The 144179-nt window shown below is 30.5% G+C and overlaps 1 protein-coding gene across 1 annotated transcript; it reads right to left on the bottom strand.

Annotated features, from left to right (window-relative positions):
- Positions 1–29281: 29281 nt before the first annotated feature.
- LOC129000002 (cubilin-like) lies at positions 29282–116958 on the bottom strand. Its single transcript, XM_054426842.1, has 13 exons — positions 116891–116958; positions 72173–72191; positions 53442–53457; positions 48821–48972; positions 46340–46557; positions 45320–45570; positions 44239–44456; positions 39976–40131; positions 37471–37705; positions 34979–35191; positions 33364–33486; positions 32481–32610; positions 29282–30533 (listed from the first exon to the last, which is right to left on the bottom strand). The coding sequence occupies exons 4-13, from the start codon at positions 48900–48902 to the stop codon at positions 29454–29456; spliced, it is 2706 nt and encodes a 901-aa protein (XP_054282817.1). The 5' UTR covers positions 48903–48972; positions 53442–53457; positions 72173–72191; positions 116891–116958; the 3' UTR covers positions 29282–29453.
- Positions 116959–144179: the final 27221 nt, after the last annotated feature.

Below are 144179 nucleotides of genomic sequence, written 5' to 3'. Positions count from 1 at the left end.
AACTTAGTTTTGATTGATAGGGAATTAAAAATGCTAAATAAGAATGGCCGTGAAATTTCCTCGTAAAACCAACCATTTTAGCGAATTTCCCATATAAGGAATAAGCTATTACCGTAGGTCTCATGGTAAGACTTGGACCCGGGACTAATTTACTTTTTCATTTTGATGTCCCTAGAAGCCAAAAGTACCATCCGTTAAATTCATATTTATATATGTGTGTGTCCGTTAGCACGATAACTCGGGGAAAATCATCCGATTTCGATGAAATTTGGTACAAATATGTAAACCTACGTTTATTCGAGCGAGTTTGCGAACCAGCATGATCGGACCATGGGAGCGGGGTTTTATGGGGAGATTTATGGGGTGAAAATTAGTTTTTCTCGTTTTTAACCCTCAAAACCTAAAATTTTCAAAATGTTTCTAGACTATTTTGAAGAGCTTAAAAAACAAATAATTGAGTACCTATATTTAAGTGTTTCTGTATGATTATTGGTTACGGAGAAAATTGTAAATTAAAAATTCACATGTTATTCTTATGGAGAATAAGTAACAAGAATAAGCAAGTGCGGCGGGGTTTTTTTTAAATACCTAATCTTTGTTAAGCTATAAGAGATGTATTCTACTCTAAGGATTTATCACTGTAAATGCGATTATTGAGATGTTTGAAGCAAAAGAAAAAGAAAAAAACGCTGAGCTAATACAACAGTAGTAAATCTTGTAACATTAAAGTAAATAAAAAACCTCTTTTGTATAAACAACTTCACCCAAATAGAATATTTTTAAAACTTATTTAAATAACGTATCGACTAGAGGCAAGTTGCTCCGCAGTAAAGTCCAGCATTGTTTATTGATGCATTAAAAACACTGCCAAAGGCTAGAATATCGTTCTCAACTCTAAACAATCTATCGATGGGCTTCAGGGAGTTTTTAAACAACTCCAACTTTGATAATACCACGGATTTAAAAGTCTACTCTTTCTTTGTGTGATACTGTAATACTTATGATTTAGGGTTGTAAGTTGAAAAAACTTTAGCCTAATAATTTGAGCTGTTATAGAGGGTGCGATATAAAGTGCTGCTAGTTCTATATCTTAAAGTATTTTAGTATTATTTAAATTTTGGGTTAAAAAAACAAAACCTTTCAGACGCTGAAAACAAACTGCCTACTCATATTTGTAATAGATTGAATTAAAATAAACAATTTGATTTAGATCTCTACATACTTTTGGTACAAAAGAGGCTATATTATTCTAAACTTGAAAATATATTTCTATAACCTCTCCGTAAAACATTCGGCAAAGAGAAATGATACTGTTCCTAAGCAATACATCATATTAAGATGGTAAAAAACATCGGTGTTACCAAATTTATTTTAATGAAGTCGACGTTTATGTTATTTTAATAAATGTTTAAATATACTCGCTATTTATGCAGGAAGTGAGGTAAAACCAAAACCAATTTGAGTTATACTATTTTCAGAGGGTATACAATGAGGGTAGTTCTGTATTACTACAGAACCACCCTTTCTTTTTTTCAATTTTATTTACCATCTATACCCCTCCCTCGTCCCTAAGCTAAACAGATATGAACAACTCCAGGAAGTGAGCCAGTAAACGATATTAAAACTACATTTCCCTGATTAGTAAAAAATTAAGTTTAAACAAATCTATAAAAATACTTTTATATAAAATAATCGTGATAAAGGTGGCTTTGATTTAATGAATTGCTATTTGTACCCAATTTAGATAGTTTAATTGTATTTTTCGTTATTAGCTTAGGAGTTATACAAAAAGTTAATTCTTATGCTAATTTAACTGTTGGTCTAATATACAAATAATATATATTAAATATATAATCTACAGGCTAATATTATTATCAAATATGTAGTTTTTAAATATTTTTTCCCCAATATATAAACCGTAGTCGCTGCACAACTGCTTGTTACACAGACAGGTTTATTGATTTCATGTCACAAAGCCTACTGCAACGTCAGTCCGGATAACAGACTTATATTTGTCTACCTTTTACCCATTGTCACATAAAATAAAAATATATGAATTAAATAAACTTATGTAATCAAGGAGTCTCACTCTATATCAGAGTTGAAACAAATTATAATATAAGTAAATGATAAAATGGATTAAAGGGGCAAATGTGTATTTTCTGGAGTAATAATAATAGTTTAGTTAATTCATATTTTAAACACTCATTTAATGCTACTGCATTTAGTAGATTTAGTATCAAAATACAGAGATTTTATCCCCTAAGACCCTTTTCGGGTTTAGAGATCTATGGTTGTACAATGTACATTGTACAACTCAGGTAGACTCCGAGCCATTAAAACAATGCTAAGATTATAATTCGTAGTCCCATTTCTAACCCTATTATTAGGATTTTAACCGTATTTTCGTATAATTAAATGTATTTGGTGATTGGATCAATGTTACCTCTGAACCTCAAAAAGACCCATAATCTACCTGCAAGAGCAGTCGAGAAAAACTTTTAAATATTAATAACGTACAACTAAACATTGCATCAAACGAAATAAATGTCACAAATTAGAGTTAATTTTAAAAATAATCTTAGGACGAGTTTCATAGCAGTAAATATATGCATACAGATAATAAATATCACGATTTTTTTGTAGAAAGCCGTAAGCCACCTATCAACTAGACTACGTATTTGAATTAAATGTAAGAAACTTAGCACATTTAAAGTTTTGATACAATGTAACACGATATAATTGTTCTACGTAAAAGAAGATTCACCTATAGTTTCCTTTCACGATCATAAATATATTAATTTCTAATTCATTGTACACATATTATCTAAGACTAAATTATATTGTTGTATTGTTTTGAATCCTCCAGTTGCTGTATGGCTGTATGGATCTAATGAAATAAGGGATGTTCAATTGTATCACAGAGGGAGATAGGGTGACAAAATTTCAGAACTACCCTCTCGGGACTTTCCTATCAAACTTCCCCCTTCTTGCTTTCTTACGATATAAACTACTTAGATAATCCACAATAATTTATATGTCCTATACAGCGTTATCAAAGAGGGAGGGAAAGAAAATGTTCTTTCGTCTCAAGGCTGTACTGAAGTTATTGATCTTATTTGCATAAAACCATAGACAAATGGAATTAAATATTGACCGACACCAGTGCTGTGGTTTGCATAAGTTCTGGCATCCACCACTTGGAGTGCTGTTTAGATACGTAGCTCGATCCTAACTACATGGTGCTCCTTGCGGTGGGCGCCAGAACTTATGCTAACCGCAGCACTGCTGTCGGTCTTATTTAATATATTTGTCTCAATGACACACATGGCAAAATGAAAAACAATCAGATTCACACGATGGTTTGGAATGACAATTTAGGACGAAAGTGCATTTTCCTGTACGAATTTGTTTAATTTATACGGCATAAGAGCTGTGAAGTTTTTTGTTGAATTCCGTCATATAGTTGAATCACAACAACCATCAAAGAGTTTGAGCGTTTTGAAGCTGTAGGTTCCCAAAATGTATTGGTATTGGTATATGTGGAAACCGTTCTGTATAGAAGACTCTTCCTACATTAAAATACATACTTTGGGTCACTAAATATATTGTAAGGCATGATGCAACCTATGGAGTTGGGTTTCTGCTCCTCCATTAGGACCCTAACCATACTACCACACTAACCCCACACAACTGCCACTAATATACATAATTATACTCCCTAGAACCATTAAACCGACCTAGTAAAACCATCAGTAGGTCTCCACAACAAGTTATTATTTTTACATTACTTCCAACCTAGTTAAAAAATAATAACTAGCACTTCCTTAATGAAATATCACCAATTAATTATAAAATTTGTATTTCAACGCAATCAACTTTTACTTTTACTTTGCCATGCAGATTAAATGAGTGAATTTAAATTTATAAAAAAATATTTCGTACAATAGTGTGTAATTACGTGTGGTGTTTTCAGATGGCGAATTACTTTGGAGATTTATCATTGCTGATATAAAGGAACAGCTATCAATTTTTGTCTACCCTTGTTGTGAATTTTGGGAAGAGGAGCTTGTAATTTATATTCATGGTAAAAAATGAATAAATAACATTTTATATATTTACAGCTTATTGAAAAACTGGAAAAGGCAATTTAACTACTCTTTTCCATTATATTTTTGGTAAAGCATGATTAAACGACAAACAAATATTCATGATCTGTGACACAGTTATTTTTACAATCTTATAAAAAAATACAGCCTTTACATTGGAGATAGAGTTAAAGGGATAATTGTCTGGGTAAAGGACAGTTAAGGGACAGAGAGGTTTCAAAGATCTCCCCGTAGGAGCCTCTTCAAGAACTAAACTCCATTGTTTTTTTTTGCTGCACAACCAACTTATTTAATAGTTATTTTTCATATAAATATAAATAAATCTAACAAATGACTCCAAAGTGGGTATTTTAGCATAGCCAACAATTGTTTGATGAAAGCTAACAAGTGAAACAATTTAAAGGTAGTGAAAATATTAATAACTGTAAAAACTAGTGGCCTATTTTTATCCTTAAAGAATAGACCTTGTACATTTTGGCAAAAAATGTTTATTTGTACTGACAAGGTGTAGTACACGTTTTTTCAAACTGTTTATTGCATGTTCATATTATTATGACTAGCATTTTTGTATTGTGTCAAACTATAATCTCATTTATCAACCCTTTAAGGATGCTAATGAATCCAAGGCAGTAAATCCTGCTGTTCTGTTGAGGTTGGATTATGACCCATAAAGTCACAAGAGTTTAAGCTGTAGTTGTTTGCACACCTGCCACTGCGGAGAGGGCGTAGTTCAACAGGTTTAGTGTAATTATAAGTTTCGGTTTGGGGTGTAAAGTGTGTGGCTGACGCAGATTCCAATGATAAATGTACGGGTGTGTACACACTGAAGTAAATGTGAAGGGTAAATGAACATACATTCACACGCCGGAGCAAATGTCCCAAAATAAATTGACACGGTGATTTTTACACCAGAACAAAATGTGCTGGGTAAACGACAAACATTCATACATTGGAACATTTGTTCAGACAAAAAGCACAGATATTTATATACACCAGATCAAATGTCTAGGGACCAATAATCTAATATTAATACAACGGGACAACTATTAGAAATAAATGCCAAAGTACATACTAAGGATAGATTGACAAGCATTTACAACCGGGTAAAATCCTCAGGATAAATGAATAGGTATAAACGTATCTATACACAAGCATGTTTCTTTAAAACCTTTTTTTCTCAGCTCGTATGCATCGCAGGGAAGATAAAATACGCATACTGTAATAAAGATTTTTACCTGTAGATGTGCAGAATACTTTTATAAATAGGCTCAAAAATAAGCACAAAAAATGAATTTACAACTTCAAAAACATTCACATGGTCCTTATGGGTTGCCATGCTGGTGACAAAAAAACAAAAAGATATAAACAGATATCAACAAATATCAAAACAAATGGAAGAAATTCCAATCACATGTTTTATTTACAGCTTGGGGTGAAAATAGAGAAGTCTATACATAGCATATTTTTGGCCGAGTTTTCAACCACTGGACGACCTCTAGTATACATGAATACACGTAAATGAGGGATTTACTAAGTGGAGCAAATATACATACTAAAAACAAGAAAAATCCCTGCCATTAATGTATGAAAAAATATGGCAAACAAATTTAGAAAGTAATCCTAAATCAACTCCCCTTTTCTGGTAAATAAATGAATACACTTTATATTGGTATATTAATCTCATAATAGACTCACTCCTCTAGGGATTAAAGTAGTAGCATAGACCTGGCGTATTATAGAAAGAAGAAGTGTTAGTCGTTGGTAATAGTTTGTTGTGAATATGTCTTAATCTTAAAGAAAAGCCTCGTATTACTTTATTTGGATATCGTTCTCTTTTTATTTCATGGATTCTATACAACATGGACCAAAGTTGGAACATACTTTAATCTCCTTACTTTAAATAATAAAATATCACTAAAAAGCTACGATTTCAATTTATTATTACGAGCTGCTTCTCATTGGCGTCACATAGTTTAATCAAGTAACAGGTTCAATGTGCCGTGTAATGTTTAACGGTGTGTCACAGTGATAAGACATGTTCCAAGAAATATTTGACTAAAGTGTAAAACAGTTCCTGGAATTGTATTTGAGACAACGAAAGCTATCGAGCATACAGTCATGTTCTTCTAAAAAGTTCCTGTGACATAGTCATATAAACATGTGCTATATAAAGTTTTATGTTAGATGTAACATGTCCCATAACAAAATTGTGGATAGATAAAACCAATTATTAAAATAAAATATCAACATGAAAAAATAAAATTCATTGGAAGAATTACAGAAAACAATAAAACCTGTATTTGTACACTCATAAAAAATAACTAGACATACATTGAAATATCAAATATAAAACTAAGTGACAGAAAAAAAATCATATAGATGATAATAAAATCTTTAAGGTAAGCTTCAACAAGCCACAAAATATGAAAAGACCAGTCATTTAAAGTATATAAAGTTTTATATAGATGATTTATATAGAGCTGTATAGAGTTGGTTTATATAAAGTGTTATGCAGATGCTTTTTTATAGAGATTTATAGATGCTAATTCTACTACTGTACAACCAAAGGAGCCAAAGTAAAATAAAATAAAAATAAAACTATGAAAAAACCAGAGTTCAATAATTAATAACATAACGTATGGTTAACATACTAAGAACAATTTAATTCAAATAAGGTATGAGTTATGACTTGAAAATACAATTTAAGCTCAACCAACATGTTAAATATAAACTTATAATCTTTAGAACACATGAAATAAAATTAAAACTAATTTCATGTTTCGGTGTAAAGTCTACTTAACAATCAAATCCATCTTTATAAAATATTACAGTTAGGAAAACAAATATTCTACAGTATACAGAAATAAAAAATGAAAACAATACAAACTTAGAAAAAAGAGGATTACTTAATCAGATGATTGTATTTATTACTTATAGATGAAGACAACATAATTTTGACGTAACTGTTAAAACTAATAATGTAATAAAAATGAGTTCAAAAGGCTACCAAACAATTATTGTGTTAAAATATTAGAATTGTAGCCCTAATCACAATTATTTCTTTAAAATATCTTTGTTGACTATGAAATAAAATGTTTCGTCAGCTGTTGTTTATTTTAGGCGCATCAACCTGAGGTGTAGCTCAGGACACACAGGCATTGTTTATTTACACTTTCTGTTTACACCAGAGCTTTGGGTCGTAGCAAAAGTGACCTCTTGCATTCACCCGCATGTTTATAAATAATTAAAACTTGTCATATTTATTTTTTGTTGTTTTTAAATTTAATACTTATAAACAATATATTTAGATACTTATACTCTTTAATTTGAGTTTTTTTGTTTTTAGTTTACAATATGAAAAATATGCATCGACACCACGATTTAAACAAGAATTTTACGACGAGTTTCTTTTTTCATTTCAGCACAAACGTTCTATGGGGCTTTGCATATACGAGAGGATTCTATGTGTGAAATTCTATCAACATTGTAAGTTAACTAGTTCTTTTACTTATATCAAAGTATTGCGTAATTTTATGAATGAAAACACATAAAGTTAAATTTTTCGTGATTATTTAATGTAACCGTATGACTAATGTTAAAATCCAATAGAGTGGATCCAAATCCCTAATGTATAAAATGTAGAGAAGAGAAATATCATTAGAGCAATTTTTTTAGAGAAATCCCTACTTTATTGGTGACACTTAATTAAAAAGCATATTTTGTTTTTTCAACAAATTTAAGTGTATTCATTTTTTAACTCATATGAAATCTGGGTAGCAGAGTGGTTATAGTGCTCAAAAGGCATTCAAAAATTTTGAGTAACCTTTTGATAATTCGAAGCAATGCCCAGCAGGCCTTGATACTGAAACCAAAGCCTTGAAACCACTCATCTTAGGGAAAAACCAACAAAGTTCATGTAACCTTATACTCATTTTAAAATCATGGAATAAAAACCTTCGGTCTTTAGGGTAAGATCAATTTACAGAGTTCTTCTACGTAACGAATAACCATACTTAAAAACCCCCAAATGCTTATGTATTATCAAATCCAAACAAAGGTTATAAACAGTTGAATGTATTCCAAAAATATAACGAGTTGTAAACAGCAGCAAAGTGAGGAAAGATGAACCTAGATCAAACAGAGTATAACAAAGATATTGTTTACACTTAAGATTATACAGACAGTCGAGTGGGGCAAAACTTTGCAGAACTCTCTGAAATTGATGTAGATTTTTATATTATTTTACCTTTTTAGTTACAATTTACACTTTACACTCTGTTTTGGATAGCTTGGGTTGAAAAAAGGGTTAGCAAAAGCTCACTATGGTTTTGAAATTAGACAAATTCATTACAAAATATTTATGCACCTTAAGGGAAAATTATAGGCTTAAATAATTTCCATTTTACATAAGATTTACCATAACTATCTAAAGGTGATAATCTAGATTAATCTGGTTAATTTTGAGTTTGCGAGAAATATCAGAATGTTATCGGTTCGAACTTAAAAAAGTAGTATCTTTTTTAAGATTGAAAAGTTTTATTATTTGCCTTTCGAAATAACTTTGGGAAGGACGGTAGCAAAACTAGCATTCCATTTATATAAAACTCATTTTTGTACAATAAGTGTGTTGGTATTTAATTATTTTAAAATAAAAAAAAATATGGATTCAAACACACAGAATTCAATGATTTGACAACTTTCTGTTTTGGTAAACAAATAATCCTCTTTATTTAAGTGGTGCAAATCTCTTGCTAACATTAAAAAAAACTTTGAAACGATTTAGAAATATTCCAATACATTATATTGACATTATTGATGAAAAAAGTTGTCGCTTGTGTAAGTGAGCCTATTCACCAAAATAAATGAGTGTAGTGTTTTCGATGTTTTTAGTTGGGGAATCAAGATAATAATTTAAGCTACTTCCAAGCTTCGAACTGGTTAATTCAAGCTTGACTGACATTCTGAAAGTTATCAGGACGAAACTTGGTTACCTGTCGTGACTAAGACATGCGTTAACTTATACGTTAACAGTTAAGGTGTGTTCTTGAATTCGGATTAGCGTAATAATTAATAAGTTAGAAGATATAAGATTTTAGATATAAGATTTTAGTCCATATTGTTTTAAACTATAAATACAAAAAATACATTCATGAGCTAATGTAAGGTTTAGGTTGTATCCTGTTATGTAAAAATTTAGTTTTTTATTAAAACATAGTATGGTCATATATTGCCCTAGTAGGTAAGATATGTTTAGTTCATGTAAATCAACTTTCAAGGCAAAAATGTCTAAAGATGGCAATTTTTTTTTACCTAAAATTTTATTTTTCAGCGAGGTAAACATGTTTCATAAAATGCACCTTTACATGGTGTGACAATTGACATATGTGTACGGTTGTTTTTCAGAACTAACAACTGTTAACTGATACTTGGTTGGTTTTGTTCAAACTACGAATTTCTGAAGAAATTCTTTTAGTGCACAATCTAAACCCTAAACATTACTTCTTTGCCTAGATAAATAAATAATTTATAACTGAATTACAATTACCAACATGTTTAACTTGCACTTAACTGTTCGTATACAAATTATTCACGGTATAAGAACCATTACATAATTATAGCTGAAGATTTACGCAAAAATTTAACAACTTTTTAATGTACTAAATTTATTTGTGAATTGATATGGTCAATAACGCACATAAAGCAAAGAAAGGATTTTTTTAAACCATTCCCCTATCCAAAAAAGTGCATTCAATTTTCTTTGCAAAGCTAATATAGACAACTTTAATAGAAAAAGAATACTTCAATGAATTTAAACGTGTTAATACCACGTTGATTAGAAAAATTTCCAAACCCATGAAAAATCCAAAAACTCTTTTGCCTGGGGCAGTGTTCAGACCGTATAGATAAGGATTGACGTATTTTGAACGTGAAATATGAATATTGCGGGAAACATCGAAGGTAAATATTTGAGAAGCTTTGGGCGTCGTGTGTAGCGGGCTTCAATAACCACCGACTCCTCTCTATTTGAGGTTTATACTGGGAATAAAAGTTGGAGTAATATATTTGTATACTGTAAATTCAATTTGAATTCAAAGTGTAGCTTACATTAACATTTTCAAATGATTTTTAAATTATACCTCAAAAAGGTGTATTTGAAAGATATTTGAATTTTTAGGCAATTGAACACTGAAAATATTGGTAAAACTAATTTAGTACAATTTCATAAAAAAGTTGTAAACATAGTAACTAAGTAAACTAAGAAATAGGGGAGGAATGCTATGGAGCAGACTTATTTAGTAATGACTCTATTTACCACATTACAGTCAATTACTGTAAAATATAATATTTATTATAATTTCTAAATAAAAATAAATAAAACTTTGTAGCTTTGGTGGTGACTTTGAGAATAATTTTTTTCAAACTTAGTATATGTTATATAAATTTATTTTGAAAATATATTTTCCAAATCTAGATTAACTCTACTCAGTCATGAGCCAAATGTAATCATGTTTTTGTGTTGAGTATATAAAATTCTAGTAGCATTTAAATTTTCTTAAATGGAATCATTTAACTGCAGTTTCTGTCATACAAAGGCAGTAATGGGAGTGATTGTAGTGTTTTATTATCAATAATTTTACTTTACTATAAATATTACACAGCTCAGTAATTCAAGCACATTGAACTAATTATTTTAAGTAATCGTTCTTTTTTAACCTACTATACCGTAAACGTATTAATTAATTTATTTAACCATTCCCTTTGGTACAGTTGATTATAAGAAGTATCATTAAACAAAACAATTCCAAATACATATTTAAATTTGCATATCCTCTTCACATATTGATGTGGACGGAAATTTGTGTTGTCCTAACAATTACCTATTTATGACACATGATTACAATTTTTTGACAAATGTTACATTGACAATACGTTATTGCGTTCAAATAAAGACGAAGATATGAGGTGAAAAATAATGGTATGTAAATGGTAAGTAAAAATACTGTATTATGATAAATAGTGACTGCCTTTTATAATTTCATCCTAGTAGAATTTATATTTAGCAAAAAACCACTGGTGACTGACGAATGTATTAATTCCTAGCTGAACTAATACAACTAAACTAAACAAAGTTTTAACAATATCTTTCACAAAACTTATGTGGCATATCAAAAGTACATAACATGCCTAAAAACGTTGAACAGCTATTTACTTTGACTGAAAACTATATTGAACAATTAATTAACTATCAAATGTGTTGCTATAAAACCTGAAAATACCTATAAGACTTTAATCTAATAAACAAAGCCGATATAGTTAAAAGAATACACACAGACGTTTTTTAGATGATAGAAAAGCATTTTGCCATACTGTCTTACATTTTAAGAGCATGGCACCCCGTTTAAACGGTGGTTGGATTTATTTCAAAGTGCACTCTCCCAAAAGGATCATTACTTTCTCCAGAATGTCTCCTTTAGTTTATCATATTATATATTCTGTAAATCTGTACATAGATTGTCCTATAAGCATCTAGGCTTTTAAACGTATTATTAAGATTTTTAAAAGTTGAATATTATTTTTAAATTACAATAATTAGGTTTAATTACCTTTTTGATTGGCTATGTGATTCATTTGTTGTGGTTTAACAGTACAACTATGGTTTTAATATTGGCTTTATTTTCACGTTAACGAAGACATCAATTCAAAATATGTTCAACAGTGTGAAGTTTCGTCAAAGAAGTAACAAATTACACATGCATTTAAGAACTTAAAATTGAGTTTACAATGCAGCTGTAAGTGAACTAAGACCGTGAGCCATATGTCTTTAAATGTCTCTCCTGAAATAAAAAATACTTCCTAAAACTGTCATAAGAAAATCCTCAACCGGTTTCTTATAATCGGTTCTCATTATGCAATGCCACTGGTCAAGACATTTGTCAAATGATAGCTATTTGTGTATTAAGTGCGAAAAATAGAATATTTCTGCTCAAGAATTGTAGATGGCTGCAGGAAGCTTTTTGTGCTGGTAATACACAAAAGATTTTCCCACCTCTATAATTAACTTATCATAACACAGATTAACTCTTTAGTTGTATATAAATGTCATTTTTGCATGTTCCTTTTTTTAGGTTATATTATTTGCATACCGGTTGTTAAAGTACCAGATCCGCGTCTGTGGTTGATGTGGAAATGCCAATAGAGGAATCAACTGTTTAGCGAGCGAAAATAATCCATTCCCGCTCTTAGAATGTGAATAAACTTTTTTACGTACTGCTTACGGGTGGGGAAATGTGATCATTTCCATGCAATGATGGGAACTATCTTATGTGATTAAATGTTATTTGAAAACAAAAAAGTGACACTGTTAATAACAATGTCTTACAATCAACTTAGTTATTTTATGAATGTTACAAAGAACCATTGCTTGGAATTCTTGCTACACAATTTTGAAATAACTATTAAAATATAAAATTAAAGTTAACAAAAAAGGTACTAAAAATGATCAAAGTTTCAGCTATGAAAGCCTTTTGAAAGCACAAAAACATTACCTGAGAGTTTGCTTGTGATTGACACAAAACGGAAGTCCGGTATAGACCGGAAGCTGACCGACCGGAAATATCAGTTTGCGGTGCTTGTCCAAACGTTATCTACACAGCGAACGTTGGAAATGCATTGTGAGTATATGACATACATTGTGAATATATGAAATACATTGTTTGTATATATGAAATAAATTGTGTATATAAGAAAGTACACTTTGCTGTTTGAAAAAGTGGTCGGATACAGAAACAATTGTTGAATAAGAATGGGCATTCTTTTGTTATACTTACTCTAAAACCATTGTTTTTATGAATAAGATACACATAAGAGGTTCTTGAATAAGGAACACGAGACAGGACAAGTATCTGAGAATTTTCTAAGTATATTCCTTAGAGGTTAATTTAGAACTTATATCTCTCCCTTCTACCCCCCTTTCCTATTTATTCTCTCTCTCTCTCTCTCCCCTTCTCTCTCTCTCTTTCCTCTCTCTCTCGCTCTCTGTTATTGCTTTTAGGGGGGGGGATTAAACTCCCTAATGTATTGTGGGGTATAGACTCTTTTGTTTATTAGGAAAAAACTTAACCTTATTCTAGTCAAAATGTGAGAAGTGGATGCTACGTTTTATCAACATGGTCTAGGCATGTGAGTCAAATCCAACTAAAAATTACAATTATTGGTTTTAATAAACAAGTATTTGCTAGGAAAAATTGTCTGCAATAGCCATACATGTTGAGGACTGTAAATAATTAATTTTGCTGCAAATAGTTGAATATTCTACAATCAGGCCATTTATCTAAAATGCAATCAATAAGAAACAATCTTTACAACATTAAAATCTGGACCCAATTCCTATCACCAACTTACAACTAATTCTTTTGATAAGGCATTTCCTTGAACATTTGTACCAGTTCAGTAAAACAATTTAACAATTTAATTTACCGACTAGTTAATTCATTATGATGGTTTTAATATGTTTATTTCAAGGTATTAAAATACTGTAGCTACAAAGAAATCACAAAATGTGATGGGTTTCTATGATTCATTAAGATATTTCTTCCACATGTAAGATCTTTTCATTTTGTTTTACGGTTAGAGGTAATTATTACAAATTAAAGATGACTCCAAACCGACTGATATTTATTTAAATTACTCATTTTGAAGTTAGCCGAGGAGTTATAGGGCTCACCATCAAATCTTACGGTTTCCAGTTACATTCCAAGCTAGATCGTTTCTATACATAAATTCCATTAGTAATAGGGCTATCAATTAATGATGATACAGTAAAACAAAAGGTTGACATAAGTTAGTACAAATACTGTGAATTTTACATTTCCCATTTAAAACACGTTAAACTATGTCACAAGCGCAAATAAAACACAAAAATCGTTAAATTGCAATCAGCGATTGGTGGGTATCGAATAAGTTTCCAGGACAAATGAAACAAAAAGGCTTGCACTATTTACAGAACCGACGAGAGTTGACAACACACCATGATTTATTAAATCCTTATTTTAGTTACGGAATTTTCCAAGAATGAAAAAGTCACTTGTTTTAACAGTGTCGTTTGGGTGTGTTTTTTAAACCGACACAATTGTCTGCTTTTAAATAATAATTATTATAGAATGTATATAAAGAGATATTGTTTAAAGAGTTAATACAGTTTTACTTATATAAAGTAATTTGTGATTTTTGTAGTGGTCGCACATCGTAACTTCAATTATTTTCACTCGTACTTATATTGTCCAAACACATCCTGTATTAGAAATATGTGTAGTATTTATGTAAATTTGAATTGAAGTTATAAATAATAATTGCTTAGTGAATTAGTTGATTAATTTTTGTCAGTCGAACCAAATATAAGTAAATGACTAGTTATTTTTGTGTAGGAATACAGAATAATACACCTATACGTAGTATTTAGTATCGCATATGGCAAAACAAAGCTTTAAAAAAACTCAGAACGTACAAAATTTTAGATTTTCAATTACTTAATTATTAAACTTGATGAACAGTCATGTACAAAAAACACCGTTAACATATCACATTATGTTTAGAAAAAGTACAAAATGAAATTCGCAATGAAAAACGATTAACTGAACAAATGTAAATCGATAATTGACACATAATAAAGATTATGTACTGTTGGTAGTGTATATTAAAATTACAACTGGTATTACATTTTTGTTGTACGATAAGACAATATGAATATTGCTACAAGCTTTTGTTGGAACATTTTACAACAACACAGCCACAATTCAAGACAGTACTAAAGAGCTAATTATAGGAGTAAAGGACAGTCAAGAGGTTCTCGGAGAAGTTCTAATGATCTGAGGAACTTATCCGACTACAATGCTCGGCCGTCTTTTGTGGTTACGAAACTAACTTTTCCGATAGGGGTGGTTTTCCAATCAGCAAATAGCTTCAACTGCATTAAACAACATTAAGTTATTAAAACACATTTTTAATTGAATAATTTGGATTTAATTGTGTTTTTCTGTAATTTTATAAATCAAATTTATTAAGAGTCAAACATGTTTTAGGTTATTCTATGGAGGGGATGTTATTAACAATGAAATATATTCATACCGGTTAGGGACACATACTTCAATAATTACATTTTACGTTATTGAATCATATTACAGTTAATAAAGACCCGGTTTTGAAATCCTTACTCGAAAACCTTTGAAGCTGTGCTGGTTTATAAGCTAGTAAATCCTGCTACGGCATAGAGGTTGGGTTATGACCTATAAAGTCCTTGTTTTCAAACTGTAGTTGCAGGCACACCTGCTACTGAGGCAGGATTTGTAGGAAATTCTTCACAAAAGAATATAACTTTGTATTTCAACTACTTATAAAGCAAACTACTTGAAGTCCAAAACAATTACTGGTAAATTATTTTAAATAATAATTAATTTTTAGTTTCTTTCCCTTACTAGGGGGATTCATTTATCTAGTCAAAAAAATATTTTTTCCTACAGCCACCTGACAAAGTGGCCTTCCTTGCACTGATTATAGCACAGAAAGTTGTTGCTAATTGTTGCATCTAAGTACTTTTTGCCGCACACTTTTTACTTTTGCCACACATTTTGGTTAGTTTTTTGTCGCACTTCCAACCAAACAACACAAAACAGCGTGATTTTACTAGGCACGTAATACGTGTACGCTTGAAAATAAGTTGGTAACACTTAAAGATATTACGACTACGATCATTTGCAATTTCGTTCAAAGACTGGAACGGTGGCTACGTCCTGTAATCCAGCTACTATAGTTCGGCCGCTTAGAAAGCGACCTCCTCCAGCATTGGTTTAGCATTAGCGCGCAGGTCGTTTTCTAAGCGGCCGAACTATAGGATAAAACGAATTGTGGATATTAAGAGGCATGCACTGTGGATAGGGTACTGGATTAACGTCCACACTAGTGAGTACTACGATCATCCGCCGTAAAATCCGGATAATTAGACCAATTCGTCAATACCAAGGCAAAAATGTGGTTCGGATACCACTATAAACTGTATGACCCTTAGTTGCCATTAGCTGTATTGGTTATTAATTAACAGCTGTGTTTAAGAAATATGTCAGCCTTATGTCACTAACAAGACTACAAGATCGTGCCACTCATCCTACAATGCTACAATTCATCTTTATTCATACTTGGCTTAAAATACCTACTTTGTATGGTCGCCATTTCATTGAAAAGTATTAAAGTATGAAAGTATTACCTAATGACTAACTTTCAATTAGACTAATTGTATTATATTTATTAGCTAAAGTAATTGTTGATGCTACGTATTCAGTTGGGTAGCATTGTGTTGAGGCTTGTTTGAGAATCTGGTTCCGAAAGGGTGGTTTTGAGATTTAGTCACCTTTACTCTTCCACCGAGATATTATTGAGTAACATTAAATATTTCATTGGTCTCATATTACTATTAAGAAACTAAAAACGTCCCACGTTAGTCAGTGTTTTCTTGATGTAGCATCAGAAGAGTGAATATTTAGACTGGTCAAATCAACGGAAATATTTTGAGGAAATAGGTTTTTGTAAGGAAGTATTTACAAAATGCCAAGCCAGACATTTGACCACCTAATTCTGAGGTGGAAACCGACCATTAAAAAATAAACGTGCCCATGTTTTGAAGACGTTGTTTGCTCTCAGCTGTTGTAAATTTACCAATGTAGATTACTTGCTTAGTTAAATCATAGACAAAAAGAATTAATTATAGACTGTCAGCCGTGCTGTGGCTACTAATGTTACCATAAGTTCTGACGCCCACCACTGGGAGCGCCGTGTAGCTACGTAGCGCGTATGCCGAAACTACATGGCGCTCCCAGCGGTGTGCGCCAGAATCTATGGCAACCACAGCACAGCTGACGGTCTATATTTGATAATTTTTGTCTATTCTTTTAACTAAGCAATCGCATATTAGTTCCTTGTTTTTAGTTTGTTAAAATAGATATTTTTGATAAAGATATTTGATTTGTAAAATTTTAGACTAGGTCTGTAATCTTAATATTTTAAATTCAAAAACTAGTAACTAAAACAACAAAATCATTAACGACTTTTGCATACTCGATGGTAACTATTTGACTATAACTGGCTATTGCAATAGCAATCGTCGGTATTATCTGATATCGACAAAGAGACAATTTAAGTAGTCTAAAACAGATGTTGCACGTCAAACAATGAACAGCTGATTATAGTCTCAGGACTCAAAACGAAGTGCTTTTTTCACCAAACTAATTAAAATAAATTTGAACCACACATGATGGTGGTAACCCATATTCTTTATACGGCCAAAACGTAGTGGAAAAGTTAGACAAATATAAGTCTGTTATCTGACGTTGCAGTAGGCTTTGTGACATGAAATCAATAAACCTGTCTGTGTTACATGCAGCTGTGCAGTGTCTACGGTTTATACTGTATATTGGGCGAAAAATATTTCACAGCTGTAACCAAAATATCAAACTATTATATTTCTGTAATTTAATTTATTTTTGGTTTCAAAACCTGTCAAGATCGATAGTTTGGTTTGTGTGGTATTTTTTGATAATTGTTAATACAAAGCTCTCCCCTTAAATCAGCTGTTTCATTTAAGGGCAGATTTTCAATGTAGCATGGACGTTTTAAGGACACAATACTGCAAATTTCCGTTTGTGATGATCTATGAAGGCATAATTTTTCTAAGTGGGAAGGTAAAAATAAAATATTTAGACATCTTATTTTTTAATCTTCTATTAAACAATTTTACTACTTTGTTTATTTAATATTCTCATTGATTACGAGGGATGTTTTAACATGAGAATTGAATTACTTAAATTACTTAGCTGATTGGAAAATTGCCTTCTTGGGTTCATGGAGAGTTTGTATTCAGTTTACATACAACTAATTAGCCGAGTTAAAAAAGTATATGAATAGAATTAGATATACAGGGTGGACATAAATTATTGTACGCATTTTAAGGATAAATAAATAACCAAGCAGCTTAGAAACATGGGAATTGTTTCATTAAATAGCCAATTAAAAACAATTCTTACAGTAACTGCAAACAAATAATTATACAAATCAGTAATTATTAAAAGTATGTAAAAATCAACTAAACTGTGAGTGTAAGTTATGTTTTCTTCTCAATGACATGTGTTGTGGCATAGTCAGCTGGCCAACAATGGACCTTTTTACACCAGCGTGTGACATATTTGACTAATCAAACATTAAACTGATCTGAGTATCAAAATAATTAGTGTGCAAGGTAAAGCAAAGTGTGTTCTTTGGTTTCATGAAAGCAGATCTGTAATACCTGTCCGAAGAAGGTTTGTTTAGAGTACCTATTGCCGTAATTCTCCAAGTAAAAATTCTATAAAATCGTGATACAGGCAGATTGAACGAATGGCAAGTGCCCAACATATGAATAGTATACAAGGTCTTCACCTCAGAAGAAAACATAACTTCCAATAGCAGTTTAGGTGATTTTTACATAATAAAAAAAAAATTTATTATCTTTTTCTAGTTTCTCTTGTTTCCATGTTTCTAAACTGCTTGTTAGCGAATTTCCCTATAGGGAAGTAGCTATTACCGTAGGTCTCATGGTAAGACTTAGGCCCGGGACCGATTTACTTTTTCATTTTAATGTCCCCAGAGGCCAAAAACACCATTCGTTCAAATTTTTATATATGTATATATATATATATATATATATATATATATATGTGTGTCCGTGAACACGATAACTTGAGTAATTTTTATCAAATTTCGATGAAATTTGGTTTGAAGGTGTAAGGCGGGATAAACTTGAATGAGTTCGCGATCCAGCATGATCGGTCCATGGGAACAGGGTTTTATGGGGGGTTTTATGGCGTAAAAATTGGTTTTTCTCACTTTTTACCCTCAAAACACAAAATTTCCCAATTTTTCTCTAAACCTTCTTAAAGGGCTTAAAAAAAGAAACAATTCAGTATATCAAAGTGTTTTTGTTCAGTTATTGGTTACGGAGAAAATTAAAAAAATGGTAAATTTAAAATTCCCATGTTATTCTTATGGAGAATATTGTAAAATGTTTTAGTTTGCTTGTTTATGGATATATTTTGATCAAACTTGGCAAATTTATTTTTTTTATAGTAAGCTATCAATATTTTACTAAAAACACACTACTTTATTAGTTTCCTTGTAGCAGCAAACCTAGGTACTCGTTAAACCTAATGTTATTTAAATAGATCAATTGAAAATCAATTCGGCCAAATGGAAATTCGCTTAGACGGCAGGTTTGCTGCGGCGGGGGTATTTATTTATTTATTTAATCTTAAAATGTGTCCAACAATTTATGACCACCCTGTAGCGTGTGGGTATTAGTTACCTTTAAAACAAAATACTTCTATAACCTAACTTGAAAACTAATTGGATACGATGGATCAACGTCCATTTATGTTAAATCCTACTATCGATTTTATACACTATTTTTCCTAACCCCTGTTTCTTAAGTCATCGTCTTGTGTAACATTGTAATCACACTTGTGTAAAATAGCACATGACACGTTTTAAAAATCTGCACAATTAGTTTCAAGCGAAACACAACATCAAAAATATTATTACATAAATGTGTTTTACCAAATTATCTGGGGGGTTTTCTCTTTAGAACGAGGCCTGAAGGGACTAATAAGAGCTAAGGGATGCTCAATTATATCGCTAGGGGGAGAGAAGGGGTGACAAAATCTCAGAACTACCCCCTTAGGACTTCCTTCTCAAACAGTCCTCAACCCTCCATGCTTTTCACTTGCTGCTTTAATTCACATCTATTTTAATCGCACATCTTTTGTTCTACATTGAATACTACAAGACTTGTAGAATAATAGTTGATGGAATGAATATTTAAAAATAATAATCTTCATCTTTAGCTCTCTGAATAGAATGATTTTTCAATAAATATTGGCAATGGTTTTTACATATTGAAACGGTTATTGGACGATTATATATATTTTTGTATTCTAAATAAGCTGTGTGTAAAATCTTTCAGCTAAAAGAAGTTTACAATTTTTTATTTATGTAAAATTGAAATAAATCAACATGAAAACAGTCAATTGCACAAGGTCTCATATGCAACAGCATTTAAAAAGAAAAATGTGGTTTGTGTTTGTTTTGTGTGTGAAGTGAATTTGCTTTAATTTGAATGTTTAACAACATTAAGCTGTAAAATTATAAAGTAGATGTGTAAAATAGCCTGGTTCTTATCATGTTTTTAAGCATTTTTTTATGGTAGTATTGAACGCTGAAAATAATTATTGTCCCTATAAATAATTGTAGGAGTTAAAAAATAACATACCTCTGGTACTAGAAAACAATTAAAAAAAAATTCAATAATATAAAATACAAATCGTGTATAAAGAAGGTAAGTGAATAATGAACATTTTATCAAATTTATACTCAATACTATACTTGTTAAGTAGTTTTACTAACCTATACAAATATTTGTTATTTCTAAAAAAATGTTTATGTCGAAAAGAAAATATATTTTTCACAAAACATATTTTTTTAGTACTAACCTAGACAGTAAAAATATACTTTGGGTTCGTTCTATGTAAACAAGAGAGGCATAAGAGCGATGAATATGAAATCCCGGGTTTATTAACTCGTAAGCCTCAGAATATTGTTCTTGATACACTCTCGGTGTAAATATAAAGTAAACTTTTCTCTAAGTAAACCTGCTGTGCGTGTGAAAATAATAACACAAACATTATGATTTACTGGCATATAATTATAAAATAAAATTAAGAAAAAGGTGTCTTTTAAAATAAATAGTAGCAACCCTACATGGTAGAGACAGTTTTCCAATGTGTAAATACATAATTAATTGCAAACTGAGTGAAATACATTTTTATTGTAAACCTGTGTTTTAATTTTTTTATGATTTGTGTTTATAGCTTTATTTTGTTTCACTATAGTTAAATGGTATTCGTAACTAAACAATCGTTTACTTTGTCATCCCGTACTTTTATGGAGCCTCACATTTTGATATTTTTTATTCTCATAGTTATTTACATAATGGATACATTGATCTTGGTAAAAGTAGAGAGAATATATTTTACTATCAGCATTTGCGTTGTCTTTTGGAATTATAAATCGAAGAATTGGAAATGACTAATTATTATTTAAAATCCGTTAAATGAGTATTTAAGCTTGTAAGCATTTAGAAGTTTATATTATTTGTAGGATTTTAGAAAGATCATCTTTTGAACACTACATTATAATATAAACGCAGTAAAAAATTCGAATCGCAACTAATTTTCATTTTTAAATTTTTTTTATGACCGTAAAAGGGAGTTTATTGGGAGTGTATTGTAAATAAGACACAACATGGTGTCATCCCAAGCTCAAAGAGTAGGAAGAGTAGGTTAAAAGTAGGTAACTGAATGCCAAGAAATGTTTAAAAGTAAGTTTTCATGTGTGATTCCAGTACCCTAAAAAAATCAACAATCATTGCCATTTAAAAATTTAAGGAAGCCAGATCCAAAGAAAAAAAAAATAGACCTAACATTGATATTTTATTCGAGCTTGTGAAAACACTACGTTTTTTCATATGAGTCTTTTTACAAAGAATACCTAAAGATACTAAAGCTAAAAGATAATAATGCAACAATGCATATCAGCTGATCGTCAATGAAAAAAAAAAAAACAGGGATACCAACATATAAGCTTGTTTTGTCGTATGCCAAGTCTCACAGTACTTGTAATATTTTGATTGCGTAAGAGAAAACACCCTGTATTTTCAAGGAAACTTTAAATACAACAAATAACCTAAACACACGTTGATTATATTATGCACTTGTTATATTATTATATTAATCTCAACAATGTATATATTATATATTTCCCAAAATAAACCAGCCTTACTATGTAAAGTAAGATAAGAGCAATTAAAATCCAGGATTAATCTTTTGTGGTTGAAAGTTAAGCTGCAGCTTAGGCTTAACTTTGTAAGCTGACTAATGAGCGAAAAAAGCTTTCGGTTACACAACAGGGCTGCCAACTGCGGTTTCCGATGTATAAAAATAAGCTAAAAACTACATACACTATTGTATATAACTAAATAAAACAAATAACAGTATTATGCTACGTTACTGTTATGTGAAATCCGAAGAGTAAATTATTAAATGTTCTCAGTATGAATGTAAAATTTCGTGAAATTTATGTAATTTATATTCTTTCAACACACAATTATATTAATTAATTAACCGATGCCCATGATCACTCTTTACATATTTTAAATACTTTCACAATAATTTAAATAATTTAACTAACGCATGAATGTTAATTTTCTGGTCTCATTAATGTAGTTTGTGGACTTGTTGGACAGTAAATGAAATTTTCTTCTTACCTATACATACAAACGGAAAACTCACAACCGATTCTAAACACTTGGTTTGTAGATTTTATTTTCAATCCTACCAAATTACAGGGTTTATTTCAGGTTGAAGGTTCTATTAAATCGTAGATCGGGGTGACATAAGTCGTTTTATATCTTTATAACAAATCCCTCTTCACCCCAACCCGAAGACACTAATAAAAAAGGAGTATCAGGTCTGATTCATTGATATGCATGGAGTTGACCTCTTTCGTGGATAGGGAAATCAAGCATTTTAAACGTACTATAACTAGACAATTTAGTGGTTGATATGATACAGAACTGTATCTATAGATGTGTTTTAGTATGATTTCAATGTCACTGCGCTTGTTAAATAATGTTGAGGTTCAAATTTCAACTTGTAGTCTGATTCTTACTTTTGCATATTCTTCAATTATTTATTATTTTTTATTGCAAACCTAATTAAATAATCGTGTGGACATACGATCATAAGTTCAAGTGTTGGTGGTAAATAGTATATGAGAATAATATATAACTCTTTTACAACGTTAAGTTATAATTTAATTCAGGTTTGGTAGTATCAAAATAATGCAAGGGTTTTCCTTATGCTGTAATGCCACATGTTTCAAAATAGGCAACAATAATTGGATATTATTACCATTAGTGTATGCATTTTTGTTGTTTCGTCAAAAGTTGTAATTTGTCAACCAACTAATTACACTAATTATGTATCATATCAAATTCTCAGTAATTTATCACAATTAGTTTTATTTCATCGTCGAGGTAGTTATATTAAAATTATTTAAAACACATTTAAATAATTATTAATGTTATATTTGAATAAACAACGTTAAAAACAAGTATATATGTCAACAACAGTAATGCTACGGTTTAATACAAAAATCTATAATGTTCAAAAGCGAGAAAATTACAGGGTACCAATCATTAGTTTTTGAGTAATAATTCAAATATTGAAGAGTTTGGAAATTTTTATTTTAAAGAATGCAGAGTTTCAAATATTATAATTTATGTTTAGCAAAAAAAGAAGCTGAACTTACCAACATAGATCTAAAATCACAGCTTTTAAATTTATTATTTTAGTTGTTAGTTGAATCATTTGGCTTTTTACGTTACGGATTTTTGGTAAAACTTAAAAGGAAAAGATGCTTTAGACTATTTTGATTTTGGTTATAATTACGTATTATACATTATTTATTTGATTCACTGTAACATACTAAGGTTTTAAACAACCTTTACAGTATCCAAGAAAATATCTACACCAAAACCCACTAAAGCTTGGACATAGTTCAATATACCTAAGTATAAAATTTAAAATTCCACCAATGTGCGACGAAATGGTTTAGCACCAGTAAAGCTAACACATAAAGAGATAATTTATGTCTTAATCAAAGTACTCAAGTTTTCATTAGGTGGCCCCTGACGCCCATTAAGTAAAGTAAACGTCCTCTGGGATGGAATAAATATTTTAAGCCCTCCCTCCAAAAATAGCTCCCTCCTAACGCTTTCCTCTTGTAACCGGAACGTTTATAGGCTTTGTATTTTGCATTGTGAGATTTCGTGTGAAGAAGATCATTTACAACAAACGGACTATTATTTCTATTTTTATTTCAAATTTCATTAGGTTTTCGTAGTAGATTTAATTTAATAAATATAAAAAAATATCTGCATGATAATGGAGAATGGGTTGATTATTTCGTATAACAGTTAATTGACACTGGCACGTTGCAAAATATGTGTTACACAGAGCAAGCATGTTACTTAAATAGCTTAAGTAGTATGTTCTAGTAAGTATGTTAAACTAATCCTTACTATCATGAGTTTTTTTTTTGTTTTGTTTTTTTTTTGTGTATTTTCGCTCAATTTAGCACATTTAACAATGTTTAGTTGCATATTTTTAACCAGTCAGTATTTTTTATAAAACTATTGATTAAAATGCTACAATTTTTTAATATATTTAATAACTACAATAACCACAACACGTTAAAATCTTACTTGATTTCTCTAATTAGTTGTTGCATTTTTATCGATCTAAATCAAATTGTTTAGTGCAATAATGAAGTAGGTTTATGCGAAACACTAGACTATTTACCTCGAGCAACTAAGTGGGGGAGGGTGAATTTCTTAGCAAGGAAGATTAGACACCGTGAAATATGTCTGTGGTTGTACATGCATAAGGTCTCACAGATTACCAAACAATAGATCAAATACAAAGGTAAGCTTATGGTGGTATAATTTCAGTGACAACATAGGGATGATTTGCTTATAAAAAACACAGTACAACATATTTGAAAACTAATATAAAGTAGGTATAAATAGTTCTTAAGTATAATGACACATAAAATTAAGAATAAGAAGATACATGGGGAGAAAATTTCGTTTACGTATAAGCCGAGTGGGATTATAAATCTATGTCGATGCTTGATGGCAAATCTGTGCGTGCATACGTTCAATTTGAGACCTCAATCATGAAAGTTGGTCGGGTATTGGAGCCAAACGAATTCGGAAAACCAAATTATTAAATATATAAGATCATTGTTTTATCTGAATTTAAATCGTCTTCTTAAAGACTCAACATTACTGTTTAGAAAATAAGTTGCAGTTCTTCCCATTAAAAACATATAACCAAATTAGTAATAAAAGATATTAATAATAGATTAAAAAAACTACTGCAGTGTTTAAAAGCTATAGTAAAATTTTAAGGTCACCATAATAGTCAAATGAATTTTTGCTAGTTACAATTGAGACTCCTCCAGAATATATAGAGGGGAAACACTTAAAACCCACTTTCATCTGAACAGTAAGAATTTTACTTACCTAAAGTAGTTCAAAATGAATTCCCCATCCGAAACCCTCTCTTAAAATTAGAACAAAAGTTTATATTACCCATATATCTGACATTTTTTACCCACCACAGCCAATTATATATTGAAAACATAAAAACCACACAAAGTTATAGAGTAACAACTTATGCAATGCTAGTAAGGCGATAACTCTACAAACAGCTGTTGAGCTCAACAATAGTTAGAAAGCTGATTATATACACTTGGTGCTCCGAGTTACATGACAATGTTGTTTGTTAGCAGCTTTGTGTTTGGAATTGCAATCTGTATTAGGCAGTAATAGTCTTATGTTGGTATAAAATGGTGCATAATGCCAATATAGAGTTTCATATTGTTAATTATTCATCATTACGAGTTCAATGACTTATCCCTTAGATCCTAACTTATAACATATGGATACAAAAATTCATCACTAAACATTCCTCTATTACTTTACTTTGTCAGTAAAAGTTCCTTATCGACTTAATACGGGTATAAAACAACTTGTATGAAACAAAACTTCATAAACCTAAAGATAGCATTGACATATCGTGCTAAAGGGCCAATGTATAAAATATCTAACCATGGAAAATGGGCTTTCCATATGATGGGCTTTCCGAATGAGCTATATGATGGCTTTATACATCATAAATGAACGAATGTTTGAGTTTTGGCGAATTTCCCATATAGGGAATAAGCTATTACCGTAAGTCTCATGGTAAGACCTAGACCCGGGACCGATTTACTTGTTCTTTTTGGGGTCCTCAGAGGCCAAGACACCCGATCCTATTTTTTAGAAATTTTGTATAAACGTGTGTATTTGAACAAGCTCGCGAACCTGTATGATCGGACTATGAAAACAGGTGTGTATGGGGGTTTTTAAGGTGTAAAAATCGGGGTTTCCTATTTTTACCCTAAACATGTAAACTTTCTTTCTTTTAAAACCATTTTGTAGAGCTTAAAAATAATTAATTTTGTATATTGGAGCGTTGTTGTATGCCTAACGGTTGCGGAGATAATTAAACAAAATGTAAATTTAAAATTCCTATGTTTTTTTTATGGAGAATAAATAAACTGTTTAAATTTGCTTATTTATGAGTATATTTTAATAAAATTTGTCCAATTTATTTATTCGATACTAAACTATAAAAATAATAAAAAAATACCTCAATACCTTCCCTAGCAGAAAACCTAAGTACTCATTAAAATTAATAGTATTTAAATAAGAAATAAATCTGGCAATTTTAGGGAATATTTTAGTAGAAATCCAGCCAGGCAAACGGAAATTCGCTTAGTCTGCAAGTTTGTTGCGGCGGGAGTATTTTACATTTATTGCAATGATGATAACAATATTATTAGCGTCGATAAGCACTGCATCATAAATACAAATCCATCATATGATTACTAACCAAATCACTTGCCTAATTTTTAAATGACATGTACTCATGAATAAATATGAAAAAGAGGTATGCGAACTTGTTTCATCTATCTGAAGTGCATGTTCTGAAAATAATTTTAATATATATTACGCTTTTTTAATAGTGAATGTTAATGAGTGTTTTAAAACTGTCAAAAATATTCCTACATTATTTATATCCCAGAAGGGAATCCACCATTCAACATCATTGCCTGCTCTTTATACTAAATGCCACATTGTACTTAAGTTATTTAATAATCTATAAATCACTTATAAACTCCATATAAAAATATTTTGGGAAGTATAATATAAGACATGGTCATCCTCAAAAATTTCTTTATTATTAAAATATACAATACAAATTTTATCAGCTACAGATTGCTTGAAGCCGGTCAGACTATGGTCATAGACAAATAGAATTAAATATAGACCGCCTGCTGTGCTGTAGTTAGCATGAGTTCTGGCGTCCACTGCTAGGAGTGTCATGAAGTTACGTAGCGCGTGCGCCTTAACTACATGCGCTCCAAGCGGTGGATGCCAGAACTTATGCTAAATGCAGCACCGATTTTGGTTTATATGTAATTCTATTTGTCTATGCTATGGCTAAGCGATGGTCCTACGTACAGTACATCTTCTGTGGTAGGTGAACAGGAGAAATATGACATATAATGGTCTTCTCTACGGTATTCTAAGAGAAAGGTCCAGCTTTGAAATATCAGGTGGCCAAAATTGTTAACTTAGTTTTGGTTCTTTCATACATATTAGTTTTATTTTCGTATACTATTTTTATTTTTATATCATAAGCAGACAGTGTTGTTTTAAAATAAAAATGTAGGATAACATTTCATAGCTCACGTTATCTCCGTGAATTTTAATAGGGAATGGTTTATTGGTTAACATATTCGTTGAACAATTTTTATGATTATAAAAATGTTTTGAGCACTTTGATCAAAGTTAATTTTACATTGTCAAGTATTATATCCATAAAATCAGCTGTACTAAACAATAAGAATTTTTACATGGCCTTATACTTTTGTAATTGTTTGATTTCACTCACAATTTTGAATGTTAAGGATTTTTTTATTGCTTAGAAAAATATGTAAATGAGTAAATCTTTTAAAGTAACGTTTAGAATAAGAAATATTGCTTTAGTGAAATTTAGTTTTAAAATATTAATGAATGTTAAATTATTTGTAAACTTAATGGTGATGCATAAAATTTTGTTTTTATTTCACAGGAAAAATTGTATAAAATATATATTTTTATCTACATACAAACTATATTTCACGTATATTTATTACGCTTAAAGCTATGGTAACTTAATATTAACCTATAAACAAAATTTAAAATGTTTTACGTGATGAATAAATCAATCAACAATTTATCCTCAGTGTGTTGTAGGCCGTAATTATATAAACTCAAACGACGCGTAAGATACAGAAATATTTATAAAAGTTTTTATAAACATGAACACTACAGTTTCTTACGGCAAAAAGGCTTTAATCTGAATACCAGGCCATAAACCAAGGCGAAAAAGAAAAATACGTTTTATAGTATTACAACTGTTAATGCATAATAGAAAAATAATCTTGGACCGTAATTAAAATTTTTGCAAGAGCTCGGTTACCTTTTTAATGATTGTTTTTTTCAGTTTCTCCTTCTTTTTCCTTAATATATATAACTAAACGGGTAATTTACTTCCTAACCCAATAACAGTTTTCCAAAATGTATTTTTCAATAGCAACAAAATCTTAACACCGCAAATAGTTAATTTTGTTGAGAGTTACAAAAGAAAAAGCCTGGCATTTAGATTTAGGTCTTGCTACACTGAAAGAGCTCTAGACTTACCTCTAAATATGAAAATATAAAGAGCATTCACAAAACACACTGATAAAAAATGTCACTTTATAAAACGTGTCCGAAATCACAGTGAGTAAGTCGTGATTGGCGTGTTGATGGGGAGCCCCTTGAATATGAGCTTAGGTTGATTTAATGAGAAAATACACATAATACAGTTTTGAGCCCATTGGCTCTTAGCCGGAGGGGTGAATGAAGGTCTTGTTGACAATTAATCATGTGAATGTACTCTTACGAAAGTATACATTACATAGAAAAGTAAAGAAAGCTACAGATGTTATATAATTTAATTACCAATTCTAAATTGTCCATTCAAACTCTTTGCAAAACCTTAGAAAACTACATATGTGGAAATAATTTAACTTTATGTAATATAGATTTATGCTTTTGCCATACAATAAAATAACAAATTAGAATCAAGGAAAGATCAATGGTTACGTGAAGGACATTGTAAACGTAACGTAAAAAAATAAGATAGTGGACTTAGAGAGAAAATACCGTCAATAATTAGGTTTTAGCTTAAAGACAAGTACGTTTAGCTGTTAAGCTTTTACCATGACTTGAGTCGTCGTAGGACTAAATAGGTCCTAAATAAAATTAAATTGGTCATAGGACATTTGCATAGTATCATATGCAAAGAAATAATGTTGTTACAAATTTGTTTTGGATTTAAAAATTTTCTCTTCGGAAAAGAAGTAATGCGAGAAATATTTTACTTATCATCAAATAAAGGTAGTTGATAGGTAAACCTTAAAAGGGGCTCCCAGCACTTGATTTCAACCACGACGAAACCAAAGACTTTATCTCTCTCGTGGAAGATGATAGCGGTCAGGGGAAGCGTGATATCAGTAATCATCGTCATCGTTTTTGCCACAGCAACAACAACAGCACTTGCAAAGAAGCACGATGCACGCGATGGCCAACAGACCGCCTCCAGTCGCTCCTATAGCAATGACGAACCAGTTTGCTTGGCTTTGGTCGATCCTTGCTGCGCAGAGTTCCAGAGCCTCGTCAGCGGCCAGACTTCCGTTAACTACACCAGGACAGTTCATAACACCATTGCACACTAGCGAAGAGGGAATACAAAGACCATTCTCTCCTGGACAGACAAATCCACAATCATCACTCTGCAGCGAGCCTGTCATTCCATCATCAATCATCTTCGAGGTCATCAAAGTCCCATCAGCGTTCCTCGGAAGATGGAACAATTCTGTCCAAGCTATCTTGAACCCGGCTCTTGCTGGAGTGACTGTTCCGATGAATTGGATCTTCACCGACGGCTGTGAACTGTAGCCTGATGCAGTGTGAGGAGTAAGATCCAAAGAGGTGAGCGGTTGCATTTCCTTGGCGCTGACGTTGTGTCCACAAATGGTCATGTATGGAATTTCAGGCCTTGAAGGGAGGTAAACTTCTATTCTTCCATCTTGGCAATCTCTTGTTGCAAACCTGACTTTGTCAAAGTGCAACCACACGTCTCTTTCCCGGTTAACCTTGATTTCCCAGAGGCACTTCAACGACCTTGGAGGTTCTGTGAAGCCGAGAGCTTCATAGTGAGGGTAGTGAAGCTCACCCTCAGTACTAGCAGGGATGTTGGCAGGTCCACACAGTGGTCCATGGATAAACTCATATGTGGCCTCAAACAACGGACTAGGGTGTTTGAAGTAGCTAGAGGCTGAGTGACCTACATCAACCATCAACTCTAGATTCAGCGTCTCCGTGGATGACGTCACTATGGTAACTGGTCGGCCCCCCTTGGAGGGGGTTGTTCTGCAGAGACAGTGTGCTCCTGCCTTGCCAGAGCTTGGGATGGTAGCGATGCTTGGAGGATGGTACGATATGTTGACCAGGGCAGGCTCCCAGATGACCAGCTTGTCCATTCTGCCGTCCCAGCACTCCTCTGGGGGAGCTGAGTTGAATGGGTGATCCTATAAAGAAAGGAAAATATATGTCTTCAACACTATTTGATTTATTTAAACCTATAATGAACACATTAAAAGACAATACATATGTCTTAAATGAACCATAATGGTGAATGATATCGTCCAGTAATCTTTAAGCCCGAAGTAGGACTTCAATAAAAGATTTGTATGCATTATTCTTTCATACTTCGTGCTCGTGTTGTAAAAGTTTTGGTTTACTTTTAAAAGGTAATCTCTTTTTATCAACTCAAGTTTCTAAAACAGACAATCATGGGTTTCAAAATTACTTCCATGTCTACAAATTTGTGACTTGAATTACTCAATACAAATGTCACTATTATTTATTAGGAGTGTGTCATTGCTTTTTCTTTTTGTTTAAAGTGGTTCACTAGCATTTGGAAGATGCTAGTGAAAAATATCATAAAAATATCATTTTTTCCATATTTTTCTCATTTTTGTCAATGTTGCGTCAAGAATTTTTGTTGGCAAACCTCAGATTCGGATTCAGCACCCCAAAATACATAAGAAATGGAAAAAATCAAAACTACCCCAAAACTTTCTCGCTATGAGTGAATTTAAATACAAATTTACTGGATTAAGTTAGGGAAATTTAGGATAAGGTTGTTTAATATCGTATGCACCTGATGACGTGATATTTAGATATACGTAAATAATAAAATGATATGTATGCATATTATACTGTTGCCAAGCATTTACATTGTGTGTAGATTTAACAAGTTAATAAATAAAGAGATGTGTGTTTGGTACTATACTTACTTTCTTACTTACTTAGACTCTAGCATCACAGCCCATTGTACGTCCTCAATCGTATTGGCAACCCATTATAAAATGTTCTGTGTAAAATTTCAAGACCGATGCATGGCTTAGAGTGATTGGCACTGTTACCATAGGCCAACACTAATTTTTTTCACCCGAATGTAAATGTAAACTCTAAGCGAGTTATGTCCACACAGCTGCTTGAGTTGGGGGCAGTGAGGCAACGTTGGTTTTAGTTTTCTAGCCAAAATTTTTATTGACTATCTTAAGTCAATTAACCCTTACCACTCTCATGTAGGCCTATGCCCTACGCCTTAGGACCTACAATCTATTTAATCTACACACAATGTAAATGCTTGGAAACAGTATATGCCTACATAACATTTTATTATTTACGTATATCTTAATATCACGTCATCAGGTGCATAAGATATTACATGATTAATTGATTGGTGTTATTTTAATTTTGATAGTTTTGATTTTGGCATCACTTATTATTATATGAGTAATTTTTTTATACTTTTAACCTTTTTTAAATTGTCCAGATGAACAAGCTAGAATGCTCACAAATAATGCATCGAAACGTTTGCCAGAACCTGCCTCATTACAACCCTCTGAGCGAGGATAATTTAAACGGCAACAGATCGTGTATCTTTTCTGTACACTAAATAAAAAGTCAACGGTTCAGTAACACAAAATTAATCAATTTTAACACTTTGGATTTGTATAAGACCTTTGCCTGGGCATATACAATGAATATGTGTCGTTGACAGAATAATTGGAGAAATTTAAAAACTAACACAAAATGTTCCAATTTTCAAATAGCTCTGGAGCCTAAACGGTTCATCGGAGATTACCACATTAGGGGTACATTTTGTAGCAAATTTTGTGTACTTTAATTTTTATAATACAGACTAATTACAAAAAGTTGATAGTTTCTGAGTTATAAGCTAAATATTACAAAAAATATCATTTTTTCCATATTTTTCTCATTTTTGTCAATGTTGCGTCAAGAATTTTTGTTGGCAAACCTCAGATTCGGATTCAGCACCCCAAAATACATAAGAAATGGAAAAAATCAAAACTACCCCAAAACTTTCCTGGTAAAAACACAAATTAACTGAATTAACTATACAACTATCTCATTTATGATCAATATACCTATATATGTCATACCTTAAAGTTGATACTTTTGATTGTCAGGATAACTCTTGCAAACAGTCTGTTGTCCGTGATGAATTTGTATCGGCAATGAAGATCTCCATCGGCTTCGGTACGTTTGTAGACGAGTGTATTCACTGGAGACCTGTAAAGGGCAAAATACAAAATCGTTTTCATTCAGTTTATTAATTATTTAGACACATCACCTTACTGTACATAAAATAATTCGTGTTTAGTTTATAATACGAAATTATTTGAGTGCAGTGTCTGTAGAGAACTGCATAGACAAAAAGAATTAAATATAGACCGTCAGCTGTGCTGTGGTTACCATAGGTTCTGGTGCACACCGCTGGGAGTGCCGTGTAGTTTACGTAGCGCGTAGGCCGTAACTACATGGTGCTCCCAGCGGTGTGTGCCAGAACCTATGGTAACCATGGTAACCGCAGCACGGCTGACAGTCTGAAAGATGTTTTTTTTAGCTTCAAAGAATTTGAAGAGATATTGAGTATGTTTTGAAAGCATCTATTAATTATCAGAATGTGTGCCTAGTAAAATACAAATGGTTACCGCTCAGTATTGATATTACCGTCAAGGATAAAAGTTTGACATATTCCACAAACTTTTACTTCTTAGAATCAAAATCAATCAAAGTCAAATATTTAAAATAATATACTTTAGAAAATATATAAGCAAAGTAGTTAGCCAAATTAAACACCTAGATGCAAACCATTTTAGTTTTTTCTTTCAGTGTACTGTATGTTTTAGACAGGTCGAAAGAGGATAAGATATAAATAAGATTTATCCATTTTATCCTCGTATGAAAAGTAAAATGAGTTATCGAGTTCCAACTGGAACAACAAGTGATAGATTGAGTAATAATTGAGTAGTACTTAGTTACCTGAGATATCCCGAAGACTTGGTCCAGGAAGCGATTTCTTCGTCACAGACGGTATCTTGAACTGGGCGACCGTATCTTGTGTTGTTGAAGAAATCGTAATGTGCCCAGTAGTACAGAGAAGATCTAAAAAAGGTAAAAATTTAACTTATTTAGAATTATTGTCAATATTTTGTTTTTTGTTCTAAAATTTCTTTTACAGAGTCAAAGCACTATCAATATTCATAATACAGCCAAATAGTTAAACTTTTTATTTAAATATGCATAATTTTGACATACATGAAACAGTGGATATAGATGTTACTACAACGAACTAACCGGACTAAACACTAACATAAGAGATCAACCAATTTTAAAAACACGAGATACAATTTTGTTCAGATATACGGTAAAAAAATCATATAAAAATGTAAATTAGATTGATAAATTTATATACATTGAAATATATACCGTAAAATATACAGGATGGCTGAAAAGTAACTTACACCCACCCTAAACATTTGCACCATTTGAGATATTTGAAATCTGTTTGTAGCAACCTTCTAAGGTATGAGAAGGAGCTACAATAATTACGGCCAATTTTGAAAATTTTGAATTTTTTGAAAAATACCACCACTTAATCCCTTAATCACTTATCTAAGGGCAAAATTTTTAAAACTGACTATAATTATTGTAGCCCTTCATATCCAAACAAGGTGCCGCAAATCGATTTTAAATATCTGAAAAAATTAAAGGGGGTGCAAGTTAATTTTCAGCCACCCTTTATATGTTAAGCTAAGCAGATATTTTAACTCAGTAAAAATCTTTACATTCGTGGAAGCCAAGACATCGATGATTCTGGTGTAAAAACTTTGTGTTACAATCCTTACAATATAATTTTTCCCGCTTTTCCTTATTGCCTTTCATATCTAATTTATCGTTTTCTATAAAAAGAACACTCTATATTACAGTAAAATAAAGACTTCGAATAAAGATACTCTCTAGCACTCAGTTCTGATTTATGGGAATATTATTTACCGTATATAAGTCACTCCTAATAAAAGCCAACTGTAATATCATTAATTCATTTATTAAATATGTACATAGACTATAAGCAATATGTAACGTGGAAAGAAATAATTAAGTAATACTGCAATTAAAGCTGAAATTAAAAGTTCTCAATCAAATTTCAAATATGATTAAATTACATTTTCGCAATCTCTTGATGTTTTAGCTTTAACGAACTCAAAAAAGACCCAATAGCTTAAAAAAAGTGAAAAAAATATTTTTACTTAGTAAACAAATCTTAGTTAGTGTTGATGTCCAGGCACCAACGGGAAATAAAATAGCAAATAAACCCAATGTATTGTTTCGACTGCAATACACTATAGTTATAATTACTATAGGCATAATTGATTAATTGACATGATTGGTTCTAACACAAACAAAGAGAATTAAATATAGACCGATAGCAGTGCCACAGTTAACATAAGTTCTGGCGTCCACTGCTAGGAGCACCGTGTAGTTACGGCACTCACTACGTAACTACACGGTACTCCTAGCGGTGGATGCCAGAATTTATAGAAACTGCAGCACTGCTGTCGATCATTTAATTATATTTGTCCATAGTTCTACTTACCCGGAGTAACTTCCAGTTTTGCTCTCGAACCTGACGAATAGAGCGTCCCCTGTGGAGACAAAGTCGTGTTTCTCCATTGGTCTAGAGAACGTGTCGCAGAACGTTTTGATGATACGGGCGTCATCAGGCCAAGATGCGTCGTAGAGAGTGAGGCTCTCCCCACAATCCCCATCAAACACTGTGATGGGCGACTCTATCCGGTTGATTCTAAAACTGAAATCACACATAACAAGAGTTCATTAAATAAGTTACGTTTTACTGGTTTAGGGCTTAATAGTTCATCAATCTTTTGTGTTGAAGATGTTGGAATTCTTTTCCCATTAACCTGGCGTTTTATTAAAAGCAGACTTGCTCCAACTAGGTGGTCGTCAATAACTCAATACCTCGTTTATTGAACCAAGTAGACAATTACATGTATAGGTTAGGTCAAAATAATATAATATACAATGGAATTGAACTTAGAATAATAAAATTAACTTAAACATACTATTTACAAATCAATCTGTCTAAAGGAAAATTAAGATTCCAGCTCTCAGTCAGGAAGTCACGGGCGCTGTAGTAGGCTAGCATTTATTTAATAGAACAGATTTTAACTTTCTTTTGAATTTCAGATGGCCTTTCTTGACTCTGCCTTTGGATGCGTTGGAAGGTGGTTAAAGATATTTACTGCATTGTAACGGAGATTTAAAAAAAAATAAAGGTTGACAGTAGACAGGGATTGGAAGATTTTAAGAAGTTCTTAAATTGTAAGTATGGTTATGGGATCTATTGAACTTGTCGATGTTTTGCTTAGGAATGACAAGGTTTTGTAGATGTAAAGTGATGGAAACGTTAAGATGTTTGCAGTTTGAAAAAAATGGTTTGCAGGTTTGTCGTCTTTTTAAAGAAAATAAAGCTCTAAATGCCCGCTTCTGCAAATGGAATAGAAATAAGGTCCACTTATTCTCATACCCCCATATGGGCAAGGCATAGGTAAGATGTGGGAAAATAAGGTCATAATAGGCGGTAAGTAGGACATCAGATTTCGTCGAATTTGCAAGGGTCCGGATGTCAATCGCTCATTTTATCCTGTATTAAAGAAGGGATGAAAAAATGTAAAATAATTTAAACTTAACTTACACGGAGTTTCTTGACACAAAAAAAATTCAATTAAAAAACGTAAACAAATTTACTTACTCTTCTCAGTTCAACAATGAATTTAAGTTTATTACAACTAGCCGGAAAGATAAGCTTTGATCGATAACTGTTGTTAAACTCTTCGTAGAGATCAGACAACACGGACTTTATAACCAATACAAAGGCGTTTAAATACTTTCCCTTATACATTTGTATTTTAATGCAGTAGGTGAATATAAAAATATAGTGTTCATAATTTGCTCAGAATTAAATAACCGTTTAGCTTAAAGTGTTTGTTGTAGGTGTAAATTTCAAAATGTTCTCGTTGTTTGCCATTCTTTTTAGTATTTTGGTAGCTATTAATGAACACTCGTCGAAAAGCATTTTTATTGAACACTATTTTAGGACTCTAAGGACATGGAATAATAATTAAACAATTGCTGATGTGATTTGAATTGTGATTTGATGTGAATTGACTCATCCAAACTACGATGACGTAAATTAAATAAACACCTTAATAACATAATAATTTAAATAGTATAAAACTTCTAGATTGAAAATTCCCCAGGCTCCAACCTCTAGATTTCGTTGTAGTCAAAGTAGAAAGGATTTAGATAGAGTCACATTATTTATGTACTTAATTCTCATTCATTTAAACTTAATACGCCTTTATCTATGGCTACACGAAGACTCTGCTTCATCTACATAATAAAGTATTCATTAATTCCCAACGGTTTACAAACAATTATTCTCAAACACCATTTTACAAACAAAACATTTATTTCAAATGCAGACATGTAAGTAAAATTAAAAAGCAAACGGTTTGCTATTCATACGAATCATACAGATAACTCCTCCTATTAGACATTATGCGTTTAGCTATTATTATGTCGTTTTTAGACAGGTGGAGCTTAGTAATGATAGTCAATATTAAGCTAACATTAAGTTTAGGTTAAGGAAAACTTTGAGATTTATTTAGACAGAATAATGTAGATTTCATAAAGGCTTGATTTAACAAAGCGAGTTTACAACTTACTACTAGAGTTTTTCACATGCAAATCGTAAACTAGCCTAAAGTACTCACCAACTTGCTTGATAGCATCTAATAAAATAATGTCTAGAGAAATATAGTTCGGCGAGAAAATGTATAGGCTACTCACCGGGTTTTATGTAAACTAAATCTTTACACTGTCCAAGTATTCTCACAGTTGCTTGTGCACAAGCAAAAAATTGGATTATAATCATGTAGGAGGAAATGGTTAGGAAATGTAGTGGGAGTTTTAGGTTTTACCCGTCAAAAAGACTGCTTTTTACTCGCTGACTAGTATGTTGTACACTTGCCTTGAATAACCTAGCCTCATCTTGAGGGAGCTTACCTAGGGAAGTACAGCCGTACTATCTGGTTGGGTTTTCCCTGTATGAGGTACGTGCAGCTGGTGTGGGGCGGGTACCAGTGAGCCACTGATAAGAAGATGCCCTCGCTATCACCGGACGCTACAAGGTCATCACTGGTCAACAGCCAATCACAGGCCCCCGTGCGGCTCCCAGCTGTCTCCACGTGCCCCGGCCAGTTGCCCACGTTGAAGTGGAACCCGGTGTTGAGTAGTGGGCCTGCAAAAGTGTAAATTGGGGCGGACAAATATTTCTAACCTCTTTCTCTACCTGAGATCTCCTTTGGAACCTCTTCCCTTAACTGAGACCTCCTTTGGATGATATCCAGACATTGCTGAGAATGGCATAACTTCAACAGACACTGCTCAAAAACACAGTTTCAAAGTACCTTTGGATCTACCTAGTGAGACTCTTGAGTTGTTAATTTAAGCTTATGGAGAAGGGGCGATGGGGAAAAGTCAAGTTTTTCAGTGGCACCAGTGATTTCGTGAAGCCCAAGAAAGCATTGATGATGACCCTCATAGAGGATGTTTTCTTCAACAGCAGTCAATGACGTAAACGTTGAGCAATTGGTTGATTTTTGGTCTTTTAGGGAAATAAGTGCATGACCTATTCTTTCAGAGCACTGTTTTGGTGTTAAATTATTTTTTGAGAAGTGTTTTGAAACGTGTAGTTTTCCGGAGCAATCATACCTGGTTAGATGATTTTTTTTAATAACGTGTTTACTTTAGTATTTAAGGATTTGAGAAGCTACTGTTGGATGTGTTGTCAATAGTTGGGTTGGAAATAGTTTTTTCGTACTGCCGATAAATAATTTGTCTGGGCATTTTCCTAGGCGTTAAACTGTACTTCAATCTTTGTAATACACACAAACCCGTTTCTTGAATCAATTATTCCAGAATGTATTTTCACCTAAAATTGAAACTATGTAATAGAATAACATAAATCATACTAATTTTAAACTTTCAAGTCTTCGAGCCTGTTTTTACAGAATAATATTCATATTTTTGGGAAATAATGATAAATCAAATAATTTTAGGGAAGTATTATTTCTAATATTTTTAATACAGTAATTATTTACACAACAAAAATTTTTTTTTATTAACCTATGAAAATGGATATATTCTTATCCTAGAACATACTCTAATGTTTTGAAACCACTCAAAAATGGATGATTCCCGAACTGACTAAATAAAACTGCATTCAACGGGGACAGAACTCACAAATGTGTTCAAATGAATAAAACATAGCTGAATATGATTATTTAAGTCGCAAAGGTAAAACTCTTTTTGTTATTGCGGCTAGACTGTATAAAACAGTCGTAAAAGTTTTGTATTACGAAGCCGGTCTATTGTGGACGCAGTGAGGCCAACAGAACGACAATAAATTGCCAGAATCGCTCCCAGTGCTGCCACTGTATCACGGAAACTGCCATTACAAGATTCTACTTGTCACAACCGACTAAAGTAGTTCCCGTTTCGGAGTGAGCCAAATATATATAATGCGCCATTGTAAAGATTGGTGTAAGTAGAGAAATGGTAAAGGAAACTGGCTGGTCTTCATTACATTGTATTTTATGGAAAGGTAGGTGACGAAAATGAAATATATTAAGCTGATTCTGGTAAAAACCATCGTTTTAAATATTACAGGGTAGTGCTTGATTGCGCATTGACAAAAATGTCAATGGTGATTTCGGGTTGTTCCCTTGTTAAAGATTGTTTCCTTTTGCGCGTGAGCTTCGGAATTCTGTATTTTATATCATACAAAATTCAAAAGTAAACTCATTTAAAGGTAAAAAACCAAGATAAATGCCAATTATTCCGGTTTAAAACATTTTAAAACAAATTAGTAAAAATACTGATGAAATTAAATTACCGTCGATTCATTTATAATGCACGATTTTAATTGTAAATATTTCTTTTTAAAATATTCAAAAATTTTCGTATTGATTTATAAAAAGATTCTAAAACCAATATTTATCGAAAATCATACATACAAGGCCCAGTGTTTTAAAGATTTTACTAGCTTAATCATTAGTCTCACTTTATAATTCTATCATCCAATGCGTAGCTATAATGGATATTTAATGGTATTTCAGTACAGGGGCCCATTTCATAATAAAGTACAAACTAATATTATTAGTATATCAGCTGATCGCCCAATGAAAATCTAATGGAAATGGGCCCCAGATAGTACAGTGTTTGATAATATAGTTTGTTTTTTTATCACCTACAAAAGCCTTACAAAATCCACGTATATATGCTATAGCCTAGTTAGTTTAATTTTATGCAATAAGTATAAAAAATAAAAAAGGTGTGTTGGTAATGCAACTGTGTAATTAATAAGTCTTTTAAACCAATTCGGTACTTGTTTCAAAAATAGAAATAATAAAAACAATTTTTAGCCTAATAACCTTTTAATTTGTGGAAATAGGTAAATCCTTTGATTTCGTATTTCTTTTGTATTAAAAAATAATAGTTTTTAATTACCTGCTGGTGAAGTGACAAACTCCACAAACAGGTCCTCACTGGTCCCGATGATGGAGTAAGGAAACTTCCCCATTCCACAGAAGATTCCTATGACAGGACTAGACGAGTCCTTGCCGTCGTAGATCTTGATGTAGTCGTAAGGGCAATGTTCAGCTCCTGGACATAATTATTTATCCTCATACAGTTTCCAATTGTATCCTTTTATTTTTTTTAATTTTAATACTGGCCATTTCATAGTTTTTAAAAATATATCATTCCATTTTTTTTATTGTAAGAACAATCAGTTCCTATTGGGATTAATCCTAAAAAAAGAATGAATAATTATGGTAACAACGAAATATATGAATTAAGTTTTTTCCCTTATTTAAAACGAGAAACGACACTTCTCTCAGACCTGGCTAGACTATTTTATGTTTCATATTAATAATATTCAGTAGTACCACAAGGTTTATAAACGTATAGTACCGTAAGTTTTATGTAAAAACAAACTCATACAGGTTTAGAAAACGAATATTTTGTATGAAATATATCTATGTCAGTGAACAATTTCATGCACTATGCTTGTTATTGTCGTTGTAATAGTATAATGTAAAAAATCTCTTAGTTTCATGGATGTAAGCTAATTTAATATAGTGTTCAAGATAGCTCACCATGATTTCAGAAATATGTTTTACTGAGAAAACAGTGAATTAAAGAGACATACCTTAGAAAGGTATTGATTTACTAACACTTACTTTAGCAGATGCATATTAGTGACATAGCTTTTTGAACACAATCTCTACCTTGAGAAAGGAAAGTTTAATCTCGATCTGAAAAGTTAGTTGATATAATTATTCAATAAAATTATTTTTAGTTTTTGGAAATTCAATTGGTTGGACCTGGGAATTTAGATAAACACTTCATACACTTATTTTGGAATTGATAATAAAACACTTTAGTGATACGAGATTTAATTTAGAATCATAAAATGTTTGCTCTATTTCAATAAATAATTTATACATAAATATCTTATGTAGTTTGACTAAAACTGATATATATTACTAGCAAATATATTACTCCAACTTTTATTCCCAGTGTAAATCTCAAATAGAGAGGAGTCGGTGGTTATTGAAGCCCGCTACACACGACGCCCAAAGCTTCACAAATATTTACCTCCGATGGTTCCCGCAATATTCATATTTCACGTTCAAAATACGTCAATCCTTATCTCTACAGTCTGAGCACTGCCCCAGGCAAGGGAGTTTTGCTTCATTCCCGAACCAATGAATATTAAAATAGACATTCGTTATACTAATATTTTCAGTTAATTAAACTTTGCATACAAAGTAAATAGGCCTAAATACAAAGCCTTAAAAAACAAAACTTTGACTTCAAACAGTAAAATGCATCGCAATTTAAACACGATTTCCTAAACAATAACTAAAATCAATTACTTTTCTCTGTTTTCACTTTTTGACAAAGGTTTCCTTATTTTTCCAATTTATGTTCTAAATAGAGAAGTTAGTATCAGTTTTAAGCATAGGAACGTTAGCCAGATTTAACGAAGAAGAACGCTGCAAATTGAATTGAAGATTTATAGGTACATTTCTTATCGGTGACGTCTCGACCGATTTCTTCTGGTGTTAAAAGGTAATACGAATTGTTGGGGTGTAAGTAATACTTGGTGTTAATTTTAGTACTGATAGTATAGGCCCATACAGTATTACATAATCTTTAAAAATGTTTAATTAAAACCATAATGCTACCGAAAGATTTCAATGATTAGACGATCATATGTAACGAAATATGTTAGATGCATCCGAATAAAAAAAGTGCCAGGAGACCGAACTTTGCTTGGATTTTATTAAACATTAAATTTATTAGATAAGCTATTTAACTATATAAGGATGTTTATTATGTTGATTGTTTATTATATTAAGGTTATTAATATGAGACATTTTTTAGATATTACAAAGAAATCAATTTAATACACCTTTAAAAATTCATGGATTGCAATAAAAATTACCTGTATCAGCTACTATTATTAACTGCAGCTACAAAAAAGTATTGACGATAACATGTGCACTTTCAAGGGCATTGGGGCGGAAACTAGATTTTTCCCAGCCTTGTGACCAACTCCAATAATTTCTCTCGTGGCCAAATACCCCACAATAAACAAAAATATTTAAAATCCTTGGACGAAAATAAAAGTTTGTCCGTGCAGGCGTTTGTTTTAGAGTTTAGGATAGTAGTTGATCATTGTAAAACTCTTTTTAAAGATAGAGAAATGTATGGTGTACGGTCAATTGACATATGGCTTGTTTACATTTTACATTGAGAAAAGTTTATTTATTTTAATGTAATCTATTTTTTTATTTTATGAGCCCATTCATCTGTATTTGTATGTGGATCTGCTTTCTTGTTTTCTTTTTATTATTTATTATTCATACTATTATTCGTTGATGATTGCACAAAAGTCCTTCACATACTCGATATACTACATACTTTGTGATGTATCTCGATAAATTGTGTATACCATACAAACATATAACTGGCGCAAAATCCTGTTTATCTGACAAAAGACCCTCTTAGCACAAAACATACCTGATGATATCGGCCTCATCGGACAGGTCATGATGTTCTCGCAGCGTTGACCATCGATGTTGAACTCCTCATTCTCTATGTATAGTTTGATGAAGGGCAGCCTAGTGTTGAGATGGTAGGAGTAGTGGAGACACAACTGATACATATTACCTGAGACATATTACATACCTGATGATATCGGCCTCATCGGGCAGGTCATGATGTTCTCGCAGCGTTGACCATCGATGTTGAACTCCTCATTCTCTATGTATAGTTTGATGAAGGGCAGCCTAGTGTTGAGATGGTAGGAGCAGTGGAGACATACCTGATACATATTACCTGAGACATATTACATACCTGATGATATCGGCCTCATCGGGCAGGTCATGATGTTCTCGCAGCGTTGACCATCGATGTTGAACTCCTCATTCTCTATGTATAGTTTGATGAAGGGCAGCCTAGTGTTGAGATGGTAGGAGTAGTGGAGACACAACTGATACATATTACCTGAGACATATTACATACCTGATGATATCGGCCTCATCGGGCAGGTCATGATGTTCTCGCAGCGTTGACCATCGATGTTGAACTCCTCATTCTCTATGTATAGTTTGATGAAGGGCAGCCTAGTGTTGAGATGGTAGGAGCAGTGGAGACATACCTGATACATATTACCTGAGACATATTACATACCTGATGATATCGGCCTCATCGGGCAGGTCATGATGTTCTCGCAGCGTTGACCATCGATGTTGAACTCCTCATTCTCTATGTATAGTTTGATGAAGGGCAGCCTAGTGTTGAGATGGTAGGAGTAGTGGAGACACAACTGATACATATTACCTGAGACATATTACATACCTGATGATATCGGCCTCATCGGGCAGGTCATGATGTTCTCGCAGCGTTGACCATCGATGTTGAACTCCTCATTCTCTATGTATAGTTTGATGAAGGGCAGCCTAGTGTTGAGATGGTAGGAGTAGTGGAGACACAACTGATACATATTACCTGAGACATATTACATACCTGATGATATCGGCCTCATCGGGCAGGTCATGATGTTCTCGCAGCGTTGACCATCGATGTTGAACTCCTCATTCTCTATGTATAGTTTGATGAAGGGCAGCCTAGTGTTGAGATGGTAGGAGTAGTGGAGACACAACTGATACATATTACCTGAGACATATTACATACCTGATGATATCGGCCTCATCGGGCAGGTCATGATGTTCTCGCAGCGTTGACCATCGATGTTAAACTCCTCATTCTCTATGTATAGTTTGATGAAGGGCAGCCTAGTGTTGAGATGGTAGGAGTAGTGGAGACATAACTGATACATATTACCTGAGACATATTACATACCTGATGATATCGGCCTCATCGGGCAGGTCATGATGTTCTCGCAGCGTTGACCATCGATGTTAAACTCCTCATTCTCTATGTATAGTTTGATGAAGGGCAGCCTAGTGTTGAGATGGTAGGAGTAGTGGAGACATAACTGATACATATTACCTGAGACATATTACATACCTGATGATATCGGCCTCATCGGGCAGGTCATGATGTTCTCGCAGCGTTGACCATCGATGTTAAACTCCTCATTCTCTATGTATAGTTTGATGAAGGGCAGCCTAGTGTTGAGATGGTAGGAGTAGTGGAGACACAACTGATACATATTACCTGAGACATATTACATACCTGATGATATCGGCCTCATCGGACAGGTCATGATGTTCTCGCAGCGTTGACCATCGATGTTGAACTCCTCATTCTCTATGTATAGTTTGATGAAGGGCAGCCTAGTGTTGAGATGGTAGGAGCAGTGGAGATTGCGCGGGTAAACTCCCGGGTACGCGGGAGATTGTACGTAGCAGGTCTGCAGACGACAGTCTTTGAAAACCCTCTCACAGTAGGACCTAGGGTAGGCAAATATACATTTAGTGAATTCAAAGTATGTAAGTTTTGATCATGGCCACTGACAACGCCATGCTGACGTTTAGGAAGGAGACCTTATTCAGGAGAGTAAGATTTAAGATTTAAGATTCTCTACATGTGTCTATACAGTTCCTTTTGCTCAACAATATTGAGTTAAAATCTCAATGGTAATCTCATTTATTGCCAAACCACATTGTATTAATTTATCCAAAACAATCTTTGATTACTGAGTCTAATTATTATTGTTACTCCTTTGTTACTTTTGTTATTATTTATTGTTATTGTTACTCAATATATTGTTATTATTGGTATAGTACAAAATCATTACTTGTTATACATTTTATTATGTTCCTCTTTGTTAACACTTTTGTACTGTTTTAATGAGTATTAGCAATATTGTTAACATTGTAACTTTACGTAAAATGGTTTTATCATGAAGATAAATTGGGTAGAGGTCGTACGGGACGAGGTGAAGCTTGGAGGGGAATAGTGGTGTGGCGGGGGAAGTGTCGCTACGCGAGGCGACGATCGGCTCGTCTCCTACCCCCACCATGAATTAATTTCCCCACTTTAGACCGTTCCCGCCGAAAATCTCAGGCTTCACCTCGTTCCGCACGACCTCTAGACTTCCTTATCTGTTGGCCCAAACAACCGAACGAAGATATCGATTATTCGATTGTTTCATTCGATATATCGTTTGGTTAGTTAGGTAAAGTTAAACTAATCTAACTAACCAATGTTTGGTTAGTTTGGATTAACCTTACCTAACTAATCGATATATCGATCGATATTTTCATTCGGTCGTTTGTGCCAACCCGATAAATGAATTGACCCGTATACTTACCCAGCCACGACTTGTCCCCTTCTGTTAGGGTATAGCTCAGGGTGTTGGCCATACCGAAGATACACGTCGAACTGCTGCTCGGCGCGGCTGTCGAAGCTGAAGTACGTCTGGTCTGTGAAGTTGTCTACGTGGAACAGCAACTTCACGAAGCTCGTCTCGGATATGAACGTCTGCGCTTGTTCTGTCTCTCCACAGAATAGCCCCGGGTCCTTGCGATTGCTTAGCTCAGTCTTGGCGTTTCCGTCTACAATCTAAACATTAATGGTAGAGTCAGTAAACCCTTAAATACGTATTGGGGTATTGTTATTACGAGTCCTGAAAATATGTGTTTACCGGACGACCTCGTCTCGCGCGGGATTTCCATACGAGTCCAGTTAACAAATTTTGGACGAGTGGCGTACGATATTTTACACCATAATGCTCTAAGCTAACTTAACAATCAAAATCCGTACAAATCCTTATATTCCGACTAGAGAACTAACAACCACTACTTACAACCTCTAAGAGAGGTTATGTTTTTGTTTATAACCACTCATCACCAAATATAATCAGCTGGTTGGTGTCCGGTAAAAACTCATTTCAGTACGTAGTACGTAATAAACCTCCATTTCATAAATCTGGCGGCAAACAGCTGTTTTCTGGACTAAATCCTTGCGTGGGCAGTTCGTCGAAACAGTGTAGTGGGGCGTAAACAAGGGTTCGTTACCGTCTGCAATTTACGACATAAAGATTTTGTTTCAGAAAAATATGTTGAAGAATGTATTACAATTCATTAATATGTTGGAATAGACAACTGAGTGTTCTCTATAAATTTGCAACTAAAGTTAACTGGTATTTTAATTTAAAAACTATTGAAGGTTGATATTCAAAAAAAGGTAAATACTACAAAAAATGGATTCCATAACGTTTTCCAACGCAACTGTTCTGATTATGGGGTTAAAGATGAAGTTTACCGTTAAAATATTATTTTATAATTGTATTAAACGTTAAAATAATTCTATGCTCCTGCAAGACTCTTACCTGCAGGTACCCGTTGTGGCAGTCGGTGGCGTTCACCAGGGTTCCTACTTTGAACTTCTTGAACCTTATCTTGAGTATCCAGTCTTTGGGAGTGCCCCGGAAGCTGCGGAAGCGGTACCAACACGTCATCGGCTTCCCGAACGTATCCTGCGTCACTTCCGGGGACACTACGTCCTCGTATATGTCCACCGTCTTATTACAATGGTCCTTCCTCACCTCTGGAAAATACATGTTTTCCATTATATCCTTTATATGGTAATTATTTGTCCTAAGACGCTAGGCGAGCCTGGAATTGTTTTTCACATTACCTCAGGTTAGACCTAAGGGTTGCAGTATTATCACTTTGAGAAAATTCATTGGTGATCTGGAGAGATTTGAACCCGGGACCTCAGGAACCTAAGTCCCGCGCTCTAACCACTAGAACAGCTCGCTTCCCATAGGGAAGTGTAGTAGTAACTAACAACAGGGCTTCCTTAGTTTTCAAACATTTTTAAGAACAATGAGAATGATAGTCTCCATCTGATGGATGACCTTTCCTATATACAAGTATGTATCCTATGTACGCGGGTCCAAATACACACACATAGTATTTTATTTTGTGCTGTAACCTTTTTGGGATTTTGAGTCTATCTCAACTGTACCTTGAACTGTTAACCTATTTAAAGTATAGACCCAGGACTAGAGATATACAGGTATATACTGGTAGTATATAGGTATATCCCTAGCCCTGGTATAGACCTATCTGATTACGAGAAATGTCTCTGAATTGTTGAATTTTCCTCTACAATAATCATGCGAGAATTATTCATATAACACTATCTTACCTAATCTCAAATACATCTGCTTTGTTTTTCAAAGGAAAAAAAAAAACTTGATAACAGCTAACTACGTCTAAATAACCATTTTAAATTCGTAAAATCAAAAGGATTGTTTACTCGTCATAAGTAAAGTCTGAATCCAGAATTGTACTTGGTTTAGTTTAAACGCTCTCTAAACTTTTAAAGAGCTAATCGGTGCTCTGGGAAAATAATTTAGTTAAAATGTGGCTTACGCCAATTGACTCGTTTCAAACGATGTTGCAAACTTTGTTCCGTGAAAAATTTCCAATTATACCTCAACTTTGAGCGGGTCCCTTTGATGGATTATAGCTTTGATCCATTAAATTCATTCACAACTAATTGGGTTGAAATTGGAATGAATTCCACGAGAGCTTTGATTCGAGATCAACTGTTACTTGGAATACTTTACGGGCATTTAATAAATAAAATGTATCGAAAAAATATCGGATTGGGTCATTGGTTTGGGGAATTTGTGTGAAATAAAATAAAAATGTTGTATACAATCAGATTGTTGTATAGAGAAGGTTTTTATTGTTTGAGAAAATTCAATATATTTTAATTTCTTTGTAGCGCCCCTAATTAAATGTTTCAAACTAAAAAAGAATTTGAATAAATCATGACCAATATACACTTCTTAATGAGAATAGCTTTGTGAGGATAGATTAAGCTTTGCTCTGAACAAACATGTAAAGGAATTATCACCCATCTGTTGGTAATTTGAGGGATTTAGGCACGGACTACTAGCCACCAACGCCCCTTTACACAATATACGCAATACACTCAAAATAGCATTAATATTATTATATAGTATTATTATATTTGTTATTGTGGCTCTATATTTCATTATGCCATTATTTTAATCAATATTGATTTTGATACTAGAAATCACATCCTTACGAACCATATAACCAATATGTAAAATACATGGACAAGAGGACCTAAAACAACGATCCTCTCGGTACAATTAAGCTAAAAGTTATTGTAACCTGCAAATTCTAATTAAATCAGTGGCACATATATAAAACACGGGTTATTTTATTTTTGTCTCATTTCAATGGTTATTAACTAAATCAATATATCTTCTTAAGTAATACGACCCGTATAAGAAAATATAATCGCCACAAGTAAAAATTTCTTTTATGAGACATTAGTTAATCTATATATTTAATACATATATCTTAATTAAAGCGGATTTGTAAATTTTGGACCACTCGAATATCTAATGATTAAATCTCAATAAGAACCAAGCATACGCTGAAACGTTTTGTGATCTTTCGTTTTACTGTCTTTTACCAAAGATCGATTCCTAGACTCCCTAGTAGACAAAATGCAGTACTGTACTAGAAACAAAAAGGCTTAAACTTTTCTCGTGGTTTTTCAATTGATTACATATTTACGTAAGTATTAAATTGGGAAGACTTCCGTATCTGTTGGCACATACAACCGAATGAAAATATCGACTATTCGATTTATTCATTCGGTATATCTTTTGGTTAGTTAGGTTAGGTTAACCTTACCTAACTAACCAAACGATATATCGAACAATCTCTATATCGATCGATATTTTTATTCGGTAGTTTGTGCCAACAGATACGGAAGTCTACCCATTTAGTTACTAAAAAATAGTGACAGGTTGAAATACCTTTCCTAGTAGCAGCCGGGTTCGGTGACACACATATCACTGCTATTAGGAAGATAACAAAAACTATCATTACAGTCGCCATCTTGTCCTCTTCTTCTTCCTCTTACACTCTCACGTTGTCCAAACCAAACGAGTAAGCTTGGTCACCTCATCTGAAACAAAGAAAAGTTATCTTGCCATTGATTATATTTTTGTTATAGTGGTGCAGAGTTGCAGGCCATATAACACAAAGTAAATGTTTACCATTTTATATTATTCTTGCTGATATATTGTTTGTCTCTATAGTGCGATCGAGTCTAGAAATTTTTATTTTGCTTTTTAAGATAATTTAATAGATGTTCTTATTGCTAATTTTAGTGGTAGAGGGAAATAATGAAATAATGTGGGACGAATCGGAAATAATTAGGATTGTATTTTATTAAACATTTTCCTCTTAAACATTTGGAGACGATATATTTTATTCAACAGTCACAGTGATAGATTTTTTCTAATCATCGTTTTGGAATTTCAGTTTCACAAGTCTGCAGCCACTATAGAAGTCTACAAGTTTGCGTTTTTAAATGTATAATAAACATTTTGATTATATAAAAAAAGGTGCAAAATATCACCCGTAAAAAGCTTAATTATTGAGTCACATAAGATGTAGCTAGTATGAGTTTGATGTGAGCTAAACATAGTGCGTTCAAAGAAAGAAGAGCAAATTTTACAGTTGTTGTGCTATATCATATAATTTAATTAAGCACGATATCCCATGTAATACAACTAAAAACGTTTCACAAATTAATGATAAATTATTTGACAGAACTTACCATTATTCTATACTTTAATCCGTACATCACATTGTGATAGTATTATTTTAATTGCAACATATAATTTAAAAAATCCCAAATAATTTCAACAACCATAATATAACAATGTTGTGCATACAAATGGTGTTTTGACATTGTTTCATTGATAAATAACACAAACCATCAAGCCACTCTCTGTATGTGCATGATGTTATACAGCAGCTATTTGTTGTTTCAGTATGATAAACAAGATATGGCATGTTTGCAATTCGCTTGCTAAGTCACACAGATAGCCCAGTTCGGTGGGTGAGCAGAGTGCAATAATAATGGATCTGCATCTGTCAGACTGTTTATAGTACTGCATGTCATTGCTCCCTTTGCCTTACTCTTTCACTTCATCGAGTTTTCCTGTTCAAATTTAAAGTTTCTAATTTAACTTGCCAATGACCAATATTACTGGTTGAAATCACTCAGCATTGTAAAATGTTATACATATTTACTGTCTTGAACAATTTGTATATCTACTTGTATTTACTTTTTTGTTTTTTTATTTATTAATCTTTTTTGTATTTACTTTTGAAAAATTAACGGTTTTAGAGTATTTTAAGAAACAACATTTTAAATAGCCGCCATTTTGTTTTCTGAATTTGAAAAATCTTTATAATTTTGTTGTAGCTTTGCCAATTAGTAATAATGTTTGTGCAATGTTTCAATTTCGCATCATGGACTACTTTTTAGAAACAGATTAATAAGTGAAAAAACACAATGGTGGCTATGTGAGTAACTAAGGACTTACAGACAATTTAAATATGACATTTAGATACGTTTCTTACTCAGGAACAGAGGTCTAAGATATTGGTAGAGTTCCGGGACTCCCTGTATGAATATTGTTTCATAGTATTTAACTGTTTTTGGTGATATAATGTTGGGGAAGTATTTATTACCGTAGTTTCATGGTTATACTTAATCAAAACTTAACCACGATACTGTTTTAGTTTTAGGGTTCTGATAATTTCGAGATGCTAACCCAATCTACTACAGGTAGATTTTATCCTTCTACCTCAAAAAATGGTTTAGTCTCAAAAAATTTTTTTTAAATTTTGAAACTCTATAAAAGTATATGAAATACATCCTTTGCACTAAATCTTGTTTTGTTATTGCATCCAGCCAGAAAACAATATCCAATATTTCAAATTTATTTTTTTAAGAGTACTTATTTCTAGTGCCTTTTTAAGTGTACCTTTCTTTAAATACGTATGTAATAATTAAAAACACAAAACCCCCTATATCTGTAGAAAGTGATTTAAGTGAGTATGTGCAAATTAGTCTAGAATCATTCATATATCATATCAGTTCAATTATATATTTAGGGTTCTGATAATTTCGAGATGCTAACCCAATCTACTACAGGTAGATTTTATCCTTCTACCTCAAAAAATGGTTTAGTCTCAAAAAATTTTTTTTAAATTTTGAAACTCTATAAAAGTATATGAAATACATCCTTTGCACTAAATCTTGTTTTGTTATTGCATCCAGCCAGAAAACAATATCCAATATTTCAAATTTATTTTTTTAAGAGTACTTATTTCTAGTGCCTTTTTAAGTGTACCTTTCTTTAAATACGTATGTAATAATTAAAAACACAAAACCCCCTATATCTGTAGAAAGTGATTTAAGTGAGTATGTGCAAATTAGTCTAGAATCATTCATATATCATATCAGTTCAATTGTTTACTTTTTGTTCAATTAGCGTAGTTAATTTTGTAAAATTGTTCAATTTTAATATATTATATCTGTGTAAAGACTATTTCGTGATTAAAAGCAAATTTATATTGAATATTCAGATATTTAACTTAGGACACAGATTTTTAGTTATCAAAAATAAATAGCACTCAAAACAAGTTTCATAAAACGTTGAAAAGCGTCTAATGGAAGAGTCAGTAGCAATCCATTGACAGTTCAATATGTCAAATGGTCCAGTGAAGCAGTGAACCCCCCCTGCGCCCCCCCCCCCGCCCCCCGCACCAGGAATCAATAAAGGGGGTGAAAAACAACAAAGCTTTTCATTCCAAATGTGTAACATTGGTAACTTTGCACCCTCAGTTATTCCATAATTTTTTTTCAATAATAGTTTTTCTCGGTTAAAATTTAAATATTATTGGTTTTCTTGAAATGTGTGGATCCCACAAATGTTTTGTCTAGAGAGTAGCTCTTGGTAAAGTAATTTAATTTTTAATTATTTTCATTTTATTATTGTCACTTATGTTTTACCCCAAATATTGGTTGATAAGATCATATGTTTCAAAATCAGAACCATTTACTAAAAGCCCAATGATCAAGAATGTTTTAAAGATATAAGAAATATTTTCCATTATTAATTACCTCCCCTGACACATTTGGTGGTTATTTTATCATCATTTCCTTTTTAGAATTGGTCTACAGTGCAGAGTAACTCCGGTAGTTATAAAATTAAATAAAATCTACTTTGTAGGTAAATGTTTATACTTATTGGACAGTTATTTGAAAGATTGATAGATATTTAACTTGCAAAAGCTCTAAAATATTACTGTAGAAAGTAGTATTACCTATTAAGTATAATATAACTCATTACGGTCTTTTGTAACATAGTTTTCTTAAGACAACACTACGAAAAAACATATACTAAACCAACGACAAATTTTGAAATTAAATCGAGTACAAAATGAAATTATTTTTATGGTAAAATTTTTGAACAAAGACACCTTTTTTAACGTCTAAGAAAATAAAATCGGTCAAATACATTCTTAACCTGAAAAAAATCTACTAATAAAAGAATAAAAAAAACTAATATTTAAAAGCAATAATAAAACATGATGTAACAGTTATTTTTGGAGGTACAAAAACTGTTACGGCAAGAATCCATCTCAATGGTTCTGAGAACCTCTCTTCACTTAGCTAATTAATTGGTTTCAGAGAAATCCATCTCAAAGCGTTATAATTGTTTTATCAAAAGACCTTTTTAAAAAAATATTGCGTTAAGCATTCATGTTTCAGGAAATGTGGTTTTGAAATATACTTAATTGGTTATTAATTATATTATTCTCCAATTCAATTCTGTAAGATATTTCACAGTAAATAAATTAATTAGTTTTTAATTCAACCTGCACAATTAACAAACGTTTTATAACCCCTAAAAACTACGTACATCATCAATAAAGAACAAGTAAACAAAAAAAAATGCCAATGTTATAACTATTTTTAGACATTCAATAGTGGCTATGCTGTTAATAACTAAAGGAATGGATTTAGCAATAACCTCAAAACTCATTATTTTTGTTAATTATTAATAATATTTAATTTTCTTAAACGGAAATCTGGACGCCAGTGTTATGTAAGTATGTGTTGTACCACAGTTCTTACTTGCTACAAAAAATCATTTCATGTAACTTTAATTTTATCCTTCAAACAAATAAGAAACAACTGCTGCTAGAGTTCTTTCCAAGAAATATATTGTAAGACTGTCTATACTTCAACCTGAGTAAAGTAGAGAAGACTACTTCAAACCTTGAAACTTCCGATCTTCAACGGAAGTCCGGCATGTGCCTCACGTAGTCTGGGAAGTCTATTGCACGACTTTCCCGTTATTACTTTATCTTTTATTTACCAACAAATTGTAAACAATCCATTCCAATTTGTTTCTCTCACAAGTCAAAGTAATTATAATAATTTGATAATGTATTCTAAAACAGTCTAAATTGATGGTAAATTAAGGATCAATGAACCTATTAAATATTTTATATATATATTAGCTTCATACTTAGTTTGTAAATTGGGTTCAAGATTTTTTTACTTACAAGTGACATTCTGCCTCTGAAACAGAAAAGAAATTTTTATTTGTTTTTATTAATGTTCATTCATATTTATATCTAAAGGAAAATTACCATGAAAGTTATGTAGATGTAATAAGACTATATTTTACATGTACACGTTCAAAGATTACATTAAATTTTCAAACGAAAGATATTACGAAGTAATATATTAAGATATTATTAAGATATTAATAACGATATTAATTTAACGAAGACATTGAATAAGTAAATGTTAATATCCAAAACACAATGTATCAGTATTCCAGAAGGATTATTTGAAGGATTTTACTTCGTGAACCATAACCACTAATATACTCCCCAACATACAGATACAGTAGGTAGGTATACAGTACACAATTATTATGTATTATATTATATTTTTAAAGCTCGAACAGAATTTATTAAAATTTAATGATACAAATTTAATATAAAATATAAAATAAAAATATAAAATGTATATATAAATCTTAATACAAAAATCATAATTAATATGAGATATGAGATATGAGATATGAGATATGTGATATGAGATATGAGATATGAGATATGAGATATGAGATATGAGATATGAGATATGAGATATGAGATATAAGATATGAGATATGAGATATAAGATATAAGATATGAGATATGTGATATGAGATATAAGATATACGTAATAAGATATAAGATATAAATATAAAATCAAAAATATTATATTTATTATATAATTTATTGCTAATTATCAGCAGGTGGATTAAATCAAGTTTTTATTCTGGAAAGACAAAAATAAGGAATGAAATAATGGAAGGAGAAAAGTTTTTAAAGAAGGGTGGAAAGACAGAAATAAAGAAGGACAGGATCAGCCACACACAAACCCCAACTCAAGTAGTCTATAATGAGACTGGAGAGACTGGAGTACAAAGCGACGCCATGACGCAATCTAGAGATCACGTGACTTGTTATTTCCCGGGTTGACTTTGAACTGCGGGATCAGTGGATTCAGAGACACTTAGATCACAAACGAGTGGGTTTTATTTAGATGTCTTCACATAAAAATGATTTGTGTAGGAATAAATCTTCAAACTAAGTCACCGTCAGGTTCTCTACACTAAAAACGTTTTTGAAAAATGTTTGCTTTCATTTACGTTATTCATAATTAATTTTGAATATGCAAATATGGTGTGAAGTTATAAATTTATCAAAACTTGATATTATTTAGTATTCTCATGATGATTAAGGCATTAAGAAAATGGATGACTTGTCAGTGACTCATAATAGTAGTTAACTCAACGATCACGTTAAAGATTGTGTTAACGACCCGAATAAAAAATTAAAGTACGAGCCTTGGCGAGTGCCTTAAAATCTTCTACGAGTGTCATTAAGACTATTTACGCGAGTTGCGTACACTACTTTACCTACGACAATTTTTAATTACTAACAATCACTTTTTATAACATCTAAGAGAGATTATTTTTTCGTTTATGACCTCTCATTGCCACTGACGGTGATGCATTGACTCATTGTAGCACTCATTAACAATTAAATTGGTCTAAACAGCTGATTAATTGAAGTTCAAAGCATTACAATTTTACTTCTTTGCTCTTAATTCCAGAATATCATTGGTCCGTTACTTCTATTGTTAAGTGAAAATTCTTTTAAACAAGTAAACAATGCTGTTATGTGTGAATGTTTACAATACTAAGAACTGAACTGAAACTGCTAGTTTAAAGACGACCGTAGTTAAACATGTTTAATATTATTGTGTTAAGCTAAAAGTTTGATACTCGAAATATAAATAATCTAAATCATATAGATCCAATATTAAATGAACTCTTTACTTTAAAACCAAATGCAAGAGACACGTGTTCCTTATTAGTACAAAGTACGAGGGAATTAAAAATACATTTAAATACATTACTGTAGGCTAAAATTAAAGAAAATAGGCTAAACATTTAACGCCCGATAGGTTTTGCCATACAGGACGATTACCTATTAGGGTTTAAAACAAACCACAAAAGCATATCCAAACATAACATGTAATTTATCCACATACGCAAAGTTACAAACTTCCTACTGGTTATATAGTATGAGAATACATGATAATGTATCATTTAACCACTTGTATAGATTTAGATTATGTAGATTTCGTTGGGTGTAGATAAATATAATTTTCTTCAATATTTTAATAGATATACATTAAAGAACTCTTGTACTTTTTAAACCAAATATTTATTTTAAAACTTAAGTTTAAGGGTATTAAGATTCATCTGGTAAAACGTTACCTTAAACGCTCAGGCCAACAGCGCGCATTTAGGTATTAACTAAGCAGAACGGCCTCGTTGAATTAATATTTCAAAACCAACGCTGCGAAGCGGCACTTTACCCATCTGATGCTATTTCAATATCCCAAATCTTCAGTGACACTTTGTATTTCAGTAAATCTTTCGTTAACATTAACTCAAATTATTAAACAACCCAAACAATAATTTGTGAATTGTAACAAAACTTAGCATATTTTAAGGGGGGTTATCCTGGAAGCCGGTTCAGTTTAAATAATAAAATTATACTGCAGTGGTGAATTAAAAATAAAACATAGTAGAGAAAATGTATTACTATTCATCAGCATTTATTATTGTAATTCAATCAGGTTGTCAAAATGAATGTCTGCTTTGTAAAAAGATAGTACGATTGCAATTAGTATTCGAGTTCAAAATATTTTTTATACACTTTTTCTCGTGTTAATGTCTAATTATATACAATATAACCTAAATTTAAAAGCATTACAAAACATTTAATTCATTTTAAATTATTTATACAGTTTTGATTGCATGGTAAAATAATGTACTGTATATCTTTGTATGCATTAAATAGCTTATTCCTACTTAATATTTAATCTTTTTTTAAGATAAAACATTGTCTGTAACCTATGGAATAGATGCTTTATTTCCAGTTTTTTAAGAAATAGATTGATAAATTTATAAGTAATTTTTATTTATTTATTTTAAGTAATTCATTATTTCCAATACTTTTTCATTTTTACCTTATCACACTGTGAACTTGAATGAGTAGATTGCTTCAAAATAATTTGTCCAAAGAATTACAAAATGCACAAGCGTAATATCCATGTGCCTTATTATTATTATTATGACAAAATAAGTTGTAAATATTTGTTCTAATATAAAAATTGTCATCAAAAATATTAAAATCGTACTTCGTAAAACAGCGTTAAATAGTAAACGAAAATTTAGAATTCATAAAGCATACTCACAGGCCATTATATCTTTCATAAATCAGTCTTAAGCTGTAAGTCACAAAGTTACTTTTCATCAAAAGTGAAATAGTGCTTAAGCCACATAAAGCTGACTGAGTGATCATATAGTTTTTCATGACGCAAATATTGTAATAAAGTGTAAAATATGGAACAAAAACGTTTACGTCCTTTAATTTCTTACATTTATTATATATGCAGTTTTAAAATGTGTCATACAAATTTCATTAATAATATTATAAGTTCAATTTTATTATCAACAAAAATAATTCTAATTTTTACAGATTACAGTTCTTCTCGTTTTATTGCTAATCAATAGACACCTTAGGATCATTTGGTTTCATTTGGATTCATTTGGGTTTTCATTATATTTTATGTTAGTATTACTAATTAAGTTTAATCTAAACATTTTAAAAATCATAAAATTTTTTTATCAAATCTGTACTTTATCACTGGTTTATTATTTTGGTTCAATACTTTCAACATCTTCAAGGCAAACTATATTACTTACTAAGAAGGTAGTTGGCAGTTGTTTAGTAGGCAAAGTGTGGCCTAATTTTTGTTAACGTTGAAATACGATAAATAGTTTTTTTTTTTATATTAACAAAACCAATTCCTCCATTTATTAAATTCTCGACCAGGCTCGATCTGAGGCTTCAAAGCCCCAAGCCCAACCCTCAATATGGTAAGTAGTTGATACACTGCCAAACCTTGAACAGACTTGGCTACGAATATTTTTATGAAATTTATATAACATAGATTTTGCCAGAAATATATTTATTTTGAAGTTTGTCACTATACCAATTTATATCATAACCTTGATAAAATAGTGATCTAATAATCGTCAAATATATTTGAGTTTAAATTTGTGGTTGAGGTACTCATATACATAAAACTGTTTATTTTAAATCAAAACAGGATTAATTTTCGTTAAATCTTTATTTTTAGTCCAATGAGGTCATGAATATTACCTCAAATTAATTTTAAGTTGCACTTTACCATGTTCGTTGTTTGTAAACAATTTTGCTATTATTATCAACAGTTGTAAATCAGTTATAAATAATTGTTAATTATTATAAAATTGAAAATCATATCAGAAATACTTGTGTAATTTCATCATAAGTAACAATTGATGCCTGTTAAAAATATTAGTGGTACAAGCGCCTTATTATTCTCTAACAAGGAAACTTCCACAATTCGAAATACTTGAAGTGGCCTTGAATATTGTAATTGGGCTTACCTCAGGGTCGAGTCTGCTTATAGGGCATTTTAGTTGAATTGATGGTATCCTTATTTTATCATAATATATCAATGTAATGGGAGATATTTGACATATGTTAGGAGTTGGTTTGGTTTTAAAAGGTTTGTTTGCATTTGGAAAGAGTCACCAATCTTAAATCTTTTAATCCTAAAAAGATATGGCCATTAACTGCACAGACAATTTGAAACTAAAATTGACTCATGATTTCTAAAGAATATTTTTTTTTATAAAAAAATCTGTTTTCATAGAAATACAGAAACTAGCAGAAACAGTATGTATTTAACATTTTTACAACAACAAAAATATTCTAGGCTAAGGGTTTCTCATCCCAACAATTTGATAGTTGTTATGAAATGCATAATATCAAATGTTAAAGCACTCTTTTCAGTAATCAACACGGAAAGCATTGTAATATTATTGCCGTTCATGTAATACGTATATTTAAGTAGGCTGTGTATTTTCCTGGCATTGTCAGAATATATTACACCTCTTCAGCATATTAAAATCAATGAGGTAAACAATTCACTCTTAGTTCTATCCTTGACTTTATCATATTGGAACAGATTTATAAAATTAGGTTTATGTTTTGTAAAGCTTTAAACTTGCATTTCCAGTCATATAACTCACTACCTATTTCCAAAAATTGGTTTAGCTCAATCACGTTTTTTAAAGTTAAAAGTTGGTACTTACAATAATTATCATTAGATTGATCGTACATACGTAATTATTTTTTTCAAACCAACAACTACTTTTAAGTCAAAGTCAAGTTTAAAACAGGTGTTAGCCTACTTTGTCTATTATTCAAAACAATGTAAATGGTAAATGGTATTTCAGTACCTTCATCAGATCTTTTTATATTTACATTAGTGAAAACAATTTTAACGTTCTTTCAACACTCACAACAGTGACATCCTCAAATATATAAAAATATATTTTGGACAGCTGCTTGTACTTTCGATATTAAATATTTCGATACAGTATTAGATATAATACAGGAAATGAGAAGATTCAGTCAAGATCCCTCCGGAAATTTAATTTTAAATTACTTTGTTTATTTGGAAATATTTTACAGTTACATTAAAGTACAGTGAGATAGTTTTAAGTGTGTTACCTAATTTTTATGTTAAATATTAAAAAAAATTATTAAAACATCTTTTTCGATGTTTTTACAAATAACTAATTTACTTACTATCAAACAAGAAATAATCAAATAATATCTTATTGCATCTATCTTGTTTCTCTTGATCAGAGTTGGAAAAAATGTACAATTTAATTGGCTTCTGCTTAACAACTATTCTACGAACTTATACATAAGAAATAGAGTTTTTATTGTTTCAGGAATACTTATTTACAAAAGAGTTAAATTTTCTAGACCGGTGGATTGTGGTATAAATTTAACATCACTAAGGGTTAGCTTAAAACCCGAGCTTCCTAGGAAAAGTGCCTTAATACTTTTAGACTAACTTGACCTACATAGTTTGATATTGATTCAGTATTTTGGGTATACTGCCCAAACAAATCAACTTCATGAGTTTGTAGGTAATAGCTTCTAATAGATAAAATTTAAAATCAATTCGTAAAATATTTCTTTGTATTCCAAAAAATTGGAAATGTTGTTACTGTGAAAAATAGAAATAATTTGCTATGATCTCTTATAGCGTTTCAATGTACTACAAATTATATGGAACTTCTAAAATTTCAAGCAATGTAAGTTTGTTAACTCCAATAAATAAATAATGATCTTAATTTTTTTCCACTCAAAAGAAGTGGCTATTTAAAATTAGTAGATAATGGATGTAGTTCCATGGGCTAGTAGTTATACTGCCTTCTAGAATTAAAATTTTTTATGGATCAGTAAGGAAATGGTATACCCAATCAAACACAAAAATTAACTGTATGTTAGATGTTACAATGGTAACAGTTTTGTGTCTTGCTAAGCATTGTTTTTAGTATTAGTTTTATTTCATTTCTACCAATTTAATGTATGTGTTCACAGGGAAAAAAACTTTATGGTTTATAGTGTATGTAATTTTACGTAACATGTCTTCCATTACATTTTAAAAATGAAATAAATATTTCCCCAATATCACATATTTATCAAACCATTTTACAAAATAGTGTATAAATTATTAAGATTTCATATCCATAAACGATGAAGGGCTACTGTATTATATTCGTATTCCGAGTATAGCTCTGCATTTTAACACAAAAGCAATAACAATCTCAATGAAAATGGAAACACGGCTCGAGGTCCGATGATTTTTATGAATATTGGATTTTGCCATCCACTTGCAGGCTTGTTCATAGTAGAAGGTTTGCAAAGCTAAAATATCTTTTTATATATTTTAAGCTACTCCAAGCCAGTGCTTTTCAAACAATTCCAGTTTAGCGATGATTTTTAATTAGTTTTTCTATATAAGAGTAACACACGATGCGACAGTTTTAAATCTGTAAATATTTAATGTTTATGATCATTGTATTTTGGATTATAAATGGTTTTAAATTATTAGTGATTTGTTTCCATATACCAAGCTTGTATCAAATAAAATAATGTTACAAGTAAATATAAATTTACAATCCTTTTCCAATAGTTTTTTCATAGTCAATTATAAGTATCCACAAAAAGTTCAACTGATTCATAAAAAACTCATTCTCTTGAATAATTCCTAACTCAGTTGAAACACGTAAAGCCACTTTCAACTTTCCCGCCAAAAGTTGCAGACTATAATTTAGGAGTGAAATAATCATAAAAGTACGATTTATGTATGCTCTTTGGCCAAAAAGAGAAAAGTACCTTGTTGTTTTCATAAGTGGTCGAGATCTTTTGGTAAGTTTTAATGCTAATGAGTTGGTTTTTGTGGGGGAGTATGTTTTATCTATGGTTTTTGTGATACGACTGGTAGCTAGTTTGATGAATTGTTAGACTATGAGGCGTTTTTTGGGTGTTAGAAGCAGGTGTTGGTGACAGATTGGCTAATGCGTCCCACAATTGGGTTGAATGGTCCACTTCGAGCATGATGGATTATGCTTGGTTTTCCAGAGGATATTATGAGGATTGGACGTGTTCTGGTGTTGGGTGAGTCTAGGGATGCAGCGTGATTATGAAATTACATAGTGATCGAGGTAAACAGGAAGAGGGTGAAGAGAGTTTAGATTATAATTGATTTTATGTTTTATTTAGGTTGTACTAGGGGCCCATTGCAGCAATTTCTGTCCTCAACTTTCGTTGTAATCATTCCTAAATACTCTCCTTCGTAGTAGCGATCTTCTTTTACCAATATTATACCTACACAATACATTTTAACACTCTATTACCATTCTTACCTAAAAACAGAACACTAAAATCAACAAACAACCAATGTTTACAACAGCTGGTATATTTAATACAGCTTATAGAAACACTGTAGCAGTACTACAATTAGAAAAAAGTCTGCATTTTTGAGGATAAGAGCAGTGGTAGTTGTTTACACTTCTGAGATTTTTCTCTTGTTTTGAGAGCTTAGTTGGTTCAAGAAACTTTATTTGTAATTTATTATAATAATTTTATAAAACCCACTCCTAATATTTAACAGAAGCAATTCTCATCAGGAAAAAACGTTACCAGCGTTCCCCGGTTAACCGAATTCTATGTATAAAAGACGCTTTTAGTATTGTACCACACTTTAGGATTGCAATTTCTTATCAGATGATATGCTAACAAAATTGTGTGTAATAAAATATAAGTTTTTAAGTTTTATGCTATTACCTGAAAGGTATGTTTTGCTTGTTAGTTTGTATTGTGATTTGACATTTTTATGAATAGTGTTTTTGCAAACCATATTATTTTGAATGTTTGTGATTTCAACAATTTAGTTAATTTTGACTTGTTTCCAATTTTTCAAAATTTAATATTTTGCATTACTTATATCATCAATTTTAATTGACGATACATAAGCTATATGATAACCTATACGTTATCAATAAATAGCGATTTGGAGGAAAATACGAAAACCAATAACAACATAAACAATGGAAACAGTTATGGAAGAGAACCAATACAATATCGAATATCCGTTACCACAAGGACTTGGACTTGACCATTTGGACGCTATTGTGATTTGATCACTGTTTTTGATATGAAATCAGATTTTGCCTTTGTTTATGAATGTTAAAAGCTTTAAGTATATTAATAAATTAAATGTTGGATGGTTCGTAACCGAGACCAGCTGTTCTCCGCCATCGGGCTTAAATACCCCCGACACAGAAAACCTGCAGACTGAAGCATGATTGGATTTACACTAAAATGTCTCCTTAAAAATACCACATTCATTCCTTATTTAAATATAATTACTTTAACGAGTACTTAGGTTTGCTGCAACAGGGACGGTAAAAGTTTTTTTACGTCAATAGTTTAGTAAGAAATAAATGCATTTTCCAAATTTGTTTAAAATATGTCCACAAACAAGAAAACAATATTATTCAATATTCTTACAATATTCTCCATAAAAATATCATGGGAATTTTAAATTAAATTTTTTTTAAAATTTTCCGTTACCAATTACCGTACATAAACACTTTAAACTAAATTATTTGTGTTTTAAGCTCTTTATAAAGGTCTGGAGAGAAATTGGGAAATTTTTTGTCTTGAAGGTCAAAAATTAGAAAAACATTTTTTACCCGATAAAACCCCGTTCCCATGGATCATGCTGGTTCTCGAACTCAATCAGGTTTATCCTGCCTTACACATTTAAACCAAATTTAATCAAAATCGTACCAACATGACTCAAGCTATTGCATTCACGCATTAAAATGAAAAAATAAATCCGTCCCGGCCTAGGTATTACCATGCCACCTACGGTAATAGCTACTTCTCTTTAGGGTTATTTGCCAAAATGGAAAATATGTTTACAAATTGATTAAATTTCTGACTTTTGAGTCAGAACAAATATTTGCCACAAATCGTAATAATAATCGAGTATGGATTGATTCAATAATATTACTTTAATTTTACAAACACATTTTATCATGTTCATGTCAAAATATATGGATAAATAACTTTGATACAGCCCAATGAACAGAAAATGCACCATGAAAGCAGCCGTTGCAGATTTATATTCTGCGCGTTAATATTCTGGCGCGTTCTAAGAACAATTGGAAATGGAAGACCAACACTAATGAATTATTGTTGCCGAAGTAATTCAATCAAATATGTTTCTAAGAAGAATATTTAAAAAAATATTGTGACTCTGTGCAATTATCCATGAATGTATTTATTTGGAAATTTAGATTCGGAACTACAATAAAATTTGTTTTTTACATGCAATCTTCAGAAGGGAAGTACTAATATGGATACAATTTATCACTTTATTGACCTTGGTAATCATTATGGTAGAATATTTTTCCTTTAAAATTCAATCCTCAAATAATAAAAGAATCTTTAAATTCATACGATCAAATTTAATTTCTTCTAGTTTTTTTTACCTAAGATCGTATAGGCCAGAGTGAATTCCGGACGATGGTAAATGGTATGGTGGTTGTATCGATGGTTTAGATAACCATCTAACACACCACACCAATGTATCGATGGTATGTATGGTGGTTGAATAAAAAAAATATATGAAGCGAAATATTTTATGGTATTTTTACTAATTATGCAGTTTTTTGCGGTAAGATATAGTATCTTTACTGTCTATTCAACCAAAATACAAACTACTTGGATAAGAGCTTTCTGGGAAATGATTCCTTGTGAGTTTCTAAGAACTATTTACTGAGAGTTAATACAAGATAAATTGAGATACTTAACCTACCATGAAATTGTAAATCATTTAATTTCAATGAACCTTAGAAGAGGCAGGTTTTTCTTAGAAGAGCCGTTTAGACACAGTTGCTTGCACAGTGTTCTAATTATATTTTTAATACTAATCACATTGTTTTGTTAAAATAAACATTGAAGTTTGTAACGTATTTAAAGGAACGTTCCAAGCCCTGGTTTTGTGTGTACCTAAATTGATATTTCGTTACCTAGCATCATTTCATAGGCCAATAACAAAATACGTCAAGGTCCTTTCGGTTTGTTTGTTTCAAATTTATAAAAATTGTAACTTAGTACTAGTCAAATATTATTATTTTAATATTATTTACTCGTCTAAATATTAACAGTGTGTTGGTTAAAAATACACGATAACTATTGTAACTTTAAATTTGAACATGGTAAACAATTCGAAGATAAAAAAAGTATCCAGTTTTTTTTTATTTAACAGCATAAATAATAAAATGTGATTCAAATCGGACCCAGCGTAGACATTTTTGGCTTCAGCTGATTTGTATTTTGATTCTATGACAATAATTGTTGTAAAAAAGTACTTCTTTAACACAATGTTCAACCTCAATTTTAAATTTGTTTAACATATTGAGCATGGGACTGTTGTCTTTCCTGCACAGTTTGATTAGGTTATATTTGGAGATAATGTTACTAGGTATAACTCAATTTTCCCAAAATGTGACTGAAGTTTTTTTTATTTTTCATTCACTCATTCAGTTAGTACATTATTGCACATTTTTTAAAAGGCTAACAGAAGTAAACTATAAAGTAAAACACTTTATTATACAATGTAAACAATCTTTTAAAAATATTTATTTAAAAACAGTCTCATATTGTTACTTGTTCGAAAATTGATCAGGGTACACATAGTTTATCAAGAGACAAGTTTTTCACTCTCTTGTAAGAGTAATATTCCACCAGAGTCATACAAAACATGTAAGTCAGAGACAGTAAAAGAAGTTGATCTCTTTTTATTGGTAAGATTCCGAACGAACTTTCAATATAACAAAAGAAAGTTCTATATTCGTCCTCTTTTGAATCCATTCAACTCTTTACAACTAGATGCAAGTATTTTAGTAATATTAAAAGAGTTTTTTATAACATGGATATTTTTCTGTGTAAAACGTGTATTCCGATGAATTAGTTGATTCAATTAAGCCCGAGGGGTCAAAGTATTCAATTGGTTTGTCCCTTTACAAATAAATGTTAACTTCACATTGTCAGATATGATGAAATATTTCATTTATGTTTTACTATTATAAGTACACTGATTGATATAAAATTGTCATATATAAAACTAATGATTGTGAAGATATTGTTTTAGTTGAGTTGTGTAATATGAATAAAGCAGTTAGCTAACGTGTTTATTTTTATTTGTGGTAGACGATCTTTAAAATTATTTTTTTAGTACCATTTTCTCAATATTCCAGCAATTCTTTATTAATAAATGTAAAAAATGATTGCAATATTTTTTTATTTACTACGGTAACATTATTACAGCTTTCAAGTTAGTATAAACAAAAAAGTCCGTTCTTTTCTGAGTTCCCATTAGTTGATTGAACTCCACATTTTAGTTATTTTTCTAAGACGAAGTAACTTCGACTTTGACAAATGTTTCAATATTAGAAATTGGAAGTTTCAAGGTAAAAGTATCGAAGCAGAGGGTTTCCTTTGGAAACTAATTTAGAGGAGATTTTACTAAGAAATTTGTCCTGCATTTCACCCTTTGCAATCTTGAATGAATCATGGCTTGTTGCTAATATGAAGTGTGCCTTACTTGCTAAAACTTTATTTCGTACAATGCACATACATATGTTAGTTTACCGTCATGATAATTCTTTTCCATGATTATAATCTGAAATTGAATTATTATTTATATGAAATGTATGTCCAACTGTTTTAACGAAATTCTTTTATCATTTTAAATGTTGTACATTGTTCTAGTGTCTTATTGTACATTTAAAAATACGTTTGTTTTGACTAAGGTAATTAGTTATAACAAGCAAGTAAAAAAAATGAGAAATTGCATCTTTAAATGCTGCATCAAATGTAATGGTATTCTAGTGTATTAGAGTTTTTTTTCGGGTTTATAAAGGTTCGAGCCCACTGCACAGTTTCTTTCTGTGTGGTTTTTACCCTGGTGGATTATGGGCGTTTAGATAAAATGCTTTCAGTTGACTAGTACCACTGTGAAAGAAGTTATCAACACAATGCCAGAATACTTTGAGGCCTGTTGTCCATCAAGTTTTAAATTCCTGATTATTTTTATTCTTTTATAAATCTATACAGTTTTATGAATTATCCTCAAGGTGATAGATGCAATAATTTGTTGCCCCCGGCAAACATATGGCATTACAACACTATAGAAAACATCAGCTGGTTTGATGGTGATATTAATTTATACGCAGCTTAAAGACCACACTGGCCTCGTTGTTGATTAGAGAGCAAGTGAAGTAGAACGATTCAACAAAACAGGAGAACAAGTTGAACAAAGCCTCAAGATTTTAATGACGTTTGAACAATAAATTATATTCGTTAATAAATAAACGATAAAAATGTAATATTTAATCAAATTAAATACATTCTTATACAGTATACTTTTGACCTATTAAATACCATGAATTAATTTCATATTTGAATAAATCCGGCTTTTCTAATAATCACTTAAAATATTCATACAGTTTTGATATAATAATAAACACAAATAATAATTTTGTTTTTACATCTTCGTGTAAATAATAGTGAAGAAGAATTCGCTGAAAATATGAAGATTCACTGAACAGTTGAGGATATTGAGATAGCATCAGGTGGGCAAAGTGACGCTTCGCAGCGTTGGGTTTGAAATATTAATTCAACGAGAGCGTTCTGCTTAGTTGAAAACTATTTACTTGATCCAAACGTTAGTAAAAACCTTTTATAAATATACAATTATATCATTGGTTTCAAATCAAATCCATTATAGTTAACGTAATGTTATGTATTCATGTATTATAGCGTAGTTGGTTGATTCTCACTAGTTGAAAGAAAAAAAAAACACAGTTCTCTACCTATATACCTATATATTTATCCATCTAAAAGCGTTAAAATAATAAATTATAAGTTATAAATAGTTGACTGAAAGCTTAGTAAAGATAGTTGCTTTTGCTGATTGTTTCAATCCAGTGTTTAATTGAAGAAAAGGATCGAAGGAATGTAAAATAAATTATACTTGTAATTGCTGAGCTTAAGGTTTCGAGAATTTTTTTTAATACTGGTTAACTATCTTTTATCAATTTATGCAGTACAGTAAAAAATATGTTGTTATACACTTATGATTATAAATTGTTCTACCTAAATTTGATTTAGGAATAATATATCAAGTAACTTTGAACGCTTACTAAATCAATGAAATTTCTTGGTTTTTAAAAAAGGATGGTATTTGTTAAACTCGTAATTTAGCTTCTTAATAACATCCTTACTTTTAGAAATCAGTTGACCGTTTATTAAGTTCTACTGTGCATATTCCTGGAGGTGTTACTGTTGACCTGTTACTGCTTATTTTAAACCGATTAAACTATATAGTTGAATCATTGTTAAAAGTACTATGAGGCCATATTGTTTGGCTATATAAATCCTTATTTAATTTACATAAAAAAGTTATATTTTTAGACAACAACTACTTCGTCCATTTTATAAACACGATTTCACTATTATTATTAGCAGTTCAATAAAATTCAACTTATAAATTGAAACGATAAAAACATATATAAAGCAATACACACACAAAAATGTTAATAGAAATAGATACAAATACGCCATAAATGTTTGTTAAACGTATTACCCATACGAGGTTTATCCTTAACAAGGAAACTTCCACAAATTGAAGTACTTCAAGTGGCCTTGAATATAGTAATTGGCCATGCCTCAAGTACTTGGGCAGGCACGAGTCTCCTTTGATAGTTAGACGTTTCGTGTAATTTATTATGGATATATTGTACAGAACATAACAGTATAATGTAAGAGCTATGAGAACAGATTGAAAAACATGGTTTGCATAGAAACAATTCTATAAATGTTCTTAATATTCTATGCTTCTATTGCTTCTATTTAGTTATGAACAATTTAAGCCATGATGTGTTTTGTAGGTAAATATTTATAAAGCACTTTTATTTAAGTAGTACATATACATATATACAGTATATATATAGACATAGTAATACATTCTAAAGATCTTTAGTGCTGATTGCGAGTTATCACATGGAAGTTAATATATTAAATAATGGTATCTATGTGTTCTTTAATGTTATCAGATCGGAAAGTCTTTATCGATTTTTGTTCGTGTTAAGGAAAAAAAAAACAAAAACACAGGTTTTCCTAACGACTCGGTAACATCATTAACTGATAAGATAAACTTTAAAGAAACAACCATATATAAAACCATATATATATATATATATATATATATTAATATATTCTTTATCATTTTATGGGATTATAAATGTATTCTTTTATGACTTCCTCATCTTTATTTATAAGTTATCTTACAAGAATACCCGAGAAAATGTCAGTGGAGGAGGTTTATAGATATTACCAGAAGCTCGTACAACAATTCAAACGTTTCATAAATAGCATCATAAAACGCAAAGGCTGCCAGTTTATGACATGGAAAATATATTTATATCCGCATTATTTTATAAATTATTTCAGCTCAACTGAATTATTTATACGTAAAAAAGTAATATTATAAAATACTTTGCTAGACAGATTCATGCTTAAAGTAACCTTTTATGTTTTCGCCCGATGTGGATCATATTAAGGGTATGAACACATTTAATACTTATTGAAGTAATGTCAGGTGTAAAAGAAGTGAATAAACCATAATCGTAAAAAAATCTAGATTTATGTATAAAGGTATTGTCAGTAATATCAACTAATGTATCAACGTTTATGTACCTATTTGTACCTAATGATAATAGCTTATAAAACTGTTATGGAACATAAGTAGTGAAGAGCCATGACAAAATATACAGTATTGGAATATATTTTAGAACTTATAATATATCTGTCAATTAATTTAAGTAAAGAATTTTAAAAGATCATTACAAGAATAACTTCCAATCAAACTTTTAAACCTCATAATGTTGTATCTGTTAGCGGAGGAATAATAATATCTCCATTCACTTATATTTTACGGTACCAAGTGAATTATAATTTGACAGCTATTTAGGTATCATTTCAAATGATAAGAGCTACTATAAACCTTTGCTAAGAGCACTTTCAAATTATTCAACAATTTAGATACAAGCTTTCTCTTATAGTGAAGTCGTACAAGTGTCGCAACACGTAAAATCACTTGAAACCCTCTTTTTTAACGTTGTTGAACACGTTTAACTACCTTAGCTTAAAGAATATATATATATATTTTTTTTACTGCAAACACAGTTAAATCATTGTAAGATATTGTAATAATAACATATAATGTATTAAGCCACTCACTAAATATGGTGGATTACCTTCCATTTGCAAACTATAAATTTATTTTAATAAAAAAAAACTCACAAAGCCTTTTTCCTTTACCGACAAGAGGTCTAGCAAATTGAATTACTTGAGGTTGACTTGAATATGGTAATTGGCATTACCTCAAGTCCCTGAGTAACTGAGGTCCCCTTTGATATTGAGACGTTTTAGCGTAATGGGTACCAACAATATTGGTTAGTAAAGTATTGGGCTGATAGTGAGTAAATTTTAAAACTATTTTAAAAACTGTCTAAGCTTAAAAATGAAAATTGTGCAGAGAAACGCCTGTTTTACATCCTTTTTGGAAACTGTACTAGGGGTTGAAATTAAATTCTTTAAAGCGAAGAAGAAGATACTATTCTTTCCTGTTTTACTTCAAACTGTGGATGGATAAAATGCAAAACCATCTTATCTTTCATCAGTAAATATCCCCGTTTTATTCTTTTGAAGTGGCTTCTTAAAGTTCACAAACAATTAAGTATGACATCTAATTAACTAGACAAAATCTGTTGAATATTTGCATTTAAAAAGAAATTAAAATTTTGAAAGAACTGAAAATCTTACAAATTGTAATGCTTTATCAATTTACAAATACAAATCCTTTTATGATGACTTTTAAATATTCGCACTATGATGCTATATTTTTTTTAATCATGCATCTATCCTAGAAGCTATAACAATATCGATAAAAATGATTCTGTGACTTTTATGAATATTGACTTTTGCTATCCACTTGCAGCCGCTGGAGATTTTACAAACCTTAGATTATGTGTTAAATATATAAAAGGTACTTCGAGCACTTTTCAATAATTTGCATACATTGATCATTAATGGGTAGTTTGATATTAGAGTAAAAATGCATTTAATTTTGATTTAAAATAAATATGGTAAAAGTTAGTAAGTTTTGTTTTACGTATGTAATATAAGCAAACATAGTCAATGTTTAGAATGAACACAATAAAATGGCAAAAAATATTAGGAAGTAAAATCATTACTCAATTAAAAATAACGTACGAGGCTCTCTTAAAAACATTAGGTTTTACATGCAATTCGTAATTTTTATACACAAGAGTACCTCTAATTCATTAAACAATTCATTCTCTTGAATAAATGCCAACGCAGTTGAAACAAGTAAAGCCACTTAAAACTTTTCAGCCAAAAGTTCCAGACTATAATTTACAAGTGAAATAATTATGCAAAGTAAGATTTATGTCTTCTTAACAAAAAAGATTGTTTTAAAGTACTCTTTTACAAGTGGTCATATGGTTCTTAGATTTATTTTAAGGTCATTACATAAGTTTGATAAGTTAAAGGTCTCTAAGGGTGCGTTCACAAAGAAAGCTGGTCCTGGATTCCTTAAAAATTCGTAGAAGGAAAATTGGTGTTCATGCAATTAAACCCGGAAGAGATAGGTTTGCGGAATACCACCATCTATTTCCTCAATTGGCATTGCACAAAGTGAGTTTTTTTTTTCTTATATAAGAATGGAGTTAACCATTACGTTTAGTTTCATCCTCAAGGAAGTCTACTAGCATGTAGTTTGAGGTGTTTGTCCCAAATAGCCCCTCTTCTAAGACTTGAGATATCGATTCATCAACATTTGTACAGTTGTTTATCATTCGGTTCGGTCAACAAGAGCCGGAAAACAAGTACAAAACGTTCTTGCGCGATTGTCAAGAAAATGCGGGACAAGCTTTGTCTGTGAACTCACAACCATTCATGTCGTATAGTTAAATAAAAGAATGAGAAAAAAATATGCATTACTCATTATTCTTAAAACTCAACCAAAAGATTCCTCAGTATAACTAGAATAGTAATATCGTTGTATGAGGTTTTCTAGGAATTACATGTGTATAATATGTAGATCAGCCTAGGGAAAAAGAAGGTTTGTTGCATATTAAGATAAGTGGTATACCTTGTTGGATACCTGTTTAATCATGCACCTTTAAATAAATGTTTGAGCATGCAGTATTTGCAAAATAAATTTTTATTTACAGTGAAAAGTCTAGTCAATTAGGTATTCCTATATATTTGCCTAGACAATAAGTTATTAGATGTTACTTGAACAGCTTCTACTCTAAGGTAGGTAATCAATGCATTGTCTTAAGAGTTCTCTAGAATAGTATGGGCCATGATATGGCTTAAAGGGGAATATCAAAACAAATAACAATACAAATATTGGCAACAGTCATGTAAATTAACTACAATATCGAATATCTGTTTTCAAAGAGGGCTTGAACTAGGCCATTCAGTTGCTATTGTGATTTATGTCTGTTTTGGCATGATATCGGATTTTTCTTTGTTTTAAAGAGCTGAAAGTTAAATTGTTAATTTCAACGAATTTAAAACAGCCAGAAGAGTTAAATGTGTATACCTTAGTAAAAAAATGTTGTGTTATTTTTTTTAAGTAACACAACGTAATATAAAACTGATTCTATAAGAAAAACGTAAAAAATTACAAGATTTATAGGCACGTTTAAAAAAAAATGGAAAAAGTATGTCATAAATGAATTAATTCTTGCAAATACTGGTTTGGATGGTAATTTTAGAATTTTAATCGTCAATGTATTACACATTGACGATTAAAATTCTAAAATTACATATTTACATACTTTGGTATTAATAAACCACATAAAACATTGTACATATTTTTTTACCGAATGAGATTTTGTATTAGTACCACTTCAAACATCATTAATTTTATATAGTGATATTGTATTACATTTTTTTAAAAGCTAAATGGTGATAATATTTAAAAAAACTTTTCTTATTTACTATTTTGAGTAGTGGTCTATTTTATGAAATTTTAAAAGACATTTTGCTAGAGTCGTAGACCTTCCTCTTCTTAGTTCTCACTTACAAACTAGAATTAAAGTAAAAGTATAATAAAAGTTTAAAAATGTACTTACATTATGTCCCTAGGCGTACCTGAAACAACAATAACTTTTTATTACCAATACAGGTTAAATAAGGGATCAGAAATATTTCAGAAAAAAATATAATCATAAAAGTTAGTTATAATTTTAATATAACTTGCTATCGTACATGCGTCATAGGGCATAAAAAAATAGAAATAAATATTTTCCTCAATGAAAGATTTATAAATTTTTCAACCGGTGTTTTTTATCTTCTGATACTTATATTTATATACCAAAGAGATGGTATGAAAAAATTGAATAACTGTAACATCACTATTCAAGCAATTGTTAAATTCATAAAAGCAAAATTTGTACGGTATTTTGAACTTCAATTAAGTACAATAATTCACATTAAAGGTTTAATACAGAGAGATCGTCTCAGGAAAAAGCCTAAGTAATTAGAATGGATTAAAGAGCGCTTATAGGCTTATTCCATTATAACCATTGATCCTTTTGAGACAATTTAAATAAACCAATGAAACATTTTCCTCTAAAGAAAATGGAAATAATATTGTTAAAATATTTTCATATGAGAATTTTTTTACATTTATAGGACATTAATTTTTAGTTTTTTATTTTTATTTTCTTAAATGGTATTGGTATTTTATAGTTTTTTATTTGTAAGGGAATGGTACAAACTCTGGTAATTTTACCATCCTTATTCAAGCTTTCCTTCTCAGCATCAATATTTGACAGGCAATTGGCAAAATGCACTAAGGTCCAGAATATATCCTCTATGTTCTACGACTAATTAATAACTCAATTGCATTAATTCGATTTATAATAAAATATAAATGCATTTTCTTACTTCTGCAGGATGTTAGATGTGTTTTGTAAATTTAAAATACTGTATATATTTTTTGATATTTAATTCCAACTTGCATAAGACGTAGGCATGCTGAGCTGGGTTAAATGTGGTGAGTTTTCAAATAGTGACTAAATTTTTCGGAAAACATTTGAGTAAACATGCATTATCATTTGTATTTATATTCATTCTATTGGTTGTAATCCATAACTACAAATGGTTTTGAATAGAATATTTTTGTCAGACTCCCACAATATTCCTAATCAATATTAAGGGTTATAACCTTTTTTTTTCAGGGGGGAGAACTTGTTGTGATAGCTGATGAATTGTTAGTTATTCCAACCAGAATTATCTATGTGTGACATAACAGGGGAAAAATAGAAAATAATATAATGTTCTATATGAGTTATAATATAAATTAAAAGTAAATTGAAAATTCCCAATATGATTACAAAGATCCTCTCTACTATACAAATCCTCCCTACTATACTATCCTCTCTTTAAAAAAAAAAAAAAAAAAAAAAAAAACTATACAATCAATTTCCTCAAAGAAGCATTACATCAAGGAGCAAATATTTCAATGGCGATTCGAAGGAATATTCTATTGAAGCCGTTCTACATGTAAGTCACAGACTGCAAAGGGTTTATCTCTTTTTATTGGTAATATTCCGATAGAATCTTTCAATAGAATAAAGGAAAGACAGTTCTAGATATTTGCTCCTTTGATTGTTCCCTTACCTTCACCCTGTATTGAATACAATAAACGTTTTAAACAAGATGAAAAGGTTTTGGGATGATAAAATAATTCAATAACATAGACATTGGTCGTCTATACACAATTGTTGTAATACAATGTATTGAAGAACACACATATATTACAATTTTGGTTCCTATTTAGTTATTTTGTTACATATGTAACTATTGAGTTTCCATTTAAGATGGAAGTATTTTATGTCAGTTTTACCAATAATATGAACACCCTGAGGTTTATAAAGTAAAAGAGTTTAAAAATTTTGTTTGCCAAACCTCTGTTAAACTTGTTGCATTTAGATATTCTCAGAAAAGTATTCCAGCGTAAAGTTTCACACACAATATTCGATCAACGTTTTGGTAAGAAAGGATTTTTTTTGTAGTTTAATTTATTAATTAATTAATATTTATTTTTATTTATTAATTATTTATTTAATTATTATTAATATTTATTAATTAATACGTTTTATCTGTCGTTTAAATGCAATTTGAAAAAGAAAATTATCAGTTAGTACAAACTCAATGGTGACTTTGGTTCTTACTAATTAATTGCTAGTTAATTGTTTTTACTAATTAACTGTAATAAAATACTACGTGGTGCTAAGTTTGCTTTATTGAAAAACATATATTTATCTAATATAAAATGTTTGGTATGGTAATTCTTACAGGCCTATGCTTTAATTCCATTACATACATATTAAACATTGGTTGATGGCATGTTTTATAAAATAAATTTACTAAGGTCAAATAAGTAAGAAACTTCGATTTGGGTCTTTCTGAGACACCATTAGTAGATTGAACTCCGGATTTTTAGTTTATTTTCGAAAAAGAAATACCTTCGACTTTGTAAAATTCTATACTAGGAATTGGAAGTTTCTAGGTAGAATTATACCGAGAGTGGTTCTTCTCCCTTTAGAAACCCATTTGATGAAGACTTTACTTAGAACTTTGTCTTATAGTCGAACCTTTTTATAAAAAATCTTATTATTTCTGATTATTAGTTTTTCCAATTGATACATTTTTGGTGTATCGTTTTAACCATTTATAAGCATATTTTTAAGATAATTGATGGTTTTTCTTTATACCTTATAAGTTTGGATAAAAAAGTTATGACATTCTGTTGATTTAAATAACCGTTAATAGTAATTATTGATAGGAGTTATTGGTTGCAGTGAAAACAGAAATTTTTGAATGAAGCCATTCCCATCATATATTATTTATTCTCAATTCCGTATTCAATAAAATATAATAAAATAATAATGCATCAAGAACAATGGGGTGTACAAGTTAAGTTATTTCTTTTAACCTATTGCATATTTGACAATTAAACCTGAAATTCTTTTTGATGCTCAAGGCCTCTCTCTGAACTTTTTCATGAATAAATACTATAAAAACATAAATGTAAAGAATATGACGTTAATATATTGTATTTGAAATTAAATGGTTTGATTAAAATTCAGTCCATTGTAATAGAACTTTTGTTAAAAAATGTATGTCCTGTACTTATATACCACAATTCTATACGTAATCCATAAAAACTCATTTTAAATGAAATTTAATCGTATGTTACATTTAAAATATAAAACTAAAAGTCTTACACCAATAACACAATCTTGAACATCCTGATATCTAAGGCTTCAAAGGCCTGAGTCCAACCCTTAATATGGTAAGTAGTTGAAAGGTGGCCAAGTCTTGGGGAGACTTGGCTACGGATATTTTATGGAATATCGAATTGATGTATTATAGATTTTATCAGGAAGATTTCCTTGGGAGTGTTCCACTATCCCGATATATTATTCTATAATTTACTTTGACGTTGGCAAAGTTGTATGTGAAAAACAAATGGTGATTTTAGCGATAATGAAGCACAAGCATACACTATGAAATAGCAATGTCTGTATATTCAGGTTTGATTAGTCCATATAAGATATAGAGGCCATTGTGGTAGGATTACGTATTTGAAGTATTCATTTAGATTTTTTCCGATAACTAGAGGAATGACAATTTGTGTTCAGAGAATATCACTTTTTAAAAGTAAAAGTAAGTCTACAAGTGTACTAGTTCTCAGCATAGACAAATACAATTAATTATAGACTGACAGCAGTGCTGCGGTTAGCATGTGGTCTGGCGTCCACCGCTAGGAGTGTCGTGTAGGTGCGTAGCGAGTGCGCCGTAACTACAAGGCGGTCCTAGCGGTGGACGCAAAAACGTGTTCTTTTACCTCGGTCAAAACAGTAAATAAGTGTAACCCGTTTTATTTATTTTTTAGCTATTGTTATAGGGGTTACAATTAAAAACCTATTCTTCGTATTCAGTTTGTTATAACATCAAAATATTTCAGGTTTAACGTGATAAAATGGAATTAAAAAAAATTTCTTACTGTTTTACTATATCATGCATCTAGTGTAGCCTATACCAAAAATTTAAAGTTTTAGGAGGTGGGAGTGGGAATGAAAACATCATTTCGTAAATAAAAAAATGATTCTATGGACAATATTTTCATTAAAGTCAAAATCTTAGCAGTTAGTTCACTAACAGGCAAAATGCAAAGACTAAGTATATGGTACCTTTCAAAAATTTTAAAATATATCCACGAATTACGGTAAATTACATATATTACAATAATTATTTTAATATTTGTCTCAAAGATGAAATTCTTTCAATCTAACAAGACTTAAGCACTATTTCACTTTCACTAAAATAATTTGTTTGACTTGGAGCTTTAAGTAGATTTTTTAACACCCAATTTATTTTATTACCGTCTACATGAAAGCAAATGTATACGTTAATTTATTTTTGCAGTGGTTTAATACGGGGTTAGTTTAATGAGTTTGTGCTAGTAATGTTTTCACATTATGCATTTTACTCAAAGCATAGTATTCAAGTGTATTTTTTTACTAGTTCGCTAATATTTTTTTGTAATATAATACATGGTGATATGGTATATACTGATTCTTATATTGTTTGTTTAAAAAAAAAATCCAGCAAATTTAGTTATAGTATGTAAGAAGCAAAATTGATTTATTTGAATTGTTTGTAGTGGTAACATTGTTTCTTTTTTCATTTCCCTCACTAAGTTTGATTTCATTCATAATTCTGTATCTCATGGCAGGCAAATCTCGTAGACATTGTAAGTACAAAATATTATTATCCATTATAATCTAGGAAAGTAAAATCTGAAATTAAAATTTGTATTAAAAAACTATTGAACATGGATATGGGAAAATAATATTCACTGTTGGTTAACCTCAAATACTAAAATATGTTAAATTAGGTTATAAGCATGTTAACTTGCAAAAAGCACACTGTACGAAAGAAAATGGTAATTTAAATTTTATATTTAGAATAGTTATATTAGTAATATTTATGCATTTGTATATTTTCTTTACAGACGAGTTCCTGTATTAAAAATAGAGCTCTACGGAAGGCCATCATAAAGTAAGACTGTTTCAATTAAATAATTAGGTATTTAGGGCTGAGATACAGAGGTATAATTTAACTAAAGCAAAAGTATATATTTGTTATGATTTCATTTATTTTGTAATAAAATGTCAGTGTTGTACATGAAAATGAAATGGCTTCTTTTTAACTTAGGCTGAATCCTATTGAAGTTATATAGTTCTGTAGTATAAATCATTACATTTATACTTTTATTGGACCTTACGAGTATAAATATATGCGCCACTCTGCTTTACAGAACAACAAAATATAACAAAAAATCTGGAAATCACTATAGCCTACTTTTAAAGTTTTATCCAAGCCTAATTTTTACTAGCCTAGAGTGAAATATTACATTACAGCCTAATTACTAAATGAGCATGAATCTATAGCAAGATAATTTCATAAATATGTCTAAATTTAACTTGAATTACCTTATCAAAGAAGAGCTAACATATGAGCTCTTATCAAGGGGACAAGATATTATCAACAATGATGTTCAGAGTTTAAGGAGGCAATTAAGGTTATGTCAAGACGTTCCAACAAATGTTATTAATTTGAAAGGGAAAATTATACTTAAAGATGAATTTGACACGATAGGAAACAAATTATATAATGTAGAGGAACTAATAGGTCAGTGCAAGGAGACTAATAGCAACTTATTAGTAGCCAAAATCAAAGCTAAGCTAGCCCATTTAGCCTTAAGAATTTCACATATGAAACTGTGTAAACTAGAAGAATCATTTACGAATAGACTTACTGACTTTGTGGATAAATTGCAAAAATCCACGTCGCAATTTGAAGCTATCCTAAATGACATCCCTCAGGAGGAGTTGGCGGAATTTGAAGAAAGGTTAAACACATCTATTTTGGACGAAGAGGAAATCGACTCAGAGATAAATAAGCATGTTGTTCACGATAGACAAACTTCTTCTACCCCTACCCAACATAACACACAGACACTGGAAGTCGTTCAAGATTTCAAGCCTATAGAAATTCCATTTAACAATCGCCTTGGTCCACAAGTACAACCACTAGCAGGCCCCTCTCAAGAGATTGAAAATGTAAATGTATTCGGAAAAATTAAGAATCCGTTAGAAAATTATCTCCAAAAATTCAGGATCTGTAATGGACTAGAAATCTATCCTCTGCTTGACTTTTTAAGAAACCTAATAACCATCACCATCGAGACCAATCTTACTTCACACCAACTGTTTGAAATCTTGCCTACATATACTTCTCAACCGCTCACGAATAAAATATTAGAACACAAGAACACAAATCAATCAATAGACCGATTACACACAGACATCATAAATACTTTCATACCAATAACACTGAAGGAGAAACTGAAACAAGAACTTATCTTTAGACCGCAAAAAACAAACGAACCGTTGTCAATCTACATAAATGAGGTCAAGACAAATCATCAAGTATTGAAGGGAAATCTCACTGAAGAAGAATTGGTTTGTTTCATCAAAAATGGCATCCACCCAGAAATCAGAAATAAATTAGTGTTTGAAAAAAATCCGATAACCTTCAGAGATTTAGACCAACTGTGCATTAACCTAAACAACGTTAATTTTAATGATTATGTCAGACACAATATGTTTCCTACAACGTCAAATACATCATCAGGACATATGCATAATAGGTCAATTGAAAATCAGGGAAATCATGGGTATGGACAAACGTCAAGTGGGACCTCATATCCACGAGACAGGGTTTGTTATAACTGTGCTAGACCAGGTCATACAGCAAGACAGTGCTTCAGAAAACCAAAAAACTCATAAACTTGGGAGGTGTAAGAACCGAACTTCACGTATCTTATCCTCCCAGAAAACAAAATGTTAATGATAATACAAATCATAGTTTTGCATTCAAAAATGAATTAAGACAACTAGTTAAAGGGCACAACAAATTAAAGAAACCTAGCATAACAAAAACCAAAGGTAAAACAATAGATTCTTTACCATGCATGCAAATAAAATTAACTGGGAAAATACATGTAAAATCTCTACTCGATACTGGAGCCAGTAGAAACTTTATAAGTAAAGAGCTTTATGACAAACTAAACGCAGTAAATAAAATAAGAGGAACTAAGAAATGGACTGATATAATGTTAGCTGCAAATGAAGAACCATTGGACATCATAAATGAATGTAAGATAAAAATCAAGATAAGCAAGTATTCCTGGTATGAAAAATTTTTGGTGATAAAACAAAACTATTATCATATGATAGTGGGAGCTCCATTCATTCGTAACAAAGGCCTAATTATCGATTTAAATGACAACAGCTGTTATTTTAAATTCGCACCTTCAGACAAAATAAAGTTATGTGGAGATGAAAATTGGCAGAAATTAGCAATAAATAATATTCATATCGGAACTCCAGAGATGACCACAGAAATAGAAGAACTAGTAAAATCTTATCCCAATGTATTTACTGATAAGATTGGTGAGGCACTTGACCTACAAGTAGAACTAAAGCTTACTGATGATAAACCTATATGTATTCGCCCTTATTTTCTAAGTCCGCCTACTTTGAACAAAATGAAAGCTATAGTAGACGATTGGTTAGCCCAAGGTATAATAGAACCATCCACTAGCGAATATAGCAGCCCAGCATTTTTAACGGCAAAAGATAGATTGGTAGTCAACTATTCAGAGTTGAATAAGAAATTAGTGAAAATGAACTATCCAATTGGTGACCTCCAAAATATGTATCATCATCTACAAGGGGCTAGTTACTTTACAGTAATCGACCTAAATAAGGCTTTCCTTCAATGTCCTTTAGCGGAAAATTCTAGAGACATCACATCATTTTCTACAATTTTTGGGAAATATCGCATGAAACGTGTTTGTTTTGGACTCCAGGTTGGAAGCTCCGTTCTATCAAGCTACTTAGATAAAGTTTTTCAAGATATAAAGTTTAAATACATGGTAAATTTCTGTGACGACATAGTTGTTTACAGCACTAACAAGTCTCTGCATATGTCACACGTTAAGGAGGTCATTGACAGACTTGCCAAACACAAACTAACAGTAAACGTTGACAAAGCAAAATTTTTTTGTCGGGAAATCAGCTTCTTAGGACACTTAATTAAAGACAACACTGTAAGAATCGACCCAGAACGTACAACTGCCATTCAAAAGTTCCCGGAACCCAAAAATGTAAGACAAGTGAGGCAATTTACAGGCATGTGTTCTTATTGGGCTAAATATATCCCTAACTATGCCGATATATGTGCACCTTTACATAGTTTGAAACAGAAAGGAAATAAATTCATTTGGTCCCAAAAGTGTAAAATTGCCTTTGATACGTTGAGGGAGAAAATTTCAAATCCCCCAATTTTGCAGTTAGCTGATTTTTCAAAACCATTTGTTTTACAAACGGATGCATCGCAAATAGCGGCAGGAGGAGTTTTATTGCAAGAAAATGAAAATCAAGATCTACTACCAATTGCCTACTATTCCAAAAAGTTCAATGATAACGAGCTCAAATACAGTGTGTATGAGAAAGAAGCCTACAGTGTCATATTATGCATCGAAAAATGGCATGAATTTTTGGAAGTACAGCCCTTTAAATTGATAACGGATAATCAAGCTCTCAGCTACGTTCTAAACACTCGCAGGAAACTGGGAAGATTATCAAGGTGGGTAGAACGCCTGTTAAACCTCCCATTCACTGTCGAACATAAAAAGGGAAGTGAAAATATCTTAGCGGATACTTTATCCAGACTTTTTGATGAAGAAGACATCAATCATGACGAAGACATCAGAACAGAAGAGGACTCTACGTTGAAGATAAATAATTCTGTAAATATTGTTAGGGAAGAAATTAGGAACAAGAAGAGAAATGTAAATAAAATAAATCATGTAAATAGTAGTAATAAGAAAATGATGAGAAACAAACGAGAAGATATACATTTTTGTAATCTAATTCAAGAGATACCAATGGCATTAAATGACTTGAAGTATCACCAAGGAAATGACTCGAAATGTGCAGAGATAATTAAAAGCGTACAAAATAATACTAATCAAGAGTGTTTCTACCTGAAAAATGACGTTTTGATGTACAAAAATCAATCTGGAAAAAGTAAAATTTATCTACCAGATAACTTAATAAATTTGGTTTTTACATTTTACCACAACACAATGATCGGAGGTCATTTGGGAATCTCTAGGACCCAAGGTAAAATAAATGAATATTTTTACAATCCAATTTTAAATGAAACTGTGAAACAGAAGATAAAACAATGTAAAATATGTGCTATGTCGAAGACCACGCAAAGGAAATACGAGGGTAAACTAATTTCAATTCCTGTTGAACAAACCATGAATACAGTTTTTATTGATATTCTAGGACCATTGCCAAGATCAAAGGGACAAAATAAATATATTCTAGTGATAGTCGATGCATTCACTAGATATTTATGGCTTCACGCTCTTAAGGACTGTAATTCAAGATTGATAATCGCAAAACTTCAGCAAACCTTTGTGAATTTTTCAACTCCGAGGATATTAGTGTCTGATAACGCTTCATATTTCATATCCAAGGAATTCAAGGCCTATTTGTTTAAACATTTCATTGAGCACCGTCGTATAGCGATATATCGTGCAAATGGAAATCGAGCTGAGAGATTTATCAGAGATGTGTCTACACTATTGCGATGTTTTTACCACAACAATCAATCTAATTGGGATGACAATTTAGGTTTGGTCCAACTTAGTTTAAACACAGCTGTAAATTCGTCTACAGGTCAAACAGCCTTCCAAATGATGTTTTATCATGAATGTAATAACGCACTATCAAATGTTTGGAATATACAGGATTTGATTTCAACAAAGCTAACTGAAGATGAGAAGAAAGAAAATTTAACTAAAGCTATAAACAACATCAAGAGAAGCATTAAGAAAAATCAAGAACGTGCGAAATACAGGAATCCAAGATCGCCATTCGCTGTCAATTCTATTGTTTATGTCCGCACTCACTATTTGAGCAACAAAGTGAAAAACTTTTCTAAGAAGCTTGCTATCAAATATTCTGGACCATATAGGATATTGTATTTCGTCACGGACGTAACAGTTTTGATACAGAACGTGAATAATTATCAAGACGTGAAGAAAGTACACATTGTGGACCTCAAACTAGCAGAAGACAAATGAATATGATTCAAACCCGATGCTTACACCGGACTGAGAGGACTGAAACTACTTCAGAAGATTGTATTACTTTTTTAGAGTAATATCAGGAAATGTATATTTTTATTAAGGAGGTATGCAGAAGGAAAAGCGAATTATTTTAGCAAACAATGGCGAAAGAAAACCAAAATTTCAATAATTAAATAAAATTAAATGTTAATAAATAAAGCGCATTCATTTAAAATAGTGAATCAGGATGAATAAATGAGTGGGTAAATGTATAGTTCAAATGTGAGTGTAAATGTGAGCAAATGGATTGATCAAATGGGTGAGAATGTGTGTGAAAGTGTTGACTAAAATTAGTAAATAAGGATACGTGACTCTGAACACTTGACACAAATCTGTTACTTATACACTTATACGACAGGCCATACAAAACACAAACTTTAACGCGCACTAAATACACTAAACTTATAACTAAAACACGACACATCACACTAAAACGCATGCACTTCTACTTGTTCCAAACTAAACTGAACAAACAGGATTTTAAAATGAATGCAGTTAAAAGTAGTTTTATCTTATCTTTGGTATTCGTGATCATTATCATTCTTCCTTTTGGGCATAGTTTGCTAAATAATCCGTCTTGTTTTAAAAAAGGGATATAGGAAAGTTTTGTTTGAATCAAATAAATTGATTTGTATTTATTTATATGTGGTTTTAAAATGGTAGTTGATGAAATTACAAAGAAAAATGTTTAGTTAAAAGAAATGTTTTAATTCAATTTTAATTTGGTTTTATATAACTTGAAAAGCAACAAAACTGAAGGCCCGCGCATTCTAGTGACAAACTATTTGTAATACATTAGGTTATCTGAACTAACCGGATATTGTATTGAGCTGAGCTATTCTATTTCATTGTTGTGTATTTCATAGTATTGAATTTTGCAAATATTATTGTTGTTTGTTATGAAGGAAAAAACTTGAACTAAATTTACTATGATTTTTTTTTATTTTGAAGTGGCGGAAAATTTATACTGATTCTTATATTGTTTGTTTAAAAAAAAATCCAGCAAATTTAGTTATAGTATGTAAGAAGCAAAATTGATTTATTTGAATTGTTTGTAGTGGTAACATTGTTTCTTTTTTCATTTCCCTCACTAAGTTTGATTTCATTCATAATTCTGTATCTCATGGCAGGCAAATCTCGTAGACATTGTAAGTACAAAATATTATTATCCATTATAATCTAGGAAAGTAAAATCTGAAATTAAAATTTGTATTAAAAAACTATTGAACATGGATATGGGAAAATAATATTCACTGTTGGTTAACCTCAAATACTAAAATATGTTAAATTAGGTTATAAGCATGTTAACTTGCAAAAAGCACACTGTACGAAAGAAAATGGTAATTTAAATTTTATATTTAGAATAGTTATATTAGTAATATTTATGCATTTGTATATTTTCTTTACAGACGAGTTCCTGTATTAAAAATAGAGCTCTACGGAAGGCCATCATAAAGTAAGACTGTTTCAATTAAATAATTAGGTATTTAGGGCTGAGATACAGAGGTATAATTTAACTAAAGCAAAAGTATATATTTGTTATGATTTCATTTATTTTGTAATAAAATGTCAGTGTTGTACATGAAAATGAAATGGCTTCTTTTTAACTTAGGCTGAATCCTATTGAAGTTATATAGTTCTGTAGTATAAATCATTACATTTATACTTTTATTGGACCTTACGAGTATAGGTAAAAATAACAATAACAATATAACATATATCAACAATACGTTTTACATATAAAAGTATTCAAATCTTTCTTCAAAATAAAGAAAACATTACCTTCTACCTCCACCAGAAAATAAAATAAGAAGATGAACCATTAAAATTGTACAATCGTAGATTAAAATCATATTAGTATCTTTCATTATATTAACATTCCTAAAGTAGCACAAAAACGTAAAAACAATTATTACATCTAAATAAAGAATTGTATAATAAACCACACCTTTTTATTTTCAGAATTTATTTAATATCAGACCGAAAATGGTTTTCGTGATAATGGTTATGTCTAAAAAAAATTAATATGTATTAAACAACAAAAAACAATATTAATACTATTGCGAACAACAACACAATATATACCGAATTCAAACTAGTATGTAATTATTAGTCACTGGCCTGCATTGTAATACGCAGTGAACTGTAAGTGTTATATTGTGCATGATGTCGTAATATATTACAGCTTAAAGATATAAATCACATTGCAGCAGCTTGTGATATACGTGTTGTTGAATGCAGGCAATTACAGTGCAAGAGGTAAATAATATTCCCTTCTCTTACTGTAAACAATTATAACCGATAGAAATTTACTTTGCAACCAAAAATAATCTTCTAAAACCATTAAGGTTTGTTGTATTTTGGCTATTATGATGTTAATGTTTTCATAAAATATCTTTTGTTTGTGTGGTATATTGTATAAGCTTCAACAATGAACACAATTTATGTAATAACTTTCTATAACATAAAAAATAAATACCATATTTTATGGAAATAAATTCATATACTGTTCACAATATCTATTAATCTGATACCAGTAGAAGTCTGCCTTATTAACAATTGCAGGAAACTTCCACAAATTGGCATTCTCGAAGTTGCCTCGATTTATAGTAATTGGCCTTACTTATTTCCTTGGTTAGGCCTACGTTTTCTTTGACATTTTATGGTATTTTGGTAGAATTGCAAGTCAATACAGTATAACAAAATAATTGTAGAGATTTAAGAATAAAAGAACTTCAGAAAATGACTTTATATATATTTTTTAATCAGTTACTAATCATTAATATTACTGTCCGAATTCGTACCCCATGTTTAAACGGTTACATTTATAAAATCAATTAAAAAAAACAGTTATCAATGGTTAACATTACTGTCCCTGAACATCTAAACTGGCTTAACTTTCGTTAGTATTTTCAAAACAAACAGAACACCAGTGCCTGTGTGGATAAAGATAATGTTTTCATAAATTGACGGTTAATTAAAAAATGAATAACAGATAAAAAAAAGAGTATAAAAGAAACAGTCAAAAAGACAGAATATGAACTTTAAAAAATGTTTCTCTTTCGGATTTCAGACCGGTAAGACTATTTCTAGACTAAGGGGTTTTTGCCCTCAAAACTCAGAAAGGGTAGTTGTTTACTGCAGTCTGTTTTTTCCTTGGCCGGCCTCGTGCGCTTGTATATAATTTTGTAAACATAAATGGTTCTGTATGTTTTTATGTGTGATGCAATATTGACTACGGCCAGTGCAAGAAGAGAAAGATTTGAAAATGGGATTTTAACCCCGAAACTATATAGTCATCTACGACAAATATAGAATTGGTGGACGACAGCACCAACCTCAATAACCTCATTATACATAACCAATAACCTCAGTAACCTCATTTTATGTCAATTTATCACTGGAGGCAAATTATCTACGAAATAAAGATTTTAGGGCTAAAAAAGATTGATTCAAAAAATAAATCGTACACTACAAAATATTACAAAGAAATGCTATTTAATATTAAGTCCAAAGTTACTCTAACTTACTTGTATAGACAAGTTGAAATGTTTATCGTAGCATTTAAACTTCCTAAGAGCACTTAAAGATCATTCGACCTACCAGAATGAATTAGTCACCAAAAGGGAAAGTTCATATGAGTAAAAATATCCAAGGAACAATATACCTACGAAAATACCTTTTAATTTGATCAACGTTTAGATTTAATTGAAATATTGATTTAATTACCTTTTTCCAAGGCTTATTTCATCCCAAACCTATAAAATGTAACCCTCAGCATTACCCTTCTAACTTCTTCTTGGCTGGATTCAGCCCTGACCAATCAGACAATTCCATTGGTTGGCCAAAGTATTAGCTAATCCGCCACTGGATAACACCTTGGACACCATTTCTAGCTTGTCTATTTTGATAAGAGTATATGAATTTAGACCTCTATTACAACTATTAAATTACAAGTTAAAATGTGTAAAATTAAACCGAATCTAAATGTTAAAGCAAGTGGAGTCTTTTAAAACAGTACCATAAAGACAATTTTTTTTCATAAAGTGGATAAAAATCTTTCGATGTATTATTATTTCACTTTTACAAGTCTGGAACTGAAAAAGTTGAAAGTGGCTTTACGTGTTTTACCTGCACTCGCAGTTTTTCAAGAGAATTAATTTTTGAGTGAATTAGTGGCAACTTCGTTTTCTAGAAATTAAGTATGAAAATGTTTAGTATACATTGTTGAGGAAACATTGTTAATTATTTGAGGTAGCTGTATCACTATTTGGTTTGTTACTAGTTTTTGTTTTGCATTTTCATTATTTTATATCGGTAAAGTAATTAATTAAATTTTTTTCACTGTTAAACAATAATTGTAATTACTAAAAACACGGCATTTAAGGGGAAAACTTTAGGGAGCCTTTTAGTTATTATAGTTTGACATACCCAATATCCATGTGTAAATTGCTAACAAACATCAAAATATCCCTAAATGCACAGGTTTTTTTTAGAATGATGTGTTGAATAAAAAAATAATTAATTGCTACAAACTACAGCGAGTATATTTGCACATATATAACAACCAAAGATAAGCCATGCAATTCGAACAATGAATGATTTTCCCTAAGCACGCATGACAAAAATTATTGAATTAAGAATAAACAACATAATGATTAAACACAAGTTTATTATTCAATATGTTAGTTAAATGGTGAGCATTATTTAAACATTTACAAAGCCAAAAATATGGTGACATGTGTTTACGCAAATATTGAACAACTCGTTGAAATCATCGTTAAACGGGAATTGTTTATGAAGCACTTAACAAAGCTTTAAAAGTATTTAAAAATCTTTGCAAAACATCCACCCGGCTGCAAGTGAATAGCCAAATCCAACTCCATAAAAATCATCCAACCTCGAATCGTATTTCCAAGTTTATTGAGATTGTTATAGCTTATGAGTTAAGGCAGAATTATACTTGGGTCCTGAATATAACCCTTATAGCCATGTATCCTTATCACATAAGGATATGGTAATCATATTTTTAGTAATGTATTGTAAAATATTTCTGTAAACAGCTTAAGGATCGTAATTTATTCGTATCATTACAAATAATTTCTACAAATTGTATATAATGAATCTTATGTTTTATGTAATTTTATACTTTTGTATCTAAAAATGTTGATTTAATCTTGGTAAAATGTTATGTAAATTAAATTACAAGAAATGCAATAACATGTAGCCAATATAAACATAAAACCAAATACAAAATGCCTAATAATATAATTAGTACGGTTAACAAAAACTTCATTTGACTATATCATGATAAAATTAATAAAGTTTTTTGTAAATTGACGATTTATTTTTACAGTTTAATTTTGACTTTGGTATTACATCACACCTCTTAAGCCCCTGTGAGGGGAGATCATAGATTTTGTGACCCACACTCACATTTCGAAAGTCAATCCAAGGGTTAAAACACAAATCTAAAGTGCTTTTACTTGTTACTCATATGAACTTTCCCTTTTGGTGACTAATTCACTCTGGTAGGTCGAATTAGCTTTAAGTGCTCTTAGGAGGTTTTAATGCTACGATAAACATTTCAACTTGTCTATATAAGTGAGTTAGATAACTTTGGACTTATAAATAGCATTTCTTTGTAATATTTTGTAGTGTACGATTTATCTTTTTGAATCAATCGTTTTTAACCCTTGTTTATAATTAGTATTTTCCCTAATACTACATAGCTATTGCTGTACACAATGTTTATCGTGATTCGTCATCTAAATTTTAAAATGGCAGTAACAAAAGCCACCACGGAAGCTTAAACATCATTTATACATTCTGCCTATACATGTTCTTCGACTATGACAACAATAACCAATTCATTTTCAATTTTTACTTGGATCATCTGAAATCCTTGATTGCATAGTTATCCATGAGGTGTAGTGTTATTGGGAATTTATTTTAAATAAGACACAACATGGCGTTTCCCCAATCTCGAGTAGCTTAGTCTGCAGGTTTCCTGGCATGTATAAATATAAGAAAACTAAATCTTACAAATAAAGTTGTAAGTAAAAATAAAACGGTTTTGTAAATGAAAATAAATACGTGCTATATATTTGTCGAGTCATTAAAAATTGGTTTTGTAATAAAAAAAAAGTATTTATTTTATCAGTGGTTTAAAACTATGTATTTTCTTGTGAGAAGAAGTTATTTGTTGTTATATAACTCAACTATTGACAATTAGTTGATAGCAAATACTAAGCTTTTAATTTAATTCAATTGATAGTAAATTGGGACCTTTTTGCCTTTGTAAAGACAATACAATATCCAATTTCATATCAAAACCGTAATCAAATTACAATAGAGACCGAATGGGCGGGTTCAAGCCTTTATGATAACGGATGTTCGATATTGTATGAATTCTCTATAACTGTATCACTTGTTTGTATTGGTATTGGATTTGGTATTTCTCTAAAAAATGGTTTCTATTAAAATGTTATGTTATTACTATGCCTGTGACAATGTTTTATTTATTCGTCTAAATAATAAAATAAACGAACCATTATGAAGTTTAATGAAAGGTCGAAAAAATTATATAAAAAAAAACACTTTAAAAAAGGAAAATTGGTGCCAATTAGTTAAGAAATCATATGTGATGAGATAAAATTGATAATAGGAAACATATTAGTAAAAAATTTATAATTAAAAGCAAAATAAATTGAATTTATTTTATAGACACGGCGTTACATACACAGCCTATATAACACATTATTTCGCATAAATTGAGAAATCTACAGTTTTTTATTTCATTGGCTACTTGCAGTCCACAATATGTAGTCATTATGGCATTTTTATTTTGACTGTCTTGTGATGGAATACTGACTTATTTTTACCACTAGTATCAGTCGTTTAATTGTTGAGATAACAGTTTAAACAGATGTTAATGACGTGTTTAGGAATCTTACTATCAATATCAACACTAATGTATAAGACCATGATATTCTAGATATATCACTTGTCTAATTAATACCAAAATAGCTTTATCGAGTAATAAATGTAAGTATCATTAAATTTTACTGTCAAGACGAAACCTCCATGGTACCGATTACATTAGTTTTATGTATATATATATATATATATATATATAATACCTTGGTATATTTACAAATATCCCATAGGAAATTTATACATTTTTTGATAACAACAGAGTTAAATATTAAATTTAGTTCTTCTACACAACAGTTACAGTAACAGTGTAACAGTTTTGACATTAGATTAAAAGAAGTAAATTATTGTTTTCTGTTTCCTCGAAGCACTGGCAAAACAACTAGTTAAAGATAAAGTCTTATAATTACAATATTGTTTTTTCAGTTATCACACACATTTGTAATTAAAAATACATAACTAAACATGCTAAAACATTTCGATAGCTTGTAGATTTCAAAACAATCAAACATTGGTTGAAGGAATCCTATAAGATATGCTAGTTTAGTATTTATGACTTGTCAGAAACTGGGTGAGGTAATATTCCACATTCTTGTTCCGATAATTTGCCCAAGGTTTCACTGCTAAATCAGTGGTCTGGTCCAGTGTCCCCGTCTTTAAGTCAATTATTTAGTCTCATCAAGACCTGTACACTGATGTAAAGGACGACTATGAACACATAGAGTTATACTCCCCCAGCCCCTCATATCAAAGAAGGTTCCCAAAAACCGATTAAACAAATCCCAAATAGTAAAAAGTAAAGGGTAAGGGGTGCAAGATACTTCTTTTCAGCAAACCCTGTATGTTAAAATTTAACAGTAAGCATTTTAGTACACTTTTGTAATAATGGTCCTTATCAATTTGAAAAGCTATATAAACCTAGCTTTAGTTCTGTTTCCCTATTAGACGGTGAAAACTTAACTTATCAACCAATATAATATATTATTGTATTGGTGTATTGTGTATTGTACAATAATATATTATTGTATTGTTATTGTATATGATGAATATAACGTATTATGTAGCTTAGATAGGTGCCTGCCACAAACCGCCATGGAATTAGTAGCGCTAGAATATTTATATTTGTAAAAAGAAAAAGAAAAAAAAAATGTAAATTTTGTTTGTTACATTTTTGTGAATCAATTGGACCTCGCCGACAAGTTTTGCAAACTTGGCGAGGCCAGATTTTGTATTATCACAAATAAATAAATTTGAATTTGAATTTGAATTTTTGAATAAAATATTTTAGAATTAGAGTTAAACTAAAGGTAAAGTACAAGTCTTAATGCACTTACATTTAGCTTCTTCACACTCCTAAAACAAAAATAGGTTTATATAAGTCATAGTTATCATTTAAACAGATAATGCTTAAGTAACGTTTTTCACAACCTTTAAATTCTTCCTAGTCTTCCTGGACAAGTTTGTATTTTTATGTAGGTGTTTTTAAAATGTGTAAGAAGTTTACTTCATTCTGATGGAAGTCTATAGAGAAATAGAGTCCAAAGTCTATGGTTTGAATAAATATAACGTATAAATTTATTATATATATAAATCAAATTATTTATAAAAACGATTTTTAACTACTAAGTAGGCCAATCGTTTCACATAAAAGAAAGTTCATCTCAAATAAATAATTTAAGATTAAAGATGGTTAAGGCATCAGCGTAGATTTAAGTGCTCTTATAGGCTTAACAAATTATAATCATTGAGTAATCCGTTTGGGGCGAATTAGTTTACCCTTTAACACTTTTCCTCTTAAAACCTTAATCCTCCAGAATAATTTCTATTGGAAATTGTATTTAGATATTTTTCTGTGTTTGTACGCCAGTGGCAATATTTTAAATTTGCAAGAGAACGGTCCAAACCCTGGTCTTGTTATCTAACGTCGAACTTGTTAGATAGCATCATTAATTCATAGCCCAATGACGAATGACATCTGGGTCTGGAAACGATTTCACATGGATTCGAACCAGCGACCTTCAGATTTGAAGGCGAGCACTATGACCACTCGGCTACCCAGACAATTCCAACTTAGGTTTTAAGTTTTTTCTAAAGTTTTTAGTGGATTTACTCTGACTTATAGATGTATGTCAATAGTTTCATTCTTTAAGCGGTCAATACATTGAATTTATGAGATATAAAATCTATAACAAATATTTTTAAGAAAACTAACGGTCTTGAAATGATTAGATCTCTGAAGATTTATGACACATTGTTTGGAATCATGGTCCAAGTTATTTAAATACAAATGCTGAAAGAAATATTCTATCAGAGTTATTCAATACTTGTAAGTCACAGCTGGTAAAGGGGTTTATTTCTTTTTATTGGTAAGATTCCGAGAGAACGATCAATATAATAAAGGAAAAACAGTTCTAGATATTTGTTCGTTTGATGGCTCTGTTATCTTAGTTCTCTTTTGAATCCAATAAACGTTTTACAACTTTATCGGAAGGTTTTATGAACAAGAAAACAATTCAATAACAGATAATATTGATTGTGTCAACACATTTATTCCGATGGATTAACTGATATTAAAACATAAATTAGTAGGCAATATTATTAAGTTATCCATTATGCGAAGAAAATTCTAAGTTAAATGTTGTTAAGTGTAATGGTAATCTTTTGTACATTTCCAAATAAATACCTAAAAGAAAACCCAAATCAGATTTTTTATGTATAAAAACAGTTCACGTATGGTTTTTTGAAGGTCCGAATAATTTGTGATTGTTCTGTGCTGTGTTAATTTTACACCAGTAACTCATGAGAATGCTCAACTTGAAACACTTACAGTTAATTAGTACCGTGAAGAAAAATTATCAATAAAGGCATTACCTACTGTAAAAAATTATAAAAAATTATAGTTTACTCGTTTTGGTGTTACTGTAATTATTTTAAAGAATATTGCTCTCATTTACATATACATATCATGAGTTATATTTCATTAAAAAGCATGACCTATTAGAATAGGACATTAAGCATGATTTAGGAAGAATATGCTTCGATTATTCCTCTTACCCTGAGCCAAAAAGGGAAGCTGCATCTTTGAGTGAAGTATTTTCCTTAACAAAATATTTAGTGGACTATGATTTTTTATTACAATATCATACATTAACACTGCTTTTTTATAAGTAGCCTTCTTTCAAAATACAAACAAGCATTAAAACAAAAGATATTAAAATAAATCATTAAATTGTGATCAGATAATATATGTCTTTATGTGAAAGAAATGTACATAATGAAGGTAAGTTAGACTAGTTTATGTACGACTAGTAACCATAGTTATGTATCGACGAAATAGAAATAAACTTATTACCAATGAATGTATCGGTAACAAAAATAACGTTTAGATTTTTTCACTGATGATTTAACATATACATAAAATAACTACTTAAGCCTAAACTACATAGTTTTAAAAAGAAAGAATGAATATTCTGCCATTTCAATAATATTCTACATAGGAACCAACGATATTGTTATAAAGGAAAGCTTAAAACGACGAAAACCACGGGCGGTTTTTATAGCATTGGATATCGGTTATCAATTTACATGCATGTTCGAGTCTCTTCTACCTGCCGAACATTTGTAGGGAACGTATGTCGTGTGTGCAAATGTATTAGAATGAAACAAAAAAGAGTTTTTAAATATCCTTTTACAATATGCATGGTGTAAAAACAAACATTTCCAGATAAATATTGTGAAAATTGTTCCTAGGCCGAGTCTATAAAAGAAGGTCGTATAGAAAATAGGTCTTAAATGCTTGGTTTTTTATCTGTTAGTGTGTAATTATTTCCAAAATGTTTATACAGAATGTGCCGTAAGTAAACAGCCAAACTTCGGAAAATAGTTTTATGGGTAAAAAAATAGAAAATCAAGTACAGTATTTAAAATCATTTCGTTAACCGGATATCCCCGTTTAATATTTTTAAAGAAAATAATTTTATCTAAAATTTTCAATGGTAGTTATGAATCTTCGTATGTAGGCCTATGTCAAGGTAACAAAAAACCTACGTTAAAAAAGGAATTATATTAATCTAATTAAACATTTCAAAATGGCGGTCATTTTAATATTTTTTTCAATTAAAATTGCTAAAAAACGGTTAATAATTTCTTGAAAATATGTCTAGAAGTTTTTTATTTTGCACTTAAAGGGTATACAAATTTGAAAACAATGTATTACATCTCTAAATTGTAAAAACTTTAAATGGCGTTTAAATTGCTTCATTAATATATTAGTTCAGGTGCGATGAAAAAGTAAATAGTAGAATTAACTAGGATATTTACTTTTCTATAAGACCCTGTGTATATATTTTATGAGAACGTAATATAAAATTAATTAATGTGGAATCTTTGTTAAATTATTGTAATTTAACCTAATTTATTGTGCATTACTTGTCTAATAAAGTTTAATTATTTTCTTGTTGGTTAATTAATTCATAATTAGATAGTTTCCACTCCAGTAAAACTCTTCTACTTCCACTCATCATAAGTTAGTTAGTATAAGTTACTTCACGTTTTTAGTATTGCAATAAATTTATAAAATATATTGTAAGCTTTGTTTTTTGTAATTAAATTCTTCATTTGTATTTGTACCGTATTCGTTACGTTCCTTGCATACCGCAGTAAAACCTTTAACTTAAATCACAAAACATTAATATTCTCAAAGCTTGTAAAATAACAAATATTTACACAAAATGTTCTAGTAAATACATTTGTAAATCACTTTACACTTGTTCTTTGTTTAAAGATCATTTATCAAAGTCATTAGTTAAAGTCAGAATCATTTGGTTCACTGAGCATTCCATTTGCTAATGGATGCCGGGATATAAACAGAGATGTAAATGTATTTTTTTAAGAGTATAATATTCTTTTAAAACCTAAAATGTTAAATTAGACGTAAATATACAGGATGTTCCATAAACAAATAAAACAAACTTAAGAATAGGTCGAAAAAAATGGGAATCAAGATAAAATCCTTCCAAAAATGTGGTGTTACCGTTACGTCCACTATTTTCATTTATTTAGTTTTAAATCTATAACTCAATAGTAACAGTTTGAGATATATTAATAAAATTTGTATACTTATATTACAATATTTTGTATTGATAATACTTTCAAGTCATAATCTATTTCAGAAAAAAATCATAAAACAAATGTTTTTGTTTGGAAATGGGAGTCATCTCAATTTAAAAACTTTCAAAAAATTTTTAATTTTATAAAAATAAGCCGGGGAAACCTAGCCAAAAAAAAACATAAGCTGAACTAGCGTTTGTGTTGATAAAATTGTATAACAAATGTCATAAAGATGTCTTAAATAAAACTCAAAATAATGGACATATCGCTATCAATATTCCCATAGCAAAAACACTAATGGCCCCTAACAGGATCCAAGATTGGGCCTCTAATATAGTTTTAAAATACAGGGTTAGTAAAAAGTGTGGAGACCCCCTGTTATTTTTTTTACGGCCCATACTAGAAAAACTAAACTCGGCACACCTTTATGACATGTTATGAAGTACTTTTTGGGCATAACCGTCACTTGCTGTACATCCCCAAAATGGGGGATTTTGGGGGAAACTCAAAAATTTCAAACACAAAGACCCATTGAGTGACCCCTCATTTTGAAGGTTCTGGTAAAAGAAAACCAACAACGCAAACTAGAGGTCTTTATCTCAATCCAGTAAAAAATGGCAGCCAATTGAAATTCTCAGAAGTTAAATTTAACTTACAGCTTTCCAAGTCTGGAGACCCGCTGTAAATTTTGTAGCGCCTCACACTAGGAAAACTAAACTCTACACACCTTTTTGGCATGTTATGGAGTACTTTTTAAGCCTAATAGCCACTTTCTTACCAAACCCAAAATGGGGGATTTTGGGGGAAACTCAAGAGTTTTAAACGATAAGCCCCATCGAGTGACCCCTTATTTTAAAGGTCCTGGTAAACGAAAACTAACAACGCAAACTAGAGATTTCTATCTCAATCCAGTAAAAAATGGAAGCTGATTGAAATCTTTAGAAATTGGAAATAACTTGCAGTTTTATATTCAATTAGCTGCCATATTTTACTGTGTTAAGATAGAGACCTATAGTTTGCGATGTTACTTTTCTTTTATTATGACCTTCAAAATGAGGGGTCACTTGATGGGGCTTATCATTTAAAATTTTTTAGTTTCCCCCAAAATCCCCCATTTTGGGTTTGGAAACTTATGAGAATTTCAATTAACTGCCATTTTTTACTGAACTGAGAACCTCTATCTCTTCTTTCTGTTATAGAGACCTCTAGTTTGCGTTGTTGGTTTTCTTTTACCAGGACCTTCAAAATGAGGGGTCACTCGATGGGTCTTTGTGTTTGAAATGTTTTAGTTTCCCCCAAAATCCCCCATTTAGGGGATGAACGCCAAGTAACGGTTATGCCCAAAAAGTACTTCATAACATTCCATAATGGTGTACCGAGTTTAGTTTTTCTAGTATGGGCCGTTAAAAAAATAACAGGGGGTCTCCACACTTTTTACTAACCCTGTATATATTTCAAACATAAACAACTAAATGGTGGATATCTGGCCAACAATAGTCACATAGCAAAACACCAATGGCTACTAACAGGATCCAAGATCGGGCCTCTATTAAGGTTTTAAAATGTAAAACAAGCACAGATCCTCATGTAAGAAGTAATAAATGCATTAATTGTGCCAAAACACGCAAATCTGCTTAATTGTTGCATAAATCCATCCTACCTATAAAGATTTAAGTAACGAGCTATGCAGTATCTTGTGGAAATATCTAGAGTGTTATAAGGACTGTCACACTTCAAGTTGCTGTTACGGATGAGGTAACGGTTCTACTCGTCTCATTAAAACGAAACTTTTAGATTCAAACTTCTGCAAGTTAAATGGAAATCTTGAATTAGTAATTAAATATCGCCATAATATTACATTAACTTATATTAGGCTGATAATATGAAATAGGTATTACATTATTTATTTAATCTCAGCCACACTGCAATATTAGGAATATTAAGATAAAATTATATTTTTGGACAGAATTAAGATCACAAAATTATATTAAGGTATGTAAAAGCATGTAATACATTTCTTTAAATATATATAATTATTATTTATACTACTTCCTACTAATATTTTAGAACATTAGATGTTTGATGAAAGTCACCATTTATTAAAATTACAAATAAAAATAAAATTTTAATTTTTCAGTATAGTAGTTAAAATAAAAATGTATTACAAATGAAAGCGAAAAAAATATATTAATTCTTTCCTTGTTTATTTCTTTCTTGTTTTCCATTAGCAAATGAACAGTTCAGTGAGCCGACTAATCTAACAGAGATAAATGTTTTAGCAACTACTTTAAGAGGAAAATGTTATATCAGTGTTAAATAATACCGTCGACAAATTAACCTATAAAAGGTACATAGGTACCTAAAAGTACATAGGTATAAAATGTACATAGGTGTATTGGTATATAAAGTTTGACTTAGAATGTTATTTTAATGTGTCGTAATATTATTTAAGTAATGCTCAAAGATACATGAGGTACCTATCAATAATCTTTAAAGGTTTGATGAAAATAATGTTTACATTTTTTGTTTGATATGCTTTAGGTGGGGATAGTTCGTTCATGTTCGAAATCTTAAATTTAAAAGAGATTTTAGGACAGTCTCTTTATAAATGAAACTAGAAATATTATTCGGTCTCATATTGCGTAAAATAATATTTTTTTTTTAGATTCTCTTATAAATATTTGTTTCGTATTATTACAGAAAATAAACCATTTTTAATCTTGTAAGAAAATGGTATAAAATGTAAATTAATAAAAAAAATATTGTCTTAAGCAGTATGACAGCATAGGTAACCAAATAAGGGTCGCTTTAAAGCAAGGAGAAGTAACTTTTTCTACTAAAGGCTATATCTAAGTATTTTGTCTTGAAGTCATCCAATTCGTGTAGGTCACAGTGAGCAAAGGGATTTCATTCTGTCTGTAACAGGTAGGATTCAGAAGGTATTTACGATATAATAAAGGATAGATCCTTCCGGATATTTGTTCCTATGAGCCTTCTTTGCAAACAAATGTAAGATTACCTCCTATATTGCCTTTAGGCGTATGCACTTATACAATATAATGTACTGCTTTGATTTTGAATTCCCCTGCTGCATCAAACCTGCAGACTAAGCACAATTGGATTTGTATACAATATTTTTCATTCAACATGTAAAATGTATTCTCTTAAAAAAAAATATTTGTGAAAAGATCCACTATAAACTGTAGGTCCCTTAGTTGCCATTAGCTGTATGGGCTATTAATTAACAGCTGTGTCTAAGGAATAATTCGGCCTTAGTCACTAACAAGACTACAAGATCGCGCCACTCATCCCACACTCATCTCCATCCATACTTGGCTTAAAATACCTACTTTGTATGGTCGCCATTTCATTGAAAAGTACTAACATAGTAACATAGTAATTTAGTACTTTTAGTACTAAATTACTAACTGATATTAAAGTAATTTGGATAACTACTTGTAGGAAGTTAATAAAGAGTGGTCTTTAATAAAATATTATATAAAAAAATAGATTAGAAGGTACAGTTCACTTGGTTGCATTAAAATATATATTTTGACAATAATCTACGAGATTTACATATTATCCGTTAGAATAAAATACAAATGTTTAATTTACAGTTTTTGAGAACTTTACTTGGTGGTTAGTGGAATATGTGCTTAAAATAAACAGTTAACTTAAATTTAAGTTGCATGCAGTCTTACTCATTTTAATTCGAAAAATTCACCTTCAATATTGACTAAAGAATGTTATGTAAAATTAGTTTACAGCAATAAAACAATAAACCTTCCACAGTTTCCTAGCAACAATTTATACTCATTTAATTTTTAGTAGTCAAAACAAACTTTAAACGGAAATAAACATAATTATTTTACAAAAAGAAAAAATACAATATTTGTTAACAATGTATAATGTACAACTAAAAAACTATAGCTTGTCAAGATTTGAAGACTTTTTGGCTCTATTATGATGGTTTAGTGAGAGATTTCTGCATAAACATTTTTAAAATTTACTCTACATAATAAAAATATTAGCATACAAAAAAACTTATTCTGCAATCATCAATCATTAGTTATGCTTCAATGTAATTGAACGTAAGTCTGTATTTAGCATTTGAGTAAATAAATAAATTGTAAACCAATAAGATTATTTATTTTCATTTGAAAACAACTAAACGACTGGATGAGTTGATTTTTAATTGAGCTTCGAATTACCAGCGATAACGATATTAGATATAATTGGAGATAATAATTAAATGAAAATGGTCGTACAACTCTGTTTTGTTCTAAAGAACCATTAGAAGATTGAACAGTTCTACGGACCGAGTTACTCCGACTTTGATAAATGCTCTTAATCCGAGGAAATGGAACATCCTTTATCAATTTATAAAGCAGCATTATCTCTATCATTTATGAAAACATGTAATAATTTGATGTTCTACTTTAAGGCTTGAATTTAATTACAATTAAGTTATTAAGTGGTATTAAGGTATTTTAGATTTTATTTGTAAAAAAATCACATGGATTATCCTTATTTATTTAACAAGCTATCAACAAATTTCAAATTAATTTGGCTTGCTTTTCTTTCTTATTATTAGTTACATAAAATGATATGACATTTAAATAGTTGTTTTTTGAAAGATTGAACTCTGTAGCATCAAATTCTAAATATGTTTAGTATATAGATTATATTTTCTCAAAAGTAGATTTAATTGACCTTATATGAGTCATGAAACTAAATGTGTCCTTTTATCCTTTTAGTTTATTATACATATAAACACATATTAAGCAATCCGATTAGTTTAATCAATGTGTTGAATTTTAAAATTTATAATTAACAATTACAAAGCTTTGGCAATATAATACCACGTTGGAAGGCTGTGTATCTTAAAAGATTTTGTTTGTTTTTGCACCCTAAATAAAAAGTTGTGTGACGGAAGTGGAATGCATTTAAGAAGGAAATTTATATTTAAGGGGATAATCTCTGCTAAGAATCAAAATACAATTATAGTTCAGGGTCAATTTCATTATACATGTAAACTTGTATGGATATTTTACACATATATACCTTTTAAAAATAATCATAATAAACAATATGTACAAGGTGATTTTCACCTTCCAGATCTTTTCTACAAAAATTTAGCAGTGAATAAAGTTTATATCGTAGTCTATTATGAGATTCTTATATTTTACTGTAGAATTTGGAAACAGCATTTTGTGAACAAACAAATAATTTCGATGAATGATGTGACACTATTATTTGGGTTTACCTTAATCTAAAACCTAATTAATAAAGGTTCAAGGCTTATATCTACTCTTATAAACTGATTATAAAATCAAATTTTAACTGGCTTAGTTTAGAGTCATTTTATGTGCAAATGCAACACTTTACATTTCAGGAACTTACTTTTGTTCACAAATAAAACGTTTTGAAATTAAATAAAACCCAAAATCCAATAATACTACCATTCTAAAAAAATCATTTTCAGCTAAAAACACCACGAAACATAGAGTTCCACACCCTTACATATCAAGAAGTCCTATCGTTCGACTACTTCTGTTTACAAATACAACATTGTAACGAAGGACGAGAGTAGCAAAGATACAACAGACTCGTAGAGGATCTTGTACCTGATGGTCCTTGTAACACTCACAATCTCGTTAGAAAATACACCTTGGGTTTCCCTTTAAAACTTCCCTGCTGCAGAAGTGTTGCCACGTTTTAAAAGTGAAATAACATTCTTGCATTATTCAATATGTTGCTTTCCAACGTTTTGAATACATTTGATAAAATTACAAAAGTAAGAAGTGCAAATAATTATAAGCATCTTGGTATAGTGGTTTTTAGGTGTAACCTCTAAAGCTTAAATTATAAACCGTATTTGTTTAGGTTGGAATACTTTAAAAATATTTAGATAATATTATACCACTGAAAACTCTCTTGCGGTTTGTTATAAAAAATCACCAAAAAGGAAGGTTCTGTACCGTATTGAAGGTACAAAAAATCATCACTAAGTAGGGAACAATAAATAAAAAAATTACACAAATGATTTAATACACCAAATTTTATAATTTTTTTTATTTATGTCTTTGAGATCTGTTTAAGAGGCCGCTACCTTTTACCTTGCATTTGCCCATCCAAATAGGCCACATAGGATAAAAAGCGGTGGTAGGTACTAAGATCAGAACCCAAGTCTTTGGTGCTACCGGCTGAAACATCAACCATCAAGTACTTCTACTTAATTATATTGAATCTTAAGAAAGAATATCAACAAAGTGAATGCATAAGAACTTACAAGAACATGCTAACAAAGCATGCATGTTTTTTCTCATTGTAAAATGCAATATGATTATAACAATGTTGCTTTTTGAAGATTTGAGTACTTTTGTATTTTTAACAGATGAACTAATCTGTACAAATATTATCTTATAACAAAGTCTTATATCTATAAGTGAAGGTTTTAATTATAGTTTACAGGCTGATGTTGACATTTTTAGCATTGAGTGGGAAACATGTATAGGTTTACTTCTAAATCTTATTTATAAAGAAATTAAATTGCTTTAAAACAGTCAACTACCCTAAATAAAACCTTTTAGTTAGAATTAGCATCATAGGGTTTATTGTACTAACCTTAATTTACTACATTCTATTTTGAAAAAATCTTTAAAATTATACCAATTGATGATAATATTGATATATAAACCTGATATATATATATATATGTTCTATTTAGTATCACAACTATTAAACAGTAAATTTCATGTTTAATATTCGAATCTTGGTGAAATATTTTGCAAGTCAAACCTCTGATTGAAATTAATACAAAATTCATTTGTAATAAGATTAAAATTAAACGGTTTAACTATATTAAAATTAACATAGTATTTTGTTAAGGATATAAAATGATAATCTCTATATGAGTTTTTATTTATAAAGTCGCTGACAATTCGGGTACATCGCGTAAAACAATAACATCAAAAATTTACTCGGATAATCTGATTTAGGAAAGGAAATGAGTTTTGAAAATTGCATCAGTTTCTTCCATGCTTAATACATTATTTTTCCTACACTGGCTCTCAATCCGGATATAGAACTGTGCTTCGGAGTTATTCTGTTACATAAAAAATATCTGATGAATGATAGAAAATGGAATTTTTCCTTATACTACACCCATATTTTACTAATAAATGTATTATACTCTAAAACAACATAAAATATGTAATTTAACATGATTTATCTATCTATATATTATATTATCTATATATTTATCATCTATCTATTTATCTATCTATACTATTATAAAGAAGATGTGGTGTCTGTGTGTTTGTATGTGATAAACTCAAAAACTACTGAACCAACTGGGCTCAAATTGCACACGAATGAAGCTACAGCCCCGAGGATAAATATAGAAATATTCCCGTTTCTATATTGACCAAGGGCTCTGCCCCGTGGGATTTCAAAAACCTGAGGTGAGAGATTTGAAAATAAATATTGATTGATGAGATCCATGGTAACAAAGAACAAACCTACCAAGTTTAAAATCAAGCAGAACTAACTGTCAAATTAATTTTGATTTCACAATTCCACACAGCTGGTTAAAAAAAAACATATTAAATACTGCACAAATATTTTAACAGAAACTGTATGGATCATAAACATAACTAAATAAACACTCACCCGAATATTATTTACAATTACTTAAATGGAACTGTCGAACCATTTCTGTTAATGTCATTAGTATACGATTCTTTCAGTTACGTCATACGACTTTTATCTTTAAGGATATTAGTTTTTTTTTTTTCTGGTAGGAGAACATATTAAATTAAGATTGACTCCATAATATTCAGTTGGCACTACTGAGTGTCATATGTTTTTGTCTATATTTATAACGGATTTTCTAAACAGATGTAGCATATTAATAAATAATTTAGTGGTTTAGATAGTTCAACAAATTTATTCAAGAAGAAAATCTACTGTAAAAAATAATAATGTCTTTATTGCAGCAATATAAACAGTGAATAAAGAGGAACACTGCTAAAACAGAGCAGAGTTCATGGCTTTACGGATATGGAAATTCAATATCATATTTTATCACGATCTGATGCGATTGTATTGTTTATGCTGTTATTCCTATTGCTGTTGGAATTTTATCCGTCCCTTCAAACCATATATATCATTTTGCTTGATTAAAATACACAATTAATATTTAGAAATCCTTTTAGGACACGTACCATTAATGTGTTCAAAATTTAAACATCGTAGAAATAATATTCTGTGTTTTCAAATCGTCAAACACATTACATATTGATGAGGATATTTATTACCGAACCTTTTATCTATATTCTATGTAGTATCACAACCATTAAACAATAAATATGTGTTTGGTAATCAAATCAAGGTGAAGGATATTTTTTAAGACAAGCCTTTTGATCAAATCAAGATAAAGTTGATTTGCATTGAGACTCCTTGCATTAAGTGGTTTAGCTAAGGTAAAATAAAAATATTCCGTAGTTAAAGCTGGAAACTTTGTTTATAATTTATTCTTATTTATTGAAATTCTTTTCTTTATCATATTAGTGTTCCTTACAAATGATTCATTTAAAGTGCAGTTCACTTATAAGGTAGTCTATAGTTGTTTTTTTTATTAAATGTCTTACTTAAATAAAATGATAATTTAAAACTCTTCTTTCTAGGTATGAACTTGTTATCCAAATTTACCTCCATTGAGATTATGATTAAATTAACATAACTGATCAAGTATTTGTAAAAGATAATATCGATAACCACAAAAAGTTCAATGGCTCTTTTTATATTTAAAATACATTTTGATAGGAATATAGCAAGCAATAAAAATTCACAACTACACACATTAAGATTAATTTATCAAACCTAGTGCAGCATTCTTACTCAAAGTTTTAAACTGAAAAGTTTAAAGTGGTTTTACGTGTAACCCTTGTGAACTTTCACTTAACCGAACAAATTGAATTTGGTTCATTGAATGTGTCGTGAGTGCTCTCAGAGGGGGTTTTGCAGGAATTTACATTCCGCTGTGTAAACAAACCAACCACTGGTGTTCGTCTCATACTAATTTATAAATTTATCCGCCATAAAAGATGACAGCTTTCCTGGAATTTCGTATAAATGTTGTCACAAGGAATCCTGATTAAGTACATTTTTTTCATTGAGATAATTTTACTTAACAGAAATGTTCAATGATCCAACATAGAGAATTTTATTCACGTATATTTAATATCACTATATGCATATGTATTTAATTGCTTCTTTGTTATTGCCGTTTGATGGATTTATTATTTATTGTAGGTGTTACAATTGTCAACTATAAGTTTAATGAAATCCCAAAATTTATGTATTTTATATGCTTGAATTGAAATGATAAAATAGAGAATCTGTAATAAGTTTAGATATTATTGTTTCCTTATGCTCAAAGATCCTTATGCCCTCCATAAAGGTTTAAACTATTGATAGACTAAAACAGTTTTTTCTTAGTTATAATAAATTACTTTAACCTTTTGTACAATCCAACAGATAAAAATGGAGCTAAATGATTTAAGTTTACAAACTATATAAACATTAGTGATAATGAGTTGCTAAAACAGAAGTGGCATTCAATGTACTGTACAACATAAGTTTAATAACACAAGAACAAACTAATAGAACTACCAATGAAACTAAACTATTGAATTGAGATGGGAAATTTGTTGAGTAAAATATTAGGAGGATTAATGAGGATATGTATTTGATACAGAAAAAAGGTTTTTGTATTAAAACATAAATTAATAATTATTATGTTAATTTACGTAACGAATTTTCTATCGGTTATATTTGCGTCTTTTTTAGCAAATTACTCCATAGGGAAGTAGCTATTACCGTAGGTGGCACGACAAGACCTAGGTCCGGGACCGATTTACTTTTTCATTTCGATGTCCTCAGAGGCCAAAAACACTATTTGTTTAAAATATTATGTATACTGTATATTATGCTTGTTTGTGTTCGTGCGTGAACACGATAACTCGAGTAATCTTTGTCAAATTTTGATGAAATTTGGCTTGAAGGTGTAGGCAGGAATAAACTTGAATGAGTTTGCGAACCAGCATGATCGACGATGGGAACGGGGTACTTTAGTGTTTCGAAATTTTCAAAATTGTTTTTTTCTAATCTTACACCCCAAAACATAGAAATGCCAAATTTCCATCAAGACCATCTTGTAAAGCTAAAAAACACACAATTTTGTATATTGAAGTGTTGTTGTACAATGGAAGGTTACATAGAACACTAAAAAGGGTGTGCAATTAAATTTACCATGTTTTTCTTAACTGTTGCAGTTAGAATGTTTATAAGTATATTATATTGATAACATTTGACAAATTCATTTATTTCGACCTATACTATTACTAAATGGTCAAAATAACACTTTTGAATCTCCCTGTAGCAGCAAGCCTATGTACTCGTTTAATCTAATGGCATTTAAATTGGGAATAACTGCGGTTTTACTGCAGTGGGGGCATTCTTAAGGATGCCATTTTAACATAATATGGCATCCAAAAAAGCATTTATCTAATACATGGTACATGGCATTTGACTAATGATTTCAATTAAATAATTTATTTTATGTAATCTATCAACCAATTTTACGTATCCTAGTACATAACAAGAAGCCACTGCCATGATTGGAGCTAGATAATTTCCGTAAAACAAGCAAAGTCGGTTTGAAGCTAACACGCTTTGATTGCGTGGTTAATCGATTTTCAATCAGTGATGAAGATTCAACAACCACCGAGTAATCTGATTTCTATGATTACCGCGAGGGCGAATGGTGCATTTTGATTACATTGAATCGACGAAAATTGGAATCGTTTGACGATTCGATACCCACAGTGTAGCTTTTAATGGTGTGTGCTGTATAAAGGTTGAATCTGAATCGTAAAATGGTTCGAGGATGGTCGAATTGTATGTAGTAATTGTATTTTGGTAGGTGAAGTTACATCATATTCCTAAAAAATTATTTTGTGAAATAATTTTTTGGGAGATACTTGCCAATATACTTTTAGGAGATATTATTAAATATTAGCTTGCTCCCATAATGGTTAGCCCATGATAGTTGTGTAAGGTGAGTCGGTGGCTCAGTCGGTAGCGTCACGACTTCGGACCCAAGGCAGTGATGTCAAGGGTTCGTATCCTGGTCACTGCCGCAAACATTTTATCACTACAGTTCACCTTTGTCCTGCACCGGCTCACCCCTCGCTTTGCTGAATACGCTCCACGCACGGGCAGTTAGTCTATGTGGACGGGTAAATGTAAGGTTTGAGGAGGCCGCCACATTTTTTTAAATAAATATATAAAATAAATAAATAAAACGCTGGTATTGTACTAGGCATCTCTGAAGATAAAGGTTCAACAAACTAATGTATTTTTCTTTCAGTGAATACATGTTCTTATCATCTTAACACATCACTAATAAAAAAGTCCACTTGTGCTAATTAGTGTATACAAAGTTGTAGTGATACAGCCATACTGAAACACTAGTGCAATACAATTTACTGACAACTGTTACAAGAGAAGACAACATAATTTATTGTTTCCACGATAATTGCCTGCATTCAACTGAACGTAAATCAAGCTGTTACAACATTGTAGTTTATAACTTCAAGCTACTATTTGTCCTCTTGTCGAGTACAATTCTGATACACTTGATTTGCACTGCATTCAGTAATAAAGAGATTCAATCAAAAGTCAAATTGTTGCTATATCAGAAACATGTATGTTTATATATACAGGATGGCTGGTCATTAGTTTTACAAACACTTGTTGGTGCAATTACAAAGTAAATTAAGTTTGATGACGAATATAAGAGGTCCCAAGTCTAAAAATTATCTTCCGAACGAATTATTAAGGTTTTGAAAAAACAACCATGTTTTAGACACAATACAGCAATATCTCATTTACCTGTAAATGTATTTGAGAAAATGACGTAATTATCGTGTTCAACATTAAATTTTGAATAAGAATAATATAAAATGATGGAGGATAAATAGTAAAAACTCGATTGCAAACAGTTCAAACGATTGAAATTGAGGTCTATGATGACGATTTGTAAAATATAGGTCAATTGCATAATCCCTGTATACAAGAAGGTAGCAAAATATGTTGAATACTTGCCCTATTTTATAAGTTTTCCACCATATGCTACACTTTTAAGCTTAAGATCTGCTTATGTTCACTTTCGCATGTATTCAGCAAAACTTGTATTTTTGTTTCAGTTTAAACATTAAATACAGTAAAATAATTCCCTGTTTTCCAATATTTCTAGTAGCATGTAAGGCGGATCAATTATTGTTAACTTAATAAAGTCTGGGTTTATATCAAAATGTTGAAGAACTATCAATGGGTATAATGATAAATAACAAGTATTAACATTGTTTTCAATTAAAAATGTTTAACGCTTATCGTTTTATATTTAACGGTTTTGCAACGGTTGTAATTGGTATGTAAAAATACCTTTAAAATGAGGTTAAAATAAATGTAATGTTTATTTGTCTTTTAATCAAACACGATTTTTAGCTTTCTTCCATAAAGATATAATATTTATAGATTTATTACATGAAGTATAAAATGCAGTATAAAATTACGCTTAAGAGATTTACGTAATGGTAAAACAGTGAACCAAACTAAAGTAAAGTAATCCGCTGGATATTTAACACGCCAAACAATTCATGGAATGCGTTGGCCAGAGATGTAAAATATTAAACATTAAATTATCGCACACTGTTGTAAGCAGAGTTTTATTAGTTGTTGCCATTGGTTTTTAGTCCATTTTTCAAAATAATGATGTATAACACTAAATCAGTTAATGTGTAATCCGTATACTATTAACGCTTTCAAAATCGTAAAATGTTTGTTTCCACACAGATTTTGCTCGATTATTTACGAAACAGTTGGCGTTTTTTTTTTTTTTTTTTCCAGGTACTAGAGGCTTAAGAAATCCGTGTTTATCACATAAGAAATTGTGTTAGGTACACATAATCAAAAGATTTTGAAAGACCAGACTATGTTCTTCATGTTCCCTTCTTACTCCCTCTTAATTTATAATATTTTCTAGTTTAATTTACAGTTTACTCTATTTTGATTATTTGCAAGGATGCCCCTTTTAAAAACTTAACTTATTGTTTATGATTTATTTAGTTTAGGATCGTTAGTTGAGCTCATTAAATTCAGTAATGTTTTTTTAATGAATTAATTAACAGTCGAATTAAAGGCATAATTTTACACCATCATAGTTAAGTCATTATTTAACATTTTTATTTCAGGAAGGCCTTGATTTTTCTTCATTTTGCCTGGTTTCTTAATTAATTAAAATCTTAAGGACTTGAATGCTTTTACCTTTTTATCCTCCCTTTTTAATGCTTAATGCTTTAATTTTCGTTTTCAGAATTAATGTTATACTATTTCTGGGGCAACACAGTTTTATGATATGATTAAAATCCCCTTAAATCTTAAAAACAAAAACGTTGCAGTTAAAACAAAAAATTCATTTCATATTTTATGTACATAAAAAAAATATTCAGTCACAAATAAACTGGGGAGGAAATAACTTAAAAGCATTTAAAATTGACGTTTCATATCTACGATTGCTACAAATTATATTTTAAATAACACCCACATGAAGAAAATCCTAAGCTGCAATAAGAAAGAAAAATATGAAATTGGCTTATGGAACAGTATCTCAGTAAATATCAATAGCATAAACATCCCAGAAGATTACAATTGTCTCGTACTTTACGAGATCGCATTGCAATACGCGTTTCCCGCATGAAATATGATTCCAGTTATTGTTTTGTATAATTTTCTACTCTTCGAAAATGTAAAACATTTTTCAGCGATGGTTATATTCTACGTTGAGATACTTCTTTGATATTATGTTAATAGTGTCTAAAAGGAACGGTATGTATTTACCTTAAATTTTACCTTTTGGAACGATACCATACGGTTTTTGAATCAATACTTTAATAGAAAAATATGTATTGTATTGGAAATAAATGCATTTTAATAAATGTATAACAGAATCATAATATTCATACTTTAACATTTTTTCAGCAGTTTATAGGTCTCTTTCTTCATAAGGACTATTTATGGTAACCATATGACTTTGTCAGCCATGGGTGAACTTTAATTAAATATTTTTGTCTCGAAACTATTTAATATTTGCGTTAAAACTAATTTGTATTGTGGAATGGTAAAGAGTTCTTTACATTTAGGATTTATTAATTAATAATTAAACTGATAGATTAATCAGTGCATGGATAAAAACCCAACTCGTTTTACCATTAGTCTTTAAAAAATGGTTATCAAACAAATACTTGTAATTTTACAGCATTTTATTTATTAGTAAGAAATATTCAGACTTTTGAACTATTTAAAAAATATAGACGTCAATTTGTTAATATTGTTTACATTGATAAAACAGCGCGTCTTCAGGAGTTTGGAACATTTATCAATGTCCGAGTCATATGGTTCGATGCACCCTTTCCATCCATCCACTAATGTTTCCTCCGGGCGAAATCCGCTTTTCGTTTTTACTATGCATCTGTAATTTACCAGGAAAATTATAAATATATAAATAAACAGGGTGTCCCGCAACTCTCTACCAATATTTTAGAGCATTGTTCCTCGAAAAGAAACACATCTTAATATAACATTTAAATTGTCCCTAATTCCTAAGTTGTGTGAGTAACTGCTATTTTTTCATTCACTTATTTTTTTTTCTAAAAACAGGTTGGACAAACGAAATTGAAACTTTGCACAATCATGTATTAATTAACTAGACATAGTTATAAAAAATATAAAAGATTTCCAATTAAAAAACATGGTGGCCAATTACAATTTTTTTTTTTTTACATTTGTAATCATGATTTTTTTGAAGCAGAGAGGAAAAAACTACTATTTTTTGTACGCTGTTCAGACCATATCAGAACATTGCTGCTGGCCAAACAAAGGCAGCTGTATTTATGTATTATTTTATTGAAACTTAACAGTTCAGTAAGTGACAACTAAATACTACCAGGTCATCAATATTTATTAGTAAACAATATTTTGTAATATATTCAAAAAAGTTGAATCAAAAAGGTTAACATGATGTTGTTTCAATAATGATGAGTTTATTTGTAAAGTCATCATGTTTAATGGTTTTAGGTTAAATTTAATCAATCTTTTAAATTAGTCCAGTAAATAGAGGTGTGTTAACTTACAAACGGTCCGGTAAGTCTAAATTTTTTATATGTTGTCTAGGATGGTAAGTAGGTGTTTAAAATGAAAAATGCACAATTCTCCACCCTCCGCGCCCGCCGCCATATTGAAAAATCGATAAAATCTCTACTTTCTAGAGATTTTCGCCTATATCTCCGTTTTGGTGCGTTTTAGCGAAATATATGTAACGTAAATGTTGTAGACAATTAAATCTCCTATAATATAAGTATAACAATTTGGTTCTAAGACTTATGGTTACGAAAATATTTAAATTTTTATACAATAAAACATCAATTTTTTTGTTATTTTGACAAATCTCTATTAGTCCAAGCAAACTAAAAAAAACTGACACAGGGAACGTTAAAAAAATTGCAAGAAAACGTTTCATGGTTTTATTTTGTAGTGTTGGGTCTGCAGAGTGACATACTAAAAAAAAGTTGCCAAAAATCGGTCTTCAGAAAACCCCCTAAAATCACGATAAAAAATGGCGGCTTTTCTCAACATTGGACAAATTTGAAAAAAATATACAACATGCATATTTTATTCAAAATTTTGTGAGATATTGACTTGGGACGACCACCGAAGTTTATTGGGTGGTTAGTACTTCATTTACATGGGGAACTCATTTTTGGCCGCCATCTTGGATCCTCCATATTGGATATAAATAAAGATAATTAAATGCAATGATAACGTTGTGACACATCATTATAAACCAGATTTTCACGCTGATTTCAATGCCGAAATCCGTTTTTAAATATCTGTTTACGTTTTTAAGATGTCACTTTTAGTATGTCACTCTGCAGACCCATCACTACAAAATAAAACCATAAAACGTTTTCTTGCAATTTTTTAACGTTCCCTGTGTCAGTTTCTTTAATTTGCTTGGACTAATAGAGATTTGTCAAAATAACAAATAAAATTGACGTTTTATTGTACAAAAATTTAAAAATTTTCGTATCCATAAGTTTTAGAACCAAATTCTACTTATATTATAGGAAATTTAATTGTCTACAACATTGCAATTACATATTTTTCGCTAAAACGCACCAAAACGGAGATATAGGCGAAAATCTCTAGAAAGTACAGAATTTTTCGTTTTTTCAATATGGCGGCGGGCACGGAGGGTGGAGAATTGTGCATTTTGCGGTTTTAACATCTACTTACCATCCTAGACAACATTTAAAAAATTTAGACTTACCGGACCGTTTGTAAGTTAACCCCCCTATTTTTGTCTCTATTTACTGGACTAAATTAAAAATACACATTAGTGATAAAAGATATCTTTCTTAGGTCACGATTTTAAATTAGTAGTAGATAATATACACCATTGAAGATGTATATTTGTTTCGAAACCATATACTGTATATTTGCAAAAAAATGTAAATTGTGGTTATTTCACACTATTCTAAACCTATTTATATTTATAATTCCCTCGAATTGTTTATCATAACTATAAAAGGGTAACGCTCTTTCCTTTGGTTCAACTAGAAGAGATATTTTGTATCACTAAAACATTCTTATCATCATCATATAACGATATATTGAAAGAAAAATCTTTCAAATAGATCCGTGATGTGTTGGCCCGTCCTACGTACAAGAATTGAGTAGTCAACTAAAACAGAAGCTGTGTTAATATTTCCATTTCTAATTCAATGAAAGTTTATGCAACAAAAAAATTTATTGTAAAGTATCTTACTTATTTCCTATAATCAATGGCAAAATCACAGAAAAATGAACTAACCTGATAGTGTTCTATAGAATATTTTTATATTCAAGCAGCTGTTAGTTAAAACAAATTATATTTCACTAAGAGAAACTAAAATTTCAAAGAAAAGAATTTAAAAGAAAGAAAATCTAGCATTTTACTAATGTATATTAAAATAGTCTGTTATCCTCGTATCCATGAGTATAGCATTACACATAGTATAAATAAGTCGACATTATGCATGTCATTATTATCCAAATACTGAATTTGTGTCACACAGGCTTAATGTTTACAGCTGTTACGTTAAGCAAATGGCATTATAGCAAAAGCTAGTGTAGAATGTTAGCGTCGGCTGCTAGAACTTTTAAAAATTTAAACTTATTTTCTAAAAAACTAAAAGCCTAAACTAAAATTATGGCTTCGGCATTCCCTAGTATTCAAAATTACCTTTCTTTCAACACAAAAATCATGAAAATCCGTCAAGTGGTTGATTCAGAATCGTGAAATAAAAAAAAACCCTGTCATGTTTTAATATATAAGATAGGAAACTAACTATTGTAGTTGTTAAATCATTACTAAAGGTAAACAGTTTAGCTAGCAAGCGGAAAGCATGCAACTGGTTGGAATATAAATGGTGGTTAAAAGCTGTTTAGTTTAATATTGTTCCTCCTAAACGTTGCTTGCTTAATTCTGCTCTCTATTGAATGTGTCTTTAGTAAATAGGTTTGTTCGTTATTTTGTATAGTAGGTAGTGGTACAGGATCGTATACTACAACTAATAAAATATAAGAAAATAAAAATTTTACTTAGAATTGTTAACACATTTTCGTTGGGTAGTAAAATAAAAAAAAACTGATTTGCCAATATTATTTTACAGCTTATATTGCTTTGTGCAATTTATTTTTTATATTTGGATTTGTGATTAAATACTTTGCAGTACTCATAAACTATTATACTTTCTTGCTCATCAGTTTATGTTCAAGTGAAGCAAGTGGAATAATACTACTTGTACATTTATTCTAAATTTGTTAGTCATACTTTGTGTTCATACTACCGTTCAGAAGCTCAACTTCATAGATATTTGACTACTGAAATACATTGAGATAAGTAACCCGTTAATCTAGAGAATATGCCTGGAAAACATTGTATTTAAATTGTTAAAGTTGTGTTAACCATGTTAAAATTTACAAAAATGTGGTGAATACCCATTCCAATTTTTTAAGTGTAATACAATTTCAATATATATATATATTCATACATAAACATTCCCTTATTTTAAGATAAACAATTGATTCTGGTCATAGATATCATTTTCAATACACCGTCAAATCAGAACAAAAAAGTCAACATTGCATACTTGGGATAGTTTGGTATTCAACAAAAACACAAAGTGTTGTTACTGTATAAAATAACAACAGCAAAGTAACAGTACCAGTAACAATACCAATGGGGTTGATAATGACGAATACAAAAATAACAACGAAGTACTCTTCTCTAAAACTCATTTCAACCAAGTTTACAAATTCTCCCGTAAAATTATCGTTTAAGACTTATTATATCTATTGTAATATAATTTTCACCACACTATCATGTTTTTGGCTGTATTACATACGTTAATTGGTGGCCGAAAGTTACGTTTTGCTGGCGATGCCAGCTGTCCATAATTTGGGGACCGAGCAGGTTTTTACAGGCCGGGGCCGCAAAATCAGCTGTCCGCTTACTTACTTAAAACATGAATGCATTTTAAATACACAATCAAAATCCATAGCATTGCAATAGAATTGTGTTATTGTCACCGTTGCCTAGCAACTATTTATTTTTATTTTGGCTGATTCCTCAAATTATTTCTTCACATAACCTTAAAGTTGTAGTTGTGTTGACTATCAGTGTGCATTATTATAGTGGTGAATAGTGGTAATAGGGTAAAGTGTGGTGAAAAATAGTGTTCGTACCACGGACCGAAATGGTTTTGCAGCTCTCGATCGATTTAAGTTCTCGACTTCGTCTCGAACTTAAAAACTATCTCGAGCCGGCAAAACCTCATTTTCGGCCCTAGGTACGAAATATACTATTGTATCTATGAAAAAGTAAAAAAAAAAAAAAATATTTGTTTACCTGGCAACTTTACAAACAAAACAAAAGGACTCTGCACACATTTCATACTTCATTGTATCAGATAACACTTACGTATATCGTACAACACAAAGCACACACTCAAAGCAAATAGGTAAATAGGATGTAACAATTGAGCTTGTTGTCGCGGGGGGTTCGCTATCACGGTTAAAGTGATTGTATGGGAAATCTCACTGAAAATACATTTATGTGTAAACAGATATACAGTTCCAGTGAATTATGACTTTCGTGTACAAAATATGACTAAAAAAAAACAATTAATGTTATAAAAATATTTAAGTAAATGTTAACAAGAAAACCCTTATAAATGTATTGTATAGGCCTATTTTATTACATAACTAGCAAACCCGTCGCGGCTTCACTCACGAAAATAGTTAAATAAATATTCAAATAAGTAGGGCCTACACTTCTTGATTGTAGGTGTTCCCTTAGTTAATAGTGCAGGTTTAAAAGTATTTATGTGTTCAAATGTAAAGAAATCTTTTCTCCATGGAGGACAACATGGCAACTTTAAAAGCTACTGGGGCAGAGCCCTGATGGAATTTCTTGAAAACGCTTCTTAGTGCACACATTGATTGGAACCTCCATGCCAACTCCTGAGTTTTTATCGCTTGTGTTTTTTTAAGATACAGTGATCAGTGAGTGAATAGTATTTGACTTAGGATGTAGGATATAACAGATATTTGTATGAATAGTTCAAAGCCTATATTTTGGTTTAGCGAATTCCCCATACAGGGAATAACCTATTACCGTAGGTATTAACCATAGGACCCGGGACCGATTTCCTTTTCTCATTCCAATAAAATTAGGTACAAACGTTTAAACCGACTTTGATTGAAACGAGTTCGTAAACCAGCATGATCTGTTATGGGAACGGAGTTTTATGGGTAAAAGGTAGGGGTTCCCATTAATGACTCTCTTAAAGGGATTTTTTTGCAATTCCTATAGAGTGATGCGTTTTGTACTAGTGCTCATGAAACGATTCAGTGATTCTTGCTATCACATTGTGTAGACGATTTAGCAAGCTTACATTGACATATTCTCTTAGGCGCGCACAAACATGTGATATTTGGTTATTTTGTATTAGATTTTTAATATTCAGGCCTCATTACGTTTGTCTATAAATTGCCAACAAAAAATACTCTTCTATTTAATTAATATTCACAATTTATGGTTATTTTATAGTCATCCTTGTAAAAAGATTTAAATGTCAACCTTTTTGACTGTAGAATTTTGAGTATGAAACTTTTCAGCTACTTTAAAAAACGGTCGTAGGTAAAATATTTAACCAAACAAATGTTATGGACAAAACGTTAAACGCTGAATACAATAACTAAGGCGTTGTTTAATATCTTACCAACCAAAACATCCAAGGGAAATTTTATTCCACACTCATTTTCAATTTTCAATATAAATATTAATTTCGCAATGGTATAGTAGAATTGAATATTAAATGCCGTGTAATTTAAATAATAATATTTTACTACAGTGGTGCCATTTTTTTTGTAAACCGCAGTGTTTCCATAAAAACTTAGGTTTTCGCTAAAATCTGCTTATGAAGATATAATTATTTTATCTTCTACTATTCAGTTGAAATCAAACCATGTTTTAATAGTTTTGATATGTTAAAAATAATAAATAGTCTAATTTGTTTAGAAAACTTACTCAAACATATGTACAGTATTACATAATCTAGTTTATTACGTTTTAATTTTTTCAGAAGCTATAACTTTGCACACGCCTTTATTGTAAAGTTAACTTCTTACACTTGGCATTAAAAAAATAAACCTTAAAATTATCGACAGTAATAGTACAGTATTGTGTTTGTTAAACATTTTACCTCAATGACAGGTAGACTAAAAAGGTAAAATTCTTTAAAATGTAAAAGTTTAATAACATCATGTACAAGAGTTTTTGCTTTGAATTTACAATCCTGTATATTAAGGAAATTATAACAAAAACATTTTGATTTTGAAAAATCGTGAAATATTTCTTGTCAGGTTAACACCTCAATTCTTTCATTTTTAACATAATAATTATAATTTAATAAGTTTTGAGTCAAACAACAGTTTAAAATTCTAAAGCAATAAGAAGGATTAAACCAACCACTTTTATAAACGATTGACATAGTCTCTGACGCGGAAGTAAGCAAAAATCATTACCAAACGATTTTGAAGTTCTATCTTTACCCAGTTGTTGGTCCAAAAGTATTTGTTCTTACACTGTAACTAAAATGAGGCTATTTAAACCTTTCAGAATTGTACCCTGGAAAAAACAGTAGAAGAGAGGATGAAAAATTCCCATTCAATGATTTATTTAGCTATGCTGTGACGCTAAAAGCACATTGCGGATAGCGCGGTCAAATGAAAAGTCCTACATCACTTTAACATTCCAATGAGAGATTTTGAATGAAGCAGGCTATCAAATGAAATTTTTTAAGCCTCGAACTCATAAATAAAAACACTTTTTATTTATTTTTTCTATTTTTTATTTTATGCCTAACCATAATGTGGCACCAACACTAAAGGTGCTATTTGTATATATTGTATAGTATGTTAGTAACTACTAAACATGTATTCCTATGCCAATAGTCGGTAATAAAAGATTATTTAATCGTAAAATAATATGAGAGTATTGAAAAAGGTTTTATGGACATCGGATTATGTAACTAATTTATACTACTGTTTTTCAGACATTTGTTACTTATGTAATTGCCTAGGATGTAAAATTATATGAATACATTACATTATTGATTTGATTTTTAGAGCAGAGAAATTATATTCATTTACATTTGTTATTGTATTCTTAATTTGAGAAAGTAAATTTACATAACAGTTAATTAATGATATCTTGCTATAGTGCACTATTCAAGTAACATTGCTATTTTTTTATTGCATCTCAGCTTAATTAATGTAAATCAAGGCCTTAAGATTTTTAAGAAATGTTTAGTTATGTAAACGAAATCCCAATATTTTTACACTTAGAATTTTTTTGTTATATTTGGTATGTAAAGCAAATATTAAACATGAACAAATATTTTCAACAGTCAAGTTATATATTTAAATTGTTTAATAAATAAAAGTAAAAATGTGTTAATTACGCATTTACAGATTAGTGGTATAAAAAAATATTATGATGACAATATGGAATTACTATAAAAGCTATGTTTGACATGCCAAACACATGTTGCAAGAAATTAATTCAAGACAGTATCTTTAAGTCGCGAATCCTTAAGATCCCATTGGAAACAAAGCAAACATATATCAATGTTTTTCTCTTAAAAGTGACACCTATTTTTGTCTATCATTCTTACACGTCGTATACATATTGAGTTATTATTTGTATACTCTTAATACTCACAATGAGCTACAAGTATACAATCCTTGAGAGCGCTACATTAGGTATTCCGCACGATCCCACAAACTCCCACCACGACAGCACAACACAGACTGATCGTTTGATCCTCTCCCCCCAACTGGTAGCCCTGTCTGTCTACGCGCATTCGCAACATTGTTGCCAACTCAAATTTCCACAGAAAAAAAATCCCATGGGAAACCCTTTCCTTTAAAAAGTTTCAAGTATACTCAAACGCTTACATTTTTTTTTGTAAGTTAATGTAGATGAGTTGTTGGCCCGTCCTACGTACTGGAATCGAATAGTCAATTAAAACTCTGAATATAATTCAGAACAGCTAGCTTACACGCAAAAAGGCAAATTCTGACAGTTTTAATCGGTAAAGTCTTTTTGGACAAAAATGTCATGTGACTACATATTTCTTTAATCCGATTAAAGCCCTAGAGAATATTCATGTTTAATCTTAAAATTTTACAATGAAATATGAATTGCGTCGATTTTAAAAGCCTCGAAGTGAGATTGGTGGTTGAACACACACTGGTTTTGAGTAGCTTTATGCCACCTTCCTTTGCATACTATCACTTACCGTACCTAATTTTCTCTCCGTGGCCACTGAAACCTCAAGAGGATTCTGGCCTCCTATTATCTTCTATTCCTGCCTCGTCACTATTGGTCTTTTCACCAAATTCTAGGTCTTCAAAGTCTACCTTGTGGTACTCATTGGAATATACTTTTGAAAGTTGATGTATCTTCTCTTCACCAAGCAAAGCCTGTCCATCCGAGCTTTTTTCCTTTGGAAAGCATCCCTATATCTGGGTGTGTAGACATTTTTCTTAGCTCTCTGTTCTTGCGTATAAAAAATTGAAGATTTTATAAATACATATAAAAAAATACACATTTTTTTATTGTATTTAGAGTTTAAAATTTTTCATTGAACTACACCATGTTCGTAAATATTGAATAGATATACTGTAATATCACGATTTTTAGTTGTAAAATGAGGAAGAACTAGTGCAATATGTTCATTAACCTTGAATTTTAATCTCTACATCTCTCATCTACTTAATTTTACTCATATAAATCATAATAACTTAGTAATTCTTTATTTGGTCTTTTTGAACTTGGTGTCGTTTAATAGATAATTTTAAATGCTATATACAAGTATGTATGACATTCTCTTATTCACTAAATAATATTTATCATCATTTGATAACTTAAAATATACAAAAATTTTAATCGCCACCATTTAGTCATTTTTGATTGAACAACAATAATTTGTTGTCCCAACAAAGTTATTTTCGAACCTTGACGTGTGTATCGAGTTCCATTGAGATCGGTTTGAACAATTCAAGGGAAAAATGTTTATGTAAAACCTACAAAGTAGTAGATATCTGGCTAAAGAAAATAATTGTTGAAACATATTTTCTTGGTTTTCTTTACCCGTAGTACAATTTCCTGGAGTTTGTCCGTTAATTTTGGGACACACAGCTATTGTGATACTGAATATAAAATTATGTAAAATACTAAGATAGAGTTTAGAACATAAGTTTAATAAAATTAAGCAATTTTGCTCTAGCCAGAAAAATAAACAAATGTTATTTCGTATTCAATACTCAAAGAAAAAGTTTATCATCAGAATAAAAAGTCCCGTTCCAGGGAAACTTTCCCCACCCCTGCATCACTGGCGCTTCCTCCCTTCCCTCCATTACTCACAGATTTCCACCTGGGGTAGTTTTTTCGCGGTTGCACAACCCGGGTTTATGAAGCTTACATGTGTTTTGCGCCCTTTCCTACTTCCTGGGCTTAGTCGTTCTTTGGCAGCGAAATGTTTGCCCTTTTATCCCTTTGTTGTTTTTGTCCCTTGTCCCTTGAATCGGGCTTAGATTGTTTGATTTATAACTCAACCATGAGATAAGGTGTTTTTCAGGAAAGGTGTAAACTGTTGGTCTCTAGGTTTATAAGTTTATACATCGTTGTATCGTTAAAAAATATTTTAACTATATATTTAAATAAAAAAATAATGTTTTATAATTAATATACAAAAAATATATTGTATACTAAATATTCAATTGTTTTACAATAAATATAAAAAAAATTTATGCAAAATATAAAAAAAATTAAATATTTTATAAAAAAAAAAAAATACTTTTATGTTTAATGCTAAATATTTAAAAAAAATATTTTAATGTCTTATAAAAATTTACAAATTACGTTTTAGCCTGGATAGTGAAGAGGATTAAATTATTTAATTCAAAAAATATTTTAAGTAATGGGAAGGTTGGGCTTATCCTTTTAATGTTCAAGTTTTTCTTACTACTCCAGTAGTTACCTGGTGGTATCCTCCTGATTTTCAATTAAATATTTCATTAAATGATTAAAAATATTCTTTTTTCTTTACTATACACTCCACTATAAAATGCGTGCTTATATCACATTTTGAAGATGATCCAAAAAAATAATAATCAACAAATAAAAAAGATTTTTAAATATCACGAATCATTAGCTGAAACTATAACAAAATAGATCGTTGTAAAAAAAGCTTTGTATAACTCCGATTTTGTTTTTAAGCCCAACTAAGCCTCAGGCATATTCAGTACAAACCATAGCTCTTACGTTATCAAATAGGCCAAAGGGACAATAACCGTTTGCGTTCATATCCACTCATACATAGATAGACCTACAGTTGAAGTTTTGTGTACTCATTGATACACACACAGGACAACAATTGTAGCTGTGTCCTATTTCAACAACATTTTCATATACTCGTGTTTCGATTGAAATATAAATGTCATACATGCAATATTATTATGTAAAATATATAAAAGTATCCATAAAACTGCTGTACAACCTTTTTCATTGCTGAGAACTTATCTGTTAGGATTTTCCCCTCAATTATGCGTTTTATTGTGTTACCTTTAATTCAATATGTTTAGTGTGAGACTGATGGCATGCAATGATTAAAATCATTTATTGCAATTAAATTATTATAGTATATTTCGTTCCAAGGGCCGAAAATGAGGTTTTGCCGGCTCGAGATAGTTTTTAAGTTCGAGACGAAGTCGAGAACTTAAATCGATCGAGAGCTGCAAAACCATTTCGGTCCGTGGTACGAACGCTATTTTTCACCACACTATACCCTATTACCACTACTCACCACTATAATAATGCACACTGATAGTCAACACAACTACAACTTTAAGGTTAAGAAATAATTTGAGGAATCAGCAAAAATATAAATAAATAGTTGCCAGGCAACGGTGACAATAACACAATTCTATATTGCAATACTATGGATTTTGATTGTGTATTTAAAACGCATTCATGTTCGAAGTAAGTTAGCGGACAGCTGATTTTGCGGCCCCGGCCTGTAAAAACCTGCTTGGTCCCCAAATTGGTGACAGCTGGCATGGCCAGCAAAACGTAACTTTCAGCCACCAATTAACGTATGTAATACAGCCAAAAACATCATAGTGTGGTGAAAATATATTTAAGTTAATTATTTATGATTTCATTAATATAGATAATTCAGTAAATTAACCTATTCCATGGAATGTTTGCATATGTTTTAGAATAATGGAACAGTATCAACATTCTTAATTTAGTTAAAAATCACGTAAACGTCATAGATTAATTTATAAGTGCAATATTATGGCGCTTATAATGTTGACAAAAGCTTAACTGCAATAATCACGTAGACTGAACATTAAAATAACTGCTATTGAAATGAGAAACCATTTATGTAAAATATCACGTTTACGTGGTGTACCCGATAATAGTTCACAATAACGTTAAATGACTGTTAAACAATGATCATTTGGTTTTAAAGGTTCCATATTCTACAAAAATATTCAATTTTCTGATATTTATATGTGATTAAACTAGCAATATCGACTTTTAAATCTAAAATTATTATTATATTTCTAGTAAGTGTTACGATTATGCAATTGTGGTGACCAAACAAGAATCTATTAATAGTACAAAATTATGTAATTGCGATTGGAAAACATTATCTAGTTGTTTGTGAAGCAGTTAATTATTGTAAATACATTACAGTTAACATGCAAATTTAATAAACTAAGACTAACTTTTTTGTAGTGCTATTAAGAGTTTCCAACAAAACAAACGGTATAATAAAAGAAAGTGAGTATTTTCTACCATAAGAACAAATTAGAATTTACTTTTTTTCTTATACAATAAAGTTAAGATCATAATAACGGTAAATATAAAAATAACTTCTAATGTATTATTTGCGAATATCCCACATAGGGAATGATTAGCTATTACCGGAGATCTCATGGTAACAATTTCGGGACCGACTTAATTTTTCGTTTTAAGATTCCCAGAGACCAGAAACTCCAATTGCACAAATTCATAAATATATATATGAAATTAAAAAGAAAGAAAAAGGGTAGGCCTACTTATATTTACTAAAATTATATTTATATATGCGTTCGTTAGCACGATAACTGGAGTAAAAAAGGTCTGATTTTAATTATATTTGTTAAAAACGAGGAGAAAATTCAGACGCATAACTGAACAAAATGTTTGCGAATCTACCATTAGTATTGAATTCTCATTTCAATATCAATTTTCATTTCTACTTCAGTATCTGCATTTGACAGAACAATTCGTCCTCCCCCTTACTGTCTTCCCATTTAGTAGAATTATTCGAAATCCCTCTATTTATAAGAGCTTAGTACAAGAACATTTATGCTAATGAATTATATTTTAAGATAGAACTGTTCAATTGTATCTGATAACTGATTTTATAGAGAAATTTTGCATTTTAAGTAAACATATTAATGGTTTATTTAAGAGCATGCTTAAATCCCGTTGTGCAACTATTATCACCATATTAATAAGCTAATAGCTATTACCTTTATTCACTTAATTTCATTAAATCTACCACCTTTCTTTAGAGTATAATAAACCCAAGTGATGGATAAATATATCCTTAATTAGGGTGGGAAAATACATAATGGGTAATTGATAGATCATAATACATTATCTAATTCTAACATATATTCATTAAACCATCTAGCAAAATTGATTTTTGAGATTAAAGACATATTGTTTCTACGGATTACCTCTATTAAATCTTATACCTAAAAAGAACATTGTGAAATGAGCCTCATCTAGAATTTGTGGCTATTAAACATTCATTTTCAATTCGATCTGTTCATACCTTGATGGTTAGGTCAAACATTAATTATGTTAACGTTTTGAATTAGTACTAAATCTTCTTTCGATAGTTAAAAGTAAACTTTTAACGAAGCATACATCGGTGACTCATTCAAACTAAGTTTTTTAGAATCAAAATAGCTAGGATTTCATATTGAGAATTTAATCTGTACTGTAAGAATGATCAAAGGTTCATATTGATCCATCTATATACTAATATAATGCATGCTTTGTAGTGGGTTGGGTGATAGTTGGCTATGTAGGTCATGTGGTAAGCCAATGTAGACCTCAGGCTAATCTATTGCCATTGACAATTAGGACTGATATGGCATCCTTCACTGATTTGTGGATTGATTATGCGGAATGCTAAACAGGTTATTGGTTGATTAGTAACTTCTTACTTTAGAAAAATCCATAATATTATGTAGTAAATATAATTTAAATATGAAATGAAATGTGTTTTATTGTACAATTTGGAAACATTACACAATGATACATACTTATGTGCACACAAAAACAATGGTTACTAAACCGACTGTTTGGTTGACACATTCATTTATGTTTTAAATAAATAACATAAAGTAACTCCTTGACAAAAATACTGAAAATAAAATAATAAACTTAACATAAAATACATTTTTTTACATTAACAGATCTATCTATAAACAGAATTGATAACAAAAGTCACAAACAAGGAAAAAATACTTTTTGAGATTACTTGCTTTTTTCAGTTGTCTAAAAGTTAAACTCCTGTATTAGATCCCATCTTACACTCCAAGCATCTCAGCATCTCTTAAAAAAACCACCCAAAGCCCGCCAATCCCTTCCATTTATTAATCAAAGAATTCGTCTTCACTCAAAGATTAAAAATACAACGAAAAACTGAATTTACTTTTAATTCTTTAAATTGACGAATAAAATCCCATACTCTTAAGGGCAGTAAAAACATAGTTAATACAGTTTATATTTTTGATACACGTTTTTTTTTCGCTAGGCACGAGCCTGGGATTGTTTTTCACATATCACTTAGATAAAACCCATTGGTGATTTGGCGGGATTGAGCCCGGGACCTCGGGAACACTAGACCAGCTCGCTCCCCATAGTTTACAGATTGCGCTGACCAGCCAATCTTAACGTTAATTTATTTACATAATAATATTACTAGCTAATACATCGGATCTGTTACTAAATAACATAATTTTCAAATAAAAAATAAATATAATAGGATTATTTGAAAATCCAATAGTTCAAAGAGAATATTTGTAGTAAAAAAAATAAATTATTACCGGAAGGTATATAAAACGCAGTAACGATTAATAAAGGTTTAAAGAACCATTCGCTTGATCAGATATTACCCCTTAAGCCAATATGATTAAGCGGCTCAGTGGTCTATATTAGCAAACCACCGCTACCGATCTCACGGACCCTATTTGAAAAGGGTCACTTATATCCATCGAGTACTGCCTTTACCAATCATAAAATTTTCTTGAAATTCTCTGTTACTTCAGAGATAGATTTTACATAAATAAATTGTTTACGATAAAACTTTTTCAACCCTATTAAATTTCGGGTTATAAAGTGTAACATCAGTAGTATATATCTACAGATAATAATACAGTTAACACCATAGTGTGCAAAATTACTACAGAACATGCTACATTGTGTGACGAGTAGGAATTACTCAACTGTAGAAGTGTAATATTGCATTGTCTAAGCCGCAGTGTATTTGTTATCGAAATATATATATTTTTTTTCTACGCCAGTGGCATTTTATGAGAGAGTCACGAGAGAATAAATGTTTAGTGGATATGCCGGGGATTGAACCCGTCCCTCCTACACCGAAGTCCGAGACGCTAACCACTAGGCTAGCAACCCAACCTAATGGTTCTTTTTAGATTATTCGTGGCAACCCATTAAACTTGAAATTGCATGTAGTATTTTAGGTTTTATAAATATGTTTTGCTAGTAAGCTGTTTGTTATAAATAATGACAAACAAACGCCAACATTACCATGTCCACATATAGTTAAATTTTATCAACTGGAGGATTACAGTTTAACAGCATTTTTGATGGTATTACGATTAGTCGTTATATAAAAACCAATACTAGAGTATCCAAATATAATTAAAACACAAGAAAACATTTTAATAATGTCATTTTACCAATTCTATGTAACTTCACGTAACGGTTCTATACTGTCTTTAGAGAACGATTTCTATAAATTGTCCATAAAAAATATCTTTTTTCGTTTTTAGTGAATTTCCCTATAAAGTAGCTATTACCGTTGGTGGCACGGCAAGACCTAGGCCCGGGACCAATTTACTTTTCATTTTGATGTCCCCAGAGGCCAAAAACACCATTCATTCAAATTTGTATACTGTATATGTATAATATATGATCGTCCGTTAACGCAATAGCTTGAGTAATTTTTGTCTGATTTAGATTAAATTTGGTTTAAATGTGTAATGCAGGATAGACTTGAATAATTTTGCGAACCAGCATGATCAGACCATGGTGACAGGGTTTTACGGTTGGTTTTATGGAAAAAAATCTTTTTTCTCATTTTTGACCCTCAAAACACAAATTTTCCCAATTTCTCACTACAACTGTTTAAAAAGCTTAAAAAACAATTAATTTAGTATATAAAAGTGTTTTTGTACGGTTATAGGTAGTTAAGAAAATTCAAAAAATTGTAAATTTAAAATTTCCATGTTATTATCATGGACAATATTGTAAGATGTCTTAGTTTGCTTCTTAAAGGATAAAGGATATATTTTGATCAAACTTGCAAACTTGGTAAATTTTTTTATTTTATACTAAGCTTTTGATATTTTGCTAAAATACACACTTTATTAGTTTCCTTGTAGCAGCAAACCTAGGCACTTGTTAAATATAATGCTATTTAAATAGATTTGATTTAACATCAATTCAGACAAATGGAAATTCGCCTAGTAGTCTGGATTGGGGTTATTTATGTTTTTTATAGTAAAACTTCATTTTACCATTATACCATTTTTATATGAAAAAAGGTTAACGTAGATATTCATTCGATCCTTGTATTGTCCAATTACTAGTAATCCAATACTGCATGTTGTCTAGTCCAATACAAGTAGCATTAAACACACGTCCAAACTAACAAGACAGAACATAACGTATGTACATTGTAGTTGATTGGACAATGTAGGATATGTGGTAAGCCAATTTAGACCACAAGCCCCATTCATTGACATTGACATTAAGAGTGTGTATTGCAAGTTAACCAGTCCTTTGTTCTAAAGATTTGTCATTTGTTATCTATTGAACATTCTATTTTGAAAATTAATTAAAAATGATTTTATTTTTTTTACTTTAGGTTAACATTTTTTAATGATCCATCCGGAGCATATACATCCGAAACATGAATGAATGCTTTGGGGATTCAACTAGTAATCACAACAACTTTTTGAGTTCTTTTAATAATTCGGTGATAGTTTTTACCTAATACATATTTTTTATTTTTCTTGCCTTACATAGATAGCCGACACACGTTTCGTCAATATTGCAAACTTTATAGCATTGTCCATATAGCATTTGCTTTTTTTAATGTTATAGTTTTGGAACCAGCTTTGTTATGAATGTTTTCTCATTACTCTTCAGATACTAATCCCCACTAAATAAAGTGATTAATCTAAAGCAACATGATTTTGTAGGGCAGCGAAGTATTTTTTTTCCATCTAAAATTCCTTGGAGGCTAGTGGCCATCTTGGATTACTTTCATACAGCAGCCGAAGTATTTACCATCTCAAAATAAATTTTAAATACCACTGTGATTGTAATTTAAATATCTAGTTACTGTGCAATTATAAATTTCTCAGTTTTGCATATTTTTTATGAGTTAGAACATTTATGCTACAAGGATTCTTAAAGCCTTAATTTTTTTCTACACAACAATATTATTGAGAGCACAACAAAATAAAACCATAATCCTAGCCAATTTACCTTCGTTTAGTTTATAATAGTGTTATTTTTTTATTTCCATTTATACATCTTTATCACAGATTAAATAGCAAATACGGATTCATAGCCATGGTCAGCTGCACATCAGTATTATAAATCTGCAAACAAAACTCTGCCAATCACAGTTAACTGGAGTGGATTTGAGGTCTGAACACAAACGATTATAACCCTTTTGACCCATCAATAACGCTAGAGTTTCGGTTTATTCTAGCGTTGTTTTTATCTCATTCAAAGGGTGATGCGTGGATAAGGTATATAAGGTTATAGCGTAAGTTCAAATATTTATTTTTATTTGTGACCAAACGAACTTTAGCGTGAGGCACTTGGGTGTTTTTTTTCTGGTAGGTTTTTCTGGTTAAGGACAAAGTGTTTACACTACCAATGTCCCAAATCCTCAGAGCTACGTGAACGAGATTAGCATTTTGATGCTAGCCGGTGTATTGGCAAATTTAAAATATTTATTAGAAACTCCTTCCTTGGTTAGTAGTCCTTGGAGGCTAGATACCATCTAGGATAATTTCAAACAGCTGCTGAGTTATTTATCGTCCAAAAATAGTTTTTTCAAATACAAAAAATATTATAATTTAAATATCTAGAATACTGTGAGATCACCCTGTATATTGGTAGGCTACATATCGTAGATAAAGATAAGATAAACTTTTCTATGCATGTTTTTACGTCAGGTAAACTTCATGTACTTTGGAGGCAAGACTATTATCGATAGTAGTTTTAAAACATCGTATTACCTACATGCCTAGTCTAGTCAGCACATAAGCCTCTTAAGCATGTTCAATGTTCATACCCCGATACATGCTCTATAATGGTCGAGCTATGTAGGGCAAGTGCTATGCCAATGTATACCTGAGTATCATACAATGGCAACAATGACATAAGGTTCAATATAGCGTCCTTTACTAAACATCCCTTTGTAGTGACTATACAGCTTGTATGTGTTGTGTATTTCATTTTTGTGAATGAACTTAAGTTATTGTCATTTACATGTTAATTTCTAGGTAAAACTAGCAATACAAGTTTTACATTTAATTGTGAAATTGTATAGTTTTTTTAACAATTGTTTTATCTGACACATGCAATAATTTTGATAATTTTATTTTAAATCTCAATAATGACACACTGTTTGAAGAGGCAATACATAACTTAAATTGAATCTCAGAGCTATATTCATTTTACAATTTATTAAAACATGTGGTGTAATTTCACTAAAGAAAAAAAAGGAAAAAAGGACTTATATCATTTTATATTGAGATATTATGTAGATATTTGTTTTACAATATTAGTTTTTTAGTTTTGTATGCCTAACTGTATTAGTGCTTCATCATTAAATTTTTGCACAACAACCTTCTTTATAGCTGTCAATCGTCGGCTAAGCTTTTTCCATTCACTAGCTGAAAGGTGTAGATATAAAGTCAATGCTGAAATGATAGCCAAAATTAAACATCAAATAAAGAAACCACTGAAAAATATACTATCCAACAAGTTATTTAGGGTGCCAAAAAAAACGTTTCATTACTTTAGGATATGTTTGTGATTATGAAAAATTACAACAGTTTACATAAATGTATGGCATAAAATGCACATTTACCCAAATATATCAACCATTTTTAATACGTAACGGTAAAACTGTTTATCTTTGAATGTTTAACTGATCTATATGAATTTTTTTTATGTATTTTAATTGGACCTATCTAAGAAAAATATTAACTTGTTCAAATACAACATTTAAAATGGTGGCAATTTTAATTCGCATAACTTAAATTAGAAGAAACAAGACCTTTATAGTTAAAATGACAAAACTCTCTTGTTTAGAATTTAAATTTTCTATCAACCGACAACAAATTCCAAAAAGACCAAAGAGTTAATAGCTAATATGAATTTTTAGCTGTAAAATGAGGCAAAATAAGTCCGAGCTAGGGGTTCACCTTACTTTGCCTTTTTACAATTATAAAACATCATATTTTACCTATTTGTTATGCGACCGTTTTGATCTTTGTGTCGTTAGAAAATTTGAAATGCTATAAAAACTGTTATAGACATGTTTTTAATAAAATTTGTTGTTTATAATATGAACAGATTTCCAATCATAACAGCGATTAATTGGAAAAAGTAAAAAAATTTAACTTCAGAGATTTTAAACCTAATGTTGCCATATTGTAGAATACAACTAGTTACTTTGTTTGCCTTTTGTATTATTTAATGAGAAATTCCAAGTAAATAATCACAATCGAACCAACTAACATCAAGGGATGATAACTTCGATGTTTCCTAATTCCAATTTCCGCCTATGGTTCAAATTAGCTTGCCACAGCCGTTACCTACCCCGGTAAATTACTTGGTGTTCATTTTTAATTATAATGTATTCCAATTTTGTCATAGAATATGTGTTATGTGTAGAATATAACTCTAGAGATAACAAGCAAATACAAGCACTTTACGAGTGGTTGTTAAAAAAATTACCTACTCGGTTATTTACAGCAGATTTTGTAATGATTATTGTATTGCCACCGTTCATGTATATTGTGTACAAAACGAATAAGGATTAGGGAAAAACTTTGATATATATTTTCATCCCATAAAACTCATCAGTGGTACCAAATAATGTTGTTTCTTCTAATGTACGAATTGTAAATAATAACTACAAAATAACATATGAATATTAGGGAGGCTGGTCTAATGGTAGAGTGCAAGGCTTTGGTGGCCCGATGTCCTGGGTTCAAATCCCATCACCCATCACTAATGGATGTTATTTATGTGATAATGCCGCAACCCACTAGAACTAGCCTGAAGTTACATGGAAAACAAACAAACGTATTATATTGTCTGTGATTTCGGGCTAGAACTAGCGTCCTAGGACGTGATGGTAGGATGTAAAAAAATACAAAAAACATTTAGAAAAAGTAATTTAAAAATTTGATAGCAAGGTAAAAACCTTTCTTGGAGCGTAACACATTATGGGAAAATTGTTATGCTTGAGACGTACAATTTAATCTGTATTCTTTATATTGTCGAGTCAGCTTTTTGTTTTGTATATTTTGACAACTATACTCATCCTATATCATACTTGGTCAAACTAGTTTTGAAACAGCTAAAATACCGGCTAAATAATAAACATCAATTCTGACTAGCAAAGTTATTTCCAATTCCCTTCGCTTCAAATTATGATGTACATTTAAAAACATTTAACAAAAGTTTGACATAAATCTTATCTAAATGACAGTTACATTTTTAATTGAAACTTATTTTATTTCGTACACCAGTTTCCCTATTACAAATCTATTTCTTATTCTGCGAGAGAGAATTAGTTTAACAACCGTTTGACTATAATTTACTTGCTATATTAATGCATAACTATTTAATTAACGTCACAAATTGCTTTCAAAAGTTGTCTAAATGGATGCATGGCGAATATTTGAATGTCAACTCTTTACGTAACCCTGTTAACCTTAGTCACTTAATTGTGTTGAATTCTCTAACCCTTTTCAGTACGTGACTTGTCCCCGACTCGTAACATGTTTAAATTGGAACAATCATTTACTCTACTCCCAGTTTTGCCTTCCAGAAAACCTTTCTTTAAACTTCCCCAACTTACCTGAAAAAAATCCTCTTATTAAAATGGTATGTAAGTGGATTTATAAACACAACTAATTTACCTCTGTTCACATGCAATCAATGTGGTGTTCTTCATTTTTGTAGTTTTTTGTTGCTTCCTGATCACTATTACTACAGGTTAAAATATCTTAATCAATCATGTGATCAAAATCACCGTTGGCGGTGACCGGTTTCAACCCGTCCACGGGGTCATCTTCAGGCTAGAAGGAACATCGAATCACTCCTAAGAGGTCGTCGAAAGTCTTAAAACACGTAACGAAGAACAATTAGTTAACACATGAAAACATTTCTACGACACATAAACTTGTGGCCACAAATCGATTTCGCGGCAAACGGTAAGAGTACTTTGAATTATAAGTAAAGACTGCAGTCACTACCGTCAACAATTAAGCTTCAGTAACAATATTTAATTTGAATTATATCAGTAAAACCAAATGTAAATAATTTATATTACGTTAATGGATATTTTAAACTACATCATGATACATTTTCAAAGCCTTCCATTTTTCAATAGTAAAACTTCCAGACCCTCTCTCTAGCTTAGCGTGTTCTATAGAAAGTTGATTTTATTGGAATGTCATAATGTAGGCCTAAATTAACTTAGGATTCGTAGAAAACTAAACTAGTGTTACCACATTTTTCTACAAAGTTAACAAAATGCAAACAACACATATTCTTTTAGTAAGGTGCAACTTCAACTTCATACAACATAAGAAAATAAACCCACAAAAACTTTATATACAGAGGAAAATTCAATATTATTACTAGATTTGAAGAAGAAATGCCAGAAAATACCTGGTTAAACAGAATGCGAACCAGCCAGTTGAAATGATTTCCCTAACGAAACCCACTTTACAACGTGACCGGTGTTGTCATGTTTAATCCAATACAGACGAGAAAAAACTCCAAAATGCCTACGGTGTCTCTAAAATTATAAACAAGGTGTTTTATCTAATTTCATAACGTTGACGACATCAGTACGTACAAAAATACATTATTGATTCTAATGAATTAAAAGTCATAAAATATAAAATCAGCTATCTTACTGTAATCAGGAACTGCGATTTCAATGTTTAATTTTACGATTAATAAAATAGTATTTTCTTGTTTGATAAGATTAAATGACTATCACAATACATATAGTATACAAACAGTCCATAGTTGCAAGTCCTACCTACAAAGAATATTATAAAAATAGTTTTCGAATCCATACCCAATCATATTTGTAAATTCTTTGATTACATAAAAAATCTCCCCTCAGCAAAATCTTTCTTCGAACCTATTAAACATTCTTAGATCTAGTTAGAACACAATGAAAAGAATATCCACTTGTATAAATGTTGAATAAAAAATATCTAACAATAAAATAATCTGAACATGTTTTTATATGACTGTACCTTTTTCGGAATTATAAACGAAATTATAGTTTAGCTTTTATGTACTTCCCCTCTTTACTATTTTGCCATTTAATCTGCCCAAACATCAACAATAGCCCTTTAACTTGATGAACATCTATTGAAGCACGGGATATTGACCCTTAATGCCATTGCGTATTTGAGTGGTTGGCAATCTATATTGGCTTAACACACAAAGCATACTCTATATTAAACATTCCTCTTGTTTGTTGTTTTGAATTGAAAGTATATCGTGGCAACATGATAATATTTGATATTGGTAAAATTATTATGGATCCAGATGACTCTGTCTAAACACTTATGATCCAACCAATTAAAAATATGGTACTTTGGTATTTTACCGACCCCACCTAATAATTATAACCTATCCTAACCTAAGGGAGGGGTGGACTATGGTTTAGGTTAGGTTAGGTTAGGATGGGTTAGGAATATTTTGTTATTTAAACTAGGCCTTATTAAAATCTTATTTAAAAGTAGATTTATCGGCATGATTGGTATAATACCAAAGTACCTAAAACGTAAACCAAATAACGTTATTCCAGAAAACTATTACAATAAAAAAAAAACTACATTTATTTTTGATATTTATTGTATGACCTTCTGAGTTATTATTAATTATATAACACAATGCCAATAAAACACACAATACACGGGTTTAAAACAACTCTTTCTCTTAGTAAATGTTTTATCTTGGGAGAAAAAATATATATCATGTATCCATTGATTGTTTAAATAAATTAATCATACATTCAATAGATAAATATTGGAGCATGCAAAATAATTTGCCAGTCTGGGTGAGGTGAATAGCCGTAAGTACTATAAAAAATGGGGGTCTTAACCTGCACACATTATCAATCTGAGATTCACATTTCTTGAGGGGGTTATCTTTGTTTTTTGGAGTTATTTTATATCCTGTCCATTCCCTGATCAAACCGACTTTTAGTGAAAGATAAAAATAGAACTATGCATGTGCTAAAGTGTTATAGAAACATTCTATACCGAAAAGAACTTGAGATTTACAAGTAATTTTATCGCCTAGGAAGTTTCATAAACAAACACTGTTCTACTAAGGTGATATTTGACTGTAACTATTACCTTTTACGATAAACACACTAACATCAAAGCTTCCTAAGTTACTTAATATAGGTAACTTAGTATACTTAGTAGCATACTTAGTATAGGTACATGACAGCTATTTCATCTATAACTCAATCTAAAAATAATCAAAACTATATCGGTATTTAAAGGAAAACCATGAAAGGATTTACATACTATACTTTACATTATTTAAATCTTAACCTGTTCTAGTACGTATACATCTAACAACATTGTTGGTCAAATGTTGTGGTCAAATTAGGTTTGTAAACATGAATATGCAGTTAACATAGATTTAAATTTTTGGAAAATATTGATTTGCTTGAACTGTTTGAGAAAGTTATTAGAAAACGACTACCGAAGCTATTAGAATAGAGTACTAGCGAATGCATTATCCATTGGACTGAACTTTCGATTAAGGAGCATTCAATGAGGAACAGAGGAAATTAGTCCTTAATAGCTATATTAACTTCCGCCACTGCGGTTCCAATTGGCTTGCTACTGTAACTAACTTGATCAACAGCACATCATGTAAGCCTACAGCCTACTAACTCATCATCACCAAATACTTATGAGTATCTTTGATTAAATAAAGGTTAAATTATTACGCAACAATCTTATTCAGAGTACCATAAACAGTTTTTCTATCCATTCTAACTGCTAATTAATAATAATATCGGTTTCATTAATCCTACATATTTATTAAATTTGACAACAAATATATTGTGTTTCCTTACTAAACCACATAGGGATTAATATCCATGGCCAGCTGCACATCAGTATTATAAATCTGCAAACTAAACTCTGCCAATCGCAGTTAACTGGAGTGTATTTGTGGTCTGAACGCAAACGATTATAGCCCTTATGACCCATCAATAACGCTAGAGTTTCGGTTTATTTTAGCAATGTTCAGTTGAAAATAATCTCATTCAAAAACCTATTGATGACAACAAGGGCAATCGATGAAGTCAGGTCAAATATGTTTTTATGATTTGCGTATGTCAACAAGAGAGTTGAAGGTTTAATGTATGTGAAAATGTTATTTGAAATTTTGCTAAGATTTTCACAAATCAGCCTACACAAGATGATTAATCAAAACCAAAATGGTGGTTTTCACTACTAACCAGGTTAAGGCCATAAATATTTCTATAAAGGCCATAAAGTTTGATTATGTTTCTAAAAGCTTTGGCAGATGTGTAACTATTTTATACAACAGATGTACATATCAAAATGTTCCTATTTCATGCCCTCTTCATGTTGCAAAACACGGGTACAACAACTAGTAGACTTATAAAACTTTAAATGTGAACCCAAAGAAACTTTACTTTATGGGACTTAATACAGAGTGTCCCAGAACTCTCTACCAATATTTTAGGGCATTGCTCCTGGGTAAGAAACATATAACTAAATATCATATTTAAACTGTCCGGAAATCCTTAGTTACTCACACAGCCGCCATTTTGTTTTTTTCAGTTATTATTTTTTTTCCAAAGAATGGTTAATGGTTAAACATACGAAATGGAAACTTTGCACAAACATTTATGACAACTAGACAAAGCTACAAAAAATTATGAAGATTTTTCAAATTCATAAAACAAAATGGTGGCCATTTAAAATTTTCTTTCTTAAATAACTCAAAAACCATTGATTTTACAAAAATTTTAAATGGCCACCATTTTGTTTTATGAATTTGAAAAATCTTCATAATTCTTTTGTAGCTTTGTCTAGTTGTCATAAATGTTTGTGCAAAGTTTCCATTTCGTATGTTTAAATACTCTTTAGAAAAAAATTTATAACTGAAAAAAAACAAAATGGCGGCTGTGTGAGTAACTAAGGATTTCCGGACAGTTTAAATATGATATTTAGTTATATGACGGGACACCCTGTAGAAACTAAATAACTGATATTTAATGTCATACAATATCTGGAATTAGTATTAATGTATATTACACCACTCGCACTTTTTAACCAAATTTATTGTCACGAGGGTTACAAATATTTTCGTACAATTTATGAAGGCTCCTTAAATGATTCTTAAAATAAAATCTTAATTTAACAGTGCATATGCAAGAGAGGGGTCTCTAACATTATAGGAATCCCTATAAAAAATAACATTACTTTACATTATGTTAATGAATTCATATTCTACACACATAACAGCTACAATATATTGTTGACATTGATTGTAGTTTAAACAGAAAATGATAATGTGCATAAGCAGATGAAACACTATCTATTTTAGTTACGTACACTGCAAAAAGAATTAAAGGTTTGTTTATAATTTTATTTGGGAAAATTGCCTTATACCTTACAATCATATGATTAGCCATAGATATCCAAAACAATAAACTAAAATTATATTCAAACAAAATGTTTCATCCCTATAATAAATTACGATTTATTTAAATAACCATTTTGAACGGATAAGAATACGTTTAGTCCCTTAGTTTATATTGAAAGTACTTTGAGATTGATAAAGTACAAATTGAATTGTCAAATGCAAATCTAGGCAGAGAATTGGAATGTCTCAACACCCTTAAAATAAAATTGAATATTTTTTGTATGAATACAAATCATTAAATTGTGCAATGAGAGTTAAAAATAAAAGTTTACTCGACGACTGTAAATATATTTTTTTAATTCCATTACGATTCTGAACAATTCCCTTTTACAGATTCTTGAAACATACTTACTCGCTAAAAATATTAGATATATGTTTTATTCTATTTTAAAACTCTTTTATCCAACCTATTTTTAAATTTAAATGGTTTCAAAAAAAATTATTTAGTTAATATAATTTGATACTAATTTAATATACTTTGATATTCATTTGTATAAAGCTCAATTTTCACTATAGTTTTATAGTAATAATGCAAACCATTTAACAAAGCCCTAAAATTTGTACGTAAACCAAAGAAGGTAGGTGGGGTTTTGATAACTTCAAATCTACATATATAATGCTAATAAGGATCACGAACCATTGAGAAAAAATTAACTGGTTCCAAAATAACAACGCAATATAAACAGAAAATCAACACAAATGGAAGAAATTACAACCACATGTTTGATTTAGAGCATGGGTTGAAATTAAAGAAGTATGTACATACTGTAATTTATTTTCGGTCTAGTTTTGACCACTGGACGACCTCTAGTATTTATTAAATTGTGCTCTAGATATGTCCATCAGTGACATATAAGTTACCTACCATTTTAATGAGAAATGTTATTTTGAAAATTCTCTATAATCTATAAATCTTCTATATTAATAGTTTTCACAGAATATAGCTTCCTATTTATTTATTAACATATAAAAAAACCGCAATAGATTTATAATAAATAGTTTATTTATGCTATCACTGATACTTTTAAAATGTTAACATTTTTCATGCAATATAACCAATTTTCAAAGCACTGAACAAAAAATAAACATAAGGGTTATTGCGAGAGTATATTATTCTGGTTTGAAGTACCGTTGACGTTATACTAAATTAACCCATGAAGCCAATATGATTAAACTGTTCAGTGGTCTATATTAGCAACCACCGCTTCCAATCGCTGGCAATTCGCTTTGTGGCCGTTTATATAAAAAAATAATTGTGATGATGACATGCTATGGAAAATAAGACTTATTAATCAAATTTATATTTATATACAGTAGAACCTTGATAACAAGTCTCTCATGGGGATTGTAAAATAAAACTTGTTATCAATGTTGACTTCTTATAGAGGTTTGTAATAACATGTGATTAGGGGTAAAATAATTTTAAGGGGATTTGAAAATGACACTTGTTATCAAGGGCGACTTGTTATCGAGGGTTTTCTTATCAACGTTCCACTGTATTACATTTAGGGTAAAATTCATATTTTAATTAAACAGATGTACATAACTAAAAGACAGTGGTAAAGATTTAGTTTGTTGTAATTTTCATTTAATTTTAAAGTTTTAAAAGAGACATATAAAAATGTTAATGATACTAAACACATAATTAGTAATTTATATAAACCCATTTTATAATGGAAATAAGCTTCCTTACCTCAGTTTTAAGTTCAAACTTTTGTTTCCTTAGTCAATGATTCAACATAAGCCAACAAATAGTTTCTCCGCATGTGCTAACTATTGTAAGCCCCAAACACGTTAAAACATTTAATATATAATATGAACATACTCTCTGAATTTCAAAGCAACCACTAGGACCTTTCGGAATGAAAGGCTTGTTTGTTTTGAGTTTTGCATTGTTTTACAACTAACTATTCATTTTGATCTCTTAAAGGTAATAAAGCATTACGCTATCTAAAGTGCACAAAAAGTTTCCTAAAGTTGTTATTCTATCAACTATTTCGTCTAAAAAAAAACTGATTGGGTAAACAATAATTTTAACTGTATCATGTAAACATTTTTATTATTTGCGGATTTATTAAATGGGTGTTTCATACGTAACTTCACAAAAAGAAAATATAATTAATCGAACTAAACTGTAAACATTTGACACTGATGATTAACTACTATGCGCGTTCGCGTTTTATTTCAAATGGGGAAAGTTGAGATCTCTATTAGTGAAATTCCCATATAGGCAATAAGTTATTACTATAGGTCTCATAGTAAGACCTAGGACCGGGATCGGTTTATTTTAATAGCGTTAATAAGCGCGTTAACATGAGCAAAAGTGTTTAGATTTTGATGAAACTTAGTAAAAACGTAAATTTAAGTGATTTTGTGAACCAGCATGATCGCAGTGCAGCGACGGAGGTTTATGAGGTGACAAAATGTTTTTTTTCTATCTTTGACCCTAAAAATATAGTATTTTGCCATTTCTTTCTTAACCATTTAGTAGAGTTTAAAAACCAATAATTTAATATTTGGTGTAAACATTGTTGTATGTCCAACAGTTACAGAGACGATTCCAAGAAACAAATAAAAAACTCTCGTGTTATTCTGATGGACAAAAAATAAATTGTTTCAGTTCGCAGTTCGCTTGTCTATGGAAATACGAGTAATTAGACTTTATTTGGCGAAATTGTTTATTTCATACCAAGCTATCAACATTTAAAAAAAAACCCTCACTACATTCCCTGTACCATAAAACCTAAGTCCTCATTGAAATTAGTGTTATTAAAATAAATACATCCGACTATTTTAGGGGAATACTTTTGTAAAAATGCAACCAGGTAAATGGAAATTCGCTTAGTCTGCAGGTTAGTTGCGCTGGGGGTTTATAATAATGATGTAATCGTGAATGCTTAGGTTAATCGTATTTGACAAATTAAGATTGTTTATAAGTGTTAATATTACTTGCAAAAATTTAATCAACACTGATGTAAAGGGGGAATAAATAAAAAAAACTTATACATTACAATACAATTTAAAAGAACGATACTAATTAAATTTGAATGTAATATTGCAATTTGAATATTTGTGAGGTACAGTCGAATAGCTGTGATGACTGTAAAATAAAAGTAATTATGTACTCTAATAATTGGTTAAACGTTTGATATAATCTTTGCAAGTATGTATATTGTTGTAATAATTGATTCTTCATGAGTAAACTCTAATGGTTATGCCAACATACGAAAGATTTTTCTTCCTCACAGCTTTGCAGTAAATTAATTGAGTTACTGTTCCAAGCCAATTTCGACCGCGGATGCGGAAGTTAATATAGTGATTAAGGACTAATTTCCTCTGTTTCAAGTTAGATGCGTCCTGATCAAACGATGACGCTATTGGTTTTGTCAATTTGTTTTCATAAAAATACATTATTTACTTATATGAAAAGTATTTAGATTTTTTTGTAATTATTCATAAATAAAGTAATATTAATTACTGGAATATACAGTATATTTTAACTTAAATTCATAATGAGTAATAAAATAAATAAACTATTCTAAATTCAATTAATATTAACCAAAATATAATGAAATGTAGGGTATCATTGGATAATACTTAAGTAGTCTACATATGTCACCTGTTAAAGGGGTCCCGGCTTACAAAACAAATATTGAATCAAACCATCAATTTAGATTTTACAGTTTAAGAAAAAGGTTTTAGTTATAAATTATCCATTTAGCTTTGTTTATGTTTTGGTACCTTGCTGGTAACAGTACTTGCCTTCAATTATAATGATTTCTTTTTGGTCCGGATTGGGCTTAATTCTGGTTTAAGAAACCATTTCTTATCCGTTTTGCAATTAATGATGATAAGGAAAAGGTTAACGATTCTAAATAATCTTACCACAATAAGTATCGTAACCTTACAATAAATATTAAACGTAACCAATAAATGAATTCAAACTAAACGGGAAATTCACACTTTTAGAACTTTAAGAAACTTTTGAAGATAAGCTATGATAAAGAAAATAAAACCTTAGGCAGGACCTATATACTTTTTCTGAATTATTATGTTTTTGGGTTTGATAAATTTACTTATTATTATTTTGTTCTTTCCATAGCAAACCTTTGCAATGGGGCTTCATATTTTTTATGGAAACCACTATCAATTACTACCTTAAAATTTAGGCATAATTTATCGAACATCAAGAGAAAAGACCAAATAATTTTAAAAACTACAGACATCTCTGTAATAAACCATTTGGATTGTAGAAAATAAACTTTTTATGTTCGATGCTGTTTTTGAAATCCATGCAATGAGGCCAATATTAAAACTTGTTCAAAGTATATTTTCTAGGTCACAGAATATATATTATTAACTGCCTGCCGTAGGCTACATACCATTAGGTGGTAAATAAACTAATAGTAATAGTCAAACTATACAATTAACTCTTTGAGGTTTATAAAAGTAACACTTCTTTGTAAGACTCTACTGAATGATGTTTGGTTATACTTTTGGCTTATTAAAAAAACCTTAGGCAGAAGTAGATTCCAATTAGACAACAGCAAGAAAGGGGGGGCCGATAACTTCGGTGTGCCTAAAATTTTCACCTGCGGTATAATATGGACACAGGCTACTGCGGTTGCTTACACACGTAAATGATTTACCTGATTTTTTAACTTAAATATTGCAATGGATTTAATGGATTTACAAACTTAAGACGAAATTCGTATGGATTAGAAGGTTTATTTGTTCGGTCTTACTCTTTCGGTTACTCTTACAATACCTTGACTAAAAGCACTTGGTGTTTTTAACGCAACTCACAGTACAAGTATTGTGAGACAAAGTTAAACTAAATAGATGTTCTCATGTTGGTATTCCCTCCTTTCCATACTTTTTGTCAATCAGCTGATATGTATTGATTCATAGTTATGTTATTGGAAATTAATTGTTAATAAGACCTTTGGCATAATTGTGCATGTTGTTATTACCAGCAATTAGGCTGCATTCAATAATGTACATTTCGAAGTTTTTGTGTGTTATAAAGCTAGAGAAATAATATTTTACTTCTTAGTCAACATAGCACAAAAACATAATTTTATAATTTTTTCTAACGATAATCAATGTTAACCTTTAAAATTTAACCTAAATTATTGCATATACAGTAATCCTTTTCATAAGTACTTGATTTGAATAAATATCCTGATTGTAAGGTTAAACAGAATGCAAATCAGCCAATTGCAACGATTTCCCTAACGAAACCTTACCCAAAACGTGACCGTTGTTCTAATGTTAACATGTACAATACAGACTAGAAATAAAAAGGACATTTAATCAAACAATTATTTCTCTAAATGATCTTTAAGGTGTTTTAACATGTTTTATTATATGATTATGACGTCCGTTGTACGTTTGAAAATTATGTGCTCTTAGGTTTATTTCATTAAAATAAACAGCCTATATCCCTTATAATGTATACAAACTAAATCTAACGTTAAGTTAGAAAAGATCCTTTAGGCCTATAGATTTATCGAAAAGATTTATATTTTAAAAAATCAGCAATAATATATCTGAGTCAAAAATGATACAAAAATGTTAATCCAATCAGTTACTGTAAATACAATTTTCTTTTTCGAATTTTTAGGGGGAGGATGCTTTTACGCACACAGGTAGCCAGCCTGTTGTAGTGTGATACTCCTGAATTTATCACAGACTACTCACTAAAGAACCCCCTCTACTCTGTTGGACACAGACCTAGAATTGTTTGTCACATTACTTTAAGTCAGGCCAACATGTGACCTAAGCCCACAGGGCTCGCACCGTTTCTGGCATTTAGATTCTTTATGACTAATAGATTTAATGCTAATAAAAGTTTCGTTTGTTTGTATTTCAATATGAAATTATATAACCTTTACATATAGTAGGCTATCAACAAAATCCAATACTTCTAATTTTGAAGTCATGTTCAACGAAATATTTTCCCACATCTTATCTAGTTGGTAAATTCTTCAATCATTTCAGTAATTTTCTCTTAACAAAAAAGTTCTTGAAATTAAATTTGAGTCCTAAAGGTCATTGATAGTAGACAAAAACCATCAAATAAGGTACCTTTTGAGGTTTTAGGACAAAATTACCAATTTTTTATGCATATTTCCTCTCAACCATTCTGAAATTTCATTGTTGATGATTCAACATTAACAGTAGCCCTCTAGTTTGATGAAAGTCTATTGGAGTACGGGATATTGACCCTTAATGTCATTGGGAATGTGAGTGGTTGGCAATCTATATTGGCTCAACACACAAAGCGTATTCAATTACACTAACCAATCTTGTTGGTTGGTGTTTAAGACAAAACGTAAATAGTAGGAATATCATAATCAATTAGATAAAATAATTGTGTATTTGGGCATCTCTTTTCAAACTAAACATCCAGCAATTAAAATAAAAATAATAACATAACTAAAAAAAAAAAAAACTGTTATAATCTTTAAAATATTTTTGATCCCTCTTTAATTACCTTATGACATAGTAGTTAAACGATGTAACTGAACTCTAGCAGAACTCAGGCCTTTTTCTTAAGAAATTCTCTCTCTATTGGAAAACATTTGTTATGTATTGTAAATAAAAAAATTAATATAAAAAGGGGGTGTATACAAACTCCTTTGAAAGACTTTTTGTGCTAACTTAAAAAAAACCATGTAAATCGGTCTATAAAGCATGGTTTGATGTATGTCTTTGTGTATATGAGTTTTACATGTATCCTTAACTTTTGACCCCCTTGGGTGATTGAAATTAAACGTAGTCCATAAATAGTGACAGACAGAACTAATTGTTGCAAGAAAGAATCAGTTTTTTTAATGAATTGTACCAATTCAAACTGGCCAATTCATACTTAGGTTGTTTTATGATTGTTCCATAGATGCTGCAGTTTTACAAATTTGTTAATAGGTAACGAAAATATTAAAAATTTTCTGAGACCGTGCAGTACCTCCAACCACGTGGACAGTCGTACTCTGCGGCCCAAGGATAGGGAAAAGTTAAAACTTCAATACACGGTCTCATAAAAATTTGAATACCTTCACTACTTATCGGCAGATTTTTGCAAGTGAAGTATTTTTGGATTAGTTATACTATTTAAAAAAATCTAACATAATTTTACATTTTTGGAAGAATCATATTATCTTCAAGCGAGCCATTTTCAACACAAGAAGAAATTGGAATTAATCCACATTGATGTTAGTGATCAATTTCCTTCAGTGCAGTGAAATATTTTACATTGCTAACTGAATAAAGAAAGAAAAAACTTTTTTTTAGGTGCATGACATATTATTCGAAAATAGTAAACAATACAGCGATTATCTGGATTCAATCAACCACTGATTTACAATTTCCATATATTTGTATTTAACATAGCAAATCCTTCTAAAACTAGTATTAGAAACAACGAAGACACTGGTTAGAATAGCCTTATGCTAATATGTATCAAACTGGTGTAAAGTAACTATCATCTAACACGCCAAGATGCATGTTAATACACAATGAAACACTTTACTTATCTGCCTTTCCATTTACATATTGAATATCTCCATATTAATTCTCGGTCGTATTTGTTCGTGTAATTAAAATGATTGACGTTGGTATTGCCAAAATTTAAGTCGGTCATGTATATTATTTTGAAGGACATTACTTGAAAAATAAATACAAATTTGACTCAACAGTTAAAGTCATGTAATTAATTCGTGTGGTTTTTGTTAAAAATTAAAGATTTCATATTTAAAACTATATTCACAACTTTCTTGACGATTTTAGCTTTCAATATATATTGAGAATTCAAAATAGTTATGGCAATTAATTACAATCTACCTTTTAACCATCTTACTAGACTTAACTTACTTATCTTCAACTAGTCAACTAAAATCCCTAATTCATTTGTTGCCTATTTTCTTCAATATAGATATTTTTCCCAAGATAATAAATAAACTATATGTTCGGAACAATTCACATACAATAATTAATAAAAAACACAAAAACATATTGATTAATTGAGTTATAATATCTAAAAAAATATATAATTAAATATGAAATGTAATCCACAAACGTTTAGCACCAGTCGTGTATTTATATAGTGTAATATCCAGAAAATTATAAATCCAGGAGCAAAAATCTAATTACATATAAATCTGTTATCAATAATTGATTTTGAAATTGCTCTGAAATCCCTTATACCTGTTTGCAATAACATCGAAATCGTATGAATTAAATTTAGTTCGTTATTACATTTTCCTTGCTAATGAAAAATACAAAAACAGTGCAATATAATTTGACATTGCTAATCTTGTTAGTGATAAACCAGTGTATATATTATTTTAGAATGTTCAATGGATTATCTGTATACTTTTTATCAAGCTGTTTATTCATTATGTTTGTAAAATAATAAAAAAATATTTAAGTAAAATAAATAATTAAAATCAATAAATAATAAATATAAAAAATAAAATAATAGATAATAAAATATACATATTTTAAGATTTTTCTAAACTATATATAATAGGATTAATAAATAGAATAATTATGATCTAGTCTGAAAAATCAGTAGGAGTTGTCTGTAACTAACTACACATGTTATCTCATTTATCTGACACTCTTGTATTTCATAATAATTTGCATATAAAATAGTTAAGTAAAATAACTAGTATTGCATATAAATTTGGTGCTAAATTACAATAGAACAATTACTTGTCCCGTGCATTGTGGGAAATATTTATCACTGTCAACAATAAAATAAAAGGGGTGGACAGTCTCTTTAAATATTGCATTTGCACTGCCTTATTGGGGAACGGTTTTTGTCCATTAATAACCCAGCAGAAATGTATAGTGGTATTCTTTCGTTTAATTGCTTTTGCTCGTATATTAATTTTTAAAGCGTATCTAGAATTTAAATGAATTAATTATGAAACAATATAACATTTTCATCTTAAAACTCTGATAATATTACTAGAGTTGTCGTACTAACGGACATGAACAATAAACATACATATGTATGTACATGAATTTGGATGGGTATGTGGCCTTTAAAGATATTGAAACGAAAACAAAATTGGTCATAGGTCAAGTACGTTAATTACTTAGTGCCTATACAGGAAATTTGTTAATTGTTTAAATCTTAAAAGACCAACTTTTGCAGGATGCCTTATATAGCGGTAAATCTGTCCAATCAATAGGATCACAGTAATTAATTAAACACAGAAACATTATTGAAAATAATTAATATTTTTTAACTCCACGCCTTTAAAATAAAAATACTTCAAAATAATAAATAATAATACATATATAACATTACAAATTAACAATTGTTGAGATACGTCTAGGAATATAATAATCACTATATTGGTTACGTTGCGTTTTGAATTATGTTATATGTTTAACTTTTTCCTAATCTAAAGGCTAGTTGATGTTCCTTATAAATAACAGATATCTCGTAAATTAAGCGGAATACAAGAAACGTTAAACTATAAATAGTGGATATCTATTAAAAGAAGCGATTTTGGAAAACATTTAGGAATTTATCTTCTCTTAGTTTCGACAAGTAAAAAACAATTTCATGCAATTTGGATCTTTAATAGTTAGACATTCTGTATACCATTGACATGGTACGATA

This window comes from Macrosteles quadrilineatus, unplaced genomic scaffold (assembly GCF_028750875.1).
Source record: "Macrosteles quadrilineatus isolate MER2022 unplaced genomic scaffold, UCM_ALF_1.0 Scaffold_8__2_contigs__length_117827958, whole genome shotgun sequence".
NCBI classification, from domain to species: domain Eukaryota; kingdom Metazoa; phylum Arthropoda; class Insecta; order Hemiptera; family Cicadellidae; genus Macrosteles; species Macrosteles quadrilineatus.
This window is presented reverse-complemented; position numbering and strand designations above follow the sequence as displayed.

Coding starts and splice junctions, on each gene's coding strand:
- LOC129000002 (XM_054426842.1), bottom strand. CDS start 48,902: ATGGCGACTGTAATGATAGTTTTTGTTATCTTCCTAATAGCAGTGATA. Junction 44,457..45,319: donor AGGGGACAAGTCGTGGCTGG/GTAAGTATACGG, acceptor TGCCTACCCTAG/GTCCTACTGTGAGAGGGTTT. Junction 32,611..33,363: donor AAGTCTTCGGGATATCTCAG/GTAACTAAGTAC, acceptor TGCCCTTTACAG/GTCTCCAGTGAATACACTCG.